The 144,179-nt window shown below is 42.0% G+C and overlaps 2 protein-coding genes across 2 annotated transcripts; both read left to right on the top strand.

The window, feature by feature from the left end:
• The first annotated feature begins 40,651 nt into the window (after positions 1 to 40,651).
• Positions 40,652 to 73,034, top strand: TOPAZ1 (testis and ovary specific TOPAZ 1). The gene is made up of 17 exons (XM_086614995.1): positions 40,652 to 41,825; positions 43,322 to 45,788; positions 46,727 to 46,800; positions 49,045 to 49,169; positions 51,449 to 51,510; positions 53,836 to 53,948; positions 56,211 to 56,296; positions 57,013 to 57,150; positions 62,040 to 62,103; positions 63,201 to 63,352; positions 63,561 to 63,653; positions 63,937 to 64,052; positions 65,484 to 65,550; positions 66,564 to 66,738; positions 68,265 to 68,365; positions 71,832 to 71,997; positions 72,862 to 73,034. The coding sequence occupies exons 1-17, from the start codon at positions 40,652 to 40,654 to the stop codon at positions 73,032 to 73,034; spliced, it is 5,346 nt and encodes a 1,781-aa protein (XP_086471121.1).
• Positions 73,035 to 85,877: 12,843 nt separating this feature from the next.
• Positions 85,878 to 107,487, top strand: TCAIM (T cell activation inhibitor, mitochondrial). The gene is made up of 10 exons (XM_009992614.2): positions 85,878 to 85,906; positions 89,206 to 89,341; positions 89,877 to 90,030; positions 91,216 to 91,462; positions 93,089 to 93,211; positions 95,897 to 95,994; positions 97,630 to 97,721; positions 100,464 to 100,696; positions 103,693 to 103,824; positions 107,262 to 107,487. The coding sequence occupies exons 1-10, from the start codon at positions 85,878 to 85,880 to the stop codon at positions 107,485 to 107,487; spliced, it is 1,470 nt and encodes a 489-aa protein (XP_009990916.1).
• Positions 107,488 to 144,179: the final 36,692 nt, after the last annotated feature.

Genomic DNA, 144,179 nt, shown 5'->3' with positions numbered 1-144,179 from the left:
GATGAAAGCCAGCTCATTATCATGTAGATGTGAGTATTTTCTGATAGTTTCTAAAATGGAGGTGTTGGCGTCCAATTCTTTATGAAAATGGTATAGATATCTAAGTGAAGGCTACGCTATTTAAGTACACTGAAAGAAAGTGGTGTGCTTAAGTATTTTGTGCATACTTCGGATCTTTTTCCTTTGAGGAAAAGCTTTAATTTTTCCAGTGCTAAAAATTGTCTAAATGAAAAAGGAACAGTACAAAATAAAAACAATCAGCCTCTGCCCCTGAAGAGGCCGTACAGCAGCAGAGAGTTTAGCAAGGACCACATTGTTACTGGCTCCAGCAGAGGGACACTGCCAGGTCTTCACAAGCGCTACTTGGTGCGGCTGTAGTGTTGGCACTGAGGTAGATAATACCATGCCTGCATTTTATTTTCAAGTGCTGTTTTACTTGTGCTGTTCTCTATTGCTGTAAATCAGTTTCCTAAAATCTATGGGTTTTTTTTTCCTCCTCTCAGACATGTACAGTTCAATACTTCTGAATATTTAAACATACAAGCATTAGACCCTAATCTCCAAGCCTGTAGAACAGGTTGTGTGAAGTACCACAGGGTGAGCACTGTCCCAAATTGTAGCAGCCCTGCTCTGCTGCTACTCTGATAATGGGGGAAAGGCTCTGACTTGTCTCACTATTGCATTCAGCAAGCAAATCTTTGAATTATTCCTTTAAATCAAAATGGGCAATGACACCCTAGACTAGTACGGTGCCTATCAGAAGCGTACATTTCATTTAAATGTCTTGAAGACTATTTTCTCATTATAAAGAATATGCTGGCCCAAATATAAATGTCAGTGAGCTCACTGCATTTTGCACAATGAAATGGATACATCTAAAACAGTAGCAGAAGTCAGGCCTGGGTTCTAGGAACTGCTGAAGGGCGCTTGCTTTCCCTTTTTTTTTTTTAATGTTTGGTGTTTGAGTCCTTCTGCCTACTACTCTCCATCGACCTCAGAAGAGCAGTAACTTTGCACACACTTCTTTTCCCTGAGAGGGAAAGAAATGATTCTTCACAAAGTAGATGCTGTAGCCAGTTGCGGTGTGGAGTTTTTGGTTTGTTTTTTTCACAAATATTTCCTTAGTCTGGATTTTAAACATTTCCATACATAGTAAGGAAAATGTGAACGAGATGTCCTTTTTGAACAGATGTGTGGTGGGAAGGAGTCTCCTCTGTGGCCCCAGGGCAGTGTAGAAACCATGTGGGGTTCAGTTTTGTTGTCCGCAATCGATAACACTTAGCAAGAGACAGTAAAACATCTGGAAGATGATTTTGCAGTACACATGTATTGTTTTGGTGAAAACATGAGAAAAAAGCCCCAAAAATCCTTTTGAGCTTCCCTGTGATGAAACAAAGTCCCTCTACCAGTACATCTAAAAGCAACCCTGAAGTCCCCAGTGCTAATGATCAACATTGATTACAAGGTGATTTTTCCAACAGACAATCAGCTCACTAAAAAAGCGTCTTGCTGTGCATATATGGCATGTACCAGCCTTTATTAAGGGATCAGCTGATTATTAGTCCGCTACTGGCTTTTATTTTCTTCTTCTACTCCCTCTCTTGCAGGAAGACTGCATACAAATACAGCAATCGATTGAGAGATGTTCTTCCTTTACGAGATTAATTACAAACATAGGGATGCTGTGTCTAGCCCGCGTGTATGATTGATCTTGTAGGAGGAAATGCAATAGGAAACTAATGCTTCCTTTTATCCAGTAAGCAAAGTTCAGAGATGTTTACATTCTGCTAGGTAAGCACAGCTGTCCAAAGACGTGAAGACGGATAGACTGTCCTGTCAGCACAAATTCATGCCGAGGTAACAGGCTACACCGTCTCTGCAGACCTCTCTCCGGCCAGGAGGCTGTAGGGCCAGAATCGCTAATTTAGCAAACAGCTTAATTGTTTCACATTTTAATGAGCGGGGAGATCCAGACAGAGCCAATGCGCTACAAGGGGCAGCAAGGGGGAAGGTGATGGGAGACCATGCTGGCGAGCAGGAAGGCTCCTGGTGATGCCAAGCATGGGGTGGCCATCGTGGGGCAGCTTTGCAGAAATTACGAGGGTTTTTTCTTTAAAACCTGGCTGGCATAAGGAGCGGTCTGCGTATTCACTCTCAGCGGCTCACAGGGTGTAGTTGTGGAAGCATCTGCAAAAAGTGCAGCACTTAGCTGCCCTTGTTTCTATTTCTATATAAATATAATCTTGCAAACCGTGGGTTTGTCCTTCTGAAAAGGTTCATGTTGTTCTTGGGCACAGGCTGGCACTTGTATTTAGGCTGAGAAACAGTGTCAGGGGTGACGGATCCAGCTTAGTGACTCAGCCTTCTTCCTCACGGGGTTTTAAATAATGGATGTGCTACTGCTGAGATTTAACTCTTGCCAGAGCTGCTGAAATATATGGTGTGTTTAAAATACTGATAGAACATTGAATCTCTGCTCAGGCAGAGGAGGAGATCTCCGCCTGGGACTGGTTTTCTCAAAAGGAGAAAGAAATCAGAGGGAGGAGGAGCGGGGAGCCAAAGCCATAATATGTTGTAAGACTGTAAAAATGCCCTTTACCTGAGGCAGTAAAGCAGTCAACTCTAGCAGCATATTGATGGAGGATCCCGAAATCGGTGCTGCAGTCTGCATTATGTTTATACAAGCCTATGCACCGTGCTGGTGATGGGGGAGAGAAAGGGCTGTTCCCCGCGTTAAAATAATTAGTGTAATAAATAGAGCCTGGTGAGCGGCAGAGGAAGCAGGGACTCTTTTGTTCGCATCTTCCCACTTAGAGCTGGGTAAGCAAGTCTTGCAGAGTGAGGCTCCCAATTTACTCTACCCTTTTATTCTCCGTCTAGAGGTCTCGAGCAGAATGCTCTGCTGATGCCAGAACTAACAAACAAGTGACGCTGGATCTCTGCTGCCTTAGAGTAACGTCGAGGATTTCCAGGGTCTTTTTTTCTCCTTTCTGCCTGCGCAAATCCTGCCTGATAAACGTGGATCCGTTGACTGTTTAGCAGTCAGTTTGCTAGGCTCGACAAAGGTTATTGCAATAATTGATGTTCCTCTTCTAATAATTAATGTTAATGAGTCCACTAAACAGTAAACAAGACAACAAAGAACTGCTAATGAGACAGTCTTTACTCATTTGTTTAATCTTTTAGTAAGATAATGGGCAATAAATATATCGCTATTCAGCCATCTTCCAGTCCTTAATGTGTGGAGAGTGTTTAAAAGAGATTTGAGCTGATTTTTTACACTTGCGTTTAGTAAATTCAGCTGACTGGGTAGGTGGGGCGCTGGAAAGAGTTGGGAGACCTATATAATTAAGTGCCTTGACATTCTGTGTCTGAAGGACATTGGCGGATATCCAAATGCTATGTTCTGCTCTCAAACCATTTAATTGAAACCATACAAAACAGGGGGGAAGGAAGGGCAAAAGAGAAGGAGATCTTGGCAAAAACCTTATGTGCAGTTTTTCACTATTGGATTGACCAGACAGGGCAACAAAGCTGATAAAACAGGATTAGCAAAATTGCATTGTTGGATATTATATGCTGTGTGACATGTACTACAGCAAAGGAATTTGGCAGGATTAACCTGCAGAGGATAAAGATGTATCAGACAAGAGGGCTGAATTAATAGACTGCTGTGACCAAAGCAAGGAAATCTATTTGCATGGGATATTAAGGGCGGTAATAACCTTGCGGGCGGGATTGCAGTGGATGTCCCGAGTCCCGCGCTGACCCCACGCTGGAGTCCTGCTCGCTGCCCGGAAACTCAGTGTACAGAAACCAGCTTGTTGGCACATTATGCTTTCTTGTTTCTAAATATATAAAAAGTGCTAATTCCTAGGCAGGATTATATGTGTTACTGTTTTTTTTTGTTGTTGTTGTGTTGTGTTTCCCCCCTCTGCCCCCCAAACTGAGAAGTTTATTTTCCTATTTATAGGAGATGAGATTCTTCTCATAATGCACTAGTGTCATCCTAAAGTAAATATTTGGTTCTGATGGTTTTCCTCAGGGCTTCTAGACCCAGCTGGCTGGCATGGGGGAATACCGTTCCCTAGCTGCTGGTTACTCAGCTGTTTAGAGGATTTTACACTTACATATGCATAACCTAGCTGAAATCGTAAGAAAGCTTCCAAACCACGTAGCGTTAAAGAACATGAAACCTATTGCCAGTAAACGACTGAATAAAATAATACTAAGTAAAAGTGGGAGAATATGAAAATTTCAGCTCAGATGTGCTCTAAGACTACATCCAACTATTTGACCGAGGGGTTAAAGAAGTAGAAAACCAACCTCTATCTCTGGTACATTAAGGAGAGAGAAAGTCTTAGATTAAGCATTCATGTCTCACTTGTACAACATATATTACTGGTTTTTTACTTGAAAAGGCTTTTAAATTGGCTTCTTCGGGGAGCAAGCAATGCATATACAGTAGCCTCCTTTTTTTAAGTAGTCTGATATACTTCAGCGCAGATTGCATGAACGGTTTCAGAAGGATTTACACAACCTTGAAACAGGCTCATATAATTTCGTTTTCTTTTCCCACCCACAGTACGAGTGGCAGATTTTAGTGTTCCCAGGGAACAGAGAACGTACAGAAAGTATTTGGCGTTACTCTGTGACACAATGTGCTTCGTCAAGTGTGCTCAGTGCTACCACACGCGGTGAAAGATCTGCTTAGGGGAGACGATTTCACCTTCATCCGGCATTATTGTGTCACCATCGATCAGCACCAGCCACAACACAAGTTCAGCTTTCAGGCTCTTCGTTTCAGGATTGAAGGCTGAATAATAGATATGCATAAAATATAAATACAGTGGGGGTTTTTCAACATATTAAAATTCCAGAAACTACTCTTTAAATAAAAGCTCTGTTAGTACAACGTCTGAGACTTTACAAGTGTGCACACATGCACAGGTGTCAAGAAATTTAGCTCTATTTCCCACAGTGACCAAATTGTGTAACCTGTCTCTCTGGGATATCTTCTGTTGGTGCATAGGTTAATCACTCTTCTGCCCGGGGACTAAATGTGACCCTGTCTCCCTTCTCTGTAGGGGAAGGATAACACATGCAGTTTTCTTTGTGTTAAGTTGGGCGGTGGGGATGGATGGTGGGGGGATGCTCCCTTCGTCAGCAAGGTCGAAAGTTTTGCCCGCACATCTAACCCATTTCAGGAGAACTATTAAAAACCTGCAGTTTCTCCCAAGAGGTTTGCTAGGCTTCACATCACTTTCTGTCTGGTTTGCTTAAGGACTCCTGCAACGGGTCCTCATCCCACTGATAGTCCCTAGCTGATTCAAGAAACTCTGCTTTCTTTGGGGTTTTGGTTGCTGAGGAAAGCCTGTAATACATAGGATGAAGTTTATTATTTGCTTATTTTTCACATGTGCCCAGATGAGTTAGCCCAATAAGGAGTTATTGGTAATCCCTTCAGAACGACCCGACCACATCAAGCGAGTCATTGTGCCACCGGTGCAGCGTTTTGAGGGGAATCGGGGAGAAGCACCTATCTGTTTCCCCCTTCTATTGTCTGCTCAAGATGCTGCAGGACCACCTGGACCCATGCTGTCCCCAAGGCCATTCCTGTAGTGCTGCAGCATCGCAACACTGAACTCTCCTGCTGCCCGAGATATAAGCAGCGTGCAGGCTTCAATGGCCAGCATGCTCACCAGTGTCAGCCCTATGCAGACGAGGGAGATTTCTTTTTCCCTTGAGCAATACAGAAGTTCCACAATCCATAAGTCTCTGCATGGTTTTAAAAGAAGATTGGCTTTCCCAGCCAGCAGCGGGTCGTGTCCCTTGGCTTCTGCAAGCTCCCAAGGGACGGGCACCTCAGAGAGTAATGAAAGGCTGCAGGCTGGAATATTCATACGTCCCAGCAGGACTTCTGTGGGGTGGGTGCACCTTCCTGAACACCAACACACCGGGCAGCTTCTGGGAACGGACTGCATGTGGCAGTGTAGTGCTCGGGAAGCCACGCGGTCCCTAGGGCACTGCTCTCCTCCTGACAACAGGACCTGTGAAAAAGCAGCCTGTTCCTCCCGTGTCTCTGAGGGCTCGGCTGAGTTTCTAGGTTGCTTCCCCCGCCTGTGAGCCTCCAGCCCTCCTGAGACGAGCGCAGGAAATGACTAGCAGGAGCGCAGCTGTGCCTGTTACCGGCATCGTGCTGCAGCGTCCACCTCTGCCAAGCAGTAGATCTTGAGCGCAGCACCAATTTGCCGCTTTTATTCCTTCCTTTTTTCCTTTTTTTTTTTCCTTGGAGACATGCACCCTTCAAACTTTCGTATTTTAAACAGGTAGGGGTATGTAACTGGTGGGATTGATGGACCTAACCCTGTCCCTTTGCTTTCCAGCACATGGCGGTGTGGAAGATGGACCCCAGAGGAGGGCAGAGCATGAAGAAGGCCAGCTCACGGCGAGGGCTCCCTTGGGTGCCGTGCAGCAGCTGGTGTTGTGAATCAGGCCGTCACCAGTCGGAGAACGGCTACTTCACAACACCAGGGTCGCACCGCACCACGGTTCGACCAGCAGCTGGAGAGGAGCGGAGCAGAGCGGAGGTTCCTGTGGGCAGGCAGGGGACATGGAGCATCTCCTAGCTGCCCCTGCCCGAGCCCAGACCTGCAAAGGTAATCAGGTGCTCAACTCCTATTTAGGTACCAGCCTCCCACTGAAGTCTGAAATAGAAGTTAGGCCCCTAAATATCTCTGTGGGTCTGGCCCCGAGACCCTGCCTTGCTGTGCAGCACAGAGCGATGCTGCGGCAGGCACGGGGCGGTGCTATCAGCCACACGGTCACTGCCTGTTTGCACGCCATGTGAATGTTAAGGAACGGGAAACTTTTACTAAGCTGTGGCAAATAGTGGGGGGAAAGAAAAAAAAAAAAAAAGCCTCTGCATGCTTCATGTGTAGTTCTCCCTGACAGTCGTGTCTGTGGTCCTTGCCTGTGACTAGTCCTTATCCCTTCCCTGCCTAGACACCGGATCACATGTTCTCTGTAAGAGATGCTGTATATACCAGGAAAGAAACGAGGTTCCTTGGAAATGACATTAAAACAACCTTAGGTGTGTTGTAATGAATGAAAAAGCACTAAAAATAAACAGTGAGATTTTCCAGAAGTGGTATTAACTGCTGCTGTACTTAAAATAGAGAAAATGGTTCATTTTGCATTGGTTAAGCAGCCCTTCATAAATTATTAGGTATAGAGGGACAGCAAAGCACACTCAAACCTAGCCTGTCCAGAGTGACTGGGTAACATGTGCCATGCGTTTCAGGTCTAAAATGCAGGATCTCCCCTGCCTCCTCCCTTGTACTGCAACTCCAGCATGATACTAGTTTGAGAGAAATGAGTTACAGCGGAGCACTTTCCACCCCAAACTGGGTTGCGTTCATGGAGGTTGGCACCAAGCTGATGGCCATATACAATCCCTTAAGTCAAACTGAAATGCTGCTCAGTTTTGATCTCTGAAAGCAGCCATCTGCTCTTGGCCTTAGGATGGGGTTTTCTCTGGTGGCTTTTCCCTTCCTCCCACCCCCAAAGATAGACTGGCTGTATGCTCTTATATGACAAAATGCTGCGTATGTCTAAAGCAAAGTATGGAGAAATACAAAGAGCAAACAATTAGGGTAACGTAGAATTGATTAAGGATTTTTTTAAAGTTTTCTTTATTATCCTAACTCACTTGATTGAAACTAGCAGTAAAAATGACTTCAATCCCATCCTGGATGTATGATTGATGGCAGGCAGATGGATGTAGGAGAGAGTCAGGTTATACACAAGATCAGAAATAGCATGGGACAGCTCGAATTGCACATTAAGAGACAAAGGTGGTTACATTAGACCCATCCTAATCCTTCTGTTCAGGTGGGCTTCCTACAGAAGTAACCTTGAATTCCTTTCATAGCGAAAAGTCCACGGCCAACACCATGAACAACGTAAGAGATGTATGGGAGGCTCACTCGTACATTAGGAGAGGGCAACCTGTTGATGCAGGCTGGCATTGGCTTTTTTCCATTGATTAGAGGAAAAGCAAGACCGTACTTCTAATTCAGGTACTGTGGCAAGGACAAGTATGAATTTGTCAACCTGACATGCAAGAAGTCTGTTTTAGTAAACTTGTTCTCTGCTAACACAAACCATGTTCTCTGTGCAGTAATCTAATTGTTCATTATAACCTTGTTTTAAGGCTTGATATCTTTCACTCCAGAGTTTGTTTCATGGGGTAAAATACACAATTCTTTAGAAACAGGAGGCAACAATGAAATAGCCCACATAACCCCTGCACACACACCAATTTACAAGAGCAGCTATTCATATATAGAACTAAACACCATTTCGTCTTCTGTTGTGAGCAAGAAACCTGTTTGACCTGTTCGGTTTCTGTCGGTAAATACGCATAACATTTGAAATAGGTTAATGCCTAATATCCGCTGGTGGGTGACCTGATAGACTATCTCCTTACTTCTCTAGGTATGATATGTGGAGACAGGTCATTTTCAGTTCTCTTCGCTAAAGAATTTCTCAGGAACGTCACTCTTCAGAGGTACCTTTGGAGTATTTATTGTACTCCCTGTTTCTAACTCAAATCCATCACGCTTTATGCTCTTCTAAAGTGATTTCCTAGCAAATTAACACATGCCATAATGTATCACTGCTGCTGAAAATCAAACGCTCCTACCTGTCATTAAGGAGCCTGATTGTGTCATCTCGTGAGGCGGATCACGGGCTCAATAGCTGACCGTCGGCTTCAGGTGAGGGAAGCAATTTCTATTTGCTCCCTTCAGCAGGTAGAAGTACTTGATGTTAGCGTGTGCTGCAGTGAAAGGCGAGTGCGCGAAATAAATAGTTGGATATGGGTTTTAAATTTGTGTGTTATTCTTAAAGAAGCACCTACAGTTTGTGTTCACGTCAACCCCAGTTCTGGCTGCTGGAGTGGAAAAACAGGGGCTTGCTAGGTTTCTGGGTAGCCCCCAAAAGAGGAGGCCCTTTTCCATCCTTGGGTATGCCTGGAGAGCTTTCTAGTGCTTTCCAGCTTTCCAACACCAGTTCCTCTCTCTTACTTGTGTACTGTTATCAAAAACGGCAGTTTACCCCTGAAAATACTCCATTAGAATTGTTGAAAAGCCTAATTTTATAGTCTTAATAAAACACTGTGCTCAGCGGTGAGGAAAAAAAGAGCAGTCTATCAAAACTGAAATGCTGGGCTGTAACCTCTTGTGAGACTTTTTTATTTTTAAGGGGTGGTTATTCTGAAAGTGCTTTTTATATTTAAGCAAATAATAATTTCATTTCACTCCTGAACCCTTTAAAATCTCAATCTGATGACTTTATTTTCTCAGCACATCCGCTTAGTACTACGGCTCTTCTTCAATTACTCTGAACGGCTTTTTTTCCTTCCTGGGCTCACCAGCGGTGCTTGTAGCACTTCAGAGAGCAGCATCCTTGTAAATTTTGTTCCTTTCCCCTGCATGCAAAAGCCAAGCTGACGGGCACAGTAGGGCTCAGCATCTCTCACTTTACTGTGTTCGCACGCACACTGCTTTGTTATCGTGGGGTTCCTCATGAAAAGTGCCATTAATGGATTTCCTCTTCGTCTCTTTAATTTGGCTTCCTCTTTTGCAAACAACTAATATGAAATTAATTTCAGGCAGCATTGCGAAGCAAACAGTAGGTGGGACTGAATTTTGGTACCCACAAGCGTCAGTCAGGTTTTATTTCAAGTTTTATAAAAGCATCTCAATAGGAGGGAGAAAATACAGAAACAACCTTCAGGCATCTTAACACAGCGAGCAAGAGGCGACACTCAGGAGGAAGAAAAGGGTCTTGTTCACAGCTACCATTTTAAAAAGCAAAGTAGGATTTTGATAGGAAGGCTGATCAGATTAAATAACTTACGAAACTCTCATCTGTTTATTCTGTGCTTGGTACTTGGAAATCGTTTCTGTGGGACTTGTGCTTTATCCAGCACATGGCAAAAAGATGGCCGGTGGCAAAGAAAGCAGGAAAACAGAAAAAAAGGCAAAACAAACAAGCGAAAAGGAGTTGGAAGGGGAGGGCTGGAGAGCAAGCACTGTTCAGCTGACGTCAGCAAGTGGACGATGACCTCACTGTGGTTGAGGCAGGTGTGAAGTGCAGGTGTTGGGCAGCAGAGACGTTGTGCCACTTCAGTGCCTGCTTTATGTAGTGTATGCACTGCTGTAAGGTGATGGCACTGCAGTGCAGCGTGCCAGGTGATTCCCAGCTTTATTGCCCTGTAGTAAATGATTGACAGCAACTTTTACAGTTCACGAATATGAGTATATATATCAGATATGTGTTTTTTTAAAAATTAGAGTCCTCCCAGTATATAGTCAGGCCTCAAGCATGTGCATAAAAGGGGCTGAAACATCCCCACTGTGTGATGAAGCAGCACCACAAAGAGCATAAAAATCACGAAGTAAGGCTAAATAGCCATTTCTCTCTAAGGTTGATGTAAACAACAGAAGAGAGTAAGTGGTCTCTGAAGACCACATAAACTACTCGGAGGAGTTTTATAACCCATCCTCTAAGGAGATTCCCCCTGCTTAAAAGCCAAAGCAATGGAGACTTTGCTGTGTCATACTCCTTGTTTTTATGTATTTGGGCAATTCCAAAAATTATGATGCTCCCTTGACAAACTGTTGCCACTGTTCTTTAACAAGACAAACTACATGTGCCTTGATAAATGAGTTTTTACGTTGCGTTCCATTAGACCTAGTCCAACCGTGCATTAGCAAGAAGGAGCTGCCTACGCATGCAGGCTTAGTGCACGTGGCTCTCACTGACCATTTTGAAAAAGATGTGCAAAACTGCGGCTCTTCGATTCCTGCTTCATGCCAGGAAAACTCCTCTGCTCCCAGGGGGCACAGGCATTGTGCTGGGTGCCAGGAGGGAGGCTGGGACCAGGCGCCCACCCCCGCGCCACCACAGCTGTGTCCCCCGCTACTACATCTGCAGAGCCCAGGGCAGGGACTCGGGACGAGCTCAGGACTATGTTTGCTTCTGGGCTAAGACAGCAGAAAAAAGCAGAACTAGAAAGAGGGCTGAGGCCTGTTTTATTATGTTGAGTAAGTGACATCTCAACGATTCAGTGAAAAACTTGGGAAGGAAAGCCCAATTCTGGAGAACTCTTCAGCATATGTCAAAAACTCAACATCCAAATACATTATCCCCTGTATGCCTTTAGTGAAGTGGCTATTAAGAGGACTAAACCTGTATTTTAATTCCTTCCTTGGCATGATGTCTCTCTCATGCCCTGAACTCTTCCCATCCTAGTCTTTTGCCTGCCTGCCATTTGGGACGTGTAGCTGTGGAAGGACACCGTGTCCCCAGGCTCTCCGGAAGAGCCGGCAGCTCCTCCATGTGAATAGCAGCCGTGGACTGAAGCGGCTGATAACACTGCAAATTACATTTCATTTCCAAAGCTCCGGCTGAATTTCATCGCCAGAGAGATGCCAGAAGTGGTGAAGGTCTGAGGAGGCAGCACTTCGTGCTGGTTTTACCTGGCCCTGCTGAGGCACATGTCCGCAGGAGGGGGGCAGTGATGCGCACCCACCCAGCCGCTCCCCTCTCCAAAGCCTCCCCCGAGGGCTGAAACAGGAGTAGGTGCCCGTCAGCCTCAACTGATAAACAGCAGGACAGTCTCTGGAAAAGGCACTGCTCTCCCCATATGCCTGACAGCCCTATTCCTTGCTGAACAGCAAAAGGCTTTAGTGCTGACAATCTACAGGGGTTTTACATTGCTATTTTTTAGGATATAAAGATACTGGTTTCCATAGTAACAGCCACGTGGGCCGGCACTCACCCCAACTCTGGAGATAACGCTGCAGAAGACTCTCGGAGAATAAAAATTGCCACATGTCCCGGGAACTGCTGCACATCAGCAAGGTGTTTCCAGGGGAAGCACTCCTGCTGTCCATAGCCTCTCCCTTTGCTAAATTTCAATATATCTAGTTTATTATTTTATTGTTCTGAATAAACTTTTGTTGTTGTTCTACTTTAGGGTCCTCCAGAGAGACCCATCGTACAATGGCAGCGTCTCTCATGTCCACTGTGGCATGTGACAACTCTCTGGTGAGAAACAGCAGTGCTTTTCCTCCAGGAACGGTTTTTGATCTCTTCCCACTTTCAGCTAGCCTAAACCCAGAAGTATTGAATTGCATTCTGGTGGCTGCGTTGCCGAAAAAGCTCCTCTAGTTTTATTACTGGAATTAAAAGCATACTGTCTTCAAGACTTGCATTCAGAATGGCAATGTCTTTGCTGCTTAATGACAAGGGAAGGGAAGCAGAGCTGGTGACTACTCCCGACGGCACTTTCCCCTATGCAAGCTGTGCCCAGGGAACAGAATTGCTCATCCTGTCATCAGGGAGAAGTGTCTGCTGTCAGGGAAAAGTAACCAAAAAGTCTGCCCCTCCACCACGATGGAGCGATGAGCCTGCAGGCAGCTGCCTGCAGCGGGAGGTGGTGCATGTCCTGGTGCCCAGGCGAGAATAACCCCAGGGCTGGGGCAGCCAAAATGAGCTTTCCGTGCTCTGGACTGCAACAGGCATCTCCGTCGTGGGCAGCTTTGGGTGTAGTCGAGTTGTTTTAACCCATGTGAAACACCGCCCACCTAGTCGGGGCTGGGTTTTTTTGCCTTTGTAAACAAAGTAGCTATATTTGTGCTGGGGAAAGGGGAGATGTTCACCAAAAAGCCTCCCTGTCCCAGCAGGGATGAGCGAGCAGCTTTCCAGCAGCCAAACACCCTCAGCACAGATGCCTGCAGCACGCTCAGCCCCTGCCCTTGGCTGCCCCTGTCCCGGGCATGTCGCAAATTTGGGCACCTTCACCGGGGCTGCAGCTTCGTTCACAGGGGCTGAAGCCTTACTCCCTCAAAGCTAAGACCCAGAAAAACGCCAGATTGCAAAATACAGACGTTTCGCGGTGACTGAAACTCTCAGTGACCAAGAAAACCCTCACGCGAGCTTTCTAATAAAGCAAACTGCACTGCCTCGTCATGTGAATTAATATCCCCGCAGCACAGCTTTGTGTATTTATTCCTTGATGATGTTGCTTTTGATCGCTACTAGATGAAAATGAAATCTCAGATGCTTCAGGGCTGCTGTTAGGACAGATTGAGTGAGATGAAAACGCATTTCAGGAAATACCACTGAAGCCAGTTTTTGTTTTAATTTCCGGGGACACGCAGGGCTCTGATGCCCCGGAGACAGGAGGGATTGCAGCCGATGAAAGGCACACTGAAACACACATCAAAAGTCTGCCCTTCCATCCTGCAGAAGCAGATGTCATTCAGAGGCATTGCCTTTATCCCCCTCAGTTGCAAGGCTCTTCCTTCTGAGGGCAATATTTGGGGAATGCAAGTCCCTCTCTTCACAGGCTTTTTGAAGATGAAGTGGTCCCTGAGCACAGATCCAGCCAGTCTCCCCTTGTGACAACCCTGCCAAGGCTACAGCCAGGGCTGTAGCACCACATGATCTCTATATACTGGTCCCACAGCCTCTGTCCATCCGTTCATCAGTCTGCCTCATCAGTCCAGTCTCCAGGTTCCTCAAAACCTCACCTCAGTGACTGACATTCTGCCTGGCACGTGGCCTTGCAGGCAGGTCCTCAGCTGAAGGCATCACCCCTTGCTTGGGAGCAGGAGGAGCTTACCCCCCACCCGCTAAGGTCCTCTTCTCACTCTAATATGGAATAACATCCCTTCTCTTCTTGAGTTTATATCCCCATGTCACCGCCTGGGAGGTGCACCTGGCTGAGGAGGTGGTATGAACATCAGATAATGCCCTGTTACTTGTAATTACACCACCACAATGGGCCTAAGGCAAATAATGCCAGGATAGATGATTTATACTGTGTAAATCACTGCTTTGCACAATCTGCTTGGTTCAAACCCAAAATGAATCAGTTTAACCTACATCTGCAGAATCAGGTCTCTTCTAATTTAAGCACATGACTGGAGTCCACTGAGTCTTAGATCTGTTCAGGAGGAAAAAAAAAGACTTTTCCCCATACATTCATAGAAGGAAAAATCCATATTTGGAAACAGATTAATTGAAAAAAGTCATAGACACTCTGTTATTGAACATAACCCAAATTAACAGTGACAAACTGGCATTTTCTCAGAGGGGAAAAAAATCCAAACCACTTCAAAATGAAAATTTTCCTATAAAAATCTGCATTAAGTGGGGGAGAGCAAAACTTCTGCCCACACCAGCCTCTCCCTGCAGCACCATGGCAAAGGGTCTGGGTGCCCTGAGTGTCTCCTGCAAAGGCGCAGAGTGGGCAGGCACGGCTCTCCTGCTGCCACCCCTGCTGAGGAGGCTTAACAGGCCAAGAAATTTGGTCCCTTTCAGATTTTCTTTCAGCATTTCCCCAGCTTTCTAAATCACACAGAACACAGTGGGGCTATGACACACAGCAAGGTTTTATCAACACTCATAAAATATACTAATAAAAAGCCCCAACCATCCCCATCTAGGCGTCTCAAAGAAATGGATGTAAAGACCTCATGGTCTTACAGACAGGTACGAAGCTTACAAAGAGGCTGACAAAGTCCCACCACCCCATTGCAAGGCAGGGAGGAGGCCACTGATGCTCTACAGCCCAAAACTGGCTCTCAGCCACCCGCGTTGCCTTTTTGGCCCAGTTTCAATGGTGATGTCTGCCCCTCCCAAAGAATTCCAGATTAGAGAAGGGAACACATTAAGTCTGCTGCCACATCAGCCCAAAAAACCTCATAGCAAGGAAACAGACCTTGGACCTGATGTTCTTAGCAAGACGGAATGAAACCCTCCGCCATGTGTGAGGCTCGCTAGGGCCGTGTTTCTATGCACAGACCAGCATCGGTCATCTGCAGGATGGATACAGTGATGCAAATATACTGGTGAATTGATTCAGGAATGAAGGAATAACAAAACTTCTACCTTCCTCCTGTTCAAAGATGTAGGCTGGCAGAGGAGGAGATAGCTGAGAAGAGTTCCAATGCCTTTGCGAAGCAAAAAACTTTGTATCACGTTCATTTTAGTTACCCTGTGAGGGGGCACAGCAGCCTGGGTGAGTCTCCCGCTATCTCACGGCAGGGTGTTGTTTCAGCACACAAAAATACAGCAGAACAAATGAACCAACCCAGATGGCAGTTTCTGAAACTCTCCATCAAGTCTTTCCTCTTTCCCCAGATAACCCAAGCTCTCTCATATGGCCACGACACAGTAATTTCACCTTTGTTTAGAGAAGAAGATACTGAAATGGAAACTTGGGGCCGGGGGGGGGGGGGGCGGGGAACCCTTCCAGATTTAAATCAAAACAAATCATTCTTCTGCATAGTAATAAGGCTCCTGATTGAAAGTGTTCTAGCTGTTCACGGAGGAATATCAGCAGTAGATGCTGCTAATTTAAGCCTGGCTAATTAAAAGCAAAAGGCAAAAAAAAATTGCTCCCCTAGAAACAGCAGCACGCAAGACGCGCTCACCCAGCACATTTCATCAAGCGCCGCTCGTTATATCTGGGTTAGGGAAACAACCCCATGGCCCTTTTTTTCTCTCTTACTGGGTGGGGTGTTCCCACTGCATGTTGCCTCCAGCGCCCTGTCCCTCTGCAGAGCCAGCAGCAGCAACCAGCAGGACCCCCAGCGACGTCCCTGGCTGCCAATGGTTTGGGGCTTCAGCAAGGTGTCACCAACGGCGTGGGGCACTGGAGGTGGTGGAGCTGGGACCGTCCCTGCAGCAGAGGCAGTGAAGATGGACAGCTGCCAGAGCACTGTGAGAGGGACACAGCACTTTGCTAAAAGTACCGGCAGGGAAGGGTGAAATTAAAACGGCTGCCTCGAGCCAGGGCTAACCTAGAAGGCGGAGGAACACTGAGATCCTCTTCTGCTCCCTCAACCCAAACAAGTGCTATCGTGAACTTGTCCCAGGTGTGCTCTGTCCCCTTGCCCAGCTCACCAGTAAAAACACTGAACTGTGCCAGCCCCAGAACTGACCCCCTAACAACCAAACCACATCTCCCCAGTTTGGCTACAATGATACTACGGGATATTGTGGCAAAAATTAGAGAAAAGTGGCATCCACCGCCATTCCCTGGCCACCAAGGCTGTCATCTCACCTCGCCACAGCAAGCGATCTGGACAAAACCAATTTTGCTTCCCCCCGGGAGCAGATCACCCAGTTCATTTGACAACAGCACACAAATGATGCGAAAGCTCAGGGAAAAAAAAATGAATGCAGGCAAAGCGTAGGCAGAAGGAGGGCCGCATCCTTGGCTGCAGGGCACCGGCAGTGCCAGGCAGGAGCCGGGAGAGTGGGCGGCAGCGAGACGCTGCTTTCCCCACGCAGCAGTTTTGAAGCAGGGCTATCGTAGGAAAAGCTGCCGACAGGCTCTTGAAAAGCCGCTGAGAGCTTTGTGTTAACAGCTCAGAGGCGTACGGCTGGGGCAGCCCGACTCCTTACGTTCAGCGGCTCAAAAGGGATCAGGGGAAAGGAGCTGGATCTGTAACCATCGGTTGTGGGCAGACTGAGGGTACCTGCGGTCAGGTAGTGCCCGTCTGTGGCTTCCTGGCAAGGTGGCAGCCAGCCAGACCCATTTTCTCCCTACCCCTTCAGTAAGTATCCCTCTTCTCCCTGCGCTGGGTCTAGGCTCTGCAGCCCAGGTGGGGAGGAGAAACATCTCCACAGGTCTGCTGTTAATCAGCACATTCACACTGAAATGGGAAGAGGGGTTTTGTTCTCCTCCTCCTTTTTTTTTTTTTTTTTTTTTATTTTACAGTTATTTATTGTGTCTCTTTGAATTTGCATCCCAAGGGCTTCTGTATGACAGAACATGATAGTATTAGTTACCACTTTAGACATTAGGGAACATAATATCTAGCACTCATAACAATTTCCAGCTCCAAAGTGCCACACAAATATTAAAAAATATACTGTATTTTTCCCTGGTTTTTTTTAGGGATAGCTTGTTCTTGCCTGAAGCTGTACAAATTCTCTTTGTATTATTCCTCATGAGAAATGAGGCTGTTCTGTCGCCACCTCTGTCACGCCAGAGAATGCCAGTTTTCAGGTCTCTCAGAGCAGCTCTGAACAAAAGGGACTTCCCTGGCTACCCCTTCTACCCATCCATCCACAGTTCCCCTGCACCTACCATATTCCTGGCTACTCGAGTCCAAGCTCAGCATTAGGCAGCATCAGCAGTGGTCAATCAATCCCTCCTTCGGCAGCTTGTCCCATTGCTTGTAGGACAAAAAATACATGTTGAATTTCTTTCTTCTTTTCCACTGACGCTTTGCTCATGCTGCCAATGCACCCATTCTCCGTGTAGGACCAGAGAGGTGTGTTGTAACCCACCTGCTGGCCCCATCTTCTGAGTCGTGACAATGACCCAGGTGATTTGCAACAGGCGCCTTTGAACAGCGGAGGTCTGCAGAGGTGGTGGGGATAATGGTGAGGCTGCTCCGCATCATTCTGGGCATCAAAAGGACCTTATCTAGTAAATCTGTAGCCTGAGAGGAAAGCTGAATGTGTCTAGCAGAGAAATAATATCCATCACGTTTATGTGGGAATATCCAACTTGTGATAGATAACTTTCACTTGTATGTTTGTTAGACCAGAAGAAATACAATTTTCGTAATTGGTGACATAACATTTTACATGCTATGACATATTATGTCTTCTTGGTGCCATATGGCAGCATGTGAAAAGTGGTTAAGAGTTCAAAATCTGTGCTCTTAACACCAGTGATTTTTCCACCTGTGAGAGTCTGAAGCTTTTGCAGGATCTATGAAGTTCCTCCAAGTGTCCTGCAAAAGAGGACTAAGATAAAAGAGCTTGTCTCTTATTCCATACATGTCTGCATGTATTACATTTCCAAAGGGCTCTGTACCTCTACTGGAAAACATCTGGGATCCCTAAATCAAAAAACACTTCTTAATGTTATGTATCAAGAATCATTATTTGATCCTGTGCATAACAGGTCTTAATCTTGCCTTCAATTTTACTGCCTTTAGACAACTGAGAAAGGAGGATTAAAAATATTGTCTCAGTTGGAGACATCACACAGGATTTGTATTCATTCCCCAACTGTGATTTGTAGTGTGATGAATTCTCCAGAAAAATCTTAGTTTGGCAAGTGTATTCCTGGAAAAGAATGATTCGGGCTGGATGGGATGTCTCTGGGGGTCATCTAGCCCGTCGCCCCATAGTCATGGCTATGATATGACATCGGTTGCTTTGAAACGTCTTCAGTGAAAGAAAATTGAAAAGTCTGTCATGGGTATGTATGTCACACGCTAGATTTGACAAACAGAAAATCCCAAATCTAAGAACAATGGAGCGTATAAATATGCCAATTCAGGAGTCATAACAATCCACAGTTTCCACAAATTGCATTTTTCTTCCACCAGCCCCAGCCTTACACGCCTCCTGCATTTTAATGCACACTTGCAATGCAAATGAGTTTCGAATAACTCCTCATCGTCAGCCGAACAAAACCCAAAAGTCTCAACCACAAAAACGTTTCTCCAGATGCAACAGATGATCAGCTGTGCTTCCAGCCTCAGCCTCTGCATATGAGTCCGTGCCTGAGCTTCGGGGAAGAGGGGGCTGGGACGCTGGTCCTCCAGCATGCTGCTCTGGGAGGGGGAAAAAACTCACAACTGGGAGTTTGTTCTCTCAAATTAAATTCCCTGCCTACATGCAATTGGCAGGTAAGAGTGAATTCTGCAGCCTATTTTCAGAGAGGAATAAAACATGCTGACTAGCAAACCATCATGTACTTTCCACAGTGCTCAACTGCAGAAGGACACGTCATTTCTACAGTGCTCAACTGGAAGCCTGCTGACATCTTGGCTATGCCGGAACTGGGGACCCATATAAGTCCATGTTCCTGCCCTCGACCTGCGGCCCTGGCCCCTTGCCCCGTTCCTTCCTGCAGGCAGCCAGCGGCCAGGGCCTTCCCACAGTATTTCAACTGGTGTCTTCTGCTGCTCCCTTAATTTTATTTCATGAAGGGTGGGGGAAAAAGTCAGCATTTATATTTCACTGAGTGCTTCGTACCATCACTCTGTTGCAACAGACGTAAGCACGGATGGATTCTGTTCAACTTCTTAGCCACACATGAAAAGCTCCCCAGCCTGATCATAGAAGCACCAAGTTTCGTACGTCCATGTGCACATCCCTCCTCTTTTCCTGGTTCTCTGTGGGCGCAGAGCCCTATGGCATGTCCTCATAACCCCCCAGCAGTCTCCAGGGCTCAGCCACCGGCCAGAAGGTCCCTGTAACTCATTTCAATAAGGCTGGTACCTGCTCTCAAACTCTCTTTTCTCCTGTCAGATTTAAGATATGAACAGTCCTCATCTTCAGTAACCTCTACCAAGCCCATGTGGTACAGACTTGGCAAGGTCAGAGTTTTGAGCAGTCTTACCAGCTGGACTTGCACAGTCCTCCCCCAGACCAGCCATGGAGTCCCTAGGATTTTGCTGGGCTAGGTGTAACTTGCCTGATATTTAGCTGGAGATCTTTAACATATTTATTTATTTGCGACAGGTCAGAAGGGAAACAGGGCAGATGATAGATACTAAAACACAAATCTGAGACTTCTCCACTTTGGGGACAGATATTTTCTAAAGACTTCTCTGGATGCCTGCACCCACTCGGTACCCAGCATTCCCCATATTAACATTTGCAAATGATGCTTTGAAACATTCCAGTTCTTTTAGGGCAGAGACATTTCTCTGAAAGGAAAACCAAGTCAGCAATGATACATTGCTCTGCCTCTTCCCCCGGCAGCTCTGCAGAATCTGGATGTTGCACCAACAGGCAGCTGGTGAACCGCAGGCAGAATTCACAGCCAGTTTTTCAGTAGCATAGGTTGCCGATTCTCGTATGTGAAAAGTGGGTGCATGGAGGCACCTAGGATCTAATACGAGGGTAAATCGGGGTCCTAACCTTGCCCAGGCTCGCAGCAGAAGCAGGTTATTCAAGGGTTACTGTCAAGAGGCTTTGCTCCAGGCACACACTCAGAGCACAGCGGGGAGGGGGTGAATCTTCCCCGGTGCTGGTCCCTCTGCCTAACACAGCACCAGGGTTGTCTAGGTTTACACTGCACCTCTTAAAGACATGGTAGAAACCGCTCAATTTCTGTTTCTCCGCCCAACCCACAAACCTAAAATAGACTGGATAAAGCCATGGCCTCGTGACCCCCTCTTGCGCAGAGTGAATTAAAGCTGCCGCTGAAGGTGCGCTATTGGCAAAGCTAAACGGCTCTGCGTACTGCGTTTGGACAATGCAAAGAACTGATAAAAGGCACTGAACAGCTTTAGAACTATTAGAAGATGCCACCTTCTTCTCCACCTGAAGAAGGAGGCGTTCAACCAGAGCCTGTTCATTCCCTGTGATCCAAAAAAACTGGGCGCAGGGCTGCTAACTGAGCAAACGAAGCAGGAGAAGTAGGAAGCAAAGAGAATCTGGAGTGACTGAAGATCAGAATGGGTAGAGAGGTCATAAAATAAATAACGAGATAAGGAGCCAGACGTGAAGCAGAGATGTCACGCAGAGCATCAAAATGAGCGATTACCAGTGGGCAGCGCATCCATCACAAAGACACAGTGCGTTGGAGGAATCTCATAGGTGACCACGGGAAGCGGAAAAAAGCCCTGCGCTGCTACAGGACTCACTCCAGCAGAAAACAGGAGCATAGGTGAGCACAAGCGGTCCCAGCCTTTTTTCTGGGAGTCAGTTAATTTAATGCTGCTCACAGCATAACTGCAGCAAGAATGCAGAATTTCGAGTGTCAAGTAAGTAAATTTGTATTAAAGTAAATGCAATTATACACAGCCTGCACTCGCTCCCGCGGGAGGCTGTGGCAGGTTTGTGATGGACTTCACTGGAAGCAGAATTAGGATGATAATCGATACAAGCACAGCCATCATTTTGCATTTTCTTGTAGCTGCCAAAGCCTACGATAGTAAAAAGCAAAGGGCTTTTTAGATTACAGAGCAAAGGCCTGCAGAGATTTCAGCTACTCTCTGAATAATGGCATGTGATCAAGTCCTTTTGTGAACAGAAAAAAAAAGAATTTCCCGCTACGTGCATGTAATTCCAATGCTGTGATAAGTTATTTGTCTCACCACTAGTTAGATCGCTGTGCAGTGTTCAGTGGCACAGAAGGTTTTGGTCAATCAATGCATTTTTTGTCTCTCATCTAAATACTGGTTTGTGCCTTAACTGTGTTAGCAGCAAATGGATCTCTGGTCTAACAAAAGCAAAACTAATTTTAGTGCTGTGAACAACCTGCTGTGCTCAAAAATTAACCACTTCCTTCAATTACACACACAACCAGGTAGCTGGAAAAGTCATTCAATATATTACGAGTTGGATTGCTTTTTTTTTTTTAAAAAAAAAAAAGTAATAACAGAAAAAACAGCAGTTTGCCCATCCGAATGGCAGGGGGCCAGAGAGGATTAATGGGAGGCAACCAGTGCTGCAGGTGGGTACCGAAGGTTGCTCCCTTGGTGCATCTGAAGTTGGTTGAGCATCGAAGGCTTGCTGAGCACCACTGCCGTGGGAAAGCTGAGGGCTGCGAGATGGAAGGTATGATCACATTGGCGAGCGGCCTGTGCAAGCTACAATCGGCCCTTCCCAGGTAACTGCAGCTTATTCCACGCTTCTGCTCTGATATAAGAAAAATCCTCATTTGGCTGCTGTGCCCAGCTAGCTTCAGGAAATAACAAGTTATATCAGAAACAGACTCAGACAAAAGAGAGACAAGAGGAAGCCATGGTCCCGTGGGACAGCCAGACCAAAATGATGCAACCACCACACGAGTCACTGCTCAAGGAGCTGGGATCGAGCTTCCCCACACTGGCTCTCAGGGTTTGTGTTGCCAGCCCACCCTGGGTTCATGCAGACTCAGGCAGCACTGGTGTTTTGGGAAGGGAGCAATTCATGGGGCGCGCTTTGACTTTTGGCTGCTCACAGACCTAAAGGAGACTGAAATGGAGAAGAGGCTCTATCCGCTGGCAGGGCACACGAAGGCCCGGCCCCAGCCAGGGTTAAAATCCATTTTGCATAGTGCTGGGATTACAAAAATATGTCCGCACATGCACAAAGCGTCTCTTGTAGAGATTTGCCAAGAGCACGTGGAGACAGGGAGAGGACAGGGGAAAGATGGAAGGACAGTGGAGGAGAAAATCCTCTCTTTAAGCCGCCATGTGGGAACCATTGAAAAGTAAGAGAAGAAAAGGAAGGTAATGACGATGAAATGAGACCTTAGGCTGGGGAATTAGTAGATTTGTTACCTCTGCTGTATGTTGAAGGCTCATGGGAGCTGCCAACCTGCTCCCTGCTGCCCGTTGGGTGCACACAGGTGAAAAATCAGGGAGCGGACCTTCACGATTGCCCAGAGGAGTTGCGGATGCCCCATCCCTGGAAGTGCTCAAGGTCAGGCTGGATGAGGCTTTGAGCAACCTGATCTAGTGGAAGGTGTCCCTGCCCATGGTTGGAACTAGGTAATCTTTAAGGTCCCTTCCAACCCATAACATTCTATGATTCTATGACTCTATGATGGTGGATCATGATGCCAGAGAGTGGGAGACAGAAAAGGGGGATCCAGCTCCCTGGTTTCTTACCGTTCCCAAGGCAATCACCTTGCCCTCTAATGAGCAAAATCCTTTCACCAAAGGCTGGCAGGATTTCTGCAGTTTTTTACAATCTTTGAGTTCCCTATATAGTCTTGGGGAGATCCAGTCTCCTCTTTCCTAAACGAACCCCCTCTCTGCAGCAAAGTCTCCTCCACTGGCTGTAGAGCAAACAGTGCCTCTCTCCTCCATAGTCTGAGGTAGAGGGGGTCACTGCCCCCCCCGGTGCCAGAGGGCAGAAGAGGACACATCCTCTCTCGCTCCTGCACCTTCTTGAATTTCTCCTGGGAAGACAGAGATGAGCAGCAAGAGTTTTTCATGCTCACTTTTTCTCTGACCCTGCGAGAGTGCCACCCTGAGACACAGGGCTGAGACACTTGCAACTTGTCCTGAACTTTCTTCTTCTGCCAAGAAAACACCAGGTGCGCTTTTCTCTCTTCACCGTCTGGTTTCAGCCACATGCAGTCAGGAGGAAGGATATGTCTGAAAAACGGCTGTATGGTCCTCTTAGTCACAAGTCCTGCTACGATTCAGCGTGATCGATGGGACTGAAAGGGTTCCGATTCTCAGCACTCTCCTCTGGGTACGCTCTCTTTGGACAACATGATGTCCTGTTGCAGCTATTTTGCAAATCTTTTAGGTGTCTGGGAGAGAGGTATGACGGACAGATTCGGCTATTGCCTTGAGCCCTCAGACAGGGCACAGGGATAAGGGGAGTCACAGCCGATCTCTGCTTTCCCCTGCTTGCCCTGGGGTCAGCCAGATTTAACGCCTGCAGTTTGTTTGATTCATTCATCACACTATCAGCGTAACCCAAGACAACATGGGTGACATTTGTTGCGAGCTGGCCCCTTTTTCATTAAGAATTGGCCTAAATCCACACACATTTAATGGTAATTGCTAGGCAGGCAGCACAGAGCAAATACCTTTTATTTCAAATCCAAGACAAGTCAGTGCTGGCTGATAGTTTGTTGGCGCTTTCCTACATTAATTAAGTACCTCTCATCTAATATTACATGAGGTCTTTCTGAAAACCTCTAGTGAAAAGTCTTTGTTAAAAGCGCCAGTTGAAGTCAAAACAACGTCCAATATTGCAAATTAGGATTCCAGATTCCAGGATGAGATCTATTAGTCTTTCCCTGTTTAACTAATTAAAAACACAGAGGGACAGAATTCATTTTGTCATTCTTCTATCCGTAGGACTCCTTACAGTAGCTAAGAAAAGAAAACAAAATTCCCTTCATTTATCTTAAGATATCGGCTGGCTTACCCATCTGTGAGCGAAGAATGTTTTTGCTTAGCTTGCTTAACTAAATGAATCTTGGTTCACTTGCTTGCAGCTGAAGACAAATTAGGCTGATTATAGACGAAAGGGCATACAGCACAGCTAGGAATTAAACTGCGACTGGGTATTTAGGATGAATGAAATGAATAGGCAGCAACAGCTTTGCGTTGCTCTGAACAATCAGCGGTCTCCTTCTCTCGCAATCTTTTTAAAGCACTTTCAAAATAATCCTCGGTGTTATTCTTGTGTGTGAGTTGCTGGTTTGCAAGTATGGGTTTTTAAAGAAACAAACAAAACGAAAAAAAAATCCCTGTGCAAACTTTCTCCCCTTTGGTATGGGAAGCACTACCGAGCTCAGCAGCTCGCCGCGATGCTGCCGTTCGTACCTCGGCTGAGGAATTCCTGCCGCACCACGCCACGCCACGCCATGCTGCCAGGCCGCTCCACATACAAATCGCAGAGGCGAGCAGTAACATCGCATCCTCCAGCGCTTCATTTCCTACATCTCTCTTACTCCATAGGACGCCGCAGCACATATACTGAATCCGCTGCAAGTGCTTGACAGGTGATATTTAACATGCACCACTCTTGGTGGTGTGGGGAGTAGGCTGAAATACTGAGTTCTTCACGTGTCGATGGTTTTCAGTAATTAGCATATTTCAGCCCAAATCACAAACATCCTCCCTTGAAAAGAATGATAATTGGTGACAAAATCCGTGGCATGCAGTTTCATCAAATGCAAATTTGGGCTAATAAGAGAGACACTGGGCTGCACTAGGAGAATAAAATGCACCACAATTTTCGTTAAAAAGTAATTTTTGCTAACGTTTTGGGCATAATGATTTTTGAGAGGACATTTGTAATTTTAGCGTTTAGGTGATAAAAGTGGGTATTTGAAATATGCAGATAAAAAAGTCTTCTAGGACCGTTCTTGTAACGTATCGTTGACATGAGCCCATCCCCTGTACAACTGCTTCTCAGTACGACCCTGAAAGATCAATACATCTCAAACAAACTGGAGCTTTAGGTGCCCAGATCCCCTTTGAAACACACGTCCTCATTTGTGCTGTTCCAGGCACTTGCTGAGATGCAATAATTCCAGTTTTGTGCTCTCTCCCCTCAATACAGATCCAAAACAGAGGTGGAAGACTGCCTCTCTTGCTGTTTGAGCCAACACAGGCTTAGGCTGGTGCCAGCTCCTTTGCAGTGATGGTTTTGTGACTTCATAACCCACGCACAGGGTCAGGAGGATGTTTGCTCCTGTGATTGCTGTCAATAGGGGAAAGAAAAGCAATTCCTCTGGCAACACAAAACATACCTTTCTTGAATAGTGGGTGTTGACCATATACTGAAATCAGATGAAAACTGAAAGGCAAATATTTGTGCCACGGCAGGACAAACCTCTCTTTTGAAAGCAACAGATAGCTTCTGGGAAAAGTGGTGGAGGCTTGAACCAGCCAGAATCCTACCAGGGAAACTCCCAGGGAAATACCTCTAAACAAAGAACTACACTAAGGTGTTTGAAGTGTGTAGACCCAAAGTCTTTCTATATCATGATCATCTTAAGGAGAGATGCTTTTGAGGGACACCATGACTTGTATTTGCAACTACAGGTAACTCCTCACCCATCTGGTACTGCCTGCAGACACACTGCTGCCTCTCAGCTGCCCACGGGCGACTGAAAGACAGAAATACCAAAGCTGTTTTACCCACTATGACACAGGGAGCCCAAGCCAAAGTGGATACTGAACCCAGGTCCTCAGGGGCTCAACTCACAATTTCAGCTTTTCTTCCCATCACACATTTCCAAAATCTGACTCTTCTTTCCATCTGTAAGTGCTTTGTTGGAGCCTAGTTGCTCCCTCTCCCTGCCAGCCCTGCCTGCGTTCCTCCCTCCCAAGCAAGCGGGGACTCGGTCGCTACGGGTGCAATTCCTAATGCTTCCAACACCTACTGTGCTCCCTGCACACCATTTTAGCAGCACGGAGAGTCACGGTAGGCTGACTCTTCTGCCTTCTCATTTCAGCTGCTGTAGTACATCTTCAGACTATGGAGAAGCAACAGAGTACTTTCTAGTCCACAGGCACAAGCTTTTTTCTCTTACTAAAAATACCCAAACTACTGCAGCAACTGCAGACCCAGCCACTCTCTGTCGACTGAAACGTGATTCTCATCCCAGTAAGAAATCAGAACACAAGTTTTCTTTCAAAGACTTTCTGACTGTAGAAACATGAGAAGCAAATAAGACAAGTCAAATCCCCAGCCTGAGATAACATAGTTGATACAAGCCAGGATTTTTTGGTCTGAATTGGATGCTGTCCTACTAAATGCTGATAGGTGCTCATGAATATAAGTTAGCAGTTTCCCTTTTATCTATTGTTTTTGTTTTCCTCCGATATGACAGGCTCCTGTTTTAGTATATAAAATTGCTTTTGATGTATTGATGCACCAAGAATTTATCAATCATGGGGAAAACAAGACAAACGATCATATTATTGGGGTTTTTTGTAACGCGATTGTTGAGCTTTCATGATACAAGCATCATAGCAAAAAGATTAACTACATACAGGAGTGCACATCCAGCTTGCTTTTGAAAGATCACATTCCAAACACACACACATATATTTCTATAACAGCTATATAAATAGATACTCAGTCACATCCTAACTTACAAAACATACACTACTGGCAGATAAAACCTTGTCTAACACTGAACAGCTTTGTCTCTTCCCTTGCTACAATTCTCTATCGTGTTGAAAACAATTTTGCATCTACTGCCGAATCCAGGCTCTGAAAGCCGAAGACTGTTATATCATCGTGCTGTATGATCACCGAATGTCAGATTAAAATATACACCAGCACCATATTATTCCATTATCAGGACAGCACAAATACGTCTCCTTTCAGATATTATTTATACGGTTTTAAGAAGCTGCGTTTCTTTCCAGAAAACACTATTTGAGAATTTCCATCTTTATAAGATATTAATGTTACAGATATCTAAGAAAGATAAAAACAAATGCAGCCATTCCTTTTATACATATTTTCTATAGAAAATATTAAATATAGATTAGCTTCTTAAAAACAAGGACAAAGTTACACCCATCAGAGATGTGAACACTTTGTAAAATAACAGCACTTTTCCTGGTGTCACGAAGGATGAAATTTAATTAAAATTTTACATTACTGCTGAAATACATTTAATGTAACAAAAAAAAAATACTCTTAGTAACGTTAATAGCTAGCTTGCTTTAACAGCCATCAATAACCGATCCCCACAATGGTTCACGTGGCACAGAAAGCCACAGTACCCCCAGAAGCCTACATGCGGGGGAATTTTTAAAAGCAGTCACACAGCGAGAGATAAACTGGGATCAGAACAAAAGTAACCCCAGAAGCTCCATTTTTTTCCCAGCCCTGGAGGCGTGCCGGCCCTTCTCTCATCTGCAGCACCAACATTTCCTCGCGGAGCCGCATCAGCGAGAGCTTGGCAGCCCGGGGAGCAGGCGCTGCTGGGGCTCACCGTGTGTCAGGAAATTCCTCCTCTTTCCCGCTGCGGTTACGGCACTGGCGATGTGTCTTGGGAAGCTGAGGAGGGAGATGCGCTGCGGGCGCCCGGGGAGGTGGGCAGCACCTGGGAATCACCCAGGCCGTGCCGGCCGCCTGCCTCATAGGCATTCGCAGGAGTTTCTGCAGGGAAAATCTCAAGCCAGAGAGAGACTGTTTTCTTGTCTGTTTTACAGACAAGCCAGAGAGAGTCTGTTTTCTATAACGTGCGACATCAGGCTACGTGGCATACATGTGAAACCAAACCTGCGTACACGCAATGGAATCGCAGTCTCAGTTCAGCTGCATCATTCTTCATTGCTGCTGGATGAAGAATGGCATTTAAAACACGACATCAGCCCCTTTAGACATAGAGGGCTTCCCCAGACAGATGACTAAAATGCCCAGGTGAGAGGTGTAATGAGTATTTTCAAGACTATCTTTGTCTAGAAAAGACCCCTGTGCCCAGATATAAGCTGTGGCCAGAATTTTTAAGTGACTCACAAAAGGCTACTTGTTAATAATCTAAGATTTCTTACATAAAGTCTTCCCCTCCACTGCAAAAACTGGAGGGATTTATAAATAAAATATTTAAAAGGTTGAAAACTGTGGAACTGGCATCACTGAGAAGCACAGACAAACAGCAGGGAAGGGCAGTGTCAGCAACCAGAAAGACTGGCCGCACCAGCTGCTGTCACCATCCCAACCAGTGTGTAACTGGGAGGCTTCCCTGGGGACCGGCTCATGGAAACACCAGCAGGCTCTTCGTGCCATGCACAGAAGAACAAAGCCAGAAATTGGGTTTATTTAGACTAAAATTTACCCGCATGATATGCATCCAGAGATCACGAGACACCAAACCTCTCCCGAACCCGGCGTCCGTGTGTCCCTAACACCGAGCAGACACAACGCCCACACGAGCCACGGCCGGCAGTTTGTACAAGCCCACTGCAAGGAACTGCAAGCTATCTGGGAACGAGTCAGTACAAAACTTTTCCCAGGATCAACCTGGATCTCCTCCATTTTGGTTTCCTACTTTTTGGTTTTATGTACACTGACATTTCCCAGCTCTGAGCAAAACTGGCCATAAATGCCAGCTCTCTTCCACAGAAGCAGGAAAGCACAGACCGCTTGCAACACTCCTAACCAAATTTGCAGACTCATTCCTTTCCCAAAGCATCTAAAATATTTGGTTGCTAATTCCAGTCTACCCAGCAAGCTCTCTGTCCAGGATTTCCTGGAAATGACTGAGCTATTCAGGATACCCAGCACCCCTCTTTTCTGGGAGGTTCAAAAGCTGGGAAAATAAACGTGTCAAACGAGGATTTGAAACGGATAATTAAGGTAGCAGGAAACATGAGCCAAAAATGGAGCCTGCACCTACTATCCTCTAATATTTTCCCTTTCATATCATCAAAAGATCAAGTTCTTAAGCCTGCTGAACTCCAATGGCTACAAAAACCTGAGCTCAAACAGAAGCTGCTAATGAGAGGCATTTCCTAAAGCTGCTTTAGCAGGTGTTTCCTGCTGAAACGGGGAGGGTCACGAATGTAAATCTCATTTGGAAAGTTTCTAACCCCGGGGATAATATTCAGTGGTGCTGCCACTCTCGCTGCCATCTGCACTAGAAAGCGGTTCTGACTGAACTAGATAGCACTTGATCCCACTGAGTGAGCCCAATTGTTTGCATTCTTGCACAAATGTGTGAATGGCAGCCTTCCGGCGAAGCAAATGCTGGGTCTGCTCCCTTCAAAGGCTTTGCCAGTGATCCTTGCCCTGCTGGCTTCATCCTTAATTGGCCTACACGGTGGGGAGCAATTAAAAATAAATGGTAGCTTGCTGCGCTGCTGTAAGGGGAAGTTTTGCGACTCCAGGCATGAGCACGGCTACCTTACTCCAGTGCTGTATGCCATGCACAGGGAACGGCAAGAGGGAAAGGGGAGAGACCTGGCTATCCTGAGGAAGCTCCAGGGGAAAAAAATCCCATTGTAGGCTGCAATAAATCATCATCGGCCTTACAATTAAAGGTTTGATTGTCTGGGGTAGGAGCACGCTTTCCCTAGTGTTTCTGGGGAGTGTGGGAATGGCATTTCCTATTACACCTGTAGTCCAGAAATGGGATTTCCATACCGTCTTCTCAAGACGGCACACCCCCGCTTCCATACAGTCTCCACGGAGAGAGCAGAATGGCTCTCATTCGCATGGTAAAATGAGGTTTCTTCAAACGAAACATCCAATACCAGAAGTTGTAAAACTAGTCTTTAATGAAAGACAACTAATCTGGAAGAAAAGCAGCATCACGTAACTGTGTCATCAGGCTCCCTGAAACTTTAATCACAGGGGAATTCTGAACCAGCCATTAACTCACCATAATCATCTGTATCAAGCAATGGAGTTTCTCAGATAATTTCCCACTACTTATTAATGAAAGTCCACTATAAAGATGAAACTAAAATCCCAATCAGTTACAGAATCAAAACCCAAATTAAAAATACCGTCTTTCACTACCCATCAACCCATATTTCCATGACATTCAGAAGTGGGTGAAAGCACAAAAAAGGGGGAGCGGAGAGTCACTTGATTTTCCTTCGTTCCCTGAAGACATTTGACACGGAAGGTGGTCAGCTTCACCCAAGAACTAACCAGGCAGCTCATGTCAGCAACAGCCACTATACAAACACTGTGTGTACATCACGAGGAGATGGCAGGGTTGCACATCTCTTTCACATCTCGCTGCTTTACTATAAAGCATCTCCATGCTTCTTGTATCAGAATGTGTGTTTCAGGGGTACATTTCCTGGTGGAATAAAAAAGGATGAAGTCTGCCCTGGAAAATCTCCAAGACGTCCTTTTCTTTTGTCTCTCTTTGTTGATACTAAATTGAGGCTAACAAAAGGCTTTACACAGATTTTATCCTTAATAGTATGTGATGCACTTTTTAAGAGCTTACTATCTCTGGAAAAAGCTACCACTCTTTTTAGGCAGATTCAGTGAACATGGGATAGAGCTAGTGTACAGACACACAGTCCGTGTTGCACTCATTTTTATGCGCAGTGTTTAGAATGAAAATCTAGACATACTTCTTAAAATTATTTCTCCCATAGCTAACATGTGATGTTCCAATGCCTGCAATACATGTTGGGAAGGGACCAGAAAGGCATATTTGTTACATACCAGCCCAGTTCAACCTCTGAGATTATAGAGAGCTCCCCTCTCCTGGGAAATTACCTACAAGAAGCAGTTGACAAAGATTTTTTGCAGTAGATTTCGTCTTTGGAGGGGAAATAGGTTATATAAATCGAATCTCTGCATAGAAATATCTTGTGTCTTGTGCTGCAATATAGCAAACCATCTGAATTGCATTGACAGCATATGATTTACTCAACTGCTGAACTAGGACATTTATGTGCAAGCACATACATTCAATACATTGTTTGCAGGCACCTCCAAAATTCACCTTCTCCAAAACCACAAGACTCCAACAGCAGTAGGATGCTGTGGGGGCTGCAGAGACGCTTTTCATGTTCTCTCCACAGAGGGCTGGAGAAGATAATGTAATCCATAATTCTTCAACAAAGAAATGTCACTCATCTAAGGCACTTTCCTTTTAGTCCATTAATTTGTGATACAGTTTCTAAAAAAGAAAAAGTTCAAAATGATGCAAATATCTCTAAACCAGTTCTGAGCAGAGAAACAGTGAGGGGCCAGTTGCTTAGTGATAATCACAAAGGCAGGGAAGAAAATACTGCAAGCCCTGCTGTATCTGCTTAGTCAACGTGATGAAAAGGCCATGGCCTTGCAAGGGAAACAACACTGAGCTGCTTTGTTGTGTTGCTTGTGAAGATTTCTCACATGCTCATTCTAGTTGATTACACTCAACATAGGAAACCAGGTCTTTTGACTCCAGGGTTAAAAATTTCCTACTAAATAATGTTAAGGGTTCTAATACTCTTACCTTATGACCTTTGTTATTGGGTCTTTAAAAATGAGGTGGTATTTCAAAGTACAGCATAATCCATAGCATTTTGCATATACTTCATGTTCCTCCCACATACTCACAATCCAGCATTTAATCACTATGAAATGTGTTTAGATGAGGCACAAAGTACGTCAATGACAGGAAGTCTGCCCTAAAAAGTTTGTCTGCTCAGAGATGATTAGATAAATTATGTAGGAAGAATTTAATATTAAAAAATCATTACTGCTAGGGCTGGTCTTAATCAGCCATGAGGTCACTTTATGGGATCTCTTCTCCATTTCTCAGGAACCTTGATCCACTCTTAGTCATTCCATGGGCTACAGGCAACCGGCCCTCCATAAGGCAGAAGAAGGATCTTTCTGATTGCAGAAGGAAATACTGTATCCAGTGATACTCCTGACGGTTTTGCAGTTTCGGGATGGGGCTTATTTGGCAAAACCTTAATTCTTGGATCTCCCCTAAAAGCAAAACAAAACCTACAAGAGCTAAGGAACCTTTAAGAAGATGTAGGTAAGAGTGAGTTGAACTAAATTATATTATCTTAAGGTATAAACTTAACATTGAGTAAAAAATCTAGGAAAGACACCCAGGAACCCCTGACTGAGTTGTAGGCATTACTGAGTACACGCTAACCAATTGTGCATGCCGTAAAGTGGTTCAAGATGAGACTCAGAGAGACTCAGAGACCAGGTGCACTGAGTAGAGCCAATTCATCTGGTTTATTAAAGAAACTCTTTTCCATTCTTATGGGTATTCCAGCGGACTGAGTTTTCAGACTTTCAGCGAGAACCAACTTTTTATTCACTGAGAATATCAGCATAGATTAACAACCAAGAAAATGCTACCCATTATGTTTTTCAAATAAATGCTTCCTGTTTACAGTTGTTAACATATCAAAATATTACTAGGTTTTCATCACTATCTGTCTACAGCTCTGCAAATTCACTATGCCACTGTGTCATTTGCCCCATGATGGTGTTTGCAGGCAGAGCAGCCATTCACTCCTGAAAAATCCAATCCACTATCCACAGCCTATATTTCTCCTAGAACATTTTATGATTCTGGAAAACAATTTCTATCATGAGAATTTCATAAAATAGCAGGGAAAACCGAACATATAAATCTATGTAAATACCTAGCAACGTCCGGCACTTTTAATTCAACAGTTTAGCTTCCTCCTCACAAAAATGGTTTAATTTCACAAAAGGTACACTTTAACATAAAGATTACTACAATTTGAATAATCTGGATGACATTTTCAATTAATTCTTTCTCCAACCACTTTCAGTAACATAAAATGAACAGGAGGGAAGGTCACTGTGACCAACAGCGTTCTCCGAATCCAGCTGGAGACTGCTAGAAGTAGCTATTTACAGTTTTAGAAGACAAACTCGCACGCCCCAAATATTTTTCAAGTGCTGAACCAATTAGTCAATATTTAAAGGCTATATATGATTCAATTCTTCATTTGCTTGCCACTGCAAACGTTATTGCTGGTATCTCACGTGTACAGGGCGCAGCGGCAACTTGTGGGCTCCACCAGCTGGTGCCTCACTCTGCGAGTCAGAGACACACAGAACAACGGTCCCTGACCCAAACGCCTGCAGTTTCAAAGGCAAGTCTCCCCAAAAGGATGTCACAAATGAGGGGACATAGGAGAGGGGATAAAAAAAATGTATAGGTTGTGCATTCTAGCAAACATTACTGCAATGCATATAATTCCTTTTCAGAACGATGTCTCTGAACCTCTACCTGACTAATGAGGCATGCTGGTTTACTTTGCTTTTATTTCACATAGGCCATGGACTAATTCATATTATATAGGTTGAAGCTTTCACACATGATGGAGCAGCAAGCAGAGGAGGGAAAAGAAATGCCAGTCTCCTTACAGAGCATGTCAGCATTTCTCTCTCTAAAGTCTCCTTGCTTCTCTTTCTTCTTGAACTCCCAAAACACAGAGATGTGTATGTGTGTGAATTCTGGCCGCGGTGGCAGAGCACAAACTCCAGCTCATGGGGCCAGTACGCGCTGGCCAAGGAGGTTAGCTGTCACTCTGAAAGAGAACAACAGATACAAAACCCGAGGTCAGGGTTCAAGCCTAAATCCTTTTGGCATGGAGGGATTTGTTGTATGAATATTAGTTTTCACTCACACTGGGGTATGCCCTTAGCATCTACTCGCACATAAATGAAGAAGACATAGGTGTCAGGGAAATTGTTGGCCAGCCATTGATGTCAAACAGCTTTCAGGCCATCTTTAAATGCTTACATCACTTTACTGAGATAAAAACATGGTCAGTGAAAGCATCAGCTAAGGCTTCAAAGCCCACGGCCAGCGCTCCGCAGAAGCGGGAGCAGAGCTCCCCAGCAGCCCCCAGGCTAGCGCTGGACAGCTGTGCCTGCCAGAAACAGGTGCCGAGGGTCCTGCCTCATTTTTATGTTTTAGCAACACTTGTGTTGGTTTTTGTCCTGCTAATAATATCCAGTTGAATCCACCTGAAATTACAGTCTCTACCTAGCATCCACTGCTCAGGACTGCTGGGGACAGAACGGCATACTGGTGTGCGAGGGTGCTTTACTAAGACATCAGGCAGCAACTTGCACAGGACCATTAGCTCTGGAGTTAAGCAATACCAAAGAAACCCCATGGCAGAGCTCTGCACGACCCCACGCGTAGCCTCTCAGCAGTGCGGTACATCCAGCTGCACCGACCAATTCCAAAGCGAACGTAAGGACTCAGCGCAGCCCCTGAGGGATTTACACTATCCTCCTTCCCATCTCGCCCCATTTATTTAGGCAAAGAGGAGGATGGGGGTATCAGAAAACAGGTCTCTGAAAAAGCAGCATCAAAAATAAACACCGTACATAGTGCCTGACTTTTTTAATGAGGCAGCAATTTGTCAGTTCATCTTTCTGTTTTAACAAATACAGCCTATGAAGTAGAGAAACACACTGTATTACACCAAAGGAAAGATGTTAGTTAAAAATATCCAGATTCCTAACTAGAAATAATTATTTGTCTTTGGCTACATCTTTTAATTTCCTCAACAGCCAGGAAGAACAAGGTAACACCCACTAGGAAGACCACAACGTAGATTTATGTGACTAACTGAAAACGAAATATAAATGTTATGGGATGGTGGGGAAAAGACAAGGTACCAAGTGTATCCTGCACCACAGGTAAAGGTTTCAGTCCAGCCTTTGCCCAGCCCTGGTCAGCCAAATTTCTGAAGGCACCAATCTGAGCCCACATAAGGCAACTGACTGATTTCACTTGTCTCTTGAGCATGCGAAATGAATACAAATTATTCCCTGGCTCTTTTCAAGGTTCAGAACAGAATACGAAACTCAAACATAGACTGCAAAGAAACAACTATCTGTACATTTACAAGAGCAACTTACATACTTTTAATGTAAATAAAGATATCATTTATTCATATGACAGCCAAGCAGAATAGTGGACACTCTTGCAGCTAACACAGTATGGAAACTGGGGCCATCACAAACACATCAACAATCCTCTTGCTGATCAGAATAATATTTATCTTGGTGAAGAGCTGAAAAAAAAATTATCCATCCCCAAATGATGGTTAAGCGGCAGAGCATACAGGCAAGGAGTATTTTGATTTTAAATGAACCTGTCTTCTCATATGCAGAATACAAATAGCTGAGATATCACTTAGAGGTTATGACCCAGCCACTCAGCTCACCAAAGTATGAAGAAACGCAAGTGATGTCAATATTAACTGAAGAATTTTTGCTGGATGCAACTCCCTGCTGAATGGATGCCTCGCTTTTACTTAGCATCAATGAATTTTACCTCACACTCTCACTACAGCGACCTAGTATGTGTCTGGTTTATCTGAAGATCATTTTCTGTTGTTTTCAAGTAGCGTAATTAATCATATATGAGGAAGTAAGCAGATGAATGCAAAAGTAGGTAAAACCGTGGTCTCTCCCCTTTCCTACACAGAAATTTGTTGCACGCATGAACCAACAATCTCAACTTTCATGCAACTCTTCCCATAGATTACCCTGGATACACCAGTGGGAAAACATTCAGTGGTAAAGCCAGCACATATTTTAAAACGGTTGTATGTTGCTTTGATTAGGGGAAGCTTTATAGTCAGTCCATTGCTCAAGACAGCCAGCATGGCAGTATTATGTTTCATCAGCTGTAAAAAGTACTTTCATTCCTAGAGAGTAATACTGTCTCAAAAAAAAAAAAACCAAAAAAAACCAAACACAAACCAAAAGGTAAGCAGCAGCAATTTCCCAGATCTGCAGCTCTAAAATACTCACATTCAAGTTCTGAAAACATACAGTAACTGCAAATATATTCCTCATGTTCAAAACTGTATATACCAACTATATAATATATTGGGGGACGTGGAGTGATCCGATGCTTACGGATGAGTCACCCAAGGAAGAAAAGACACAGCAAGTTATTCTGAGGCTCCACACTTGTATGTCAGCCACCTTGACACTATTAAGCAGACAGAGATATAAGGCCTTAACAGATGACCATAGCTACACATCCAACATCTTTTTCATCCAACCACTAAAAGAATTTGATTCTAAAGGCAGATTTAGTGGTAGGTATATGGTTATGTACTATCTAGTTAAAGCAAAGATGCTTTTTTTGGAGAATTTCAAAATAAATCGAGACTGAATGTACAGTCTATTTGACTAGTTAATCCTCTACTGCATCTGTATTTTTGAATCTCAAATTCCAGCTAGCTAGTTAGTTTACTACTTAAACTTCTAGCAGTAGAAGTTTTTTAAAAGCCATAAATGAAAGGGAATGAAACAGAATACGAACCCAACACAGGAGTTCCCTTGTGGAACCTTAAAACTGATTACTGCCACTTTCCGTAAGGTTCAGATCAGATGTGATCATCTGGAAAGTCAGTCTTCCAGAATAAATGTCAAGCAGCGTGATTACCTAAAAAAAGGCAAATGGTATAGATGACTTTCAAGCTTTGCAAAGTTCAGTGTGAGAGGTCCTCATCCCTCCTATGATTATCCTTTGACAGAAACTGAAGGAGTACAAAATGTGCCAGAGGGAAACACTGATTCCACACAATCAATAATTTTGATTTTCATGCTGTCACAATTCAGTAGTAAATTAGGAATCAGAGGATCTACCAAGAAATGCCAGATGGTTCATTATGAAATACACCAGCTGTCCTTTTCCTCCAATGTCTCATTTTGAACTGGTGGAAAATGAAGTTACTTTAATTTACCCTGTACAGCTCTACAATAAAAACAGACACCAAAATAAAGGTTGAAATATCCAGCTACTAACTGGATTTATCTAGTCTACCATCATAATGCCATGTAGTGTAACCACTCAGCTACTTCACAAAGCAGATCACATATTTCCACTGAGGCCCCTGTCTAACGGATTTCATAGTGTCAGGGCAGAGAAGCAGACAAACAGCTGTTAGCATAAACTAGATCAACACCTATATACAGTTGAGCTACCAAGGACATGAGTCAAATGCGTACGTTGTACCTCAAGCCTAATGAGGGCACTTAGCACAATTCTCATTAGATGTCATGTCAAAGGTGGCTCCTGCATTAAGTGCCTGAGAATGGAAAGCAAAGGCAGTTTTAGAGGGATATCCATGAGTGGCCTGAGAGAAAACTCCTTAATTCAACAGATTAGCAATATAACTATTTCCAAAACATCCACGTATTTGAACAGAAGAGAGAGGGTGAGGAAGTTACTTTAAAATCCTATCGAAGTTTACTATCTTTGGATACTACCTTTGCAAAACCAATAGCTCGGAACTATTAATAAATAAATCCTTGGGGTTATAAAAGGATACTTTCTTAGACATACCGGACTAAAACTCTTCCCTATTTCTTTTTAGTTGTATTACCTAAGGGATTAGTTTGGTGTGTTTTAAGACTGTAACAGAATATGCATATTCTTCAGTGCTCGGTCTCAGTTATTACAGCACAGCCAAACTCTTTCCACTAAGGTTTGCTAAAGATAACAAATCTATCCCTCAGCCAAGTATAAAGACGCAAGCAGTGCAAAAAAAACTGGTCCACGGGGACATTTTGCACATTGCCTCACAAAAAACCCAATTCATTTTCAAGTTAATTCTTTTCAGTTCCCTAGCTAAAAAAGACGGCTTAATTCCTGTTGCTAGGTGAGTGTATTAGCAAAGTCTAAAATACAACCCAGTAAAAAATTTATATGACTTGGTCACCTATATAGCTGGTTTACGTGTTTATAAATTGCAATCCTTCAAAAACTTTCAGAAGGTTACCCAAAGGTATCATTCTTTTCTCCACACTAGTAATGTAAATGACATTAGTTGAGGGGCTAAGTGCACACACTTATTCCTCTAAGAGACGAAAGAAATAGCAATTTAATGGACTTTACATAAATGTAATTACACAAGTTCCTTTTTCCCTCTTGGAAATTGCCAGGTGTCTCTTCATGTACTGAGTATTCTTAAAAAAAAAAAAAAAAGGGGGTTTAAAAAATATTTCCTTTTTACTTTCAGACACTCGGTACCTCATATTTCTATTACCGTGTTTAAGTGTCTCGGATGAACAAGAAACCAGTGAAACAAAGCAACAGATCAGCAAAAGTTCAAATGGTTCTAAAATTTAGATATGGCATTGAGATACAGGACTTTCAAAACTCAAGAGAAACAAGCATTTATCTTTATTTCCAAATAAGACAGAATTTTAACATAAAGTTTAAACATATTCCTTGGCATTACTAATTCAAATGTTGCAATGTGAAAATAACTCATTTTTCCCTCTTAAGCTGTTTATATGATTTTTAAAAGTTATTTCCACTTTAATAACCCGCAGTTTTAATAAACACTTGACATAGAATTTCTTTAAATACTGCATCTATGTATTAAAATTCTCTCTTCTTTCAAGTGTATTTTAAAAGATGGTTCAATTGATCCACTTTGCAAGACAATATTTATACTACCTCTTTTTAGCAGTATTGTAAACTGAATGCAATCTATTTTTTAACATAACCCACAGCACCTTCAAAATATCCTTCCTGAGGTTCTAGCCCTTTTTACAGAGGACTTTCATGAAGAATGTCTTTAATTAGTATTCATTTCAGGTACATTTTTAATTCATTTCATAAAAATCTGGTCTGAGTAGAGTTCTCATCGTTGTAAATAACTGACCAAATACTCAAATCTTAAAAATGGTACTGGAGAGCAGTAAGATAATTCATGCGCTGATAGGGGGATAGGTATAGGAGTAGGTATAAGACCTACTCATATAAGGCATAAGACCGCACGTCAGCGCCTTTCTTACAGATTTCCTTTGCTACTGCTTTTTGGAATGTCTTTTTCTTTCTTGTCTGGCTATCAAACTTAAAAGACTATGTTACACACTGGAGAAGGTTATGTTTGAACTGGTGAAGGTTAAATTTGGTCAGAGCTGAATGTTTTATGTCATACCAGCCTTGTAGAACACTGATGATAAATGCTGTGCAGTTAACTCCCTTTTATTGTGTCCTTTCTGTCCCAAGGACCTGAGGCACAATACTGAGCCAGGGGACAAACTGCCTAAGAAATCAATATTTTGTGCTTTGATTAGCTTTAGTTAGCCACTCGCTGACTTTTTTGTTGTACTTAAGCACGTACGTGCAACCTAAGAAGATGATAAGCAAAAGAAAGTTAACAGCTTCACAGCCTGTCTGTTCTTTCCTCAGCTATGGAGAGCTTTTGCCAAAAATCCAGTGTTCTCTGTCTTTATTTGGACAGCAATGTATTATCTGTACCTATAGATGGAGAAGCAACGCTAAAGTGAGTAACATGAGCTGAAGTCACATAGTGAGCCAACATCAAATTGGTAAAATAGTCCTTTACTCTTCAACTACTCTTTTACATTCACACTACTGCACTTCTAGAAAGTAGCGACACAAAATCCTGTATTTCTGTGCACGGATCTCAAACTAGGACGCATGAAATGCAAATGCTGCCAAGCACTAAGTCGGGGTGCCAGGAACAAGGCACTTCATCTCTCAGAGACCCCCTGCGAACAGAACGGGACTGCTTCTGGGATACAGCCATTTATCAACTGCGTTCAGTTTTGCCGACTGCACTCTCGGCATTAAAGTATCACCTTATTAAGTTTAATAATTTATTACTTTCATAGCATTCGCCATTTAGATTCAACCTGTTCGAGGTTGTTTTTGTAAGCTAACTTCTACATGTTCATGTTAACATGCAGCAAACGGTCCTGAAGCTTTGTTGTCCTCCCTTCGTGCGGAAACTATTACGTTTGAAGCCCGAACACCACCTTTGGCAGTTTTCTGACAATATAGTCTAACTATTTGAGCTTTTTTTTTTCCTTACTCCAGTGAGAACACCTGTGTTAGTTGAAATACAAAGTTTTACGTAAGCTATGGTTATGGAAACAAGCGTATTGCCCCTCAAGCGCTTGAGCGCGGCGGCTGCGGCGCGGGGCTTCGGGCAACAAGGGAGCGGAGAGCAGCCTCCGCCACGAAGGCAAGACCGCTGACCCGGCAAGCGGAGGATCACGACTAGGCGCCGCGACCTCACCGCCTCCGGCCCGCAAGTGCCGGCGCTCCCGCCCGCGCAGGCTCCGCCCGCCGCCCCGCCGCGAAGCGTCCCTCACGCCGCCGCCCGCGGCCATTTCCAGCCTCGCGGCGCCGGCGGTGGGCGGCCGCATGGTTGCGCGCAGTGTGTGGCGGGCGGGCGACGCTGGCGGGGCTTAGACGAAGCGGAGCGGATCGGCCGACGACAGACGAGGCGAGGGAAGAGGGAGAGGGCGCGGACGGTGGCTCGGGCGGCTGCTGCGGCCGCAGGGGTGGCACGGGAGGCGGCGGCCTGCGAGGCAGAGGGGCCGCGGCGCGGTCCTTGAGGCGGGATAGGTGCGGGGCTGCTTCTTCCTTCCTCCGCTGCCGTGAGGGGCGGCTCCGGGCTCGGGGGAGGCGGTGGAGGCTTGCTGGTGGTCGCGGGCTTTGCCCAGGTGGCCTGGCATTTCTGTCAGGCTGGACTCGCTCCCGCCTGAGACCGTAGCCTGAGGGAGGCTGTGCTCCCTTCCTGGTCGGGCCTGCGCCCACCGTGGGTGCTGGGCTAGCTGGAGTGCTGTTCAGGGTGCAGCCTTGGGTGGGTTTTGTGGATTTTGTGGTTGTTTCTAGGTCCCTACGATGCCACAGTTAAGCTCAGGGAAAGCAATAACTGTCAGTGAGGTGAAAGGGCCTAACAGGGTGGTCACCAGCCCAAGCCCTCTGGGTGCAGGGGTAGGACGTGAGCCAGGGAAGAAGCTGGTAGTCAGGCAGAGTCCTCATCTGGCACCAAAGACAAAACCTGAGCAGCCCTTGTCTTCCTGTCTGCAACCGACCATGCTCTCCAGCGTTTCCTGTGAGCAGTTTGCTTCTCTTGGCTGCGTGCAGAAGGAGCAAGGTGAGAGTAGCCAGAGACTCTCAAGTGAAAAAACCAAAGGGATACAGTGCAGGAGGGCTGCCAGAAGCATGGAGAGTGTAGCTCTGCCAGTCTCAGACACTGCTGTATGCAAAGATTGGCAGCCAGCAACCATGGCTGCAGCAGCGTGCTGGGAAGAGACTGTCGGGAAAGGGATAGGACAAGGTCAACAGCTATTTTTCTCAGGAACTACTTCGCAAAATAAATTCTTAGCAGGGATCAAAAGGAAAGAATATAGCTCTGAGGGACTGAACCTCTCAGGTTTCCTGGAGAGTTCAGGAAGCTCAGGAAAAAAAGGCAGATATTCCTTTATGGAAGTAAAATTACAAATCCCATCCTCAGAGGAGGAACTTGAGAGCACAGAGAGACATGACATTTCCTGTTTGCCGGAACCAGAGGTGCTGCAACCCAAAAAGGGCACATGTGCAGAAATAAAAAGCACTGACTCCATAACAATACGCAAGATGCAAATAGCAGATCTTAAGAAGAATTTGGGAACTCGGAAATCCTTGTCTGAACCAAAACCTCAGGAGGAGGTAGATATGCCAGGGAAGTTAGACGGGTCTTCTTTAATGGAATCAAGAACACCAGGGACACAGGAGAAAGGAAAGAGGTGCTTGAGCAAGAAAGTCGGGACATCTTTGAGGAAACCAAAACTGCAAGGTCCCAGAGAGAGAGGTAGATCTGCCTTGCTAGAACCGCATACACGGTGTGCGGAGTCCAAGAAAGAGGCTGTGAGCCTGAGGAAGAGGGGCAGAAGCACACTGGTGTCACAGCGGCTACGGGGTCTAAGTAGCCAAGAACAAGCAACAGCCAGAGGAAAGGTGCACAAGGGTTTCATGGAAGAAGAGCAGCAGAGCTCAAACTCTCAGAAAGGAGCAGGCAGCCTGAACGAAAGAGGTAAGCACTTATGCCTCATTGTAGAAGTACAGGTGCAGAATTTGGGATCCCAGGACAAAGGGCTGGTGCTATAGTAAGACCCCATTAGAAAGTGAAAAATAAGATGATAGTTTTTCTTTTGCAGATGTGTCTGTGTGGAACAAATTCATAAGGGCAGGAAAGAGTGGCCTGTACCCTATCTCAAAGTGACTCTTAGTGGATGGCTGCTTAATTACCTGAAGAAGTATAGAGATAAGAGTTAGGGTCTGCCTTACAATACTGTGACAACAGTCTTGGAAAAAAACCCCAGATTTTTAGGGGTTTCCTTGAAGGAGAAGAGCAGTTATTTCACACAAAGGAGAGGAGACCATATGCCCTTTTGAGGGGTGGGGGTAAGAAGAGGTATCAGCAGCAACTGCACTGGAATAAGAAGTTATTTTTTTTTCCTCTCCCTCAAAAACGGTGGGTTCATTTATGTGTAGAAGCTCAGACAAAAGCAGGAAAGGAGACAGTAGTTTCAGCAAAGCCAAAATAAAATAGTCAGTTCTTCATCTGTGTATTACTTATTTTTGAGCATGTATCATGCTGTCTTGTTTTAGTGCTTGCCTTTATAGGATGCTGGGTTTTATTTTCAGAACTTTTTGCCTTTTTAGTTGTTATTCTCTGCAAAATCCTAAAAGATGTGGAAGCAAAGGTTGTATTTTGGCATTTTAAGAGAGTGTTTTATCCAACTGGAACAATTTTGAAGAGGATTTTTAAGTCTCAGACAATTGCCTGAAAGACATTCTTTTTACTTTCAAAGTGGGTAAATGACAAATATTTGCTGTGGGTTATTATTAATAAATATTATATCTAGAAACCGTATTCTGAAAAACAGGTATTAAAATTGCATCTTACTTCCTTTGAAAACTGAGATGTAGAAAACCAGCATTCTATTAGTACATTCTTGAATCTGTTCTCCAGACGAAATTTTCAGATGTACAGTTTTTTACGTAATCTGTATTTACTCTTAAATAAAAAGTAGTGCTTTATAAAAATGCAAGTCCTGCAGTATTTCTGGATCTTCTTGAACAGTTGGATGCGTTTGGCTGGGCTATTTGTGTATGAAGTAATCACTGTATTGTTATAAGCAAGCTTTCCTATCAGAGAATCTGCTGTGTAAACAAAAGATTTTAAGGCTACGTGTGCGAACAGCATGTCCATTTTCTTGCCAGACTTGCTCTAATTTGGTTTCCACCTGTTTTAAATATAAAACTTCCAATGTCCTTTTAATACCTTGAAGTTTTGCTCATCTTCGCATTTTCCAAAGACAAAACATCATTTGTTACTATAAGTCTGTTAATAGCGCTCATTTTATATAAAAAAAAAAGCTAAAACTTTACAGAAATGTTGGTCTTACACAGTGTCATGTTCTTTAGTAGCCTTGAATGTTTTTTGTTCCCTTTGTAAAATATTACAATAGGTTAGTCTTTTTTCCTTAGCTTATTCTTTAATGATACTTCTTTGGTTTTAATCAGCAGAGGAAAAATGGAAAGCAATTGAGCAAGACTCTGGTTCACAGGCTGTGAAGAAGCTTAAGACAAATCAAAACAGATCAGAACATTCCAAGGAAGAGGAATCTCACTACTCTAAATCTCCTACAGTTGCTACATCAGGTGGGACTCAAAGCAAGAGCTTTCTATGCCAGCCTGTAACAAAAAAGTCTGGTGTGCAGTGTAATAAAAGGAAACTCAGAATTGATCAGATGAAGTGCTTGCAAAGTTTTAGCGCGAATACAGCTGAAAAAATGAGAAATGTGTCTGGAAAACGTAATGTGGAACATTGCAGAAACACCCTCAACCATTGTAACGGCTTGCTCTGTGCAACAGAAAAGAATCCGTTTGTGAGACTAGAGGCCTGTAGTTACATCAGAATGTTTGTGAAGTCTTCAGCTAGAGGAACTACCAACAGTTACAAATTAAATGGATTCTTCCATATAGCCCATGATAAAAGAAAGTGTGTTTTTCATGATGGTGCTGTAGAACAGAGTGATATGAATTGCAGCACTAGTAGAATACAAAATGAGAGATCACCCATACAAGGTGGTTTATTGTTTAATAAAGAAAAAACTCAAAATGGAGAAAAGTGTTTTTCATGCTGTCGGAGTGAAAAGAATGGGTGTTCAAGGGGAAAAAAGTGGAATGTTGGTAGAAAGCCTAGAAAAAAGAAGGAAATCACTGAGAAATCAGCAGTGCAGAATGTTTCCATGGACATGGGTAATGAATGCAGTGAGTGTGCGTTACAAGCAGAAGCAGCAGTTGCCATGTCAAGCTCCCCTGCAGTCTTAGGGCTAACTCATAAAGAAATTACTCCATCGTCTTCATGTGATCATACATCAAATCTTCATATAGGAAAAAATACTCATGAAGCACAAAATATATCAGTCTGGAGACAGATTAGTACCGAAGTACTTGAATTTGAAGATGGATTTAAGAAGACATCCGAGCTCTCTGTAGTAGCAAAAGGAGAAAATTCAGACAGTGTGGCACATCATTCTGCTGCCTCAGATAGCCTGAGAGTGCTAGCTCAAGTCCATGATGTTTCTCACTGTCACAAAAGCAAGACAGATGAAAAATTGAACAAAGTTACTAAGAAATTGCAGCAGTTTACCTGTCAAAGAACAGTACCTATGACTGGTAGACATGTTTGGCCTTTTGAATCTTGTGCCAGGACTTCTGAATGGGTTCCTAAAAGTCATGGGTCCATCTCAGAAGGAAAAAGACTTTTGAGAACTGCCTTTGAGGAATGCTATGATAAAAACAGTGTTAAAGCTGTAGGAAACGATGCTGTGACTGGAAATTTGAGACAGCTGGATTTGCATACGTCATCAGTGGATGTTGACAAAGAAGCTACACGTAAGGTAATGGATCCAAATACTAAATGTCTGACTTCACTTGAAACACCAGAATCCTCTTCTGTGGACATTTATGAGACTTTGAGAACAAGCAATGGAAATGTGGAATCGCCAGTTAATATGGATAGAAGTGTCATGGCTTTTAGCCGTGATGAAGTGCAAGAAGTTAAAGCAACCTTAAATTGTAGAACAAAACAAAAATACGAAAATAAAGGAGCTGTAACAAAAACAAACCTGTCTGTGACAATCCAGAATGGTACATCCACAGGTAACAAAAAAAGAAACTTCAGCCGTAAAGTATCAGTAGTGAACCAGACGTCTTCTGATTTAAAGATAATGAAAGTATTAAACACTGGAAACCTGACAAAATTCAAAATTCCTTTATGCAGAAACAAACCTGAAGCCGGGAAATTGAAATCTGTCCATTCATTTGAAAGCAAAACCTGTAGTCCACTAAAGCTTCTCGACAGCACTAGTGTTTCAAGAAGGCAGAAAACAGGTGAAGAAACTAGTTTAGTAGATTCTGAGCAGCAGCCTCTTCCTGTCACAAGAGATGCTACATCTGCAGCTTCCATGAAGAAAAAAGCAGATGAGATCAACAGTCAGGACTTTAAGCACGATAGCCCTGAAAACGTTTCAAATGAGATGTCTGCGCTCCCTGAATGTTTTTCTTTATATCCATATCCTTTTCTAGACGGGCAGCTAGAGTCATCTGTGCCTGATTCCTGTGGTACTGAACGTGTACTAAAATCTAATTTTCCTGATCATTCTTGGAATGCAGTGGACCACCCTGTTGCATTAGAAATAAATGACGATAGGAAATCAAGAGGGAATCTTTCACAACACAGAAGTCAAAATTTTCCAGATATCCTTGAAGCTTACAAAGAAGATGTTCTTGTCATTGATGTGATTCAGGATGACCCCGACCTTTTTGGAACCAGTAATGAGCCACAGCTTGTGCTTGCAGACTGTGAAAATTGTCCTGTCAAGGCATCCTATACTAGTATCTGCATTAAAGATGAAAAGCAGAATCTTAAGCTTGAGGATCCTGTCATCTCAGAAAATAGAGATTCAGTAGATAGTAATTTTAGGTATGTATATCATTCTTTTTATTAAAATAATCCTAAATACTTTTTTTTCTCATATCAGTATAGTTTGGTTGTAGCGGTCAGGCTTCCTTGTAGAAGACCACTAATTTCTGGTTTGATTTAAGTGTCAGAATTTGATTGAGGTATGAGAGTATTTGAATGCAAATGAATTAATTTGTTCTTCATAAGAACTGGGATAAATTATAAATCGAAGGAAAATGTAATCCTAAAGAATTTGTTTAAACCACATGAAGTGAAATATGAAAGTATGAACAAAGATAATTATTAAGAGTAATATTCTTAATAAATAACTTAATACTTGCTGTCATTATACTTGGTGTCATTCACCAGGTACGAGTTTCCAAAATCTGTGATGACGACGTTGTTTTGTATATTCTGTGTATCATATTTGAATATATATTTTTACTTTCTGAGCTTTTCTAAGGAGAAATACTTTTTTTTTCCCCAACTTAGCTTTGAAATAGATGAAATAAGTATCTTTCTATGAACAAATGTTTTTGTTACTGCCTTTGACAGTCATTGTTATGCAAATTGTCTTGAATATAAAATTACTGTAAATCACATTTTGTAGAAACTGATGAATTGGCTCATTAGCATAGAATTAGTATTCCCATAATTTGCTGCACAGAGAAGATTGCCTTTCTCAGTATTTCAGGCAAAGGTGAAATGAGATGAGCTTTTACTGACAAATTCTGGGTTTTGCAATGTCTTGATTTTACTTAATGTGTTTAGGTGTGTATGTGTAGGTATGGACATGAGAAAGCCGAGAGAGAGTTAAGAACAGTCTTACAACAGTGTGTTGTAAGGATTCTGTCCATAGCTAAAAGTATTACTGAGAACTTTAATTTTACGTAACTGGTTAGATTAATTCCGCTTTTGTGCAAGATGAAAGTCTTAAATACACTTTTTGTTCAAAACAGACATATTAACATACAAGAATCCGGAATGTCGAAAGATACTGAAAATTCCTGTGATTGGATGCTAAAAGGTAAGAGTCTTTGGAGATTTTTGAACACGTAATCGAGAGAAGAAAGTAACCACAAAGATGTTCAGTGTCAAAACCTAGGATTTCTACTTTCCGCATAAAATGAGAACTTGTCAGTTCAGTAGTATCTTTTTATTGTAAAAGAAATTTGTTTCTTAATGTGTATAAAATGAATGTATTTTGAAGTGGTACAAACCTAAGCCTTATAGGGAACATCCACTTCTCTGTAGTACTTGTTTGTTGGTAGTACTGCGTGGGGTGTTTTTTTTTGTTTTATTTTGTAGGTTTTTTGACATGTCTGTGATAGTTTAGGCAAGGAATTCTTTAGCTGATGAGATGACAGTAAGACACCCAGTACTGTGATACTGCTTTGGAGTCTGACTCATAATCTTACTTGGTTGTCCTCTCATGTTCATCAGCAGACAGAATTTTATCACAGGTTGTTTTCCAGTTTGTACTGTTGTTTTTTGCAGATGCTATGCCCATTTCTCTGACAAACTGTTCTATTTTTTAAGGATGTTTAAATTTTTTTAGAGAAGAATACTTCTGACTTAATTTTTTTTCTTCCTATTGTAAGCAGAACAAACAGTCCAACTAGGCAGCATCTGAATGTGATTTGTTTTGTTTACTATGGCTTGCATACAGACCTACTACGCAAGGTATTTCTGTTGTGGAAGTTTCTCTTAGATTGGAGGAGCAGGATTTTGACTTTGAACAGAAGCCCATTACTCACACACCGGAGAAGGTATAGAGTTCTGAGACTGGTTTTGAAGGTTCTCAGTGTTTCGCTTTGTGGTGTCGGTGTGTCAACTTGCCGTTAATCTGGCACTCTGCCATTGCGTGTTGATTTTGCTGCAGGCTTGAAAAGTGTCTGTGACAGTACCTTGTGCTGTTTCTTTATATTAACGTGTTATGTTCGTGTAGAAGGAGTGAGTGGTTTGGGCAGATGTCGCCTCTTGGAGAAGAAGGAGTGAATAGTGACTATCTGAGGGAGAGGAAGTTTCAGGCTTCAGTGACTGTAAGGCAAAATAAAAGGTAACGAAGGTGTAGGAGCTCAGACACCCAGAACTAAACACAAGTTTCCCAAGGTAGAGTTGGGAGGAAGTGCACAGTTAGGCCTCTGGTGATGTAAAGAGCCAGTGCCATGGCATCTGAGGTGATTGAAACCAAACCTGGGAGCAAGTCCTGTACTGTCTAGTAACTTCTGCATTTTCTTAGACTATCTGTTGTTTTACTTCATGTTCTAACGAAGTTTGAGGCTGAAAGTCTTTGGGTCTTTTTGTGATGCTTAAAATAAAGTTTTAAGTAGGTCCTTCTTCCCAGATCTGAAAAACTTAGGATCACATCACATTCTTGGATTAATATGCACCTGGTAACTTATGTTTGATGTTTGACTTTTTAAAAGGACCTGTACAGAACAGAAGAAAGGTGCCTGGTTTTGGTAATTACTGACTATTTATTTAGAAATGTGTGTTACTGCCTTGGTGTCTTGTGTTATGTAGTGAGGTCATGGCTGCTTGTCTCAGTGGCTTCACAGTCCAAGAAGGGCAACAAGTACTACAGTTAAGGTATTCTGGATGACATCAATCCTCTTCATCTTTCAAGTGGAAATCTTGCGTACCTTGTCTTCATGCAGATGTGTCTTGTACTGAGGATCATACAGAGACCAGTGACTATAAGATAAAAGTCTTTCCAATAATAATCTGGTGCTCTGTTGATTTCCTGTGGCATCTGCAAAAGGTGCTGAAATTTCCCGACACTGAATTCTCATGGAGTTTACTGTATTACAGGAATTCGGAGTTTCTCAGAGCTGTCTATATTTAGTCCAGGTTTGCATCATGTCATTATGATTAGCTTATGCCCTTCTCTAGCAAAGACTAAGTCTTTATTTGCTTAGCAGATCACCACACATAGCTTCAGCTGTGTTTTAATATGAAAGCTTAACCAAATTTATTTCTAAAATACTGAATTCAATATTATATAAATAAACCTGTTGTACTGTTCTACAGAGACTATTACAGAATGTAAAGCTTGGATAGAATTTTAATTGCAGATTCAGTTTAATATTTATTTGAAATGGTTCGTGCTTTAAAGGTGAAATAATTTTACATATAAATTTCACATTTAGGAAGTCCTAGGAGTTCTTAAATGTCATTACTGTTAAAGCTTTGTAATATTTAGAAAATAAAAGCTTTGTTGTCTTGCAGCATGGGAAGCATGCAAAGTAATGTGTTTATACGTTTTCAGCTACAGATATTAAAACCCGCAACTCCTCCAGAGGAAGCAGTCCTTTGGGAGGTGTTACTGAGGACTTTCTTGAAGATGAGCAGCTCAGAGAACTAGATGAACTTCTAAAGAGTTACAACATGCATGAAAAGGTAGTGAGAAATTATGTTTTCCGTCACTAAATAGTTCAAGAAATTGTAGTCCATTAATTGAGTAATTTTAATTACTAATGCTGTTTTATCAACAAATTTTTTAATTTCCTGCAGTAAAAAGAATGTTGGTGTTTGATAGATTGCTGTGCTATTGGCAATTTAAGTTTTGCTTGACAGAACATGTTTTTTTAACTTGTCACTAATAATTCATCATTAGATTTCATAGATTTCTAGGTTGGAAAAGACCGTAGAGATCATCCAGTCCAACCGTCCCTAATCTCCCATTAAACCATATCCTTAAGTAGTTCATCCACCCTTTTCTTAAACACATCCAGGGATGGGGACTCAACCACCTCCCTGGGCAGCCTATTCCAGTGGCTGACAACCCTTTCAGAGAAGAAATTCTTTCTAACATCCGACCTGAATCTCCCCTGACTAAGCTTATATTCATTTCCTCTTGTCCTATCACCCATCACTAATGTAAATGTAAATGTAAAAATTAAATTTGAAATGAAACAAGATATTGTTATATCAGTTGTTACAGTAATTCTGTATTACCAATTGCATGAAAATTACTGTTCCAGTGAGCACCTAAGAATACTACTGTGCATGTGTGACATTTTTACGTAACGTATCTCATTTTAAAAGTTGATGTTAAATGTTTCTCATTACACACTCTGAGAAGCATGGGGTGGTGTTGGAAAGCTGAGGAGCTGCACAGCCACCAAGCATCTGAGGAGGATCATTCTGTGGCTCATTATTTTGACGTTTTGCATTAACATACTGACTTCCTGGCAGTTCAGAGAGAACAATAAACCATTTTCTTGCTCACTGACTTTATCTGACCTTTCTATTCTCTCTGTCCTCCTTCCTCTATATAATAAGTCTAGGTCTTTTAAGACTTGCTGAAGTTCTATACTATTTACTTCTTGGATAATGGATTGGAATTTACATCTCGCTGCCACTCAGACATAGCTGCTGATAGTATTTACTATTTTCGTCTGCTTCAAGAGTGGATAATGGTTTTAACTGTGACATATTTTTTATGGCTAAACAGTAAAATTCACATGGCAAAAATTTGATGAGTAATTGATAAGGTAATCAAACAGTAGGGAATCAGTTTCTCTGACAAAATCATTATTTAAAAGCAGAATAGAAACGTTTACTTCAGCAAATGGAATTGAGGCTACTAACATCTGATTCATGAAGTGAGCAGCGCTGTTTGGTTGCCTGACCTCTTAGAGAGGATAGAAGAGTCTGTCAAATAGTGAAGGTTACTGGATGTGTAGTACTTGTCTCAGTGTTGCCAAGTCTGTCTCAGTTGGGCTGCTTCGTAGTGTTGTGGCTTTATAAAAACAATGTCCTAATGTTTTTTTTCTGTGCTGTGTTGGACAGCAGTAAATATGTACAACTAATCTCACTCCAACCTCAAACTTAACCAAACTTAAGCCACAGAATACATGCTGCAGCCCTTAACCTATTCCTGTATGTGGATGCAGACCTGAGCAGGGAGTGGAGTGGTAGAACACTTGTCACAAGTATTCCGCTGTTTGGGGTGATTTTGGGTTTTTTTTATGAATTTTCCAACTAATAATGCTCTGAGAAGGACAATAACTATGGAGAAAACTCAAGATATTTGAGCAACTGATAAAATGAAGTTTGGAGACCCAATGAGACCATATCCATCTCTAATTCTTTGACTGTCATAAATATGTGATAAAATGTGAAGTTCAAGTTACTTCATGAATAATGGATAAAGCAAAGCCAAGATTCCATGACTTTGTTCTATATCAGTCCTTTCAGATTCTCACCCCTCGATATGTTAAGTGTTGTCTTTTTTCTTTCATATCTTTGGGGATTTTTTTACCTATACACCATGGTACACAGCTGAGAAAAAGCCTTAGATTTCTCCTCAGTACAGCTTTGAATTTTCATTAAACTTGATGGAATGACTTTTGTAGGTTTCTGCACATCTGCCAGGTGCAGTTAAAATCGGGCAGTGGGGTTATCAGTGAGAGCAGAGAAAAGTGAAGACAATCATGTCGCCTTTTTTCCAATTAAAAATCACTATTTTAAAGATCACAGAGTATAATGGCAGTGTGTCCATTTAAAAAGATGGTGCAAGAGTAACCGTACAGTCCCAATTACAGTTCTTACAGTCAAGACTGTGTTATCACACCTTCCAGCGATCACTAATGGTTTTAAGTCTGTAGTGTAAAGTGTAACAGGCTTAGTAGTGCTTTGCTGTATCTGAGAGTACGTTTTAAATATCTTCATAGTTCAAGTTTGCAGATGGAGTTCCTGATGTTAAACAAGAAATAAAGAGTGAAGCTGAAAAAAGGTATATATACTGTATCCTTCATGTAACCTGTGATGTTCCTCAGTTACTGTACAAATGATATGTGATGTTTTTACCAAAACACCATCAGTATTTTAATTTTTCTATGTTATTGTGACTGTGATAAAATAAATATGTGAAATACTGTATTTCATTGTGCAAAGTACAAGACAAGTATAGTCATAGCTTGACAGGACAATAGAGGTAATTTTGTCCTCTGGCTGGTGATGAAATAGATCCACTTTATACCAGTGTCTCACATTGGCATCTCAATGTGAGTATGGCATAAGATACTCTTCCAGCCACAATAGTGCTTACCAGAACTTTAAAAAAAAAGAAAATCGGTAAAACTTTCAGATTTCTTTTCTGTCTCTTGAGACTTTTTAAACTGATGAAACAATTGAAAGATCTCATTCAGATTCAGGCTGACAAATATTTCAACAACAGTAGAAAAAGGCGCTTAAAAACATGACGTGCAGTTAAGCATGTGCTTTACTGTTCTGCTAGCTTCAAGCTGTGCTTACAGTGTTTATTGTACATGTGACTTAAAAGTGTCAAACTAAGGAACTTTCATTCAACATCAGCCCAAAATTGAAGCAGAATAAGACTTCGTAGAAAAAGTATACATTACTGATAGAATACTTAAGTAATTAAAAGAGAAATAACAAATATTTCAGAGTTATTTTCACAATAATCAAGAAACCTTAAGTGGCATAGAAGAGGGTATTGCATTTTTCCAGCACGTCACGTTTCTGTGACAGACTTGAAGCGTACCAAAAGTCTGTTAAATGGAGAGTATTGCATCTTTTCATTAATCCACTAGAGAGCTCCAGGTTCCTCCTTCTGATAAAATACCCATTTAAATTTGCCTTAGTAGCATAAATAGTTCTTGATGCTATAGAGTGAGTAGATTATGCTGGATAAAAGATGTTTGTGCAAGTGATACTGCGTTAATTCACTTCCTTAGTTGAAATGCAGCACACACTGTGGTTAGACAAGAGGCATTTATTCCTTCGTTTGGAGTCTCACTGTTTTCTCTAGTTTTACTCAAAAACATTAATATTGCAAAGTTTCACCTAGAAGAAAACATAGTTACTGTTCTTATTTAGCAAACTCTGCTTTTAGTGATGCTGTTACTGAAGAAAATAAATTGATTGTAGAGCTGTATAGTTCACAGTTCCGAGCAAAATTGTGTGTAGTTTCATGTCTGGGTTAAAAAGAGAGCTGAAATTGTTGTCCCGAAGGTAAGATGCTATGAAAATCCTGTTGTGTCAGATCTGAAGCTGGCATCGCAAGGAAGCATAAAAAAAAAATTTACATGGTAACTTGAAAATTCCGAATAACTAGATCAGCAGAGTTTTTTCCTCTGGAGAACAATACAATATATTGACTAGAATAAAAACAAAGATTTGTATTGAAGAATTTAGTTTTATTAAATAGACTTTATTCTTCTCTGCCATAGCATTTTTATTTCAGAGTGTATTAAAAGCAGCCTGCAATTTAGGAAAGATTTTCATTATCCTGGCTATGAGAAGTATTAAATAGCTAGAATGTGCCCCTCATAGGGCATAGCAAGTTTGTTTGTGTCTCCAAACAGCAAGCAGACTGAAATGTCCTTTGTACCGAACCTAGGTTCTTAATTGAAGGGGGAAGAGGAGGGAGATCTGATAAAAGGGGATTATTTTTTTCTTATTTGCAAATAAGAAAGAGATCACTTAAGTATTTTGCCAGCAATATTTGTAGCTTATTTTGGAAAACATCACATTTTAGTAGTTTAATTATCTGGAATATACATATTTGGGAATAGTTAAAGGCAGAACAATTTTTAATTGGAGATCCTTTTGAAATCACTTTAATTTTCTGCTGAGTGGAGTCACTTATTAGGAAACAAAATAGTTGGCTCTTCAAATGTAATTTCAAAAGCTTGGTGGATTACTTCTGTGGCAGATATTACATAACAGACTACTGAAAAGTAGATGCTTCTTCAGAGGTGACAGAAATAATCTCATTCTTCTTGTCAGCATAGTGAAAAAAAAAAGTGGTTCACGAGTGCATTTCTACTTATTTATTGAATATCATATAGTTACACTTTAGGACAGAACAGCTAAGATGATAACCAGATTGGACCAGGCAATGAGAGTAATGAAAGTAAAGTCATTGGGACTGCTAGGTACTTAAATTTACAGCAAGTTTTTAAGTATATTGTTTAAATTGTTGAAGAAATTCTCATCTTTTATACACTTAATCTCCCTTTTTAGGCATTTAGTATATCAAAGAAGTACCTGTTTAATTTGGTTAAACAAATTTTTGGGTTTTAATACTCAACAGTGACTGTAACTACGGAGATCTTGTGAACTGTGAATTTCTATCAGGATTACCGTTGGATGCCCCGAAAGTAAACGTCTTCAGTGAAGTTACAGTGATGAAACCCCAGACAAATGGTATCGTATGCTGTATTCGTGAACCCTCCAGAATTTGTTTTGACATGTGTTTTATTTACCTATAAGATCTTAAGGAATTTCTTCAATTCCTGAAGGCATTGGCTGGAATTTATTTTAGTTAGCATGCATACAAGCAGAAATGTAAGCTCTTGTGATAGGTTAGTGCAGTTTTTTGGGTCGAGTTTTATAGCAGAATCCTGTTTGGTAGGGTCAAATAGCAATCATTCTATGTTGGTGTTTATGATTCTCAGATACTTTAATGGTACAGCAATGCCTGCATTCTTAGTGTTGTGACACATTGTGTTTGAGCCCTGTTATAGGTAAGTAACTTGTTTTTCTTTATTTGTGGTCAGAGAACATGAGTGCAGGTTTTCTTGGTTGGTTGTTGCCTTTTGGCAAAACTCGGCTAAGGGATTTGCTCGGGGATTTGCTCACATTGCCAAATGTAGAACTTTGTTGTTTATGCCAATTCAAATGTTTGTGAGGCCTTGACTAGACTGGATCAAGGAAATGATCTAGATGTAGTAATCAGCACTTCGTTTTGACCTGGTGTATTTCACAACTGGGACAGGTAGCTATTAAGTGTCTCATGACATAATGGTACTGTAGTCAAAGTTTCCTTCTCTTTTTCTCTGCACATGACAACTCTTGACATTTAGCCTTATATAAATGCATAGTTTTATTTGGCGTTCAAGATAAACAGGAATTGATTACTGATGGATAGATATTGCATTGTTTCTTTGCAACAGCTGTTTTGGGAATTAATATTTTTAGAATTATTGTTGAATATCGATGTTTATAAACATGGATTTCCTGAATTGAGATCAGTGGCAGAGGTTCTTGGTTTCGATTCAAATTAACTGCCAGTCTGAGCTTGTAGAACGATTTTACCATCATGTCATTCAACAGTATTTTCCGAAAGTGCAAGAAACATAGATGCTGTAAAAAACAACAGTAAAATATGTCTCGAGACTACAGTTGTTTGAAATTGCATGTGGTTTTGGCCTTAAAAGTGTATACACCTTCTGAAGAGTTCTTCCATATCTTCCTTCTTCAAATCATCTGCCAAAGAAAGAGTTTCTCTGCTAGGAGAAGGCAAAACAGCCTTTTTTTCCCCAGAACTGTGCAGACAGGATTGGCTATTTCACTTTACTGCCTGCTCCCCTATAAATTTGACATACAGTCGGCACGGAGAGCAAAAACTGTTGAAAGGACCTGGTCAGAAACTCCATGCTGTGGGGATGGCAAGAATCTGGAGGAAAGACTTCTAAGCACAAGTTCTCAGTGGCGTATTTCTGCCGCTAGTGGATTTTTCCACTTTATCAGTCTTTTTCCTGTCACTAAATTTATCCAATCCTGAATTTACCAAATTGCCCACCATCACTGCATAAAATACGCAGCTGTGACAGTACGTAACATTTAGATATTTAATTGTTCTGTGTTATATTTGTCCTTCCTATCCTGTGATAGTCCAGTCTATTTCGCAAGACATGCAGATTAAGAACCACTAGTGCAAGTCTCTAGTAGAAGATGTATCGTTATTGGATGCTCTTTAGTAACTATAGTTTGTAAGAAAGGGCTGAGCATCCTTTCTTTTCAATACTCAGTTCTTTCAAGGGGCTAGATGGGAACTCTAGAAGTGAAGACATTCAGAAGCTCTTATTTCTCTTCAGATATGGAGTTGAAAATTTGAACTTTTATCTTCCATTAACATTATTCATTTTTTCAGAGAAAGAAATCTGTTATCAATAACAATTAAAGTTCTAAAACCAAGTTTCACGGTTAAGAAACCAGTAACTTACATTGGGCTTAAGCTTGGTATTGCACTGCTTAAAACATACAGTATGAAAGGTTTTATTTCAGTTCTGGAAAAAGTTTAAATTTGTGGGTAGTGATGTGGGAATGCAAAGATTACTGATAAAGTGGTGTGGTGCTTTTTTCCTTTTGAAATTAAAACTTCTGGATATTTTTATTCCATTTCTTTTCTTATCTCTGTTAGTTAGAAACCTTGGATAAAGTAGTGAAGTTTTTAATTTAAATGTGCTTACTCTTGAAGTTTGTGTAATGTCTCAGTTTTAGGATAATTAAGAATACTAACTTAAATTACTGGCTTTAGATTATATTAATCAAATTTTCATTAATCATTGCTATGACTTGAAGGAACTCTTAAGTACAAAGGAAAATAAGATAAATGAGAGTAGTTTTGGTATGATTCATTTTATTATTACCTGATCCATTTATTGCCTTTATCCTAATTTTTAGATTACAGATTTTCAGGAAAAAGTCCTGTACTGCCATTGCAAAATTGTGGAGATTTTGCGCCATGGAAGACGGAAAAAAATGCAACTGTGAGTTGTTAAATCATTAATGATTTCAAATCCTGTGGCGCTGATTTTGGTATGGATATTCAGACAATTCTCCTATATCGAGTCAGAAATTATGAATCTATGTATGCTTATGTTTCGACTCCTCTAAAGATGTTATCGTCGAGTAAATACAATTTCTGAGAGCAAAATCAATGATGAGGGGACAGCTATTCACAGTGGAGCTTTGTTGATTTCTTTTTCCAGCTTAAGCAAAATGAAATAATGCTTTTTGCTTTATTGTTTTTGTAGAACTGAAAAGCGGACAAGGTTTCACATGCTTAAGACAGATTGCATTATCCATTATGCTGGGCACTGAAAAAGGGTAAAGAAAATCAATGCCCCAGAATTCTCAGGTTGTTATCTGGAGCCATGCAGGAGTTTGTCACCTGTCTTCCTCCTCTCTACTCACTGTCCATCTCATTTAGCCGTTCTTGCATTCTGTCTGTCTGTGATCTTCGAGACAGACTTTTGTTGTGTTAGTGTGTAACACGACATGACAAGGGATTGATCTTGGTCTGCTTTGAAATGCTGCAAATAGAGATGAGGATTGTTTCAAAGGCTTAATTGTAGATCACATTTTTTTGCTTTTGTTTGTAATTTGTCGCTACTTTGAAATTCTCAAAAAAATGAATGTTTGCTTTCAAAAAATATTGTCTGTTGGATTTTTTTCTGCGTGTTTTTATTTTATTTTATTTTAGGCTTCTCATTCAGTCCAGCCCATCCTCGAGATGATGGAATTGCCCCGCAAATATTGCAAATTTTATTTCATGACTTTACGTGGCTGTGAAAGAGCAAAATGTTGGTTTTTGCATGTTCCTGAACAAGGGGATGAAAAGGTAAAGAGATTTATTGAAGAAAAGAACAAATTGTAAGTGTGTACACTTTTTAAATGCAATATGACATCTCCTTTGTTCATTTATATACTGAAAGGGAGTAAATTTCAGGGATCGATGGATCAAAAAAACATTCAGAAATTCCTTCCTCTCAAGGTCTTTTGAAGTTCTTTTAAAAAAAAAAGTGGTAGAATTTTGAACTAGTAGACTTTTTAAGAGAACAGACATCAGCAAAAGAGCAAGAATTAGTCTGTACGAACGTAGAGCATTAGAACAGGGAAATTCTGAGACGTTTTTATCCCAAGCATCGGAGACCTGTAAGCAAATGCAGATTTTGTATGTATTCTTAAAGTCAAAAGCCATCTATGATATATTACTTTCTGCAAGTTTTATGCAACAGGGGCATGTCTGTTTAAAGATGATGTAATCTTAAATGGAGCAACGATACTCATAATATTTGCAACCAAAAATACTTCTCCAGTGGTGGGCAAAGTAGAATCCTAGAATGGTTCAGGTTGGAAGGGACCTCAAAGATCATCTAGTTCCAAACGCCCTGCCATGGGCAGGGAAACCCTCCACTACACCAGGTTGCCCAAAGCCTCATCCAACCTGGGCCTTGAAGGTGTGTTTTCAAACCATTTAACAAAGAAATTATGAGTCTGTAATACTTCCAAGAACTGTGCAAAGCAAGCCAATCATGCTGTCGTGTAATAAGATTTGGAATTGGCTGTATGAAACCGAGACTTACGTGGTTCTTTAAATCACTTGGAAGCAAACAAAAACACTGAAACAAGTAAGCAAAGACAAATGCCTGAACCTGTCCTCCTCAGGTCTTACAAGATTTATTACTTATCGACCATCTTACTGGTACGAGTAAGATTTTATCATTGGTGTCAGTAAGTAAGAAATTACAGAATCAAAATGTAAAAAATAACTTGTGGTGAACCTCTTAGACATAATTACTAAAAAAAAAGGTAGCATCTAAAGGAGCTTATCTGTCTCCTCAATATCTTAAATATACAGTCAAAATTTTTAAAATACATCAGTGTAATTTGGTTTTATTTTTCTTAATGTTTTTTCTTTTCCTTTTTATGTCTCAAAAAAGAGCTGGGTTTTATTTTCCTAATTCTTTGTGACTCCTTTGAAAATGTACATAACAGCTTAAAAATACTGAGATCATTAGGGAGTCAGCTTAAAAATACTAAGATCATTAGAGAGCAGTTTTGTATGGGACGTTTTCTGTTTTCCTCAATTGTGAAATATCTTTGGCGGACTAGTGAATATCAGTAATTTTCCGCTAGTTTGTATGAATTATCATGGTTTGTAGTGCTTCATTTTATACAGGCACATTAAAGAACTACATTGTTGGCCTCCAACAAGTAAAACTCTATTCCAGTTGATTTTACCTGGGGTGCAGCATTCCAGTACACTTACTGTTGCTCTCACTAAACCTAGCCTAACTTTCGTGGTAGCCGGGAAATATACTTTGGGTTTTGTTCGTTTGTGTATTTATTTATTCTTTTTAGAACTCTCCATTTTAAAATGGTAATAGGCCAAGCACCTCATGGTGGCACCAAAGTACATAAATGGAAGACAGGTAAAGCAGCAACAAAGTCGTCTAGTCAAATACAGGGGAAATAAATCTCTTTAGAAGCTGTTACGCAGACTGGTAGTCTGCTTGCTTAGTGGTATATTTTCAATGATGATTGTTAGGAGATTTTTTGAAGGGAAATACCCTTCCTCATAATGGAAGTTCCATCCTTTTTATTAATTAACTCTTTGATGCTTTATGGCTTAACCTGCTAGGATTTAGTACTCTTCACTGTTGTGGTTAATCACACAACACAGCAGTGATTTAATTCATAAAAACGTTATGTGTTTTGAATGTCAGCATACTCTTGAGCTCAGCAAGTTCTACAAGTTACCAGATTTGTGTCTTTTTAAAAAGTTACCTTTAATTTCACAGAGTGAAATCTCTCTTGTTTTAGGCAAAGCAAACAAAACTATTAAAACTGTTGTAAATACTCCCCAGAGTAAAGGTTGTATCTTAATGATGTGTATAAGTATTTGATAGTGGGTTAAAGAAGATGGATCCAGGCCCTTCTCAGTGGTGCCTAGTGAAAGGGCGAGACAGCAAGCATAAAGTGAAATTACAGAAAATTCAGTTGATGTGTAAGAAGCAGCGTTTTTTTACTGTGAGGGTGGTCGAGTGTTAGAACAGACTGGCCAGAGAGGTTGTGGAATCTCCATCCTTGAAGATATTCAGAAGCTGACTGGGCTTGGTCCTGAGCAACCTAGGCTATTCGACCCTGCTTTTAGCAGAGGGGTTGGACTAGAGGGTTTACAGAGATGCCTTCCAACCTCAGCTATTCTGTGATTCTGCTTAGGTTTTTACCAAAATATGTGTAATGTGTAGTATTGGCTTGAATGACAGTTCAGACTGTAGGATAGATAATAATTGCACAGTTACAACAAGTAAGTGGTTTGAAAACATGTCTTTATGCAAACTATTTCTTTATCTGATTTTATCTTAGTTTTGTGCACCTTGCTTATTAACTTTTTTGGACTCATGCTGTAGCCACTAAAGAAATGTTTACTTTTTGTGACTTCTTATTGTCTTTTCCCTTGATTGTGTGAACCTCTAACTGAAAACAAACAGGATGTAAAATAGCAAGATTTTTTTCTTTGTTAACATTGTCTTTCAACTTCAGGGCCTCGGGTGTATGCTTCTGTTGTGTTGGTTTTTGGTTTTTTAATCTGGCTTCCTAAAGAAATGAGACTTAAAAGTTGCCCTGCCCTTTTATCACTGTCGCTAACCACCTTTAAATTATTTTTTTAATATCTTGGTCAGTTTCAGCCACATTTAGTATGGAGTTTGTGACTCAAAGATGTTACAGGGTTCATAACCAGGATCTCTGGTAAAAAAGGTCCTGGTTTTAATCTCGCTGAGTGAAGGGCTGCAGCATAGGGTTTTCCCACTTAATAAATATCAGAGTGCACACTGACTGGGAGATGCTGAAGGATTTAATAAATTCTGATGCTTGTTCTTCTGACTGAAGCACCTCTGTGTTACTGTAGTAGAACGGTTGTAAGCACCTCTGTGTTATGGTAGTAGAACTGTCTTTTACTGGGCAGTCTGTTGCTTGTGTAAGATACACAGTCCTTTGTTATGGCTTTTATTAAATTATCACGTTAAATAAGTTGTGGAATCAACTGACAGTGTGATCCGTACTACCTTTTGAAAATGTGAGTTCTCTCTTTCATCTACCTTCAATTGAAATCCATTATGGTTAACTCAAAATTTAGAGATTCTCACGTTTTTATATGATCTGTAGGTTCAGTTACACCTTTTACAATTGAAACAACTAAATCAACTGAAGCCCCCTAGAAACTGTAAATGAATAACACATTTAGTTTCTTTTATGAATGTGATGTAATGTCTCCCATAGTTAAATGCTACTACAACTGGATTTTCCAAGCAATTTCACTAATACTTGGAACAGTCAGAGCTCCAGATGCAATCTTGGCTTTTTTTGGGAGTCAGTCCAAAGAAGGAGGAAAACAGATTCCAAAAGAAAGCAAACTAATTTACATACTGTAAGCATATGCTGAAGTTTGTTTTGGAAATGCCCTCAGCCACCTGGGATTATAGATTTGGGTTAAATGAGTTAACCCATTGCCAAGTGACACTGCGTATATATTAATGATCAAAGATTCTACATGATTTTCTGAAAGGTAAATCTTAGACTATGGTTCAACAACATTATGACACAGTTTCAAAATAAAAATAATAATCTTTATTTATATTCAACATACATGTTCAATTTTTGTGTTCTTTGACTTGATGATCTGAACAGGTTAATGGTTTTAAAAAAAGAAAGATGTCTTGGCCACAAGCCAGTATATTCTGCTTTGGTGATAACTTATTTGCTGTGTAACAAACTCCATGGGTGAATCTTGTCTAATTTTGAAGTTGCATGTAAAAATAAACCTCACTCGATTCCGTAGTATCATGACTACTAATTTAGGGCATTTTCTGTCTCTTCATTTTTCATTATTTCAAAAAATAGTATTAAATATGACCCATTTGCATTGTTGTGCAGAAAGACTGTAAATGTTCCAGAGGTGACAAAGGGTATCTGAAAGGGTGGGTGGGTTTTTTTTCTTAACTTTGAATTCTAAGATTTAATCTCAGTAGTCTTTATTTCCTCATCTGCAGAGATGGAGCAAGATGTAAGTATCACAAAGCTGACAGCTTAAGATGTTAAGACAAAAGTGTTCCAGTACGAAATAATATATTCAAATATCTATGTATGGATTTTTTTTTTTTTTTTTAATCAAGTGAGTCTGAGGTGAAATGGGTCATTAAATCAAGTTAGTTCTGAGTTTTTTTCTGCTCTGGCCTCCTGGGTGATTCTGTGTGATGACCAGTGTTACTAACTTCATTTCTAGATGATTTTTTGACTTCTTAATTGATACGTTCATGTAATTTTTGTTTCTCATGTTTTCACTTTCACCTTTTTGCTTTCCTTTCTCAGTTTGTTTACCATCTGCCACATTTATACTAATTCCTAAGTAACCGTATTTTCAAATTCTTTTTTTTGTTTGCTGTGAGTATATACACATACACATGCAGTTGTAGTCCCAGCAGCTGCTTTTCCAAATATTTCATCTGCATTATTTTTCTATTTCATTTGCTGTCCTTTTGACAGTGCCATTGCCACAGACTCAATTACCTTCCTATACCATTTGTCTGTATGTATGTTTTAAATAGAAGCAAGGTAAAGCTGTTTCCTTAAGAAACTCATGTTTGTGGGTAGTTCTTTTTTCTTTTTTTTTTGTCATAAACTGTGGTACCATTTAACTAAGATTTTTTTTTTCTCTTTTTCTAGATTTGCATGGCAATACTTAGGACATATATTAGTGTCAAAGAATCAGGCCTTCTAAAACGTGCAGGTATGATATAGTATTAGCATTTGATGTATCTTTGATACTTAGCTTATTATAAAGCAAATTAAATAGGCTGTCAGGAGAGAAATGGGTGCCACTTCAACGGTGAATAAGTTCTGATTTCAAAGGAATACATCCAATTCATGTGTTTTCATGTTCCTAGGTATTGAGATACGCAGTTATCTCAGGAGGTTGTTGTAAGACTTACTTCCATGGAAAATGAACCCTAATGGAACTAGAATTGAGAGTAGAAATGGGTAACTAGGGCAGGGGGAAGGTTTAGCAGAGCCAAAATTTTCTTAAGGCACTTTAAAACACCCTGGCCAAACATCACAAATCCAAAAACTTCAGAATTAAGCTCTTAAAATGAAGTGCTATTACAGCACCCTAAGAGCTTTAGTTTAGTCCTTTAGCATTACCGAATATGCAAACAAGTACAATTAACACATTTTAGGGACAGTAGTTGGTTCAGATCCATCTGAGCTTTTGAGTTCAGTCAGAAAGGGCTTAAATTTTACTCTGGACAGTCGTTCCTTTTGTACCTGTCCTGAGCAGTGTTAAGTGTTTTCAAAATTAGAGTGTAGCATAATGTGAATGTGGGATCCAGTTGCATCCTGTGTAGTAATGTTCCCATGCTGAAACACTGAGCATTGTAATGCAGATAACACTGGGTACCAGCAGGCTCCAGTACGTGTCTTACCAAGGTTAGCACTGGTACAGGTTGTAAGACCATCCACCATGATAACACTGCACTGCATTTCCTAGAGCTTCCGGTCTGGAAAGGCTGTACTACCTTGATGTGCTTACCAAATCTAACCTGGTTTTGTGCATTTTTCTTGTGCTGCACCACATCAGCTAAGCTTGCTTGAAACCTGCGGGGCTTATTGTGTTCAGCTCAATGACATGAGATATTTCAGAATAGTCTGGGTCTAGTAATCTGTATTCAAACTGGATCCTTTCACCCATTTTTCTCCATATCCCTGTCCTATAATATCCTAGATAATTAAGTGTTGTTACACTGCATTTAAAATTTAAAGAAATAACAAGTTTAAATACTTAGCATCAGTTACCCCAAAGTCACATTCATTTAATTGCTTTTTCAGTCCAAATATTTGTGAAATATTACAGAGAAGTTACTCCTGGTGTGGATTTTTCTTCCCAAGTGCTGAATGATCTTCTCATTTCTTTGCTCAAGAACTGTTTGTTGTGGGAAGTATTTCAGATATTGAATGTAACTGTACGAATCAATACACTGGTAGGTGACCTTGTAATATTTTTAAAATCTTTGATCCGTAGTTTCTTAGTTTTTTGAGTACTATGTCATTTGTAGTAGTAAGTTTATTTTACTCTGATAGTCAGATCTTGGGGGAAAAAGAGCCGTTCAGAAGTTACTATTATAAAAACTCTAAACTTTCTAATTGAACAGCATTTCAAAACTGATTGTGCTTTTTTGTCTAAATTAGCCCGCTGTAGATGTTCTTCTGAAAGTTTTTGAGCATGTGGCTTCTTTGAATATAAGAGACGCTGTGCCTACATTAATCAGTACCTTTTATAAGGTAGGAGTTTGATTGTACTACTGCTACTTCTTGGAATTTCTGAAATGCCTTGCTGTTTTAAAACTCATATATGTCACTTTAATATTATTTCAGTACTGGTTTTAAAAGTTATATTGTGACTAGCTCTAATTTGTGGTACAGGTTTCCATTTATCCCTTATTTTTTTACTGAGATTCACTATGACATGTTTTTCCCGCTGTTGTTTGCAACTTGCCTCTGGAAATACATAAGTGATCAAAATTTTTTGTATGCTTACTTTTCTTCCCCGTGTTTGATATTACAGCTCATTGATGCTGGTATGTTCCTTGAGCTTGAACATTTTGACTGTATTATTAATTTCCTTCACAAATTACAAGTTTCCAGTCAGGAAATAAATACTGTTTTGAGCATAAAATCCAGGTATGTCTTTAAGGACCTGTTTTATAACGATATCTATCTAGTTCCTTCTTCAGGTTCTAGTTTTATAAATTTATGTAAAACTGTAAAAGACAATTAGAAAATGCAAACTCAGTGTTTTGGATGAAAATATTATCATGTTATGCCTAGTTGTATTTTAAAGTGCTGTCAATCTACTGTGCTTCAAAGACCAAGGATTGCTAAGTCAAAACTTAGATTCTGACCACAGTTATGATTAGTTTTTCCATATTGATCTTCATTGTATAATCTGTTCCCAGCTGTGCTACAAGTTTATATAACCATAGTCAAATTAGAAACGTCATGGCTTAATATTTAGGCCTGCATAAGCAACCAGTACATCTGCAATGAACAACTCTTCTAGACAGTAAGAGGATTAGTTATAATCTTAAGTTTTCTAGTTTCATTTACTGTGCGACTGCATAAACACTTGTGCCAACACAGCTAGGGAGCAGGGTCATTTTTTTAAGTACTGCTGGATTGTGCTGGTCAAAATGTAAAATCACAGCCCAGATCTGTTTCAAAACTGTTTCTGTCTCCTCATCACTTGCACAAGATGTGATCCTTTTTTTTCGTCATGTGCATCACACACACACACACACACAAGTTCAGAAACGAGTTTGTACTTCATAAAGCAACTTTTGATTCTTGGAGGAAACCAAATATGCCACATCTACTGTGTGAAAACAAGCCATTGCTGTTTCAAGTGAAAGCACCGTAGAAATTATTTGCTGCTTTTCATACTTTTCCCATAAAAGTACCTTTCAGCCATGGATCTTAGTGTTCTACCAGTGCAACTTACCACACATGTTGGAGGTAATTTTTATTAGTAATCTAATTCACAAAGGAGTGACCCCTTCCAGGTTGCCTCAGTATGTATGTGTTTTCAGCACAAACGGAGGAACAGTCTGTTTCTGTGAAGACTGAGCAACTGTGCTACTTCAACTCCCTGTGTCAGCTCATTCATGCCTAGGTAGCATGTATCCGTTGCTTCAGTGGTGGCATCAGAAAACAGTATTATGCTCCTAGGTATTTGAAGCCAAACAGCACTTTCTTTCATGTAATTAATTTTTTTTTTTTTGCCTTTATGTCAGAAATACATGCGATACAGTTCTGCATTTACTTAATGAATTGCAAGTCTTATTCATACCTTTTCAGTTAAATTTCTACTGAGACAAGGAATATTTTCTGCGAAAATAACTCTGCTCAATTATTTCCTTAATACATCTACTGACTTCCCTTGGCATGATTGTATGTTGTCAGTGTCCAGTTTGCATGGTGTGTGGTAAATAGGATTAAAAATCACATCAATTTTTAGTTTATATGGGATAATTTGTTGATCACCTTCTGCTAGTGCATAGTTTAGTTCAACAGGATGTGTTAAAATTAAGTATTAATATTTTGTTCTTATGGAAGATTTCAGGAAACATATTTTGAAAAGAACTGGCTTTTTGACTTCAACTTGGCAGTGGCTGAAATTCAGGTACACTGTGCATTCTTCAAGCCCGTTGGAATATTTAAACCATGACGTCTTTTAAACCTACAAGAAATAGCAATTTCTACATCATTTAAAATTAGTGGGCTTTATTATTAAGTATGTTGAGATTATGATAAAATAGTTTCATGCAAAGCCATGTTTGGGAAAGATTAGCACGCAGGAGAAAACCGTCTTTGGCTTTTCTCATTTATGTGCTTGTACTTTTTATCTTGGTTTTGCATCTAATTCAAAGATTTTATAATTTTAAGCAATTATTTCCTATGCCTGACATTATTGTGCTTGTAATTGGTAGTGGTACATCATTCTTCCTAAAAAAAATATTTAATATATTATTTAGCAGATAGAATTCATACCTAGTTTAAAAGGGCATAATTGTAAAAGGCTATAATTGGCAACACTAAGCAGGTATTTTAAAGAATAGGAAAAGATTATAACAAGTTCTTTAATAGGACAGTTGCATCTTTCACATTCAAGGGCAGATTACCTATTATGCACAATTATAATACATTTCACATATTATCACACTTACTGCACAGGTCCTGAGACCAAAATCTAAGAGGGGAACAGCAGGACTGTTATTTTACTCTTTTAAAACCGAAGTAATCAAATGATGTGGCAAGCAAAAGACTTAATTCGTATAGAAAGTAACTATCAATTTGTCATGCATTGTGAACAACAACAACAAAGTTAGTAAAATAGTGGATGAATACCAGTTCTTAAATGGGACGAATAACTTACGAGTTTCCACAACTAAGATCAAGATAAATGGAAAAAGGATTTTAATTTCTTGAGGGACAAAAGTGATTAACAGTCCATGCAAGTTAGGCAGTATGTTAACTGTGCCGTGTTGAACATAGAGTTTCTTGGCAGTAGCGTTTCATTTGCATCTTTTTTCTGCTTTATGTCTATCCCAGGTGTATCTCTCGAATTTCAATATATTTTCTGTTTGATGTTCTGGAAGCAGGTTCGCTTACATTTCTCTCTTGCCTTCTTCACAGCATTGCAAGGAAAAAAGCGATTGGACCAAGCTGGGAGCTTTGTATATTAGTGCAAGAACTGGATGTGAATGTTTTGATGATCTTGAGAAATTGTCTTTATGTATTGCCAAAATACTAACCAGAGATTCTGAGACAGACAGACCAGGAGTTCCTTTTTGTGATTTTGCTGATGCAGGTAAAGTTAAGATGCAAGAAATGCTTTTTGTTCATTCCTATTCTTGTAGAGTTTTAATTTAAAAGAGGTAAAAAAACAAATTCTTACACTGTTTTCTGAATATTAGTTGATGTTATATGTTACAATATTCAGAATTTCTTGAGGTGCAAATACATTAAGCTAACATGCTCAATACAAGCCATTTTCCAGTAGAAGTAAAATCCACAGTGCTTACACTTAAAGTTCAGAAAGAAGAACATTTGAGCTTTGTGAAATCAAGAAGAGAAACCAAAATTGATGGTCTTTTAATAAGAATGTCCGTTTCTCAAGACAAGGGCAAACTTATTTAAGTATTGTCATGTGAAGTGTCACACTTTAATAGCCTAAATAAACTTCAGAGCTGTAAATACAGCTATACATATATTTGTATGTTTCAGAACACATTGAACAGGGTTACATCATGTATATAGTTTGTATTTTTTTTAAATAATTTGGATTTTGAGAATTATTTCATTCTCTAAAGAACAAAGAATTTCTGCAAGGACTGGGTCCACAGAACACCTTCTAGTTTTTTATTAGTTCTGGCAGGTTTTCTTAGCCCTTTCCTCCTTATGCCTCTTCTTTTACATATTTGTGTCATTCTTCCTAATGAGTTTGCAGGAAACAGAGGCTCAGTGAAGGGTCAGTGAGATATTAAAATGTTTTATAAAGAATGACTTGGATCTTTTTCAACCTGTATTAACTACTAAAACATGATGAATATTTGTTCCAGATATGTCACATGGCCTTTCTGACCACAGACTTTCATATTATAAAACAGCTATCACAGCTTCCAGTTGTGACACAGACAGAAGATTTTAGTAGGGCTTGGAACTTAGTCTATACTTCCCCAGAGCAGTGGTCTCCAAACTGACAGGAACCTCTATCAGTAAAAAACTTACCCTCAGTTTGTTTATTTATTTATAAATTGCATACATGTACTACTGCACTAATATATTAAGTACATTATAAAATATACACAAAAATAGAAATTAAAAATATGATATGAAGATGAAATAAAACTCTACTTTTAAAAATATTTTATTTTTAATGGTACAAAAAATATTTTCATTCCACACCTGAATGGATTGTCATGCTCACACCCCACTTTGGAAACCACTGCTTTAGAATACTAACAGTGCTTCCAAGGCGATTGTATAATATGATTGGAAAAACTTGTAATTACTCAGTTCTGTAATTGCCAACGTTTCCTCATGGTGCCAGAAAACGCAAAACTTTACAAATAATAATGTTACTGAATTATGCCATTGCATGTCCAAGCATCTTATTGGATGAATCAGACTAGTATGAAATAGTGTCTGAATAAACTATAGTTATTTACACTACTTCTGGTATTAAGACTTAGGAAGTTACTGCTTTTAATGTCAAATATTTTCAAAAGTGTATTTAATATTTTCACAATGACCGTGTTTTTCAAATGTGTAATTTCTTCAAAACTGCATTTACAAGTAAATTTTTTAAAATGTGGGGTTTTTTTTTCTTTCCAGTAATAAAAAATTCACAACCTAATGAAGCAGACAGAATTTTCATTGGAAGGACTGGGATAAGTGTAATGTATTCTTATCACAAAGTGCTGCAGTGGACAAAGGTATATGGGACTATAGGAACCTGACTGGAAGAAAAAGAATGAGTAATTTCTTTTCTGGATGTCAGACTGTGTTTCTCTAGTTGAATGGCTGGATGTGCCACCTGCCTCCCTACCATTTTAGTAGTACTTAATTGTCCTGCTGGATAAAAGCATTTTATTGTGCCTTTCTGAGCAGCAGTCTTCTATGGAGCCTGTCATAACTTTGTCTTGCAACCTAGAAACTGTTTGTTCAGGTTCAGCTTTCGACTTAATCTGAGCTAAAGATGAATCTGAATTAGGAGACAGATCTTCCTGAGATTCTGGGGTGAGGTGCTGATGGGATTGTTTCCCAGAAATGTGTCTTTCTTCGTCTGGCAATACTGCTGTATTCTGAGAGCTCCCAACTCAAGCAATATTTACAGAAGTTTGAGTGGGCCCTTTCCTGCACTGATGCTTCTGAACCTGGCCTAAAATGGAATGGGTAAGGCCAGGAAGACAGAAGAGAAGCATAGCAAGGCTGCTACTGCACTTGGCGAACTGCTCATTCCCCAGAACGTCACTCGAAGTGCTTTTTCTCCATCGAAGTGCTTTTCCTCCATCAAATCTAGGGTTCCAAGTTCTGTGAGTCTTGCAAAGACTCGGACCTCACAAAGAGATAGCCTTTACAATCCTTTCTTTGCTGTCAGATATTACAAGGGGCCAGGGTTAAGAGACTAGACCTTTTCACTGGATGTTTGTGCCTCGTGCACTATTGATAATAAGTTCACTGCAGCAAGATCCACTTCGATGTTAAATTCGTCTTTTTCTTGCTGGAAAGGAAGCAATGTATATTCCAAACTGAATCTCTTATACAATGCAACATGACCAGTGGCAACATAAGAAATAATATAAACCACCAATGATTTTAGAGTGTGTTTTGGTCAGTGATCACATTCTGAACATATCTTTGTGTCAATGGACCTGATCCTTACAACTAACAATTACGCTGTACTGGGATGTTTCTCATCCCATACAGGATGATTTCCAGCACATATTTTTATGAACAAAAGCAAAACACTCTCCTTGTCCCCTTTCATGTTTTGGGTTTTTTTTGTGAATTATCTAGTTTGCATCAAAGGATTAAAATATCTTTTGTACTGTTGTCTCTAGGGGATGACCTTCAGGAATTCTGTTATGTAAAACCTGTGCACTGCTCAGTCTGTTTCCAGTGTCAACTCAAGTCTCAGGAGAGATATGATAGAGGTGCTTAGTCTAGAGGCAATACACCCATTTTAATGAGTCATAAATTTTGCAGCATCACCTTGCTGAGTTGAATGGTCTTTAGCAGGTCCCTACCAAGCTGCAGCACAGTATGGTACTGTTTAGGAGTAAAGGGAAAGAGAGGGTCTTTGCATTACCACTTTTGTAGTACTGCAGTAGAAGGTTTTTAAGCATTTTTGTTCCACAACACTTAGCAGTTACAACAGTTAAGATATTCCTGGCCGTTAAGATATTCCTGGCCATAGAACAGGTAGTCTAATTTTTTAGCATTGAGGAGTGGTCAGTGCTCACATGCCCATCAAAGAGCTTAGTTTGGCTTGGGTTTTGGCTGTCTTGGATTTTGGCTGTCGTCTTCAGCAGAGACACCATATATTCAGTGTTTGTAGGGAAATGCCTTCATACGTTTTAGCTGTTTTCCAGATCCATCTTAAGGGACTGCCTGATATTTGGGTTGCAGGACCTCTGAAATTCCAAGGAGGTTCATTTTCATGTCATAATTTCAGAGGTGCAATGTATCAGAAGCATGTGTAGTGTTTCTCTTGCATAACAGGATCTACTAAAAGTACTTTGAAAAAAACACGCGGATTTGAAATGTGAATAGGTCTTCCATGAAGACAGCTCTTCAGGCAACACTAGACTACTTTCTGGACATTTACTTGGGGAGAATCCTGCAACATTAATGCTCCTTTGGCAACTATTTAATCCACTTCCTACTTCAGCTGTGTCCTATCTTGAAGGACTTTGCTATAGTTTATTTTTACCCAACTTTTTATTACTTCAGAGGATTGGTCAGAGACTCTTGTCCAATTATATGTCTCATTCCACAACTTCAATTTAATTGAGTGCCCTTCCTTTATAGATCATTTATGCTTATAGCTGCATACTTTCCATCTTTCTATAAATACCCACTTCTTAGTGGCCCTTCCTTTGATAGAGGATGAAATAGATGCAGGTCCTTCTTAATTTTATATTTTGTCTGTGGTTTACACTTAGATTTAAAGTTTCTGTTTTGCTGTCAAAGTTTTATCTGAGTTTTCCTGATATGTTTTTTTTTCCCTTCAGCCACATACATCTACAATGGAATAGGTTCTTTACACCTGAAATGTTAACTGCAATGATGTAGTTAGTATTCTTTTATGGGTTACACTGAGATAAACTATTGCAGACACCTATAGGCCTTCAAAAGTCTCCAATTTTGAGCATATGACAGTTAATATATGCATATGCATAAAGCATTTTCTAAAAATGAGATTCTTAATAAGTTTCATTTTCTGTTAACGTCTTTCTCTTAAGCTTCCCTTTCACTCTGCCTCCACAACCCTTGTTCTGCCACCACAATGCATGCACACACGACCACAATTTTTAATAAGCCATCTCCTCTTTGACGCACCCACTAAGCAAGAGCTGAAGCATGTCTAGTTTAGAGGCTCGTTCGTGTTGTTTGACCAGCAAGTTGCTGCCAGACAGGACGAGTGCTGAATCCTGCCTGTCCTTGTCTTACTGGGGACATTAATTTGATATCCCACCTTGACTCAATCATCATCTTTTTAAGATTGGTCAGATCTTAATTATCTTTGAGACTGCTACCTTTCTTCCATCTTTGACTGAAAAAGCCAACCAGAAAGTTAGGAAGCTTCTGTAGAAAACCAGTATAAATACCAACCTGGAATATGATGATAAAGTTGTTGGTTGTTATACTGTTGGCCAGATAGGCCCAGCTTTTTCCAGCTTATTATCCTGCTGCGTACAGCTATCAGTGTTTTCTTTGGCTTATGCTGGAGTAATTGTTTCAGTTTAACAATTATGCTTCTGTATGATCTTTTTCACATTTTATAGGTTGTGTAGTCCTGAATGGAATCAAAAGAGTAAAATAATATACTAAAGTAAGGAAATACAAATTAATTACCAAGTATATTTAAAATAATGTATAGGAGCATTATATAGTTAAACAATGTTATGGGGAATAGTGTGCTGGGAACTGTTCAACAATAGATTGGGGGGGGGGGGGGGAGAGTCCCCACACAGTCAAAAAAAACCTTTACTATTCATTAGAAATTTTACTATACTTTTTTTTTTCTGTCCTAACTCAGCTTGGATGACTAAACTGATACCTATAAATCTGTATCACTGAATTAAATCTGCTGTATTTTGGGTAAATACACTCTGTGTTCACTGATATCATTGCTTTCTCTGACCTTCCCCCTTTCCCTTCTCCCTCTTATGCCAGGGAAGGAAGGTTTTGGATAAATTGCATGAGCTACAGATACATTTTACAGTCTTGAAAGGACTTACAGGTGCAGAGAGGTTAGCATCAAGATGTCAAATTGTTAATAAAGCTGCAGAAATTTTTCTTAAAACTGGAAGTTTGGATGGAGCAACATGGGTATTGAGAGGTAAGCTTGTCTCATAAAAAACTACATTTTGGCTTAAATTTGAACAGTCCCTTTCTATGATAGATTTCAGATAAAATTTACAAGCTGGTCTATGTTATTAAATAAAGTTAATAATACTAGGACAACAAAAATAAAATGTGCTCTATCTTACTAGTTAGCATTATTCTTGATATGTATAAGAAATATTACAACTAATACCAAATTTTGTTTTTAGAAGAATTTTCACAGTAGTCTGTCATCAACACCATTTCTACTCAAAAGCCTACCGTAATAAGGGAGGGGTGCAGCTTGGAGAGTGACCCTGCCCCATGTAGATTTCCTTTGAGCCAGGTGACATTCAGTGTCAAAAGTTTTCAGGCTTGCACCAATGCAGTGCTGCTTTACCGCTCGCAGTATCCACATTTAGGAAAATAGCTTTAGAATAGTACCATATTTCTGCAATTACATAATGCATAATTACTGGCTTTTTGGAATTTTGCTGAAAGGAGAAGAAACTCAAGTATAAATAAGAATAGAAGGTGTTCTATAAAGTCATCTTGAGGATCTAAAATCAGCCATTCAATTTTATATGTATGCATAGATATATACATATTTATTTACACACATACACATGCCACTGGTAGTTTATTTTACTACCGTGATACTTCAGAAAAGGGGTTATTTACAGTATAAAGGTTCTGAGACTCTCATCTGAGAAGTACTGGTGATAAGGAACAAATTATTAATAACTAGAACTGCGTTTTCTGTGAAATTCTGAAATTTGTTTTCTGTCACAGTTTACAGTAAATTCTTAATGGCCAAAAGTCTCAGTGTCCAGCAGTTTCAGTTCATAGAATTTAACACTGCACTGTTGGTTTGCCGCAGAGTCAGAGTGGACCACAAATGCACCACTGTGGCCCTGCAATAAAGTGGACATCCTCAGTCGACATAACCTGTTATGTACACTAGCACGCAAATACTTGAGCAGGAGTTTGTACAGGCAGGCATTTGAAGTTCTGCAGAACTTACCAGGTTTTCAAAATCATTCTGGTAAGTAAAGAAAAAGGTACTGTGTTAAGAGCTAAAAATTCAACAGATGATTGTGCACTTTCTTTACGTTTGTTTTCCAGCTAAAGTTTATTGAAGGAGTATGATGCTTTTAGACAAGCCCGTTTCTTTTTTCAAATAGTGTCAGTTAAAATATGTATCGTACTCTATAGCTCTTGCTGCACACACGCATGATGCGTACACACACACACAGAGTTTATACATCTGTCCTCTTTTTCAAGTTGGCTCTGCTACACAGGGCAACAAGAAAGACCCACTAAATTTTTAAGGATCATACACAGTCTATATAGTAAGATAAAAGAGGATATTGTTGGGGCAATTCATTTTTGTCTTAGTTTCAGATGAATGCATTGTTTTTTTTCCATAACTGAGCTAGCTCACCTAGGCTTCTTTTACATACTATGTTAAGAAGCAAGTGCTCTTTTGGGCTCAATTTACCTGACAAATTTTAGATATGTACTTCAAGATGAGATGCATAGTTACTTAGGCTCCACTGAGGAAACAGCTGATTCCTGCATGTAGGTCTCGGTCTTATTGCCAAGTGTGTGCTTTTAGTTATGTTAGGAGAGCTTAGTTGGAAGACACCACCTCAGAGAATCCTAAAGGATCTGGTCCTTTGAGGCATGAGGTGGATAAAAGGCTGCTGAGTCCTGCCGAGAAGGGGACAGTTGAGAGGAGGTGGACAGGTCAGAGTGAGAGTAGAAGTAGAACTTGACGCATCAAGGTGGTTTTTATTGGTCCAAATTTTAAGTCAGAGAGATCAGGTGAAGATTGTATTTATAGGCTTAGGCAAGTGAATATATTTTTATCTGATCCTGTTGGTTTTGGCAGCAAATTGTTACTTGGACCATAACACTTCTCTTTCACAACGTGCATGAACTAACTGCATGAAAAGACTTGTGATGAATAAAGCATTATCCTAAGTTATCTCAACCTTGTTCCGTTTTGCTGATAGAAGCAAGAGTTCCTGTTTAGGTACTGATTGAGAAGCAGTTCTTCAATTAGATTTGCATTTGATTTAATTCAGTAGTTAATATTCTTCATTTCATTTCAGATACCGTAGATGTTTCTCAGTACAGCTGCCTTTTTAACAAGCTAATAAATGCCTGTTTTGAGAGAAAGAACCTTGGGGTCTCATCTTCTGCAGTAGACTTCATGCTTTCAAAAAACATAGCTATTGATTTTTTTTTACTTAGAGGATTAATCACAGCTTTGGGAAGAAGTTCTTTGTGGTCCAAAGCTAGGACCTATTACAAAAGTAAGTTGTTTCTTAAACAATATCCTTCTCTTACATTCTTTGGATAACATATGCTCATCTCAGTATGTTGGGGAGAAATGGGTAAGAGTATACTTCATAAGAAGCAAAGAGTACTTTCTGTGTCACTATCAGGAATTTACTTGTAACCAAAATGTTTATTGGGAAATAGCGGCAGTTGAAAGTATGAATCAGTGCATACTACCTAGCAGGAGATAAATGTGATTCTGATAAAATTAGTTTTTCACGTTCAATTTCAGAATTTCAAAAACGTGAACCCTGAAATGGTTAGTAAGTGCATCGTCCTCACTTCTTCATCTAAGCAAATTAGATTTTTTTTTTATACTTTTGTTTAGAGCAGTGATGGTAAAATTATTAATATTCAAGATTTGAGAGGTCTGGCCAAGAAGTTTATCCTAACTAAAAGAAGAATCCTTTCAACTAAAAACTAACAGTCTCTGTTTGTTTTCAACTCCCCACTTCGGAGCTGCGATAATACTGGGTGTGCCACTCTGATAGCGTCCACCAAAAGCCATCTCTCCATATTGTCACGTTATTTACTGTTTGATTCCGTCTTAGAATTGTGGTGGTTAGTGACCTACTTAAGGAGTCCATCCCTCCTGGGATGGATACTTGGCCTTGTTATAATTGAAATGAGTGGTTTTCCTTGCCCTTTTTTTTTTTTCCTGGAATGCTATCTAGATTGGGTCTCTGGGATCACTTGGCAGAGGACAAGAGAGCAGAGGGGGAGATGGCTGTTCAAATGTCCTCTCACTGTGGTCATAGTTAATAAAGCTGCTGTCTGACCTGTCCTAAATTGTACTTGTGTTGTTATGCACTTGGTGTCCCTGGATTTCTGACAGAGCTTTTTAATCACCGCTGATAATGTTCGTTGATAAAAATAACATTTTACAACAGTGAATGTTATGAGTGAATACTACTGTTCTCAAATCAGGCCATTTCACAGGTTAAATAGTAACATCCATTAAAAGTTTGGGTTATTTCTTTTGACATTCTTAGCCACATACCGAAGAAAACAGATCTATGTTCAGTATTGGTAATCCTAATTCTTTACGTTTCTGCATTTACTTTCAGGCGCTTTATCGTTGGGTTGCTACCCACTACTGCAGGGAAATTTATGTCACAAACTTTTGATGATTCCGTCTTACCTGTCTGAGGTTGAGATGCTGTTGGCCATTGAAATATTTCTTGTTTCAAATGCCAGTGATATTCAAAGTCTAATGACTACTAGTCAGACTCTTCAAATAATACTGAAAAGGTTTGTTGTCACATATGTACCACTTTGATTGTATTTATCTGTGTAATCATGTAATTCATGAGAGATTTTATTTTCCATTGGCTGGGAAAGAGAATGCTTGGTTTTAATCGTTGTTTCTAAACTGGTTATAGAGCAGTAAATGTTTGGGGATTTTTACTGTTGTTATTTTTACATGCATGTGGCAGAAAAGTAATTGTTCCAGAGCGATATGGGCCTGTGTTCCCTAACTGAATGTGTCTACTGCACTACTAGTGTACTGTATTTTCAAAACCAGGATATTGTGTGTTGTGGTTAAGCAGTGGGGTAGAAGGGCACAGACAAAGTGTTACTCTCTTTGAAAAGCAACTCTTAACATTTCTTCCCTGTTTTTTGGGAACTGCATTAAGCCATTTAACTTGATTGCAGAGGATATCTCAATATTAAATTTGTTTTTCTCCTTCCTGTGAGACTTAATACCTTTAGATAAAAATGTGGTTTATTGCTTTTTCCTTTTGTCCATAAACCACCAACCACTGTCACTCGATTATACCTATAATTTATTTTTCAAGACCCCATTTTCTCTGAGATTGATTGGCTCAGCATCAAAATGTGAAACCGCATAGAAAAGCTACATTTGTTAAGAAGGATGAACAGGGGCATCTCAAACTCGAGTACTCAGTTTTCCTTCCCCTCTATGCTTCCAAGGAATACATCTCTTAATTTTGTTCTTTTGATAAATGAGAAGTTTTCTCTCTCTTGTTTTCATGTGTATGCTGTTGTACCTCTGCTTGTTTGCTTAAAGAGAAAGTTCTGCTCTTGCAAAAACGTAGGCATGTCACTTAGGCACATCCTTATTCTAAAAGTGATTACATGCCAAATATGAGTAATCCTTTTGGATTCAAGCATGTACATGAATTCTTGATGTATCCAGTTCATAAAATGCTTTACGTTCTTTTACTGAATTTTCCAGCCCAGAGTCAAGCATTTCTTCATTAAACGTGCTCTGAATGTTGCAAACCTACTTTGCACTGGCATTAAGTCTTACTACTTTTTATTAATGTAAAATATGTTAAAAAGTTATCTTTTTCGAACTTTTTAATTCTTCAGAATAATGAGCTAAAATTTGTCTAGAAATTAACATAATCTATTTTAAGCGAAGTGAACACAAGCAGTGCTTTCATGTTTTTGTAATCTCATTGCCAGTATAAAGCATCAGACAAGTGACACAGGGACCGTATGGTACCTAATTTTGTATTTGTGAAAATTCACTTACAGATGTGAAGATCAGACAGTTCAGAATAACAGTGACTATCAAGCGGCAGTGAAGAGATTGATCCTGGCTGCTCGTGTATCTGATCCAAAGCTTTTTCTTAAGCATATGACCATGAATGTCAATATGGAAGAAGTTTACAGCTTGGAGCTTACATCCGCTCTAAAATGGCTTCAGGAGAATATGAAGTGGGCTGGGAAGGTCTGGCTGTTTCAGTAGTCATTAATTAGTAAAGAGTCTTTTGGGTTTTAATGGTTAAAGCAATCATTGTTGAAAATAATACAAATTAATAAAGGCAGTTCCCGCTGTGTTCACACTGTGCCGTACCGATTTACGGCAAGGCTTCAAACTCAAGTTGGTTTTTTAAACACTTAATGTTGATGATAATGCAGATAGTAGCACAGAAGGGGTAGTTTTTTCCTAACTATATAGTCACACTGCCTTGCATAGCTGTTTTGTAAGGGCATCGTTATATAATGAGGAAGCTGCAGCCTCAAAACTTATGTTCTCCTTTTTTACAGAAAATCTACCACTGTTACTCTTCTCCCAGCAGGTGATAGTTTGTAAGTGCATTGATTGAGTGTATCTACTGTTCCTGAGTGACACGGTTTCCACATTGCTTCATTGCCTGTAGAAATAATACATTTCTTTTTGTCTTCTTCACGGTGTCTTCTGAAGATACTGTCCAATCTGTGTGCCCTTTAGATCTTAATTTCCTTACTCCAAAAACCCAGTAAAAAGCACTGAGAATAAAATAACTTCAAAATCACTTGAGACATGCCTAACTTAGGATACCTTCCTTTACAGAACTGAGAGAGTTGACACAAAGTCGCTCACAGCTGAAGGTTTAGTTGTGTCTTGATAATAACTTGTATATGGCTTGACATTTGTGTATATGTATGCTTTCACTGAAAAGGAAAACTTGCTTTCTCCCTTCATTATGCTCTTAGAGGGAAGTGGTTTTGCCCATTTTTTAGTTTCTGCCAGCTGCACGATGAGATGGAGGCTTCTAGCAAGCTGGTTCTAGCATTCCTGGTTCTTCAGAAATTCTTTTTTCCAGCTGCAAGTCCTGAATCAGATCCAGAACATGAATTGCTCAAGTCACACTTCATCTACTGATCTGCACCTTGAGTAAGAACGACCAAGCATTTCATTATCAGAACTCTCATGGCAAGTCAGTGGGACCTCTGTCAAAGCTGATACTTGCCTGAGCTCCCCGCTTCTGTAGTGTTAGTTTAGATCTCCAGTACCAACCTTCAGAAACATGCCAGTAATGACAGCTCTTCTGGTCCTGCTGTCCATCCACTTTAGAGCTTTTTGTGCTGAAAATTTCTGCTCTCTTGGGTGTAGAAGTGCATGGGGTTTTTTAAGGCTGTTCCATCATAAGTGAGATCAGGACGGTGGCGTAAACCCTCAATGTTTGAAAAATCTTTCCCTTCTTTGGAGTGGCATGAGTCTCTTCCTGGTTCCAGCAGCATTATTGCAGGTGTCCTTTATGCCTCTGAATTATGAAAGCCATCATGATCTTAGCGCTGGATGGTTGTGGAGGGGTTTGGAGGGGTGCAGGTGTTTTTTTGTTTAGGGGCAGGGGGGGTTGCCACTCTAGTCTTGAAGTTCATGCCATTAATCCGATGTCATTAATCTGATCAACAGTCGCTAGATTCCTGATCCTCTGTAGGGTCAGGTCCTGACCTTTTCGATAGCACTCCTCATCCAGTCTGTCTGGGAGTTGCTACTGGAAGAGAGAGGAGTGAATCTAATGACTGCCAACATCACTGCCTTCCTCCTGTGCCACCTGTACCAAAAAATGCAGGGCTAGAGCCTCTTCTGTCTTCACAGGGTATCATTCTTCTGTAGGTATCTCATCGCCTTTCCTTCTAAAAAATGGTAGATTCAGTACTAACAATCAGAAGGCGTTTCTTTAAAAGCCCCTTACCTCAGAATTTCTCTTGAAGAACAGTTGGCACTCCTTCAAACAGGCTTTGGGTTCCACCACTTAGTATCCACAAAGATGGCTCTGCCATTTCTAAGGCTATCCACCTGGTCGAATCCAGTAGCTGAAAAACTGGGTAAGATGTGATCAGGTTTCAGATGAGGGATCTAAACTGATGTTTCTCCAGCCACTCCAGCATTAGTGGCAAGAGCAATTTTGGAAGGTTTCAACAAACTAAAACTGGCAGTGAGAAACTAAGTCATTTTTGCTAATTACGTTTTGTGAGTTCCTTTGTAGTTTAATCTTCCTCGGAATTAGACAGAGGCTATCTGGACCTTAGCTAAATTCCACGTTTCTGTAAGCAGTACCAGATGTGGCTAATACTGTGTTTGAGAGACGCAGAATGACAAAATGCTCTTAGTAATCTGTATGGCTTCAAACCTTGGCATGTTCTAGAGACAGCATTATTTTTTCCATTATAAGCAACCTTGAATTTTCACTTAGATCATCCCTAGAAAAGAAATGGAAATGTTGCTTTATTTTTCAGACAGAGGTTAATCATTGACCTTCTAGCTTAACTTGGAACTATGTAAAATTTGTGCAATGTTTTGGCTCCATCTCCTGAGTATCATCTTCAGCTGATAGGGTGCAATCTCGGTTATGTTTTACATTAACAAGCAAAGCAAGCTCCCCACATCATTGCTCAGAAGTTTTGTTATTACTGGTGTATCAGGATCCAGTTGTTTCTGTCAATATAGTGTTTCTTCCTCTCACTGTGATAAGCCAGTAGGCAATTTAAACATCTTTACTCTCAAGTCCTGTATTTCACTTTTTGCTACTGTCTGGGTCCCCTTGAAATACCATATAAATCTGGTCACTGTGATCTGTACCAAAGCATCAGAAAGGATTCTTTGAGCAACATTCACATTACCATTTTGGTGACAGAAATTCCATGTGCTAAACAGGACAAAACTCCAATGTGGAGTGGAAATGAGTCTGGAAAGTTGAAAAAATGTTCTGAAGAATAACATTAAGTACAACAGAGACAATGCAGTTTTGCAGAGCCAGCCACTCAGTACACAATATCCATATTTTTGCTTTTCCTTAGATACAAGTTATTATTTCTTAGTAGTTGAAAGAACTTTTATGTTTGAGATTAAGCAACTCGTTTGATATATTTAATTTTTCATACAGGAAATAAAACGTATGCAGAGAGAGACAGAAAAACATGAAAAAACCCCTTTCCTGTGCTGCTCTCAGTAACTAGGTCTAGACAATGCTGTGCTTCTTCAATATGTTGTTAGATGCATGAGAAATTCCCTTTGTGAAAAATCTCTCTTCAATTTTTACTCATTACAGGGTATGCTCTTGGAAACATTACTTTTGTTCGGGATGAACAGTTTCTTGTAACTAAAACAGAATAATGTTGTTTGGAAGACTTATAGCAATTTTATTTCAAAGCTTTGATAGTTTTGAGCGTTTAACTCACATCAGGAACAGAGGTGAAAAGCTGGAAATAGAAGCTTGATAGTTTTATGATGTTTTATAAAGTATGTCAAGCAATTGGAGGGATCATTTTGGAGTTGTTAAGATGTTAATAAACATTTTTTATTCTTTATATGAATTATCCAAAATATCTGTGAGTCAGTATTGTCATTATTCAGTTCCGTCCAGATCCCTGTAATTAATATTCTTAGGTGTGCAGGAGGATAGGCAAGTGGCAAAGCAGAGGTGGGGAGTTTAATATCTCGTAACCACTACAAGAACGTAGAATATGATATATGCTGCGTGAGGAGGTTAAGAATGTGTGAAATCAGTCAGATCATGCAGTTTTTCACCACACCATAGCACATAATGTAGCAAATGCTCATGAATAAATTGGGCTGAAATTCCCAGCTGTGGACATGGCCAGCTTCCAGTTGTATCTGCAGGCCCAAGTGGCGGCTACAGCGAGGCCCATAGGCTGTGCTCGATTCACTGAAGAATTCTAATGGATGCTAGTGAGAGTTTCACATGAGGAGAAATAGTAAAATCAAATGTCCCCAGTGTAGTAATCAAACTTTTAATTACTAAAATCTTAATGTCATACTCCTCAGCTTAGTAAAATATGGCCACGCTAAGAGCCATTACTAGTTCACATTTTTGTGCTTTAATGTTCTCCAGATACATCTTGCATCTTTGCAGGTTTTTGGGGTTTTTTTTTTTTTTGCAAATCCCAGGTCTACATTTTTCAGTCTTAACCTCTTCTGCATAACTCTTTTCTAAAATGACTAGTATAAAATATTAATGCTGACGTCATTGGCCTCAGAGCTTCCATGCCAATGCATGTGATGAGACTGGAGAAACTGATGCCACTTTTTGACCATCTGCAGTTTGAGGACCAGAACAGAAACAAAGGAGCAAGGAGAAAATGTCTCAGTTGCCACCAGTAGCAACTTTATCGTGATGCTTAAAATTACCCTTCTGTTAGGGGACAAGAGGCAGTCAAAATACAGACTTTTTCAGATGTTAATTTTATCTGGTATAAAACAAGCTTTCCATTTGGAAATGTCTGTACTACTCTTGTTGAGACAGTGGGATGTATCCTGGGAACTGACGGGGAATAACGAGACCAGATAAAGCCACACTACTGCTCCCATGGAATATTGTGGTGATACTTCTAAGTAGTAAGCATTGAGACCTTTAGCTAAAAAGTAGGAATCCGTTCCTGTGCTCGGGGGGCGTGGTGCTCTGGCTCTGTGAAAATGGGTACCCTGTGCAATGGAGCTGGTATCTGGCAGTGTCATCTGCTGATTACCTCTCCCAGTTTAGTTTATTCCTCACTGAATTGAAAGAAATCCCTTGTGAAACAGAACAGCACACTTTTCTGTTGAATAAATTAAATTTCATTTCCCATCTGCATAATTATGCAACCAATTTGCTTACATAACTGATGGCTCCTATCAGGAGGCAAAAAACATGCTGCACGTTATGGAAATTATGCAAATCCCCCCAAGGGCCATGAGAGCAGTTAACTTGATTTAAAGCTTCACTGAACTACGGATAGTTCCTAAACCTCGTCAGTCCTCCTTTTAACCTTTTCTGCCTGGAAATGAAGTAGATTATGCAAGTTAACTCCAATCCCTAACAGTTAATCTCTCTTTGTTCTGAAAGTCGTCAGCAATAGACATTTTTGCTCTGAGGTTGCACATCTCTGCATCAGCTGCTTCTTGACACCAACTACCTTGTAAGAAAAACAGATGTATAACTGAACATATACATCAAAACATTAGTAATTGCAGAAAAATAGCTTTTGCTTTTCCCCTTGGGACTGTGGACCTCATGGTTGGTTGTTCGCCCATTTGGCATTTTCTTTCTGCAGAAGAAAGGCAATGCGAAGTGGCGCCCAAGTACCTGGATAACCCCTTCCCTCCTCTTTGCAAAAGATCAGCGACTTCTTGTGTCAGGGATTTCCCTTCTATGTCCCCAAGTAACACCTGCGGACACACTGCTGTTAGAAGCAGCAGTCCCTGCAATGAAGAGGGATCGCTTCCCTGCCCCTCATGTTAACAGCCCTGCGAGAAGCTCAACATGAGCCGGCAATGTGCACTGGCAGCCCAGAAAGCCAACCGTATCCTGGGCTGCATCCAAAGAAGCATGGCCAGCAGGCCAAGGGAGGTGATTCTGCCCCTCTACTCTGCTCTTGTGAGACCCCATCTGGAATACTGCGTTCAGCTCTGGGGTCCCCAATACAAGAAGGACATGGAGCTGCTGGAGCGAGTCCAGAGGAGGGCCACGAAGATGATCTGAGGGCTGGAGCACCTCTGCTATGAAGACAGGCTGAGAGAGTTGGGGCTGTTCCGCCTGGAGAAGAGAAGGCTCCGGGGTGATCTTATAGCAGCCTTCCAGTACTTAAAGGGGGCCTACAGGAAAGCTGGAGAGGGACTTCTTACAAGGGCGTGTCGTGATAGGACAAGGGGCAATGGATTTAAACTGAAAGAGGGGAGATTTAGATTGGATATAAGGAAGAAATTTTTCTCTGAGGGTGCTGAGGCAGTCAAACAGGTTGCCCAGAGAAGTTGTGGATGCCCCATCCCTGGAAGTGTTCAAGGCCAGGTTGGATGAGGCTTTGAGCCACCTATCTAGGGGAAGGCGTCCCTGCCCATGGCAGGAGGTTTGGAACTAGATGATCTTTGAGGTCCCTTCCAACCCGAACCATTCTGTGATTCTGTGATTTGAGAAACCGCTGTGGTTCCATCGTTGGGATTTACAGGACGGGGTGTGTAAGGGTGTGTAGCCAAGGGCGGCAGCAGCACCTAAAGCTGAAACCAGCGCCTTTGCTCCACCTAATCCTCCCGTCCCCGATGGGCAACGTTTTGCGAAACTGCGGGCCCCGCCGAGGCCCCGGGCGCCGTTCCGCCCCCGACCCACACCGCCCCGGCACCCGCGCCACGGTCGGCGCGCTGCTGACGGCGGACGACCGCGCCTGCGCGGGGACGGGCGCGGCCGCTACGTCAGCGTCGGGGGCGGGGCGGGGCGAGACGGTGCCGGAGCGGCAGCTCGTGCAGAAGCTGGCGTGGTTGGGAGCGCACGCGCTGTCCCCGCCGCCGGCGGCCCCGCCCGGAATCCCCTCGCCCGCCGCGGTGCTGCCCCGCCCCGCCCCCTCCCGCCGCCTGCGGGGCCGTCGGCGGGGGCGGCTGCGCCGGGCGATGGGGGCCGAGCCCTGGTGCGTTGAGTCCCGGTGCGCTGTCCGGCCGTGGCGGTAAGGGAGGCTGGGCCGGGGACCTCGGGCTGCGCCGCGAGGGGGGACGCCGCGGAGAGGGCCGGCGAACGGAGGAGGAGGGGGCGGCGGCGCGGCCCCACGGAGGGCCGGCTCGGCCGACGCCAGCGTCGGCGGCTGGAGGACGGCGCGAGGCCGAGCCCGGGCCGGGAGCTGCCTGCGCTGGAACTGAGCCGGGCTCTGTCGCTGCCCCCCGCCGGCGGGGCGGGGACCGGGTAAGGGGCAGCTCCCCGTGTCCGCCCCGGCGGAGCCTGCCCGCGGCGGAGCGCGCGCTGCGGCCGCGGGTCCGCGCGCTGGTAGCGGTACGTGCGCGCGGGTACGCGCGCGGTAGCCGCCGGCGGCGGCAGTGCGGGCCCGGCAGGTGGGCAGCGGCGACCGGGCGGCGGGGCCGCCTCGCTCGGCTCCGTCGGTGGCGGAGCCTCCGTAGGCCGCCTTGGGAAGGCGGCGTGGCGGACGCCGGCTCGTGCGGCCGCGCGTCCCCGCCGCCTGGGTGCCGCCGTTCCCCGGTAGCCGAGTCCCGAGGCACCTGCCTGGGCGCGGCGTACGGCCCGGCGTGGTCAGCATCGGCAGCCCCGGGAGCTGCTGCCGGCCGGCTGCTCGTTCGGCGCCTTTGGCATCGGGGGCGGGAAGGCCGGTACCGCGTATCCCGAGCAGGTGCCGTAGGCAGGACCGGCGTCCGTACCTTTCGTGAGTCCGAAACGGAGGTTCCACCAGGGCTCTGTTTTGAATGGTTAAAACTTAGCGGTTGCCTCACTGTGGCTTGCTTTCTCTCGAGCTTGCTTTCTTGTTTGTTGTCACGCTGTTTTCTTCGTGCTGCCTTACGGGTCAAGCGCAGGTAAACAGCCGAAATCGGTGATCCCGGCCGGGAAGGCGAGCTGCCCGCGCCAGTGCAATGCCGGGTTTCCAGAGGCGTTTGCAAAACGACTGCAACGCCATCGGTGTTGTGGTTTGCGTTAGCAGGCGTGTCTGTGGGGAGGGGTGCCGGTGAAACGCACTCAAAACCAGGAGTTTTATTTTTTAAATAAGCAGTGTAACAACTTCTAAGGAGTTAAATCGAGCATTTAAAACAAGGAACAATGATGCTTTTGTTTGGTTATATAAAGTGGCACCACAGATTAGTGAGATTCTTGGGGGTTTTTTCCATCCTCTGTCCAAATCCCTGAAGCTAAAATTACAGAGAGAGAAAACTGTTTTGTTACCAGAGAGCTTCTTAATTTATTTTAGTTTATTATTAGAACTGTTATTAGGGACACTAAAAAGGAAATTATTATTGTCTTGCCCACCTAGTTGAGAGTCAGAAGACAAAAATAACATATTTTGAGGCTATATCAGATCAGTATGTTTTTTTCTCACCGTTTGCCTCTAGTAAAATATTTGGTAAGTGATTTATATTCTTAGTTAAGTATATTTGCATTAGTAAGATGCACTTTTAAAACAGGTGCTTTGCAGAATGTCATAGGAACTATCCTACTGTATTGGAACGGGAATGGTATTTCTCTGATACAACTGCTCATCCCAGATGCTTTAAAATTGCATACATAGTGGAATGTGTTTTTTCAAAAGTGCAAAGAAAAGTATTTTAAAAAAAGTGCATGAAAACATACGAGAAAATATTGCTGATAGGGAGCTTCCCTCATAAGCCTCAATAATTAGGTATATGTTTGCACTCTGATGTGCTAAGTGGTTTCTCTTCTGTCAGAAAACTCAGTCACAGTTGCATAGTGCAGAAGTTACTGGTGAAAGTTGCTGATTAATTTTTATGAATGCCAGCAAACTTTTAATAAAGATTTCCAGGCATTGTTGTGTGGCATTGTCTTTGCCTTTGGTTTTATATTGTGCCCTGTAAAATAGCTGGCATATAAATGTTAAAGTATTATCATTTGTTTGAAAGTTTTTGACTTAGCAGAGTAAAAATTAAATGGAATTCCATGAAGTGGTATGTGTTAGTGCTTAAAGAAAGGTTCTGTTTTCTTGTTTCTAAACTTAAGACAAAAACTAAACATTGGGAAGTGCGGGAAATGTTTTCAACAAATAATTTTTTAAGTTTTTTTTCCCAACTGGAACATCTTTAAATATTCATCTTCAAATCAAAATATGGCAACAACTCTTAGTATTTGTAAGTCTCACTGTTGGTAGAGGAAACTGAAAACATTCTTATAAAAAACTTCAGGTTTCATGTGTGATTTCTCAATTTTGTGTTACTACTGTGACTTTAAAAGTTATCACCTAGGATTTAGAGAATGCACTGATAAGGGGAAAATACTCATGTCCATTACTAAACAGGACTTTTTTCCTTTTTTTTTTTTTTAAGTGAGTTAGTGGATGGCTGAAAGTTGGCTCGACCATTGAGTTGCTGAAATGTTTTGCTGCTTGAGAGCCGTGAGAAGGTATGGCATGTTGTTGATCTAATTTACCTTTAACATGTGTTTAAATGTTTGCTTTAGACTTGCATGTATGTAAAATTGGTTTGATGTTTTTGTTTAATGCTTATTTCTTTGGCTTTCTCATCTTTACAGCCTGAAGCTTTCAACAGAGCATTCACAGTTGAAAATCTCCAAAAGCCATATGCTTCTCCTCAAGTGAGATATTAAAAAGGCTCTCAACAAAACAAGGGCTTTAAAATAGCTTAATTATGAAAAAGTGGTAGTCTAAATCTGAATATGATATCCAATATATTACTGCATTTTTGAGTTATTAAAGCTCAATGATTCAAAATGAGTGAATGTGTCTGTAATAATGAGCTTAATTTAACAAAGCTTTTCAGTGCCAAAGCTATAAGCCAAAAAGTTAAACTTCAGAGAGATGTGAAGAAAAAGTAAAAAGAAAGCTGAAGAGAATTATTTAATCACTAAATTAAATCAGCCCTAGGGTAGGATTGCATAATGTGTTCTAGTGGAGATTGTGTTTCATATCTTTCATGAAGTGGAGACGGCTGTCCTCAAAGTGATTCTGACCTTGATTTCAACACGAAGCCTTTCTTTGCTCTTTAAATCTGAATGAAGTTCTTGGAACAATCCTTGCTCCTTGTGAGCAAAGCCATAAGCATCTTTCTTGCGTTTTTCTCTCTCTGACTTCATTTTGATTCATTTATTTTGCCACTTCACTTGAAGGATGCCTCAGAGTTCTGTCTTTCACCTTCAGTGAATGAATTCTTCCTTCTGTCACGCAGACTAATTTTGGCCTTTGAGCGTTTCTCTTTTAAGCAAGTTCAAAATAGACTTTTGGCTGGAATCCTGAGCCTTCCTACTAGCATGACAGTGTTGTTTAGATACAAAACAAGGGAACTGAAGTTATCCATACTTGGCCGTTTTTCTGGTAGAAACCAGATGGAAGTTTATGATTAATAAACTTAGAAGTATGATTAATAGTTTCCAGATATGTTGGAACTTTTTTCCTAACTACTGGAAATGGCATGCAGTGTAACTCAAGAGTGGATGTGGGAAATGGTGTATGAATAAGGTGGAGAGAGAGCTGAGCTCCTTACTTTCTCCTAGCAGCTTTGTCTAGGAGGATGTGGGTTTCTGGCGTGGCTGTTAATCAAAACTGCTATCAGATAGGTAGCTGGTTAATTTACTGGTTTTTTTTCCTTTGCTGGAAAGAATTTTTTTCCTTTTTACCACTCTGTGTCCACTTGCTACAAAAAAAAAAAAAGAAGAAAATTTCTGCAATTGTTTTCCTCAACAAGATGACTATTTTGGTGTTTCTGGATGCAAAATGGTAAAGCATATGACCAAGTGGACTTTTATCCAGTGTACTTCGCTTCCTTTCTTGCCAGGACAGGTAGAGGGTTTTTTTCCTGCGTCACTGAGCAACTCTGGTATATTCTTGTCATTATGAGCTTTTGCTCTCTGTAAAAAGGTGATATTGCTGTGGTGCTTCACCATCTCCTGCTATTTTGAGTATCATCATGGGCTATAATGAGAATTAGTCTTAGAGTCCTTCTCAGATGCAGCTAGCAAGGAGGTGTTGGCCAGTAATACATTTAGTCTTGCTTTTTAGTCTTCTGTTTAATCCACACACATGAAAATTGTTTTTAGTTGTAACAGTTTGAGACTTCATCAGTCATCTTACGTTACAGATTTTCTATTCTGCTTTTCTACAAAAGTATCTCCTGTTTTCAGCAAGCTGACTTAATTTTAAGACTTACTAATTAAATATTTGCCCACCTCTTAAGCAGAACACATTAGCTTTAACTGCTTTCATGCTTCTAGTTGAAGAGCTGGAAAGGTTTACAGAAGAAAGGTAAAGTAAGGGTCATTGCATCTACTTGAGGACTCGACTGTTGTCACTTACTCTACCATTTGCCAAAATCAAAAATACTGCTTGTTGTGTGAGCACAAATTCAGGGATTTTTTTGAATTTTTTTAATTAATGAAAGCAGTCAGGAAGTAGTCTCACATGTTCGTGTGTCCAGGACAATTATTTGGTCTAGGATGCTGAACAAATAGCTCTTTGTCAAACAGTCTTGCTTACTATTGTTAATAAAGTTATTTGTTTTATGTGAGTTGGAAGCAGCTTTGCCTCCAGTCTCTGATGTATTTCACTATTTGGAGCTTGCAGTTTGGATAAATGATACTGTGAGGAGTGAAACAGCATTGCATTGCTTAACAGAGCATAATCCCTACCCTTCTGAGTTGCAAACTACAATGAATGTTAATCACAGAGAAAATAGTTGGCCTGTTGACATTGTTAGCTTGTGAAATCAGCTAAAGGAGAAATCTGTTACTAAATATTTACCAATTCACATTTTCTTGTTGCTTTTATATAGACTGTCCTTTGGTAATTAGTTTGCTAACCTGAGTATCAGCTTTGAGTTATGCAAGAAATTTTGGTAATCTTTAATTCAGACCTTGTTTTTCCTCTCGTTTCAGTCTTCTGTTACACAAGTGCGCTCTTTGTGGAACTATTGTTTACTTTATGCATAATTGGAGATACTCAATCTTTTGTACTTTCTGAACTTCCTAGAACTTCTTCAACTTAACTTGTCATTCTGATCTTAGGCGAAACAATCTTCTTTTCCTACTACTGAAATTTCTTAGTCCTTGTTTTCTTTTCAGTGAAGATCAAAGGGGAAAAAAGTACTGTCTTTTTATATCTTCTATAAAAGAGTACTTTTAGGAAAGTAGATTTTTTGGGTTTTTTTAATTAAAGGCCACAAGTATGTGGACCTCAGAAACTAATGCAGAACTTCTTTTGATTAAATTGCGGTTATTACTCCTGGGTAAAATTTAATATTCTTTTGGCACTGCTTGAAAAATACTGGGTTTGGCTTTTTAACTTGGAGGTTCAAAAGTATGTAAGGATTGGCTTTTAGGAGCAGCTTCAGCAATAGCTGCAAAAAATACTACTAAAGCCAGTCTTTATCATTTGAACTACTTGACTGGGGAATTTTTCATTTGAGCCTGCTTTGAGAAACTAGAGGGAAAAGTTATTGTACTTATTTACTTATCTTTAATCAGCCATTAGCATCTACCATCTTTTGAACCTGTTGGATTTGCTCTGTATAAATGCAGCTTTGTGAGTCCCAAGGGGGAAGATCTCAGCACTCAGACTTCTAATACCAGTTTTAAATTATTATATTTGCAACCGTGAATGTTTACTCCATTCTGTCACATTCTGATGTAATTTATATGTGTTTGTCACTTAATTGATTGTATCATACATAAACATTTTATTACTTTATTAGGTTATGTCTGGAGAAGGTATTGCTACAGTGCGTTCTTCAGTCAAGAACTTTGTCAGGAGCTGATGCCATCAATGCTCTCAGACCTTTCTATTTTGCTGTGCATCCAGATTTCTTTGGCCAGCATCCCAAAGAGAGGGTAAAAAAATCTTTCAGTGTGCTTCCTTTGTAAATGTGTCATATATCAAGGATGGAAATTTTCTGATTTTCCTGCTGTTGGAGAAACAAATGTAGTGTTAGAATTGAATATGGTTGTTACCAGAAAACAAAAAGATGCACTTTCTTTATTTTTAACAAGGGTAGGTCCCTTAAACGTCCATTATTTATTAGTCGTATTATCTGTTTAATTGTTATAAAGAAAATACTAAATCGTTCCAGTCTTTATAATACATATTACTTGCTTTATCACTTTGAAATGCTGTGCATTATATTTGAATCAATGTTTCTTTAACCTTGAAAGCCTTAAAAGTGGTGTTTTGGAATGTACAAGTATGTACATCGTACAATTTATTCATGCAAGATAATTATTCATTTATACTGAGATTATGAACTATATCACTGTATTAAGAGTAGCTGACAGTTTGTAAAAACGAATTCTGCATGTAAGATTAAAAATGGCCAAATTTATCATCTATAATGTGGTGGGTGGGTTTTTTTGTATTTTTTTTAAACAGGAAGTAAATGAAAACTCTCTGAAGAGGTTAAATGGCTACTTGGAGAATCTACAGAAACCAGGATTTCGCTCCTTTAAGCCAACTCAGCTTACTTTTTATGTAAGAGAAAGAGAACCAAACTCTTCTAATGTTCAAGAATCCTTCAGTGCTTCAGGTGCTTTTATATCATGCAGATCGTATCTTCCTGTATCTAAATTCTTTCAGACTGTTACTTAGCCATGTGCAGTCATAATGACTTTTCAACTGACTAAAGTCCTGTCAAACCATGAAAATATGTGTTAGATCAGGCAGCTAAGACTATCCTAAGTAATGAAACATCTTCAGCTTTAAAAAGAATTGAAGGAATGAGAAATTACAAAGTTGAGGTCAAGTTACAGTATGAGGAAGTAAAAAACATAGGTTGATGTAAATGGTAATTTTTCTGCTTTTAATGCCTTTGTCAAGTTTAACTGGAACGAGAGCTGAGTCCTTGGTTTCATTGCAGATAATGTGTAGCACACAATGTTAGGTTGCTTGTAGGATCAGTAGGAACTTATTCTGTAAGCACAAGTTGTATAATATCTGAAGCTTCAATTTACCACATTGTCTCTTAGCTTTGAGATGACAGAGAATATTGATGAGTTTGGAATGTGGGTTTTGGTTAATTTTATTCTACGTTATTTGTCTCTGATGTACCAATGTGCCTTATCTAACAGATGAGTTTTATGTTCTGTATCCTGCTAGTCAAAACACTGGAGCAAATTGTGAGGGACCCTAGTGCTAGAAAACAAAACCATACTGTTTTTTAAGAAAATAGTGGTGTTATATCCAGTCTATTTAAAAATAACAGTTGAACTGGCAGCTGTGTTCTGCTCTGGAGTCTAGTGCCTGCTTTGTAATGGGGTGGTTAGGCCCAGTAGAGCCAGTGTGCAAGTGCAATGTTTTGTTCTGAAGCTTCTGTTCATAGCCTGTGAAAAGCTGTTGTAATACTGCGTTTCTACAGTAAATTATATCCAAAGTGATGATCAGTAATAATGTGAATTGTGTAGAGCTGTTGGACGAAACTGCCACTGCTAAAGCGGAAGCATCCTCTTTTGGGTTATGCTGCATCTGTAGCTAGGTTTCCAATTTGTCCAATGATTCAGATAGTTAAAACAGTTCTATTTATATTTTTGGACACTTAACAGCTTTAAAGGTTAAACTGCACCTGAATTTTGCAGTGAGTATTGAAATAACAATATCCTCATAATCTCCAACTATGTACTCGCTGTTTGGGTTCTTCTAAGATGAGAGAAATGTGAATGCATTTTAAGTAATTTTAATTAAATAATACTAATTTTGTGGGACTTGTATTTTATAGGATTTCGAGCAGTCAGTTTTACATTACATAGTAGGGATCTCCTGAGCACAGTATTAGATATTCTCAACTCCTGCAGTTTGTCTACGGAGCATATTCAAGGTTTGAATGTGAACTCTCAGCCCCACAAGGAGGCAAAAAACACAGTGAACCGACCTATCAAATGGGATAAGACTTATTATTCGTTTACTGGATTCAAGGATCCTGAGGAGGAACTTGAACAAGCCCAGAGAGTGGAAACAACTTTAATGTATGTAAGGCTTTTATTTAACTGATATTTTGTAACCTAAATTGATCTTATTTTAATGCTGAGCTTTTTTAAAGGCAATCAATAAACATTCTGAAAAATATAAAACTTTATTGTCCAACATGTAATTCTGTCATGCTTTTTATAATTAAAGAGACTTCAAATGAGCTCCTGGGATAACTGTAGTGCCAGCTAAGCTGAGGCATTCTTGTCTCTTTGCCCAGCATTCATGTTTGGTCAATCTAGTTTTGATTGATTTAGTTTTCCAGTTTTGTAGAATATCAGTGGCAATTCAGAAGGAGGCAGAGGTTCCACTTGCTCCAAATAGCTCCTTACCTCTTACAGGACTCCTGCAACACAAAACTATATGGCTATTAAGTTAATTGCTAGCATTTTGTTATCACGTTCTGTTAGGGATGAGGTGGGAGATTATCTATGGAAATAAAGGTTAGCTTGTTTTAATTTGCTAGATATCTTAATATTGCGCTTCTGATTTGTTGTTCAGCATACCAACCTTAATTTTTAAACTGAGGCAATTATAAATACTGAACTTGTGTTAAATGCAGAGTGTTGTGTCTTAGAAGTTGGTCGTTTACAAAATCTGTATGTGCTCATTTTGAGGAAGGGTGAAAAACGCTGCCCTAAAAAACTTCTTGTGACAATAAGATTTAGGTGCCATTTGACATAAACACATAACTGTGGTGGCAGTATCTTCAGAGCAAAGAATACCCATCATTCTACATAGCACCTCGCAAATAAAACTACTATAGTATATGATACTGTAAGACACTTAACTGAGACTTAACATACTAGAGAATATTTTTACTTATTTTTACACATTTACAAGAAATGCCACGAATAGTTACTTATTAACAGTCTGGTTTTAATACCTAGCCATTTGGCATTGGGCCTCTCTTTTTGCTTCTGAGTTTGAATTCTTTTTTACTTAGAATACAGTATGAGAATTGAAGTATTTGTTTGGAAAAATAGGAGTATTAAAATAAGTTTGTGCTATGAACAAAGGCTAAATCCCTTAAAGAGTAGCTTTTTCCTAGAAAGGCTTATTGAAAGTTTTAGATGTACTCCATGAGTCGTGTTTTCCTGGTTGTGATTATTGACAAAAGAGCTGTAAAACTTTGACCTGCTTAATCTATGTTCATGCCAGCTCTGTAACAGTTACCTAATTTAGCCCTTCGGTACCACCTCCCTTGTTTGATAGCCTACTATGATCACTTTGGGTTTTTTGTTGTTTTTTTTTTTTAAAGGCAGATGTGTGGGAACTTCTTTCATTAAAGCACTAAGTTCTGAAGCTGTCCCCCTAAATGACACTAATGTGCTACTTTACACCTTTCACACCTCTAAGTGTTATGGTTATAACACACTCAGCATCTTTTGGTTCAATTGGATTCCCTATTCCCCCCCCAAGGACATTGAGCACCTGGTTTTCCTTTGTAGGTATTTTAAGGTGAAGCATTTAGCAATTTCAGTTTGTCTTCTACTTTTAGGAAATCTCTTTACGTGGTAACTTGAAATAAAACATTAATGGTAACAGTAAGAACTTAATTAGTTTTAATGAAAGATGATACAGCATGCCTCTACTGTTGGGTTTTTTTCCTCCTCTTCTTTCAGATCCTGGCTAGATGATAATGAAGCAAGTGCAGTAAAAAAGCTGAAAAAGAGTTTGCCACTTAGAAGAGAGCTCGAACGTTTAAAATTTGAACTCTCTCATCAACTCCAGCTCTCAGATATCAGGTAATAAATTAGATTAGTTAGACTTCTATTAAGACAGTCAAAGCATGGAAGTGTTGTGTAGTAGCACCCCATGAGTTTTAAAGGCTTATTCCAGCAAAACAGCTATATTTCATATATGTGAAAGTGTTACTGCACTGAATAATATTTTTCTAGAAGAATTCTCTTGGGACAAAATTTTGCTGTTACAATCTGCTCGAAAAGACCTAGTATTTATAACTGATGATGTAGGCACCAGTTGAGACAAACACATAAGCACTTGAAGTAGAAACCATGTGTATGTATTAGTTTGGGTGTTTCGCTGCATAAAATTACTGTTCCTGAATTCAAGTGAATATCTACAAGGGTAACTAGATTGACAGTGAAATGCAACTTTGCACATGGTACATACTGACATCCTGTGAAGGCTTAATAAAAATGATGTTTTCTAGTGTCTGGTTTCCCACACTCCAGAGGAGGAGGATATTTGTTTGCTTCAAAGGGCTGAGTACAGCTGGTGATCTTGAGTCTTCAGAATATTTTCCAGAAAATAATTTTTGATCCTTTTTTAAATTTTGTGCCTTCAAATCAATATGTTCTGAAGTGGGTTATTCAGGATGGGAATATGGCAGTGAGAGTGTTCAACAATGGAAAAATAAACTTTGAGGGATTCTTTCAAAGGCTTATCTGTTAAGTTGTTCTTTTAACCAGTGAAGAGAGAGTTGGAGCTTCTGAAATCATGCTTTTGTTCCTTTCACCCTGTAAAAGACTGTGACTTCCTTTAAGCTGAAGCCAGTTTTTTTTTGAACACAATTTCTAATCCTCTGCAACTATGCTGTGGTGGCAGTTTTTAAGTTTCTGAAACAGTTTTTGATATTAAATGCGTAGGTTTGGTTTTATTCATGTCTTATATTTAATATTCTTACAGTTTGTGCTTTGAAAGTAGACTAAAACTATTGTGTTCCATGAAGAGTTATTCACCTTCCAAGAGTTGTGTTGTCATAATTCAGAAAAGAATGTGTCAGAAATCTGATGAGCAAGTATTGCAATAGGAAACTACTACTTGTGATCCTGCAGCCTAATGCTAGTGTTCACAGAGGTTTGAAAAAGTAGTGGGGTCATTGGCTTTATTCCATGTATAAGTTTAGGAGTGCTGAAGAGAAGGTAGGATCTATAAGCCACCTTATAGATCCTTTACATTCCTTTCTGGTGCTAATGAAAGCAAAGTGATACATTGCTAGGTAATGGTAAATAGGTAGCTATCAGAATGACTTACATTATAATAGATTGAATTGCCTCATAAGTGCTGTGACATAGCACCATTCTCCCAAAGAGTGGTTTTCCTGCCAGTTAGGTTTTCTTAAATGAGATTATATGAGTTGACCCCTGCCAGCAGCTAAGCACCCACACAGCTACTCACTCATACATCCCCAGTGGGTTGAGAGGAATTAAATAGGAAGAGCAAAAGCAAGAAAACTCATGGACCAAGTTTAATAGGGGAAGTGAAGCAAAGCTGTGTATTCAAACAAAGCAAAAGGAGGAATTCGTTTACTACTTCCCATTGACAGGCAGGTGTTTGGCCCCTTCTGGAAAGCAGGACCTCTGCATGTGTAGTGCTTGCTCAGGAGGACAAATGCCATAACCACAAAGGTCCTCTCTTCCTCCTCCTTTCCATGAGCATTTATGGCTGAGCACGACATCATATGGTCTGGAATATCCCTGTGGTCAATTGGAGTCACCTGTCCTGTCTGTGTCCACTCCCAGCTTCTTGCCCACCCCAACCTACTTGCTGGTGAAGAGGGGCAGAGTGGGAAGAAAAGTGGAAAACCTGGACACTGTGCCAGCACTGCACAATAGCCAAAACAGTGGTGTGTTATCAGCACTCTTCTAGTAAAAAATACAAAACACAAGGGTGCTATGAAGAAAACTAACTTCCCAGATAGACCCAGTACAATAGGAAATAGTAATTTGCCATTTTGAGACATTGTATCAGCTAGAAGTTTGTTAAAAGGATGTAATTTTTCAATACACTGGGACAACTTTGCAATTCAAATGCTTTTTGAAATTTAGTTAGGCGTTTGTCTGATCTGTCCGTGATGGAAGAGATGTTGAAACTATGTGTATTAAAGTCAGCAATGTAGCAGCTGGCTCCTGTATGGTTTAACAAAAATGACTCTACTGTAAAATATCTATGTCTATATCTAGCAACTTACCACTGGAATCATAGTAATGTTTTGGGCTAGGAACTCAAAAGAAAAAAAAAAAGAGACAATGTGTTTGTACACTGTTTGCTCCTCTAGACAAACTATTACACATTCTGTACAAGCAGAAACCACCACGTGCCTCAAGGCTGAACCAAGCACTGGGTTGTCAGTTGCTACTTACTTACTAACTCCCTTACTTGGGGAGAGACTTGCAAGTTCTGTTCTGTCTACAAGGTTTTATATTTATTTTTCTTGTATCTGGTTTTATTCCTTCTTTTTCGGCACTCACTTCAAAAAGGATTGTGAAATTTTTTAGGCTTTTTATCTGTTCAAATAGCATGTGACAGACAGACTTTCAGTAGGCCTTTGCTTTTGTTACCGTTGGAGAGCTATTTTGAATTGTTTGTGTTATAAGGCTTTCAGCTGCATCTCAACCTATGTGGTGGTTTGGTTTTTTGTTTAATAATGTTGAGAATTACATGCTTTCAATTATATTTTTATTTAGGTGGCAGAGAAGCTGGGGTATTGCTCACCGCTGTAGCCAACTACATAGTCTAGGTCGCTTAGTCCAACAGAGACCTGAAGTATTAAAGAACGTTAAAGGTATTTCTGTTGCTTGTTTCATATATCCTAATATAGTATTGATTCAAAGATGAGCATCAGTCTTCTGTGACAAGGGAGCTCTAGTTCTTTGAACAAATGCTTTTGATAACTGCAAAACCAAACCAGCCAGTCTTACTGAAAAGCTGGTGAGAACTTACATTTTAAGCTACTGACTGTTTTTTGAAGTGGGTTTTCTTTATAGTATATTCGGTACACTCAGCAAACTGAGTGAGTTGAAGGCACTAAACTTAGTACTAACAATGAAAGTAGAAAATCCAGACTGACCTTCTGAAAGGGTGGAGGTAGCAATATATTGTTACCCATGGTAGATTGAAGACAAAAATGCAAGTAGCTCTCTAAAGAGTCAATATAAGGGGGACTTACTAGAATACCTTTAAAACCATATTGTCTTCTCTAATCATGCATGTTCTGTAAGATACCTATGTTAAACTTTGTATTTTCTTAGGAAAAACTCAAATATTCTGTAAACCTGACCTACCATTCTTCTCATACAGCTGTTCGACCTGTGTCAGTGGCTGCTTCCTCTAATTGTAATTTCACGTTTTTACCTGTCTGCAGATACTCAGCTTTGAGTGGCTTTCATTTGAGGGTTCATCTAATCCTTTGTCAAGAGACAGAGTGGGTAGGACAATAAGTAGTAGTTTTAAATTGTATCAGATTTCAAATTAGTTTCCTTACCTAAGCATACTAAGGATTTAAACTGCTAGAGAAATCTGTCTTGTGAACCTGTTATAGTCTCCATCTTTGAAGATCTTTAATAATATTCTGGACAAATACCTGTCAGTAATTATACAGGTACAGTTGATCTTGCCTTGGGGTACAAGGATGGACTAGATGCCTTAAAATCAGCATTACTCACTCTTAAAGATTTTGGAAAACTGATTTCTGAGGTCAAGAGCTTCTATTTAAGCCTTGTCTTGTAGATTAATAGATCATACTGAAGACTTTTGTGGAAGCTTATTTTGATAAACAGTTGCCTGTGCTTTTACCCTAAAGAATTCTTGAGGATCTTTGTACTTCACTTAAAAACCCATACTCAGACTCAAAACTGATATGTCCCCCCCCTAAAAGTAAACCTAGTGTCATCCTTTTATGTTGTCTCTATTCTTTCTTTAAAAAAGAACAAAAACCTAATGTGAAAGCATTTCTTACAGCTTGCCTGTTGAAGAGAGTTCTCTGGAAGTAGTGTTGAATGGCTGTGCTAACAGTTCTTTGGCCAACCTTTACCTTATTTATATATACTTTAAGCATATAGCAAATATTTCCTACTGTATACATGATTTAAACAGCTTCTTTGAATATGCTGTCTGTTGTGATTTTCTCTTATTTTAAAAGTAGTATCTGTAATAAGAAAGTACAGTTAACTAAAAATCTGTCAAGTTTAAACAGGGAGAAGACAAATGCTAGGTAATGTTTGTATGAAAAAAAATCTCGAACTGAAGTTTTCAAGAATCACTCTTTCAGATTTTGAGAATTATCAAAGCACGTACTTATGCATGTGTGTGCTGCAGAAATGTGTTGTTTGTGACATGTTAGTAGCATAGTTAAGCCTTAAATAGTTGTGGGAATAATTGCAATAACCCGAATTAGTAAAGAGCTTTGTTCAATCTTTAGGACGCACGGTGGTATTCACAGACCGTTCAGGTATGAGTGCAGCAGGCCACATAATGCTGGGGACCATGGATGTTCACCATCACTGGACCAAAGTAAGATTTCAAAGTAAATGATCATGCCTCTTGTTATTATGTCCTTTTCCCTAGATAGATATCTCCATTTCCCTATCAACCCTCATCTATATACTGAGCATGACATTGCATGATATGGAATACTCCATTGACCAGTTTGGCCTGCAATCCTAAGTCAAGTTTGAATCGTAAAGGGAGTTGTGTGGGCCCTTTGTCCCAGCCATGCTCCCTCCCAGCCTGTTGTGCTCCTGCACACTGACAAAAACGTGGGAAACTGAAAGGTCCTGAATGTCTCAGTACCAATGATAAACATCAGTGCACTATCAACATTCTTGTCATAAGAAATCCCAGACCAAAACCAAAAACCAAAACACAGAGCTCCTCTAGCTGCTAAAAAGAAAAGCTAATTCTATCCCAGTCAAAACCAGGACAACCACAAGTAAAATATGTCGTGATATCAGCATTCACTTAAGGAAATTCTCTTGGATCTTTGTTGCTGAAATATTATTTGTAGTTCTCTCCAAAAGTATTTATTTGTAAAGGAGATAATTGGTGGAATTTCACCCAGCCAGAACATCAGGATGTTCTATTTCTGTGTTCCGATCAATGAGTACTATGAAAATTTAGCATTCAATCCAAAGCTTTCTCTGTGGTTGTTTGAATTTTTGCCTATACATGTTTCACTGAGGGAGAAAACAAACCATGGTTTGTTAATGTGAATAATTTACATATAATTTAAACTGAGAAACAAGAATTTAATGCAAAACTTTCTACTCTGACATTTGGGAGTGTTGATAGTCATTGGAATAAAAGTGTTGTTCTGATTAATGCTAAAATAAGCTCTGTCTTCCTTGAGAAGTGCTTCCTCTTTCTGACATTTGCCGAGTGGTTTTCTGAGGAGGATGCAAATTCGCACAAAGTATTGTACAGATGGGACAATGTGTCTAGTTAGTTGTGGTGGTGATATTTGCTTTGGATGACGAAGGATAGGGATGTATTTGAACCTGAAATCAAAGGCTTTTTATTTTAAAATGTGCTGAAGATCATGTTAAATGATACACAGAAAAAGTCAGTGAAAATCTTTGTGAGATTGGTTAGCTGCTTAGTTTTTAGAGAGCAGAATTTTTTGTTCAATTCTAACAGACCATTTTAGAAAGCAATCCTAAGTGCTATTACTTTTGTTACTGATTATTAGAAAAAGGAAGTAGTAGAATAGTGTCCAAGTCAGTCTGTAGAATGCTTGGTCAGTGGTACAATATTTAGAGGATTTTTGCAGTTTCTCTCTATATAAAAAATTCTAATGCTGAACCAATGGATTTTATTGTGCTAAAAGCTGTTCTGATTCTTCTACTCTGATTCTACTTCTTGGCCATTGGCCAAGAAGGCCGATGGCATCCTGGGGTGTATTGGAAGGGGTGTGGTTAGTAGGTTGAGAGAGGTTCTCCTCCCCCTCTACTCTGCGCTGGTGAGGCCGCATCTGGAATATTGTGTCCAGTTCTGGGCCCCTCAGTTCAAGAAGGACAAGGAACTTCTTGAGAGAGTCCAGTGCAGGGCCACAAAGATGATTAAGGGAGTGGAGCATCTCCCTTATGAGGAAAGGCTGAGGGAGCTGGGTCTCTTTAGCTTGGAGGAGAGAAGACTGAGGGTGGACCTCATTAATGTTTATAAATATGTAAATGGTGACTGTCATAAGGATGGAGCCAGGCTCTTCTCACTGGCATCCAATGATAGAACAAGAGGGAATGGATATAAGCTGGAACATAGGAGGTTCTGCTTAAACATGAGGAAGAACTTCTTCCCAGTAAGGGTAACAGAACACTGGAACAGGCTTCCCAGAGAGGTCGTGGAGTCTCCTTCTCTGGAGATGTTGAAAACCCGCCTGGATGCATTCTTGTGTGATCTGATCTGGGTGGTCCTGCTGAGCCAGGGGGATTGGACTAGATGATCCTTTGAGGTCCCTTCCAGTCCCTAACATTCTGTGATACTCTCCTGGGTTTCTAAAGAGATCATTCTGAAATCACTTGACTTGTTCCAGCAGCACTTTTTTGTATGGAAAACTGTGTTATAGTAATAACTGAGTAGGTGGTAAGTAGCAACTACTGCTACAGACTTTCCCTTTTCACTTGTTGCCCTGTTGCAGCCTTCTCCCTTTCACACCTTCTATGTCTTGATTCACAAGTCTGATCACTTCTTAACCTTTTCTGGTATAGATTTTGTACATCAGAGGTCCAGTACCTTCTTCCTTTCTCCTCTTCCTTCAAACTTATGATAGGCTAGGTTATCATCCAGACCCTTGGAAAGAGCTAGTGCCAGCAACGGAGATTTTTCTTTTTTGAGAATTGATATAAATGAGACTGGCAAAAATACTTCTGACTCTACATGGAATAGCTCTATCTCTATAACTGTCATGATAAACATTTTATGTAGGCCTCAGATTAGAACATTTTTTTATCTGGGACTATGAATTTCTGTATATATAGAGAAAGATGACATCCATCGATCTTCTTGTGGCCTTTTGGTGCCTTTAGAGTATAAATACTGAAAACACTTAAGAGCTTATTCCATTATCTCTTGCCCAAAAATGTATATACTTGGTATTTCTGCTTTTTGGTATTCTTTGATATTTGGGGGTTTTTTTCCTCCTTGGGTTCCATGTTTGCATTGTTAAGTGTCTCTTCTTTTATAGTTTCTTGTTATTTATTTCATTTCTTAAAAATAAGTTTTATGCTTTTTAACATAGGAAATGTTTGTGTGTGTGCACAGATTTTTGAGAGACTGCCAAATTATTATAAACTTCAAAAAAGGCTGCTGTTCTTGGAAGATCGGATAAGCCAACTTCTGGGAGGCATACAAGTAATATATATTGAAGAACTGCAACCTCTGTTGACTCTAGAAGAGTACTACGAGACTCTGGACTCCTTCTACAATAAATTACATGACAGTAGACTACCTTTTCATCCTCGCAGTCTGCGAGGCTTGCAGATGATTCTGGAAAGGTATGTATTTGCAGGAATGAGAGAATGAAATATCATGAAATGAAAGAATGAAATGACATGACATCATGACATGACACGAACGACATGACATGAAATGGAACAAATGGAAGAACGAAATGAAACATGAGATTACATGAGTGACGTGAGTGTGACATGACGTGAGAGTGTGACTGAAATGAAATTATGAGATCCTGAAATGGAATGATGAAATCATGGAATGATGAAATGACAACATGACAGAATAATGAAATTATGAAATCATGAAACTGAAATCCAGCCAGTGAGTCAGCTTCATTGGAGGCCCAACTTAAATGCCTCTATGCAAACGTGATTGGCATGGGGAATAAATAAGAGGAGTTAGAGATGTGTGGTGCCTGTAGGGCTATGACGTTACTGGCATCACAGAGACATGGTGGGATGAATCCTATGACTGGAGTATTGGAATGGAAGGAAGCAGGCTCTTTACGAAGGACAGACAGGGGAAATGAGGAGGAGGTGTTGCCCTCTATGTGAAAGACCAGCTGGAGTGCGTGGAGCTGCACCTGGGGATGGATGAGGAGCTGACTGAGAGTTTATGGGTCAGGACTAAAGGTAGGGCAGGGATAGGTGACATTATAGCGGGGGACTGCTACAGGCTGCCTGACCAGGAAGACGGAGCAGATGAGACAGTCTGTAGACTGTCTATAGACAGATAGAAGCAGACTCACGTTCACAAGCCCTGGTCCTCATGGAGGACTTCAACCACCCCGATATCTGTTGGAGAGACAGCAGGGCATAAGCAATCCAGGAGGTTCCTGGAATGCATTGATGATAACTTCCTTCTTCCAAATGATGGAGCAACCAATGAGGAGAGATGCTGTGCTGGAGCTCCAGCCGCACTGCCCAAGTCACAGAAGGCAAAGGCAAGGACTGGGAGAGCAAAGAACCGCCCACTGTAGGAGAAGGTCTGGTTCAAGACCATCTAAAGAACTGAAGGTGGACAAGTCCATGGGACCTGATGAGGTGCATCCATGGGTCCTGAGGGACTGCAGATGAAGTTGCTAAGCCACTATCCATCATATTTGAGAAGTCGCGGTAGTCTGGTGAAGTTCCCACAGACTGGAAAAAAAGAAACAACCCTCACTTTTTAAAAGGGAAAAATGGAAGACCCAAGGAACTACAGGCCAGTCAGTCTCACCTCTGTGCCTGGCAGCATCATGGAGCAGATCCTCCTGGCAACTATGCTAAGGCACATGGGAAAAAAGGAGGTGATCCATGACAGCCAGCATGGATTCACCAAGGGCAAATTGTGCTTGACAAGTTTGGTGGCTGTTTACAATGGGATTACAGCACTGGTGGATAAGGAATTGACTGGATGGTCATACTCAAAAAATTTAGTCAACAACTTGATGTCCCAGTGGAGACAAGTGATAAGTTGCATTCCTTGGGGATCGGTATTGGGATTGATGCTATTTAACGTCTTTGTTAGCAACATCGACAGTGGGATTGAGTGCACCCTCAGCACATTTGCTGACATCACCAAGCTGTGTGGTGTGGTTGACAAGCTGGAGGGAAGAGATGCCATCCAGAGGGACCTTGACAGGCTGGAGAGGTGGGCCTGTGCAAACCTCATGAAATTCAACAAGGCCAAGTGCCAGGGTCCTGCACATGGGTCGGGGCAATCCAAAGCACAAATACAGGCTGGGTGGAGAGTGGATTGAGAGCAGCTCTGAGGAGAAGAACTTGAGGGTGTTGATTGATGAGAAGCTCAACATGAGCCGGCAATGTGTGCTGGCAGCCCAGAAAGCCAACCGTATCCTGGGCTGCATCCAAAGAAGCGTGGCCAGCAGGTCAAGGGGGGTGATTCTGCCCCTCTACTCTGCTCTCGTGAGACCCCACCTGGAATACTGCGTTCAGCTCTGGAGTCCCCAACATAAGAAGGACATGGAGCTACTGGAGCGGGTCCAGAGGAGGGCCACGAAGATGATCCGAGGGCTGGAGCACCTCTCCTATGAAGACAGGCTGAGAGAGTTGGAGTTGTTCAGCCTGTAGAAGAGAAAGCTTCAGTGAGACTTTCTGTCAGCCTTCCAGTGCTTAAAGGGGGCCTACAAGAAAGCTGGAGAGGGACTTTTTACAAGGGCATGTAGTGATGGGACAAAGGGCAGTGGCTTTAAACTCGAAGGTAGATTTTTATTAGATCTACAGAAGAAATTCTTCCCTCTGAGGGTGGTGAGGCACTGGAGCAGGTTGCCCAGAGAAGTTGTGGATGCCCCATCCATGGAAGGTTCAAGGCCAGGTTGGATGAGGCTTTGAGCCACCTGGTCTAGTGGAAGGTGTCCCTGCCTATGGCAGGGGAGGTTGGAACTAGATGATCTTTGAGGTCCCTTCCAACCCAGACTTTTCTATGATTCTATGATCATGGAATCATGAAGTGAAATCATGAAATTGTGAGATGAGATCATGAAATGATAAAATCGTAAACTGAAATCATGAAATGAGATTGTGAAATCATGACATGAAATCATGATTACTGATAAATAATGTAATTATTGCTATCACTAAGAAGAAAACTAATATAATCTCAGATTTTCATTACGGCAAAGTCTTTTGGTTTCTGAAGGTTTTAACAGCCTTTTTATGGGTTAAGGAATCAGACTGAAGAAAATCCTGCTTGATTTCATTCAAGTTAGAGTCAAAGTTCTGTCCTTATCTTACAGCATTGTGCTGCGTTAAACCAAAGGGTCGGTGCTGTCAAGTCAACACTCAGCTGTGTACGATGGTGCTGCTGTTTGTTTTTTGAGTGCTGTTGACAGTTGCCTTTGAAATGTAATTTTTGAAAAGCTTTATGTATGATGCTTCTATACTCTCATGAACCAAACTTGATAAATTTTCTACCAATTACTCTCTGATTAATTGATATGCTTTTACCTTCAGGATTCATTCTGAAAGTAATGCATGTAAATACTTGCATTAGAAAAAATGATACCTTATTTTTTACTTCCATAATGTTTCATTAGTGACAGATACGCTCCAAGCTTACATGAATTTGGACACTTTATGATCCCAACGGTCTGTGATCCAGCAACCCTTCAATGGTTTATTTTTGCCAAAGCACAGGAAGCAAGAGAGAATCTGAAAAGAAAGGAGAAGTAAGTGTCATGTGACTTGAGACATTTAGCTCATTAAAATCTTTGCATGTCATAGGTTTTATTTGGAGGAGAACTTTGAAGAATGTATTCATGCTCTTTTTGTGAAAAAAATCTGTTGTTTATAGAAATAGAGCTTTACCTGTCAGCTTTACCAAGTTAAAAATTTCAGTGTTCAGGGAACAAAAACAGTTGTTAGAAAATACCCATCCTTCACCTTGTAGAAACAGTTGTACTTTATTCAGAAATAAAATATATTTACTTACAAGGCAAAATTATGTATTTTTTTTTGCAATTACTTCCCCAAAGGAGAGGTGGGTTTTTTTAAGGAAGAGACCTTTTCATTGAGTAAGAAAAGCAACAAACTTCTATTAATGTTACTCACATTGTGACAAGAAAGCAGTAAAATCTAAACAAAAAAAACCTGAGACCAGCTAGGGAATTATTATTTCTAGTTGTTTGTCAGTTAGTTGAGGAAAAGATTAGTTAGCGTCGAACAAGGGGAAGAAAAAAAATTGGGATAGGATGATGAGAGAAATACCTCCTTAGTACTCTTTCACAGATGCGAGTGAGATGAGAGAGATTACGATGGTGAGTCATAGAACCTTACTTAGTATTAAGTTCGTCACTTCTAATATCTGACAGAACTGTAAATTTTGTTCTTCACCTTGTGTGTTGTATGTCTTTGAGGATTAAGAGCATAAAGTAGAGATACTGGTTTTATTTGGAGTAAAATACTGTGATAGGTAACTGAGTCTTACTGTCCTTTTAGAGCTTATTACTGCAAGTTTATTGTTCTGCTTTGGATAGCTTTTAATTAATTGTTGAAATACCACACCGTCATGAGTGTATACATATAGATGAAGATTTTTTTGTGTGTGTGAAGGTTATTTTAGGCATGAATCCTACTGAAAGCTTTATGGTTTTAGCTCTGTTAAGACCTGATTGCTTGGGAGGATGTATTTTGGAGATTACTTTGTTAAAACATGGAGGTTGTTTGGAATTTTTGCATAACTCTAGTCCAACTTTGAAGTTAGGTTATTTTTGCCTTGTAAGTTATAACTGCTGAATAGCTCTCTGTGTAGCTGTCCATATGTGACAGCTGGGAAGGTATTGTCTGTAAAGCTTGGGAGAGATGTTGTTGCAAACCTAGACATTTGCATCTGGGTAACTCACTCTCTAAAAAACCTCACATTACCCCACATTATAAAGACACTAAACCAGGAAAAACATGGGGCTCCCCTCAGTATAAGCAACTGTGTTCTAAGAACGTAAGAGCCAAGCTATATATCTCAGCTCTTCTGTTGTGTCTTGGATGATTGCTGGTTTATATGAAAAAGTAAAGAAAAACTGTAATGGGTCATATCAAAGGTCTGTCCCCATCATCCATTAGCTTACGGAAAGGCTGTTTGAATGGGGCAAAAAATGCAGTGGGTTTTTTTACTCTGTATTTCTTCCCAGGTTCTGACTGACTGCACTTGAGAAAATACTTGAAGCTGGAAACAGTATCTCATGTTACAAGTGTTCAATAGATCTTTTTTTCCTCTCCTAATTGTCTAATTATTTTTTGAGCTGATTTACAGTTTGTGTAAATCCAAAATATCCTGCGGTAGCAAATTATACAGTTGAATTACATATAACATGTGTATATGAAGGAGGGAAGGAGGTGTTCTTTGTTCTGTAGACCCACGGTCTGATGATTTCATTTGTCATTCTCATGTTCTTGTGCTGTAGGAAATACAAAAGAGTCATTCTGTATTTATTGTCTCTATTTTTTTTTTGGTGGATATGTCGTATTTCCACTTAGTTGTCTCTTTATTGAAGCTGAAAACTCCTTTTCCACTTATTGCTTCCTTGAACAGAACCCATTCTGTATTTCTGATTTTCCTTAGCCTCCTGTGGTTGTTAAAGGGGCCCTGAGATAAAGGAAGATATTTTGAGATGTAGTGGATTTACTTTGCAGATATAGATGAATATTTTACGTGCAGTAAATAGCGTAGCATAGCTGGGATTGTGTATGGAGAGTTTATGGGATTGTGTATGCACTGGGGAGTTCAAATGCTGCTGCTCTAGAAGATTGTCTTATCTGTGTGCATAATGTCAGTCTCCTAGTAATTCAGGATTTGGTATGAATCTCCTTCTCTTTCCCTTGCTTTTGTAAAGTATCAGTCTTATATTTTGATAGAGGTGTGAGCCTCCTTGTGGAGCTAACTGAAAATAAACCTGGAATTCTAACGATGTGCAGCTAACTTTGTCTGTCAGGGGAGCCTGAGGTTTTCACACAACAGGAAAGCTTGGTGCTGAATGTGCTCAGGAGGGTGGTGTGGATATAGTCAGTAGAGAGGGCAGGCTTGCTCCAGGTTAACTCACTGGCTGAGTTCAGCCCTGACTGCCAGAGCTGGGCTGGGCTCTTGTAGCGTGCCTGAGTGCCTCAGCAGAGCCTAGTGCCATGCAAGTACATGGGGAGAGTGGTGGTGAGCACCTGCAATAGCATTTCCATGCGAGTCAAATAGTCTGAGTAGCTGTGTCCATGCTTAGCTTGTGCTGATTCACATCCCAGTGGCTCTGCAAATGTGCTGATGCTTTGTAGCTCCTCCCCTGTTCAGCACAGGGTTTGTGTTGTAGGACAGCAATGGTGCTGTTTCTACAACCAAGCTGACTCTCGAAGTGTGGCTGTGTTAATGTGGCACAATGCCTAAGCTAGTAAGGCCTGCTGAACCTCAACTGTCTCTGCATTAGATGATCAGTCACAGTTCTAGTGACTCTATGTTAATTCTGCTCATTACCTTTATTTCTGACTAGCTTGAGTTTGCCATGTGGTGTCTTATGATGCTTTGTCAGGAGTGAATGGAAAAAAAACATCTGCAGGCTATGAATTTGATATTCATAGAAAATCATAGAATCATTTAGGTTGAAAAAGACCTTTAAGATCATCAGGTCCAACCAAATCCATATACTTCTGCAATTAGTAAGTTATTAGCACATTTAATATGCATCAGGTGACTGTACCTGTTATCTGTTGGTTTTGATGCCGTGCAGATTACTGATCTTGGTTAAGATCTTGGTTAAGAATAGTTACTAGCGTGATGTTATTCTTAAAGCTTACATTTTCAAGGTTATTTAAGTAGTTTCATCCCTCATGTTAAAAATGGTGTTTAGGTATTTTTCCCTGTTACCTGGTGAGAAAAAACATGTCATGGTGCAGGCTTTCAAATGTGACTCCGTAGCCCTGCTGTTGCCCATAGTTGTGGAAGCATGTTCAGTCTAGCCTCTGAGGTGGACGTGGGTATCAACCTGCACAAAAATCTCAGCTGTACCATAGCTGTACATGAAATGACACCTTTGTTTACATGCATATAACCTACAAACATACTTATTTCAAGGCAGTTTTTTAAGATACTATGTTCTAATTTTTTCACTCTGTTGTCTTCATTTACCAGGATGATGATGACAGAAAAAGAGCTAATCGATACTTCCACTGAAAAATTTTCTTTGGATCGGCTGTATAAGGAGCCCAGTGTTTCCAGTGCACAGATGATAGATTGTTGTAAGCGACTGCTAGAAGAATCGTTGCCGTACCTACAAGGCATGCACCTTTGCATTTCACATTTCTACTCTGTGCTGCAGGATGGAGACCTGTGTATACCTTGGAACTGGAAAAACTGAGGACATATCTGATAATCAGATGAATTGTTTATTTTCTGTAAGAGGCTATAAATATGAATGTTTTTAAGAGTAAATTATTTAAATCTGTATTTTGATATCAGTATTCAACTGACAGATTTTCTTCTAACTGCTGATCAAAAAGGATTGGAGTCCTAGACAGTTCACACAATGCGCAGTATTGCCAGTTCTGGGAAAGACATCTGTACATCCTCCATACTACTGTAGGAGTGCCAGTGTATGGTAGCAGTTGTGAAACCATGTTTTTGTAGTGAATTATGAAAATACATTAAATTCCAAGTCTGCAAACGTGTATGTGTATTTTTAATATACATTAATATTGCCAGATAGATCATCTTGAAGAGCATACTACTCAAACCAGACATTACATGTTATCTTAAGGGATTCGTTGAATGCAGAAGTTGAGTACATAAGTTGTCTGGAGGCAATATTGGCATTTCATATTGCTACCTATTACTTAAAAAAAAAAAAAAAACACAAGGGAAAGAAAGCAGTACATTAACTTGGTCTCTACAGCAGTGTTTCATATGCTGGTCCAATATTATTGCCTTAGAATTTCAAAATATGCCGGTTGTACTGTCTGCAGTTACTTTAAAGGAGACGTCATTCTCTTTTTGTTTTCCGGCATTTACTCCATAAATACAGAAAAATCCTCTTTACGTACGCTATAACAGATTGCAAATCCCATTCACAACACTTAAAACCTGAGTAGTTTAATGTGACATCTAAGGAAAAGAAGCATTGATTTGTGTGGGATTGTCTGCAAGAGTAAGTACTTCTCAGTGAAAGCAAGGAGTTTGCAGTAAGGCAAACGCATGGATCTTTACTGGTACTTGATTCCTCGAAAAAAATGAAATAGTGTGAATGTATGTCAACACTTTTTCATTGTAACGCATGCCAAGATGAATTTTGTATTTGGGTTACTACTTGGCAAAATATCTCTTAAGAACCACCAACTGCTTAACGTTTCTGGACTTGAATTTACCTATAACAACTGGAAAAACAAAACAAAAAAAAAAAACATCAAATGCTTACTTGCCTTGTATTTATATTTGTATTGAGCAGGGAAATTGTTGTGATTCTCTGTTTTCTCCTGTTAAAAGACTCAATGTCAAGTTCTTTATTATGCTGCCAAACTTAAAACAAAAACCTCCACTGTGATCTTAAACGTGTCTGTTTCAGAACATCAAGACAGAAGCTGTGACTTTCTTAGGCCTTTAATTCAGCCAAATTACTAGCAATTCCTGTATAGGTTCTGAAGATCAGTCGATAGTTTTTTTTTCTAAGTAGTTAACATCCATTGCACGTGATTTCCCTCGCTCCATCTAACATTGATGATACTGTTCATGTCAAAGTTGTGCTAAGCAAGTGAGCCAGCCCCATCAGTCGTAGCCTGGTGATGTTCCCTGTAGCAGCTCTTTGAAAGTAGGGTGTCTTCAGGAATACAGGCTGAGTGTAATCATTTTTGTTTTCTTGCTTGAGTTGAATAACCCCTTACAGGTCTTCAGACAAGAAGCAGCTGTCTGATTTGACTGTAGAGGAGAGGAAAAAGAAAAAAAAGTCTGAGAGAAGGTGAGTAGGCTTGATCAAGAGCCTGGTGTGATTCTGTGAGGACTGATGCTAATGTCACAGAAAGCAGCAACTAGACCTAGGGACCTTCTCTTTGCGGTGTAGAGAAGAGGACTAGAACTGGCTGGAGAAGGAGATGTAAGCTGGAAAGAGCCTTTATGAAATAGAGCATGGGATGTTTCCACAATAAAATGGGGTAGTGGAGACCCTGACCTGGAGTGGGGATTGGAGCAGGCAAGAGGGAACGCGACTGAGTTTAAACGTGGAAGCAGTGAAAATAGCTGCTGTTAAACATTTCCAGTCTAGGATAGATCTGAATATTATCACTGATCTTTCTAAGGGAAGTAGCCAAAATCCTCTGGCAAAATGTGTCAGCCCTGGAAGGGTGACATGGCAGCCTGCTTTTCTCATGCTTACCTCCAGGCTGGGGTCTTGGATCTGTGCAATAAGCTAAAGAGTTCCAGTCCTCCTGCTAGCCCAACAGAAAGGTTGTCAGCTCAGGTGCTGTGGGTGGTCCTTTCCTTTTCTGTTAGGTTTTGGGGTTTGTTTTTCTGAGTTCTGAAGGACATGCATGTGAAAAATCTCTTAAAAGTGCTCAGAAGTTGAGCCATATAAAAATTAAGCTTATGTATAGGTCAGTAATTCAGCATGGTAAGGTCTGGGTCTTAACAGTTATTTTGTGGTGCACTTTCTGTAAATCGATTCTACTGCAGAATGCTTGAGTTGACTTTGCAAACATAAGGGCCTCCCAGTGTTTTTTAACGTATTTTAAAAAGCACTGGAGAAAACAAAAGGATAAAATTAATGTGCATGTTGTAGGTATTTATTTTGACAAGTCTGACTTACTTTTGGGACAGTCTTCAAAAGTAACAGAAAATTGTCCATTTAGGTAGACGGGTATGGGTTAAATCTGTCAGAATTATGTTTTGCTTTCCAACGTTTTAACGAGGTGGGGAAAAAAGATTCAGAACTCTGAAAGCCTTTTGTCACAATGGCAGAGCAGAAACGGACAATGATTTGAAGCTTTTGTCTGTTTTCAGAACTACGCAGAACACTTTACATTCTGTTCAGCAGACGGTGCTATCAGCTCATTGTGGAAATAGATCTGAATGAATATTAACATCTACTGTAGTTTTTATTCAGTACAGAATTCCTGCTTGCTCCGTGGCCAACAACCGGAAACATGCTTAGTATGAAGTTTCAAAAAGTGTTGTCTCTTAAAAACAAATCCTGATATTAAATTAGGTGGGGTTGATGTCTTGCTGTTTTAATCTTTATTGTTTGGCTTAGATTTGAGTTTTTCTCCTCCTCTTTAGAAATTTGCCACAAACATTTGAAAGATGAGTAAGAATCTCTACGAGTGATAAAAGACTTGAAACATGTGCTGGTCATCCGTCATGAGTCAATAAACTGTGATGCCCAGATTGTGTCATTCAGCCTCTGAGCAGGGTTTAGTATTTTAGTGCAGCTGCCAGAAGGAAATTCAATGCTAAATTCAATGCTAGAATAAAAGAGATGAAGACTTAAGACAAAATTTATCACCTTAATGAGTTATTTTGGTGCTGTTTAATACTGTGACTGCGACCTTGAGCTGCATGCATTGGCAGACAGCAGTGCCCATTTTGTCAGGTGGTGGCATAACATTTTACAATGTCAGTTCTGTATGTATTCCAGTGTTGCGGGCCCCTGCCTGTGTTGTAACAGTTTAATACATCATTTTTATTCTTAGAATTGTATATGAAACTTGTATGAAACTGTGTGAAATAATGCCTGTTTTGTCATTGTTCTTTTGGCTGTTAACTGCTGTGATACAGTCTCAGGGACTAAAAGGCTTGTATTCATGTTTGGTAAGACATTGAAAATGTTGATAATCTTGAGAAAGACTTAAAAAAGGAAAATCTTCCCAAAGATTAGAGCTGATGTATCAAAGCATATCCAGAATCCATCAGAACTTTTCATGGAGAACATAAATTTTGCCTAATTTGTGTACCTTACAGCTAAAAAAAAAATTTTTTAGGAAACTCTGAAATTTTAAAGCTTATTAATTTAAAGTTGTCTTTCTGAGAATATATAGTATTTGTCTGAGCGGGGTTATCTCTGTGATTCCTTGGACATATGCATGTACTATATGTGTGTAGTACATGTATCCGAAGATGAGACTTTCCTGACATTTCTTTATAAGCTTAACAGCATACAGGTTTGTAACAGAGCAGAACAGGTTGGGATTTTTTCCACCAAAAAAAAAGCAGCTTAGCTGAGAAAGAGAAAATGTAGCTGTGAATACAGTAAAATGTTAATTTAAAAAGTTCAGAGAGAGATCATGCTTTTCTGTTGCATATAAATACTAGAATAATTTGGCTTAAAAATACGAGATTTAAAGCTGGGATCTCAATTGTGTGCATGGAAAAAATGTTTAGGTATCTCCCTGGAAGGCCCTGTTAAAACTACAACATATGCTGAAGTAACAGGAAAATAATCTTGTTTTGTAGTTTGTCCTTTACAGCTATGTATTTCTTAGATGATTGCGTAAATGCTGAATAATTTAGTACTTCATTTTTGCTAAATCCTCCAATGGGGCGCTGTGTGTCTTAAGTAGCCAGACTGATTGATTATGATCTCAGTGATGCCTTTAAAACACACAGAAAAAGGCTTTTGAAGATATTTTATTTAGTAGAGCCGAAATTTAATATTTTCTTGCCAGCTTTTACATTCTGAAAGTGTCTCTTTTGTTGTCTTCTATTTCCATAGCTTTGGGCTATTGCGTGGCTCTATATTTTTAAAAGTTTAAATATTTTTTTAACCCTTTTGTTTTTCCTATTTACCAAAAGATCATAGGTTTATATTGGCCCCATCTATACTGTGGACTGTGCTAACTACAGACCCCCCAAACATGCCTTAAATCAAGCTGCTACCCCCCTTGTGAACTGCTTTTGGGTTTTAACAGGGAATAAGATTTCAGAAAAGTGAATGGCCAAAGTTTGTGCCGAAGGTAACGGCTCCAATGAAATGATGTTTAACATCGAGGTTCGATAAAAAGAGCAGCGTTAGGATTTTCTTCTGAATTTAATTCCAACATCCCTACCTAGCTGCTGAGGAGGGCAAAAGGCAATTTGATGTAACTTAAGATAACAGCTTTTATTTCTTTTTGGTTATTTCTCTTTAGTCATCTACTTTGTCATTTGATTTTTTGATATGTTGCAGGGGCATAGTTGAGCAGTCAGCCTATTGCCTGTGGTAGCTGTGTGCACCCTTTCTCGGTAATGGGATATTCTGGGACCATTTACTAAAAGCAGCAATCCGATGAGAACCCGATGTCCTCCCTCAAGACCACTCGGTCATCTGGCAGCCACAGTTCAAGATCAAGGCGCTTCCTTGATAGCGCTTTGCCCAACCTGCACATTATTTTACCCAGCGGTTTGTGGTGCTCCTGGGAACCTCTAGCTCAGGGCTGTTTTTTTTTAATGGGATGCTTCAAGTTCATTGAGTCAGTGGGTCGTAGTTGTAGTCTGAGTTTTTGAATCCTGCTTGTGTTATGGTCCAAGGGCATGGGTAACTCCTGTTTTCAGCTTGCATTCGTTTCAGACAGTCCATTGAGCTACAGCTGTGACTTCTACGCAGTCACACAATGGTAAAAAAAAAAAAAAAGAAATGCACATACCTCAATTTCACAATTAAAATTACTAGAAAATACTTAGCAAGGAGCACTACAGGTAAGTTTAATTTTATTTCTCTCGCCTATCTGCAGCCAGGGCAGCATTGTACAGAGTGGTTTGGGGCATCACCTGCAAAGGTGATGTTGGCTCAGAGAAGCGGAGCTGCCAAGGGTGAGTTAATGCTGTCTTCATCAGATCTGTCTACGCAGCCCCAGCATGGGGCCATCTCTCTAGTGCAGTGGTATGAAGAGCCCTCCTCATTTTAAAAAAAAGAAAAAACACAAAAAAAGCCCCAAACTCAACCAACCAACCAATAAAGAAAAAAACACAAAAACAGAAGTGAGGAATGGCCTTTTTGAAATTGCTGCCTGGTTTTGTAGCAGTGTTGAGAGCGTAACAGCTGGTGGTGTTATGAGCTAATTCTGAGGTGCAGTTTTGCACATTTCAAATAAGGGAAGGTTTCTGGAGGATGCTGCTGCTGTCTTCGACATGGACAATCCCTCTAGCCAGGTGATATTTAAACACAGGGCCATTAGTGTATTGCATGATGAGATGCACATTCCTCTCTGTTTATTCTTGGAGCTTGCGAGACCTTTCTCCAAAGGTCACAAAGCATTAATCTAAATGTGACTAACCAGTTCACAGAAGTTTTAGCAATGGGGAATCTTGTCTCGGTCAGTATTTGTATGGTGCTTGGAATAGCTGAGTCTCTTGTGCTCTGTATTACCACCAAAAAAATCAAATTAATGAACCAAAATTTAAAAGTCTGTATGGTTGCAAGTGGCTTTTCACTGCTCAGATCTTTGCTGTCCTGGTATGACAGACTTTGGAGGAAAAACAAGCTGTGCTGTGAATTGGGCAATGTACATGCGTTCCAGTTTTAGCTAGAAATCTGTGTTGAAGCCCAAGATTCCCTATGTCGATTTTGAGATGGTGAAAAGTGGGTGGGACAAAAGACCCTGCAGGTCCGAACCCCTCCTGGCCAAGATCAGGACTTATATATATATGTGAGTGTGTATATATATGTATTGCTACTCTATGTTTCATTCTATCTTCGCTGGTTGTCTTCTGTCAAGAACCATGTTTCATCTACAATTTATGCTCTGGTCTAAAAATAAGGAAAAGGAAAAAAAAGGTTTAGGGTTACTGCAGCTTGACGTTTACAGCTTTTGCCCACTTCCTTCCTCACACGATTTGTCATGACCAATACTGAATGGCAGATCTTAAGAGCAGGTTCCAGCTGAGATTTCTGGGTATAATTTAGTAGCATATCACTACCTGGGTGGCAGCCCTTTGAAAGGTATGGAGACCTCACTGCCTTTGCAGGTATCTTCAGATGTCTTCAACAAGTCCTAACAGACCTTCTCACCTCACAGGTCTCTCTTAGAAGCCTTGAAACTTATGTCGTAATTTCAAAAATTGCCTGTGAAAAGATAACTCTCCCATCCAAGTAAAGCTGTGTAAGGCTGTATAGTGAGCGTACTGTGTCTGCACAGCTGGTTGGCACTGGAAGTTTCAGATAAAAGGACTGATGTTCTGGCTGAGTACGTGTCCTGAATTTCTCCTTCATCAAGTTATTCTTGGTAGGTACAAATGATAGACCAGTTTATTCTAAAAGTCTGTGTTCAAAAGGGGTTAAGAAGAGAGCGTGAAGGGATTGGGTGTTGAGCACGTCTGTCTTCCTCCTTTTCTTCTCTCCGTTTGTCATCTCAAGCACTAGCGCTGCTGGGCAAAGGCTTCTCCATCTTGAGTGACCATGGACCATTGGCTGTGATGGTGACAAAGAGTTTGTCGAGAAACCACAAACCAGAGTTTCCAAAACTGCTTTGTGCTTCTGATGAAATAAAATCTTCACTGGATGCAGGCTGTCACTCTGTGTCTTAAACTCTTGTGCTCCATCATAGCAGTACAAAATGTACTCGACTCTACCCGTGTGCAAACACGTGCTAGCATGCTCCTCATCTCAGGGGTAGTCTGTAGAGATCCTATAGAAATACGGAGTTATTCATGGCACGGGATATTTGGTAACTGCTTTGTTCTTTTTTGATTTAAGGTTTTTGCTGTTTTGTTATTCTTCATTGTTACCTTGTTTTATTTGTGTTCGTTTATTCCAAAGATAATATTTTCGTTTCTGTATGTTCATTTATTCCAAAGATAAACCAGCCTTTCTTGGGGACAGTTAATACTAGGTGAGACGCTATTATGCAGCGATTAATGGAAGCCTAGGTGCAGTTAAGCAATGACAGAAAATGGGCTAGATTTCCTAATTATTGCTTTCTTCTGTACAAATTTATTTTGCAGACAACTTATTATACTGAATTCTTCTTGGATAATGAATTCGTGAAACATTTTCTGCACCACCCTGAGGCACTAGCAGATTTCTGCCTCCTCACTGACCACATGTGCCAAATAACTAAAACAGATAGGATGTTGCACATAACCTGCAAGCTTGAAAGGCCTGCACAATTCCTGGCTTTTTTTGGGGAGAAAAAAAAAGTGACCATGTAAGCGAGGAGAACCACACTGGAGAATTTGAGCGTTACCATCATGGTGCACTGTTAAAAGTTATGGAATATGTCTTTAGGTAAGAGGCACAAACAAATGGTATGTGAAAACCAAATTGCAGTAGCTGTAAGCTCTCCTAATGTTTCCCTTTCTGTTTTATTAGTCATTGTAAACCTCATGCTACCCGGGTTATAATCTTGGGATTATTCTTTATACGATGAGAATAAAGTGAAATTTTGTGTCCCATAACTTTAACCATAGCATAAGTTATTAAAAATTAATTTAATGGTCCTCTAGGATCCAACTCTGGAGGTAGCAAACAAGTGTCTCGGTTATATATTGTCTTCAATTATTCATTAAGAGCTATGGGGATTTTGTAGAACATATCTCTAGCGAAGCTCAAAGCTGTTCTCCTAATGCCAGCAACAAAGCTCTGCTACTTAATTTAACAGAAATGGACATGATTTCCCTGTTGGGTTTCTCTGTTTGAACTGTGTAATATTTTATCGCATTTAATAAAGTTTATTACAAACACGACTGGGTATAAGAAAAATCCTAGTGGTGAGGCTAAAGTATAATTTAATTTTGAATGGACATTCTGCCAACAAGAATTTCAATATGTCACCGTGTGTGAGCATAATAAATAGTTTAACCCACAAATTACACAGCATCTTTATGGATAATTTTCTTGTCCACTAGAGCCATCTTTTCAGCTCTTTGTGCTCCCTATTTACATTTCTTCTGTCTTCAATGTCATTCTGATTTGGACTTTGTAGTTGTTCCTCGTTCTTTTTTTTTTTTTTAAAGCAGACTTGTTTTCCTCAAAGAAGCTGTTTAATTATGGAGCTGCCAGTGCTACATCTTTACTCTGGGAAAAGGTCTCGTTCCACCTGGTACATAAGATGTACAGTTGCACAAATGCATAGGGATCTGTGGGAAGGGTGTATCTGGGAAAATGTCACCGGTTTGAGAGGCAGAGTTGTGTTCAGGATAGTTAATACTGTGTAACTTCTTGTGTGGATACTTGTTCCAGTATTTCGTTTTCTTTTTGGTTGTTGTATTTCCTTAAACATAGACTCTTAGCCATAAGTAAACTTGTACAAATATATTAACTGTTCCAGAAGTGAATTCCCAGTGGAGAATTACACCACAGTTACCGTAAGTTAAATGTATGCTTGTAATGCTGTCACTTTTGTGATGACAAGACTTTGCGTGGCCTCAGTGAAGCTGTTTCTGATTTACACCACAGCTGATGTGGTTTAAAATATTTCCCCGTTCCAAAAGGACTGTGTCCGAGTTCAGTGTCTTTGCAGTCCCAGTTGGATGCTTTGCATCCAGCAGTTGCTGTTCAAACAACAGTGCACCAAGTGTCCTGGATTTTCTTTTGTAGATTTTTAATTCCTGCTACGAGCAGGTCAAACACAGATTTTGTGAAAAATGCTGGGTTTCCTCCTTTTTTTTTTTCCCTTCTTTTTTCCTTTTTAACCTCTTATTTTGAAGGGCAGAGCTTGCTTTCTCCTGTGGTGTTACTGCCCTGACAGGAGGGAAGAGCATAGGGATAGATATGTCAGGAGAAGACAGACTGGTACCATTTCCAACACAATTATAACTGAACTTTCAACACAAGCGATGTGATTTTTCCCTCCCACTGTAAGAAGGTTCAGAAGAGAATACTGTACCACAAACTTCACACTGGCTAACTCCCTCTGCGAAGGGCTAGCACTGCTGTTGGAAACCTTGGCAGTCGCTTGACTCGGTGTTTTTGTCGTGCGGAGATGTGGCTTTCCTGCGGGATTCCTCTTGGAGGAAGGTCCTGGGCACTCGCATTCCCATGGACGTGCTGCTTCCATGGCAGAAGAGCTCGCGACAGCCGAACACTGACCTGAGCCGCTTCCCTTTGTGCCTGCTCTGGATATTTCCGTGCGGATACCTCCAAAGCCAGCTTAGCTGCAGCCCTCACTGGTATGTGCCAGCACCCGCTCCTTTCCCTGTGGCGCATGTGAGACCCGGAGGGTGAGCAACTGGTGATGCTGTATTTTGCAGGCTTGAGGGAAGCTGATCAACTGCTGTCTTCGTCGATGGAAAGGCAAGAGGGCCAGGTGGATGGCAGGGAGCAGCCTCCTCCAGGAGCTAAGGGGACACTCACCTGCTAGAGGCAATGCTGATGTGGTTCATGGTTAACTTGCTGTGGTGGGTTTGCTGGGAGAAGCTCTGGATTTCTGGACCCGTATTTCCTCTGATAACTCAGATTTGTATTTGACGTTGGTATCATACAAGACAACCCCCACCACCACCTCCCTTCTGCATCTTTCTAAATTGGGAATAGTTTTTAGTCTTCCTGGGCAGACTCTGTCCCTTCTAGCTCTGGAAATGCTCCTGTCCTTAGGATAGGGGCACCTATTACCTCCCAGGATGGTAAACGTCCTGCTAAGGATAGTTCCTCTACTTGTCTTCCTTGTGACAAATTCATTAACGCATTTTGAGACCAATCATTTTTAGACCAACTGGAGCACCCAAAGTACTGCTTTTCCACACGCGTTTACCAGATGTGAATATTTGTGTATTTATTTGCTCATTGCACCTTACAAAGCCACCCAACTGGGGCAACGCATGTGCACAGCTCGCTGCCCTGCCATCGCTCCGAGTGAGGAAAGCTGCTGAGTTAAGTGAACACCTAGGCTGGTGTCTGCATATACTCTGCCTGGGGTTCATTTCCAGACCTTCTGATGTTTTAATAGCTGGATCCTCTGCTAAACGCCTAGCAAGCTGAAGACGAGCTATGGTATGACGTGATACGGAACAGTTCAGCAGACTCCAACCTGGAGCCAGAGGGAAGGGCTGTGACTGTGAGCACACAGGCTGCGCTGGGACCATGGGCACCCCCAGTCCTCCTCTGGCACCGCCTCCATTCTCACTGCAAGGGGAAGGTTTTGATGATCCTTCAGTCTGGTCCTTGTGGGAGGAGATTCGTGCATACTGTTAGATTTCCCAGTCTCCATCATCTCTGCCAGCTCCAGGAACAGCACGAACGAGCATCTGAAGGACCTGTTTGTTGATCTGCACAGAAAGATCAAGAAAGCGAAGGCATCGCCAGCGGCTTCCGACTATCATTCAGGTTATGAGCTCTGGGGTGAAACAACGCTTGGTCCTGCGATATACATACCATGGAGAGCAGGTAAGGATCAGAGTCTTTCTGCAGGACTTGTGGAGCCCTCAGTGAGGGGAGAGCGTTTCAGTCATCCCTGCAGCAGTTTGTCTGCGTGTGCCTGTTCAACAGACTGGCTGAGAAGGATGGTGCTGCTTGCTGGTCATGTTGATCACCTGTGATGAGGACACTACATCTGATGTTACATCTGCTGCTGCTGAGGGTCAGGGGCCTGGGGAGCCCAGGGAGCCGCAGTGAGGGGTATGTCCCGGTGGGGCGAGGGGCTGGGTGGTGTGGAACCTCTTACCCAGAGCCTCGGCACATGGGGCAAAACACTGGTCCCCTGCTAGGGTGATCCAGGACGTGCGGGATGGTGGGCTCCTCCCGCTCACCTCTTGTAAAAAGCCATTTGTCAGTCACCTGTAAACACTTCTGATGGAAATGCTTAAGTTTGGTAGGGGATAACTATGAGAGTTGTAGTCATCCCAGTACGGAGGGGTCACACCTGAAAAGACCACACAGTCCCTGCCAACCTGAGGCAGCCCCGATCTCTGGGGATGGGGCTGCTTGTGGGACAGAGAGGGATGAGTGAGCTCCCCCAGTTTGCTCACACTTTACCTCCATAGGTTTGCCTTATCTCCAGGCCTTACAGATTGCTTTTCCTCCCTGAGTAATGACAGTGGTAGGATGCAGCATCCCTAAGGAGATACCAGTGGAGGACGAAAGGGTTTCAGAGGCAGCGTGCTATAGCAGCAGAGCTGACCACAGACACCCCCCCATTTCTCCACTGCCCACCAGGCACCTCTCCAGAGGGGTGGAATACTCCATCTCTCCATCACTGCTGCCGTGGGCTGCCCTCCTCCAATGCAAGGCAGCAGCCCCCCAGAACACAGCACCGTGCTCCCAACGCCTTCATGTGCTGCCAGCACCACGTCCCCCCAGGAGCACAACCAGGACCCTTGGGTCCAGCCCCTCTAGTGGCAGTGCAGGACACACTGTTTAGAGCTCCATTAGCCTGTAAAATGAATTATATTCTGCCTTTTTCTATAACACATTCAAAGATAGAAAAATCCAGGTTATTTGTATTGAGGGTTGCATTCAGTCTGTCTGTCCAGGTGAAGTCTTTGGCTCTTCTTTTTAATACAAAATAGAAAATGTCTATTTTTAACTTATCTATTTTCAAGATAAGCATACTGCAAGGTGTGGTCTAATGGTCTAACACAGAATGAATCTCTAAAATGTTTTAACAAAGGGGAGGAGGGCATGTGAGACCTGGAGTTCTGTCCTGCCAGAGAAGCAGCCCCGCCATTGCGATGAAAGATACTCCACCGGGGGATTTCTGACACATGCTGCCCCTACGTTTCTGGTATCTATTATACAGGGAAAGGAAGACAAAAGCTCAAGGGAAAACAAAAATCTAGGTCTGCCTCAGGTTATTATAAACTGAGAATTGATAGGCAGTCTCAATTGCCCGTTGCTAAGCAGCCAAGAGAATTGGTTGACCATACCCTGGGCCTTTTAAAAAAAACAAACCAAAACAAAACAAAAAACAAAGCAGAAAGCTCTGTGTATGTTAGGGGTATATGACATAATGTGTAAATATAATATTAGCATACAGAGCCTTAATATTTTTTTTGTTGAATGTATTCATGAGACACTCCTATATGGGTGGTGTGAAAGAAGTCAGGCCTTGGGTGGACAGAATAACCTTTCCCTTAAAATAAAAAGAGAGGGAGAAAGAGGGCGATTCTGCCACGTCTGCAAGGCAGCACTTTCTTGGGTTTTTAGGGGGTTTTAAAGGGTCCCTTTAGAGTGTGATCTTGTGTCCCCCTGAGAAGCTGCAGGCTGATGGTCACGGGGACTGATTCCCAGGGATCCAAGTCCCTTCTCTCCCAGCCACTGTCACCAAAGTGGCCTTCAGCATATTTTTCATGATACGGACAGAAAGTGCTGGAGAGCCCCCATGCCTAATTCCCTCCAGTGCTGGTCCCAGCTTGCTTTTGGCCAGAGCTATGGGAAAGACAGGATGCAAAACTCATATAAGGTGAAGTAACACGTGCCCAGGTCCCAGCAGAGGGAAGGGAGAGCCCAGCCCCGTCTGAGGACACTAGCTCAGCTCCCACCACTCAGATAGTCCGAGTGGGAGAAAACCAGTGTCTGCCTGGGAAAACAGTCAACAAGGAGGTTATGTGGTTTGTGGGTTGAGTTTGTTGTTTTTATTTTCTTATGGCTTAGCTAAACTAAAATGGTAAAATAAAATAGAATTATGCTTAGTGAAGGGGGTGTTGTCTTGGAAGCCAGCTTTGGCATTGCCACCTATGATCATTTCACCCCCTTTTTCTTCTTCCTGCAAGCATGATTTTGCCTGTCTTACATGGAAAAAACTCAGATGCTACATTGGTTTGCAATTACCTGTCTCTAAATTGACGATTTCTGTGTTCTGCCTCTGATATCCTCAAGTCCCTCCTCCACTCTGGTACCTCCCCAGCAGCCTCTTGCTTGCCAGCAGCGCACACAAGGGTTATCTCGATACAGAACAAACATCTGGAAGCGGCCGCGCTCCTTGCACCAGACTTTCTCTTTCTCCCCACCACCCAGAGCCAATCCCCCTGGCTGTTCCTCGTGGCATAGCACTGCTCTCTGCCCCAACCAGCTGTAGCACATGCTGCTCCTCCTCGTCTTCTTCCTCCTCCTCCTCTCACGAAGCAGACAGGGCAGACATTGGTCTGCAGGGGATTTGGTGGTGAAAGTGCCCCACTACCAAATTCGGCTTGTTCAGCGACTTGGAGTGTGCACAGGCACGTTGGGGCCATTGCTGTGGCGTGCAAATGGGGGAGGAAGAACTGTGGAGCCGGGCTATCGGCGGGGTCAGGCCACCCCTGCCCCTCCTTCTTCCCCAAGCATGGGCCTAAAAATAGATGTAATCAGGTTTCAAAGAGGAAAAGAAATTAAAAGGTCAAGTGTCATGACCTTAGACGTGCTCCGAGGCTGCTTTTCTCCTGGCGTGGCTCGCCTTTGCGGGGCCTCCCGCCGGCGTTTCCGGACCAGAAGCAGCTGGGGCGCATGCCCTGGGTACGGCCATCAGCTATGGCCTCTGATCAGGGGGTGGTTCTTTCTTATCCCTCCCTGTCCGCCTTCCTGCCGCCTGCGACTGGCTCCTTCCTCGCCTGAGGAAAGGCACAGGCAGGCGCCCAGGGCTCCATCCCCAGCTCCTTGCTGCGGTTGCCCCATGGGGCCGACCCACACTGCTGGGGCTCCTGCCAGAGCTGCATTGATTTTTGGGGCGCTTGAGCCCCACTCCATGCCAGGTGGGCACAGGGAGGCACCCAGCACTTTGCAACCCATGAGTGTTGGGTTTCCATGGCCGGCCTGTGTGGCTGCACTGCTCCATGTGATTTTTTGCTCAAATCATACTATGATAAAGTAGCACGTTTCATCCTGGGAACTCAAGACCCGGAGCAGGAAGGCAGAGGATATGGTGTCTTTGCAATCACAGTTTCGCTTTTCCCAGGTGATGAGAAATCCCTCCACCCACCTTTGCTTTTCCCCTGCTCAAAGAATGTCTGAAAATTTTGGATAATTATTTTTAATACATATTTTCTCTGTGCAGGCATGCGCCAGGACTCCTGCTTTGCCTTGTCTTTGCTTTTGAAGCAGTGCAGTGAGGAGCACGCAATCCATCGTCCGGGTCCAAACAAAGAGCCACATAGACCATCCTCTGCCTGCGCTAGCAGCAAGACTACCCAGCAACCTGCCTTTATGAAAGTGGCTGCAGAAGACACCACATTTTGTGGTTTATCCTCATGTACTGAGCTGGCACGGTAACAAAAACCCACTCTGTGTTCTCCATTTGCAGATCTTTGTGTTTCCTATTGGGAGCGTTTTACTCAGTGGCTTGATTTCCTTGCAGCAGGATAATGTCATAGTGCAGCAAACCCGACCCTCGGGTGCTTTCAGACCAGCACATCCTGGGGGCAGACAAAATCTGCACCACGTTCTGGCCGGTGCCTGCGGATGCAGGAGCCAGTGAAGCGTGATTGCTGCAGGCAAAGCTCCAATAACAGGTTTCTTCTGCAGAGGAGGAGGGGTGGCCGTGTTTCTGAGGATTCCACACAACACCAGCATGGGAGGAGAGTCCCTCGCTCTCTGCCAGGCGTGCAACGCACTGCTGCTCCCTCCTCTCCAGGGCTGGGGGCAAGAGGGCAAAAAAATGACTCACTGAATAAACCTCAACACGTCTGAGGCGTGAACGGTTATTCTAACCTCTTGAAATGTTCAGCATGGTAGCACTCTGTCTTCAGCGCTTTGCTGTCCCCTCGCTTTGTCCTTGTCCCCTGCTTTTATCCTAAAAAGCTCCAGCTGCCACGTTCCCAACACTTCCCGCTCACTTGCCTGCCCCTCAGCCCTCCTCCCACACTCTGCACACCTGGCATCCTCCCTTATAAAACACACTGGAGGATTTCAAAGCCGGTCATCTCCATACTAGTCCACCTGACCTTGCCCAAAATAACCATGGCACACAGGGAGGTGGTGGCTGTTGTACAGAAAATTACTGTTTTCCAGGAGCAGCAAGTAGCCGTTTGCACACTTTGTACAAGCCATCCTGCCGGCAGCAAGTGTCTCAGAGATGCACGAGATCTCGCTGAATTTCCCCTTTGTCTTGCTCCTGCCAGGGCTCAGCTTCTTGCAGAGACCCCTTTCCCTGTGCCGAGGCCTCAGCTCTGCTTTTGCATCCACAGGCGACCTCATCCCACACAGCTGCCCCCATCCTCCCCCACCATTGTGCTACAGCTCAATGAAGTTCTGCATAAGATTATCACAAAAATATGTAAATAAAGCAATTATCTCATATAAGAAGAGGCAGTGGAAAACAAGAATTAAAAACAGTGAAGAAGCTAGTAAGTTAGAACTGAATTTGTGGCTGATGAGCACAGGATTGATTTGTTTTGCTTTTCAACTAAATATTTTCATTATATTGATACAATAGATCAATACAGAAATACACCAATATTCAGCTCGTCTATTATATATCAACAATACAGTTGATACTTGTTTAAAATCCAAAATGTTAATACTAGAAAATTATTCCAAAAGAGTATATTCAGAATAATACTGCTTTTTCTTTACAAAAGAAGAAATATCTACTAAACAAGCATGATCTCTGCTTTAAAATGTTCATTACTTCTGCATTTTTTCTGCTTCTGTACATTTTAAATCTATTCTGAGCACGTGTCTTCCTCTGTAATGATGTGTGGAAAATCTGGTGCATGTCGTTTTACTGGTTATTTGCTTCATCTGCAATACCAGGATCCTCCTTAGGATCCTTAAAAAACTTTACCTTGGCAAATAAATCCAAGAGCTGCTTTAAAAAAAATTAAAACCACGCCCTTACAGTAGGAAGTTCCACTGTCCCAGATGGGATCTGCCATGCAAACTGATGGAAAAGTTTCTGTAGCAGACGGTCCCAGCCTGGCTGGTGGTTACCAGCGGTACCTGGAGACATCAGGTGTTGCACAAGCTCTTAGTTCTCCTGGTTGAGCACAAGAAAGTTCTTGGTCATGGATATCTTCAAACCTGTAAGGTGTCTCCAGGCAGCAGGTACCCCTGCTTGTGGTCCAAAAGGATGCATGTGGGCCATCATCTCTGAAACATCCTATGTGACCTGGTGGAGGAAAGGCGAGGCCATGGTCTGACATTGCAGGTTTAATGCACTACCCCTCTTGACCTGAGGTTTGTAAAATGGGATCCATCGATTTTTTTTTTTATTATTCTTCATATCAATCAATTATTGCTAGAATGACAGATGCCAATGCTCTTTTCCCTTGCTCCTGTAGATCCATCTCTGGGACATTCAGAAATAAAACTCCTCAATGCCAGACCATGTGCAGCCCCAGGGAAGGACATGGGGGCTCGGAGGATCCTTTCCGTGGAGCTCACACAGACCGTGCCTCAGCTGACAAGGACCCCTGCGGGCTCCAGAGCCCCCCAGGGACAGCGGCACCTTGAAGACTATGATGACTGGTTTTATGGTCTTGAGCACTGTGCGTGCTGGCTTAGCACACCTGGGCACAGCTGGCCTGCACTGCTGGTGAGCGGGGATGCTGTTTTGGAGATCAAAATCTTGCTCTTACCGAGCTGGTGGAGGTTGTCACAAGCTCACTTTTCCCATGGAAGTTGGCAGGAGGTCGCCTGCCATACGGCGTCTGGTCGACCACATGACTGTCAAAGCGTGTGGGGCTGTGTCAGCACTGGGAGTCACGGGATTACCTCGTGTCCAGTCCAAAAAAAACCTATGGATTTGTATGAGCGTAGATTGCAACTTCTCCTGAGAGTTGATGAAAACTTTTCCCAAAAGTTGGCTTGCTCATTCAAGGAAAGCTTCCCTCTACATCTGTCTTAGCTGAGCACCTCGAGCAGCTTGAGCATGGGCACTGAGCCCACCTGAGGAGGCTGGACCTGAATCTCCTGACATGCAGCATGACCTGTCCAGGCAGACAAAGAGCTGTGCTGGCGAGCCAAGCTCCGAATGTTTTTCTCAAGGTTTTTTCCACAATGTTGGCTGACCTTTGGCAGACTCTCAGACGTTTACCCACAAGCAGCGGCAGCAGCATGGCAGAGCACGTCGGGGGAACAAGAATGTGGCAGCATGCGGTGCAGTGGGTTCTGGTACACGAAGCACGTGCCCATGATGTGCACCAGCATAAATCCTGTGTCAGGGATTCTGACACATTCAACAGAAGCCCAGCACATTTGTGCCCCATCTGCTTCAAATTTCTGCTCCAAGTGGCACAACTACACGCAGGCAGGGTCTGTGGCCTGAGCTCTGAAGTGACTCTGCCTATCCTGTAGCTCAGCCCAGGCCCTGTACCATGAGATTGTCCTGCCTCCTCTTACTTGTCCCATGAAGAAAAATGTGTGCTGGAGATGAAAACTTCCTGAGAGGAGCCTGGTTTAGATAAGACTGAAAATACTGAGGGATAAATCACACTGGCTAAAGGAGAATTGGACTCACTTGGAATGACTCACACACTGATTCCTCTCAGCATTTTGGCATGAGCTCCTTAAGCTCCACCAGCTTCCCAAAGTTTGAGTTTTGCATCAGCTATCTTTGAGAAACTTCATACCCTAGCGGCCGAGCAGTGCTGCACAGAGTACAGCCATTGCTGTGGCAGGTGGAGTTCAATCAGTTGACGTGTTGTAACCATGATTTTTGGGCTCCTGCTGCCCCACACCACGAGCAGGAGGAGGGTCAAGAGCCATCAGTCTGAGTGCAATTTCCCTATTGAACTGTTTGCACTCGAAGAGAAGCGAATTAAAAGCAAACCTCCGGGGCAGGAGGTTTGTCTTCCGAGGTTGTGCCTCCACAAAGAGCAGCCACCAGTTGAATTCCTCCTGGCTTGTCAATCACGCTGCTAATCCCTCTGGGCCTGGCTTTACCCATAGCAGATATAAGGTATCACAGAATGGTTGGTGTTGGAAGGGACATTAAAGATCATTTAGGACTTTTTACAAAGGCGTGTAGTGTAGGACAAGGGGCAATGGCTTTAAACTGAAAGAGGGGAGATTTTGGTTAGATATAAGGAAGAAATTTTTTACAATGAGGGTGGTGAAACACTGGAATAGGTTGTCCAGAAAAGTTGTGGATTCCCCATCCCTGGAAGCGTTCAGGGCCAGGTTGGATGAGGCTTTGAGCAACCTCGTCTAGTGGAAGGTGTCCTTGTCCATGGCAGGGGAGTTGGAACTAGATAATCTTTAAGGTCCCTTCCAACCCAAACCTTTCTGTGATTCTAATAGCGACAGTAGGTCAGAGACAGTGTCTCCTCACCCCAAACCTCCCTCTAGCAACAAGACGTAGCAGATGTTCAAGAAAAGATGAGAAACAGCGTAAATGCAAAGTGATCTCCTTATACATCCTCCCAGCTTTCGGTACACAGTGGTTTCAACAAATCTGTAAGTTCCAGGGAAAAACATAACTGAGATCTTTTTAAATTCTTATTTCTGTGATGCATGACTATGGGATTTTTCTCCTGAATCCACATGAGCTCATTCAGCGGCTGAACAGGCTTTTCAGAAAGACGGCTTTATCGCAATAGTCAGATCTTCTCCGCAGCTTTCCACATGACCGCTGTGGAAGGGCAGCCTGCCAGGCTATCTAAATCCAGCCAGGAAGCCTGCCATATAACGCTCGACAAGTCACGTCAACTTCAGTTTCCTAGTGGTTACATGAATGGTTGCATTTCTGACCACAGGAGGAATGGTGGGTTCTCCTACGCAGCATGAAAGCAAGGCCACAATGTTGGGTTCCTGAGTCTTCCAGGGCTAAAGGGCTGTTAAGGTCTGCGAGGATGGCTGCAGGTTTCTCTGCAGCTTGGTTGACCATCCCAAAGGTTTTGTGGAGAAGGGAAATGGCTAAAAACACAAGGTAGAGCATTTTGTCTGTGGGGGGGACTCTGCTCATCGTCAGGTGGACGAATTTTGAATAAGATAGGCTCCTGGGAGCCAGTTAATGTCCACACCGCATGAGGACGAGGTGGATTGTGAGTTATAACCCCAAGGAGCTCCTGTCCCCGTGCACTCAGGGCATCCCAGGCCATGCACCCAGACGTCACTCACCTCGAGCCACTTGGAGAGACAGCGTGCCTGTGGGTCAGGGAGAGGACATGGCCACTCTGAGGGGCAGTTCCAGGCTGTGACCCACACCAGAGACGGCCCACTTCCACGGCTGAACTGGTGGTAGGAGAAAAAGGGAAAACTCGGGGCAGCCTAATCCAGCATAAAGGTCCTTGTTAATTCTCTCCTTGAGGACACCTGAGCCGCGGGGCTGGCGCATGGGGGCTGGCGGCTGCTGTCCCAGTTGGCTCGAGCAGCTGCAGCCATCTGCAGTACTCGTCTCTGGCAAGGTACAGTTTCTGTGGGTTGAACGCCCCAGGGTTGGATTTCTGCTCCTCAGGAGCCACCCCAGGCCCTGGGAGGGAGGGATGCAGCTTTCTGGACAAAAGGAGGGGGTATGTTGCAGAAGCATCTCTGGTGCCAAGTGGGAGATGCTAAGCCTCTGTGCATTGCTCAGCAGGAGGGAGATGTGGGTGCATGGAGCAGAGCTCTCCCCTTACCTCAGTGGTCTGACCTGCAGGGAGCCCGGAGAAACACAGATGCTGTATTGAAAGCTCTGCATAGGGCAGGTAGAGAGAAGGCAGTGAAGTCCTATCCCATGGTGGCAATAGGGCAGGTCACATTGTAAGCAGTTCATCTGGAGATTTTATCCTCAGTTGCTGCCAGCTGCGAGGGAAATTGTTGAGTCTGCAAAAAGGTGAGATGAAAAAACTCGAAGTGGATCTTAAACATCTTAAACATATTTTATAAGCATCTTATATGCTTATATGCATATCTTATATCTTATCTTATATCTTATATGCTTATCTTATATGCTTATAAAATAGCAATGATCTGTGAATCGCGGCTTTCCAGCTTTGGATCTTCATAGTGTGGCGATGCAACGCACACACTCTGAGCTAAACTAACAGTCGTGGAAACTGACCTGAAAAAAATTCAGTCAAACTGATGCAAAACCTAAAAAGGAGAAAAGGTATAAGACCAACATGCTTTGCGTTTCCCTGTCCTCTTGGGTTGTTAGACCCGCTGGGGTTGAAGCAACTTTCAAAATGCATGAACAAATCAAAGAACTAAAAATAACACAAAATTATTAGTTCATCCAGCCATATATTCACAAGTGACGCTTACTTTTAAATCAAAAGGGTCAAGATTGGATTTTTTAAATCCTTGCTGCGTTATTTAACTACACCATAGACTGTGGTGAGTATACATATCTATGTCCTTCATTGACTTTGCTTGCTACCTTTCACACTGGGGTTTTTTTTCTCCTTATCTTTATTTTCTTCTGCTCAGAGAATGAAATCAGCCCAGCCAAAGAAGCTTTCTGATTCTTCTGCCCATGTGCAAAGCAGCCAGGCCAGTCTTCTACAGGGCATGGACATACATCTGGAGGGTCTGACCAGCCCAAGGGGTCGGGGGTGAGGTCCAGCCTGGAGGACGCTTGCATAGGGCAAGGAAGGTGAGCAGGGCACGGGAGTGACTCTCATGAGTTTCAGTACTGGCTCAGCTGCAGGATTGCTGAGTACCCTCAGGGAGGTCCCAGGCAGAGTCCTGGGCCACAGTCCCACATCTTTAAAATGGAGGTAGTGTTTTCAAAGCTTACATGGCTTTCAAGAGAATCGTGACTATTAACGGTCATGAGAAGCTCCACCATGGCAGAGATGTGGACCTTATAAGGGCTGCTGTCTCTTTTGAGAGAAAAGTATTAAATCAAATCAGCCGTCTCAACTGGTATTAAAGTTATGATCACCGTTCGTCTTTTGGCTGCCTTGGTGCAATCTTTCTCCTTTTAGAACTGAAACCGCATTTTAAAGTTTTAAACTGCAATTTGACCTCCACAGCTTGGCCAGATTCCTTGAAAATAGGGGTTGGAGCTTGCTTTTGATTTTCTTCTCACACTCCTGGCCACAACTGGGCTTGAAAACATAAATACCAGCCATCAGCATTCACATAAAAGTGACTCTGGAGTCTGAGGAAAAATGGTACCGTTATTTGGAAGCTGTACTACAAACTGCTGGCTCCTTCAGAGCAATAAAATAGTTTTAGTGAAGAAGTAAAATTAGTTTCTGAGTTTTCTACCCCTGACTGCTACTCCAGACTGCAGTTTAATTCAGCTGTTTATGTGAAGATGCCCTGGTGGGATAAGGCAGTGAATCTAGCCAATGTTGCGGAGATGAATGCCTTTATTCTTCTTGAAATAAAAATGGTGTCATGGGATCTTTCATGCCTCCCCACAGACAGAAGCTTGATTTAAAATGTCATCTGAGGGATCACATCACTAGAAGCACATATTACTTCCCAGCCTGGTGCTAGGGTGTTGACAGAAAGCAATAAAGTGTCCTCAGCCATGACGTGCAGTTAGACGTTGTGCTCCAAACTGCAGCTCAGCACCAGGGCACCTGCGCCGCGACAAGGAACAACCGGGCTCTTTAGTCCCTAGACTATGATGGCAGGATGGCACCTCTTCACTCAAGATTTTTTCTATTTGATTTGGTGTAAGTATGGCTTTGTAAAGAGCTAATGAACTTGAAACATCCCTGCTGCAGCGTTTACTCAGCTCGGCTTTTGAGGCTATAATTTACTTTTCCCCATCCACACCACTACTTCCAGACAAAGTTAGTACTAGTATTTCAACTGTAAAGATCATTGCTAAGAAGAAACTTCCTCATAATTTATCTATTACTTAAACCGTCTCTTGAAATGTGCACACTTAACGGTGTCAGCAACCTCCAGCTGATGTTACTGGACATCATGGACCCCCATCACACCCTTGAGGAGGGCTGGAGCCTGGAGCACTGAGAAGCAAAGATGGCTGATCTTGCCATCAATCAGGAAAGATGGAGCAGCAGGCACCACCACACCTTCATCCACCCTCCGCTGCAGGACCATCTCAGTCCAAGCCTCCTGACCCAGCAAAGAGCTATAAAATCTCCAGGGTCATTTGGCTTTGCCATGGTACCTACAGAGTTTCTTGATGGGGAGAAGGGAAGCGTTTTGTGGGTAAGAAGATGGTAAAAGGAGGAGCGTGCGGAGTAGCGAGGCTTCCCTGGCTGGAGTGGGATTGCCCTGACAAGAGCAGGTCTGTGATGGGCATCCAGACCGTGCCGGGAGGTGGAGGGCAACCCAAACGTGGCCTGCTTGGAGAACTTTGAGATGAAAAGTGCTGCTGTTGGCAGTTTATGACTTCTCAATCTTTGGAAAACAGCCAGTTTGGGGGAATGGAGTGCCTTGAATGGCTAGGTACGCTTGCAGGAGTTAAATTTTTGCTGAAGTCACAAAAAAACTATTTTGACGTTCTGCCTCTCCCGTTGCCCAGCGTGTTTAGGAGAGGGAGGCAACAGGCAGCCAGGGCATTGCTTAACAAACACTTGGCCATGAGTTTAAAAGCTACTTTAGCCACAATGGAAATCTCAGTTGCACTGAGGTTACTATTAGAAGTAGCACTGTCTCACCACCACCAAGCAGTATTCTCGGCTTTCTGCCCCAGGAGAGCATACCCAATCTCTGCTCCTGCATCCATTCCTGATCTTTTCTTGGGCATTTGATGTGTTGAACACCAGATCAGGGCAACTTTTTTGGCTTGAGGCCTCAGAGTCAGCTCTGCTCTGTGACACCTTCCTCAGGTGGCCTTCAGAAGTTTTCAGGACAATAAGTGAGCTGAATAGGTAAATTGTCCTGAAAAAAAAAAACCAAAATGTGTTCTTTGATGGTTTACTGTCTTTACAATGAAGGCAAGAAGTACATAAAATAAGCAAATGGGCACATTTGTGAGGCCATTAATCTGGGAGGGAACAGATGGGAGCAAGAGGACTCCGAAAGCATTTATTATGTGGAAGGGTTTAATGGCATGGCGCTAGTGGCTCAGCACACAAAATCTGGTTCTGTCCTTGTGCTGCTCAAATCTCTGTGTTGGTAGCCACTGGCCTGTGTCACTGTGGAACAGTTCTGTGAGCAGGGAAAACTGCGGGGCAGCAAACTGGCGTGTTTGTCTGCAGCCAGGCTAAAGGACACCTTTGGTGCCTGCGCGCAGCATCGCTTGGTCCGCAGGAGCAAAAGGGCAGCTTTTCCTCCGGGTCCAGTCCCGGGAACAGCTTCTGAGTCCAGTCCCAGAAACAACCTCTTGCGAACTGTGCAGGCAGGGGCCGAGGCAGCAGGCTCCCTTCTCACACTCCTGCAACTGCTGCTGCTGAAACACAACCCTCATTTTAAATCAGCTGCAGTGAAACGAAAGGCTTTGAGAAAACAAACTCCCTCCAAACATATCCTTAACTTCATTTCCTCTGGTGGCCCTCCTTCTTTCTGGGCTAGCTTTCATGGGTCACTTTGTAATTTTTTTTTTCTTCTTCTTCTTCTAGTTTTAATTCTTGTCCCACCAGGGGTTGTTCTTTCATAGGATCTCAACCACAAATTCTCAGATGACAATGAGAGCTGAGACGGAGAGTTGCCTCTGTTCTCTCTGCTTTTTTCTTTTCTCTTTTTTTTTTCTAGGTTTTAAGCTGGGCTCTAACGTATCCCATATTTTATTCATTTAGGAGGATTCTTTTACACTGCAAGAAAAGTAGATTGTCTGCCTGGTCTGTAATCATGCTAAAAAGATTAAAAACAATAATAAATACAGTTTTTTCCTTAAAATATTTTTCCACCAAATTTCACTTCTATTGAAATGCAGTCATTTGAGCACCATTTATTTATCACATTTCCAAAACCGCAGTTAGATCATCCTTATCAACAGTCTCTTCTTACAAAGACAGCAATGTTCAGCGCCCTAAACAAGGGTAGGATTAAGATCCACTCACCCTAGGAGGTCAGCTGGAGTAAAGCCAGCAGAGCCTGGCACCATTTCCATTGGAGCTGTCGTCTGGATCAGACCTGGAGGACGAAGATGAGTGACAGGCTGGCTCCTGTTCTCTCCTGGCAGGGGTTGGTGGCCCGTGGGCTTCCAAGGCTGCATTGCAGCAGACACCACCTGTGCTTGCTGTGGGCTTCGGGGCTGGTTCACACAAGCATGCAGAACATTATCCACTAGGAATGATTAATGTGGTCTTTGTTACACTAAGGCAGTGGGTTTTTAAATTATTTTTGCCAAAAATCTTAAGTGCAGCAGCCTCAACCCAAGTCCTCTGGCGGGCTTAGCAACTCCACCAAAATGACTGGGTTTGGGGTTAAGTCTGACAGATTTTGATCTTCTCTTCCATTTCTCTTGTTGGCAGAGAAAGTTGCAGCTGGCCTTTTGCAATCCAGCCTCGGAGCAGGGCTGTCCCCATCCTGGGAGGACTGACTGCCTCAGGACAAAACTGGCGGGGGCAGAAACCTGCTCTCTGCTATCCGAAACAGCAAAAGAAAGGTCCCAAAGCCTGTAGCTCCCTTTCTCCCACCCCAGCACAGCAGCCCGGGACGGGGTGAAGGGAACACGGCTGTGATGGCGTCAGCAGCCGCTGGGTGACACCCTCGTCCTGCCGAACCCCGCCGGAGCCGCTGCCGAGGCGGGAGCCGCTGCCTGGGCAGCGCTGCCCCCGCCCGCCTCCCCCTCCGCCGGCACACCGGCCCAAACGGGCACCGAGAGCAGCCCCCCCTCCTCGGGAGGGTGCACGGACGAGCTCTTGCCGTGCCGTTCCCGCTCGGCGGCGGGCACCGGCACAGCCGCCCCGAGAGCATCGCCGGGGTCACACCTGGGGTTTTCTGTTCCTGAGGCTGGCTTTTGCCTCCTAAACAAGCCCGAGCGCTCTGTAATCGCTGACCTGCACCGCGGTGGAGCCCAGCACTTCCCAGCCCCGCCGCCTGGGAAAGGCGCAGGTGGCTCTGCCCAAAGACAGGCGGCCGTGGTCCCCATTTTCGCATCATTTTCCCATCAAAAACGCAGGCTATGGCGTCAGGCAATGCTGACCAGGCCAAGGAGTCACACCATATGCTGAAGCCCTGTCAGGGTTATGCACAACGAAAAGCTGGAGACCCTTAGACCACGCTTTTTTGATAGTATTTAGGTGCTTTACTCCCATTGGATTCAATGAGAGTTGAACACTCAAATATCGTGGTGGATGTGAGTGTTAGACCTTGTTAAAGAAGGCAAAAGTGCAAGAAAAGTAGACTAACAGATTTCAAAGCTCTTAATTTGCAGCATCATTTTCTGGCATATTTTCGTGAAGAGTTTGTTTTGTCCCTCTGATAACACTAGCTACTGCGTTTTTTCATAATTTTTATCAAATGGAATGAACTTCTAGATGAAAACACTAAATTGTGTAGCATCAGGACAATACTCTGAATTATCATCTTTTCATATTACTTGTGGATGTTTATTTTCAAGCTGGCAAAGAGCAGATGGGCATCTATCAACAAACACAGGATAGTGGCAAAAGCAGCTGGACAATGCATTAGCTCATCTCTAATAAAAGTACATAATTGGGACTTCAATATCAGAACTCACTTAAAAATGGGAAGCAATTTCTTACTGCAAACAGCAAACAAATTTTCCTGTGTTCATCACTGGTAAAGTTCAGGAACTGGCTGTACTCATGGACGTTTCGGTCTATTTAGAATATTTACACTGACAGTTTCCAAAGAAAAGAAGAAACAGGACATCGGAACTACTCAGTAAGTACAAATTTCAGATGTAACATCTACTGAAAAATTCATTAAGTACCTGCCTATCTGTTTGACCCCAGGCCCGTTAATCCCAGAGTGAAATCTCTGACAGCTACCCTTTTGGTGTGGGTTTTTGGGGAGGTCCTTCTTCTTGGTCCACATGGTTCCCCCACAAAGGAAGCTCCCACCCCACAGGTGCACAGCAGCAATGTCCCCATGTGACTTACATCTACTGGAGATTGTCAGACCTAGATCTCCACTGACTTCTGGCCATTAAGCTCTGAGACACCTTTCTGTGTGGCTGCCAGCTGTGCTTAGTCAGAGGAATTCCTCCTGGAAAAGTGGATATTGAGGGAGTGTGAATGGTACGGGATTTTATACACTGTAGGATTAACCTTTACTCAGCCTGTATACTGAGGAGAAAGATTTAAGTGATGTGCTGGAAAACGTCCTCTGAAGATACTAATCTTATTCCCTTCATTCTTATTTCACTTTTAGCCTTTTTCAGGAAATTGCTTGTGGTTTAAAGGTGAGATCTCTCACCTACCAGCAAATACATCTCCCAAGGGCCTGAATTTGCTTTTCACACACAAAACCCACTTTAGCTAGCTTAGGTGTCTGTCAAAGGACCAGCGTGTAAACCAAGGTAAAGAAGAGATGCAGAGAACAGAGAAACATGCTCCTAGAGCCATGGCAGAAGAAAGAACTCGTCTCCAGGGCTCAGCAGGGAGCTCTGAAAACCAGGATATGGCACTAAGGAAACAGTTTGAAAGGCCAAAGAAGCAATGATTTACCTGAGTGAAAAGTTGTTGAATGTTAGGTAAGCTTTTCTTGAGCAAAACTGTATGTTATTTTTTGGGTGGTTTGGATTTCTGAAGGCTGGATTTCCCACGTAGTCCAAATACAGCCTGAGTGGGAATTCAGCCATTTATCACCCTGGGAATATAAATCAGACCATGGACTACATGCAAACTGCTCGTTCTTGTAGGGTAATCATGAACATGAAACAGGTTTACATGCTTCAAAACTGAGCGGTCAGTACTTAGCACAGCAGGCCAAAGAGCATTTATTATCCCAAATCCTGCAATGAGCTGTAAAGATTTCAGTTGTATCCAAAACATATCATTAGGCCTTCTCATGATTTTTGGTAATTAGAATCTTCCCAAATATCTCTGAGCGTTTTCATTACTTCATAAATTTTGTCCAAATAGTTTAGACGAATTATTTTCAGCAGATGGCTTGTTATGAATAGCTTGTGAATTTTTCACTTTGACATCTGTACTGTGTTTACTGGATAGTTTAATCAGTTCCTGGGCTGAACGACTGAAATGTTTGCAAGGGAAGAAAAATGAACACAGGATACTAAATAAGAAACAGTGTGTTTCAAGGACAAACATGTTCAGCTGACTGTATTCACGAACACTTTCAGAGATATCCAGTGATCGCTGACTACCCTGTGGATGCTGGATGCCATGATGTATGTCTGCCTGCAAATCAAACTCATCTCACTCAGTTGACAGCGTAATTGTGAACCTCTTCTCATTTTTTAGCTGCCATGTTATGTAATCAGAGCTCACGAGCAGAATTTTTGCTCCAACGAGTTATATTTTAACCACATGCCCAATCCTGACTGTCTCGATGACACTGATGTGGAGGTATTGTTAAGCAGAGCTGCGTGTCCAAACGGGCTACTTTTATCTCCTTGCTTTGTCTTTCTCAAAATAACATGGGAAGATAAGGTACACTCTTTCTTTCATCACTAATCTCCGACTCTTGAATGGTGACCACAAAGGATAAGTATGCATTGAACAGAAGCCCTAATGATCAGCACATGATTACAGTTTCAAGGAAAGGGAAAATTAAAACAGAAAGCAAAAAACCTCAAGCATGGGAGAGGCTAGAAAGGAGTGAAAAAGGGCCAGTATAAAAAAAAAACTTCAAATATCTTCAACAGAGCAAAACCATTAAAAAAATATGCATTTGCTGACAAGAATCAGCATATTCTTGCTTTAGTGGTGTCCTCTCCTACCTAAAGATAGTTTAATTAATAAGAAAATCATAGTAATAGGGAGCAAACCATCGGGACAAGGATTGTCTCCGTGGTATATTCATATGATGCATGGTACAAAGGGGTCCTAGCACTGCCATCACGCAAATATTAAATAAAAACAGAGCTGGGAGGAGCAGCAGAAGGTTGTGAGACTGCAGCACCGGTGCAAAGCCATCTGCAGCAGCGCAGGCTGCAGCACGCTCCCAGCTCCAGCCGTGCCTGTTCTCACACCAGATGCTGTTGCGCCCACCACCTCAGCTCACCCCCGGGTCCCCAGCGTGTCTGGCACACTACGGCTGGCCTCAGGCTTCTTGAAAGGCTTATGATTTTCTGTGCTGAGTTGCCATCCAAATGGTAAGTAATAAACACTTTAATAATTCATAAACAGTCAGTAATATCTTCAATAATTTAAAAAACAATTTGTCGTCTTTCCTTGTGATAGAAGATGCTGGCTGAAGAGCGGCTGACAAAGGTCTAAGGCAGGCTGGCAAGTCAAATGGCCCTTTGCTCCCATGTGGTTTAAGCAGCAAGCCCCAACAAGATGGACGTTATCTTCCAAAGGCATGGAGAAGACCTTGGAGCAACACTCAGTTCAGAGAAACACCTCAGAAGATAAAACCCCAAGCGAAACAAGAGACCAAACATGCTTGAGTCAAAAACAGTGGGTTTATCTGGTTAGGTTGTAGCATGTGTCTGCAGCATAACCCCGGCATCACAATAAACACAAGCAGCATCCAGAGCAGCCAGCCAAGCTCTCCAGGTGCTTAAGATCATACAAGTGCCTAAGACTGTAATTGAGCAAAGCATGTAAGGAATACAAGTGCTGTCAGCTTAGGCATAAAGAACATGCAATAAGTCATAGAGAAGCGCTCTTTTTATTATGTTTTAAAAGAAGTCTGTGTTTTTATTTGTGAGTAGTTCCAATCCTGCTGATGGATACAATCACCTGCACACAGGCTTTTTTAGGTTTTGTGTTTCCTCCAGTGAAGTTATGCTGGCAGAAAATGTGGTTCCCTGCAACTGAGCTGCTCGCCAAAAGCCCTTTCGCTAAGGCATTTGCTACGTCTAAATACGTATTTTCATTTAAGAGGTGTATTTTCATTTAATAGCATCCACCCCACTATTAAAAGTGTTTAAGACAACCCCAACCTTGTTGCGAGCACTGGGCTATAGCCAACAGGTGGACAGTTTGCTGGAGAGCTGGCGAGCACTGAGAAGGATGGCAAAGGGGGCCAGGACAGAGCATCAAACAGCTGCACTGCCCAAAAAACCACACCAGAAGGAAGCATAGCCTGTTCCTGCCACCATGACATCCACACCGTGGTTTGAGGGCAAGAGCTCAGGAGTTTTGCAGGGCTTGCTCCTAGGAAATGGTGTGGCCCAGAAAAGCAGGGGAAACTCAAGTAGCATCATTCTTACCCCACAATCACATCTGCAGCAAACTGGAATGGCACAGCATTTTCAAAAACACCAAGGCAGGGCTCAGGAGCTTTACCCATCTCCAAACAGGTGTAAACTTCTAAGCATTAAATCACTTTGAAAATTCCCTCTAAGCTTAAATAACACTGTGGTGACCCATGTCAGGAAGCTGCTGTTTCTGGGCCTTTTTAACAGCAACCCTGGGAGAAGGGAAGGCAGAGGGAGACAAGCCTTTCCTTCCATGAGAGGGTACCGGTCCGCAACCTGCAGGGAGTCCCCTCACATGGAGCCACTTTTGCCCAGAGCCAACTGGTCCCAGGGACCTCTGGGCTCCTGGAGACGGGCCCAGCCCAGCAGGAAATGGCTGGAGATGGCAGGCAGCTATGTTGAAGCGGCCCTGGAGATTCCTTTGAACCAAGGGACTTGGACTTTATCCTGTAATGCCTTTTCAATAATGAGTGACATCTAAATTATCTCCTATAGCAGCTAGTACATGTGTCAGTGCTGGCTCGGTGGTGCTGTCTGCCAGCAAAGAGAGCTTCTTTTGGAGTTTCTAAATGATCTTATAAATATATGCCCTGCACACAGGTCTGCTCGCCCACAAACACCAACACAATGCCAATTAACTCCTTGGAAGTGCTCTCCTAGCCTTCTGTTCCTGCTATCTGTCTCCAGCCCCGCTGCTGTTTCTTCTCTGGTAGATTTTATTGTGCTCAGGAGAATCCCAACACTGCAGGCACTGTGTGGCAGCAGGGCTATCCCAAGAGTCACTCTCATTTGATGGTTGCAATAGTTCTCGACTTCTTGAAGTGGTCCTTCCTCCACCTTACATGTCTTTCCCCTCAATAAATCCAGAACCTTTTTTGAAAAGATACAAGCTGACTCAGTTGGTTGATGTCAGGAAAACTGTCAGTTACTGTATGGGCAGAAATCAGCCTTCTGGGAGATGCAATACATTATTCATCATCTTCCAAAGATCATCTAAAGGTCAGGCTATTTTGGCCTCAAGGTGGATAAGATATATGTTCAGCTTTATGGGCTGGCTACAGTTCCTATACCTGGAAGCCTGAGGTATTACGCAAGGTGCTTGCATCAGAAACCTGAAAAGCAGAGACAGCTTCATAGCTTCGCAGATCACCGTTGCCTGGATCAGATAGCTATTTACAGGTTTTTGGAGACACCCTAGGTCTACCATGTTGGGAGAAAATCAGCATTTCAGGCTTTGCGAAAAGGTCATGTTTTTCTGTTTCGCTGCTGAGGAACTACAGTTTTTACGAGTTTTTCTCCTAACTTTTGGATCTGCGTGGTCAGAGAACAAAGGTCTAACAAAACTTCATCATAAAAGATGAATATATGAATTCAGTTCAGAGCGGCTACCTGCCAGGGCCAATGTGGCAAGGTGCCCAAGGGCAGTCACGGCAGGGCAGATGCAGCTCCTGCCGTTGGGGTTGGGTGTTTTAATTTTGCTGAGGTGCCCAGTTTCCTAGGGGTGCTCAGTGCTCTGGGAGTTTTGTTTTGACAGTCATGCAGTCAATCATCCTCGGGCCACGCTTTTGGCCAATATTCAAAGTATCTTTGGGAGGTGTTTAACATTACAGGGAGTTTAAAACATTTCTGTCTTAAAAATAAAACATAAATTTCCAGTTAGGTGAAAGCTTTTAGGGTGCTGTATCAAGCTATATCAAGAAAAGATAAAAAATCAATTAAAAAAATATGTTTTCCATATCTGGGATTTTAAAAGACAATGACTGAAAGACAATATCGGTTCCAGCATAACTATTACCAACTACAAATACTGTTTGCATTCAGGAAATACAGAGCATTCCCTCGTACCTCCAGAAATACCATGGGATTTTTCATCTGCTGTGATGCTGCCTTTGTTTTTACTGGTGAAGATAGCCACATCAGAAGGCCTTAAACTGGACCAGATTCTCATATCGAAACTTGTGCCTCTCATTCACTCTGCAATACACATGCAATTGAAAGGACTAACAAGTACAAGCAGAAACGTAAACACACCAGGCTACTAACTATAGCAATGGTGTAGGATAATGTGTCTTCTTCTTCCACTTAAGGAACCTCTATAAACCCAACACAGTGGTTTTTTCAATCGTTTGAAAAATAGACTGTAACACCATGGATTGGTCATTGGCCAAACTGCAAAAGTTCTGCAATTCTAATTGCAGTCATCAACTGTCACTGTCCTGTGTTGTTCCCCATGAGCAGTATTTAGGGCTTTGCTGGGCTGTAGTTTTCCAGGCAGTTCAATGCTCACTGTGATGCCATGAGGGGTGGCTTCTACAGTAGTAGTGATCACGCTGCATGGGGATCTTCCCTTGCTCCTTTTATTTTATTTGAAGGCTGCTTTGTACATCCATCAGCTTCAACCAGGTCTGTGTTTGATCTGCTGATCGATGCCTGACTTGAGGTCTTCCGTTACCATCAGCTCATGTACTGTCCTGGTTGGATTTGGTTGGTGAGACACAAAACATGATATTGTTTCTGCTCTCTGCTTGGGTAAGTGCAAAGCACACCTGGCCATGATGGAAAACACAACATATGTGCACATGCACCACAGCTGGTGAAGGCATTAATCTGTCCCAAGTCCAGACTTAGAAACGTGCTGTATAGCTTGGGGTTATGCTGGGGGCCACTCTGCTGTTCCCCCTCACCATCAGGTGTACCCAGCAAGACAGGGCTGGGTGCCAGGGTAAGACCTGGTGCCATGCTGACTTGCAGTCCATATAGACAGGGATGTTTTCATTCCATAACAGCAGCTTTAGCTGCTGTCTGAGAGAAAGGCAGAGTTCATCTGGTCAGGCAAGAACTGTAATGAGCTGCTCTGTACTTAAATGACATCTAATTTCCTGGCTTGCATACGGGGCGGTCATCAACCCCACCAAGCTGTGATGTGCCCCAGCACACAGCTTCCTACCTAGCTGACACCTGACAATGGATTTGGAGAAGCCTCACTCAGTATCTTCTTTCTCTTTTATTGTCTTCTTCTTTGTCTTCTTTCTTCTTTTATTGGCAAGGTGTCATCCCAATTCCATAGAATAAGGGAGAGACACTCCCCACTCTACAGGAGGGTCAAGCTAGGAACCACAGAAGAAAGCTGCATACACACAAGTCCATTGGACCAGAGGGGATGCACCTGAGGGTGCTGAGGATGATGGCCAATGTCGCTGCGAGGCCATGCTGTCTCATCTCTGGAAGGTCATAGCAACCAGGAGTGGTCCCTGATGACTGAAGAAAAATTCCTGCCTTCAAAAAAGAAGGCAGAAAGGAGAATCTGGGGAAGGACCAATGGGTCAGACTCAACCCAGTGACTGGGAAAATTAAGAAGCAAGTTCTGAGGAACTCTGTGTCCACATCACGAAGGAGAGGGACTAAGAATAGCCAGCATGGGTTCTCCAAGAGCAAAGTGTGCCTGACCAGCCTGCCTGCCCTCCTGATGGAATAAGCGACCTGCTCTGTAAGGGTGAGGAGGGCAGTGGATGTCACTTTCCTTGGCTTTAACAAGGTTTTCACCATGGTGTCTCATAACATCCTTGTAGGCAAACTGAGGCAGTATGGGCTGCACAGATGGAATAGAAAGTGAGTGAAAAACTGCCTGGATGCTCAGGCTCCAGAGGGAGTGGTCATGGATTCAGAGTCCATCAGCCAGCCAATTATGAGGAGTGAGTTTTGAGATCAATACTAAGACCAGAAGTCGTTTACACCAATATCACCCACGACCTGCACAATGGGAGATTACACTTCCGCAGCAAGTTTACAGACAAGTCAAAGCAGGAGGAGCTCATTACTCTGGAGGGCAGGGCTGCTGTTCAGAGCGACCTGGACAAGCTAGATAAATGGGGCAACAGAGACCTCATGAAGTTCAGCACGGACAGATGCAAAGTCCTGCATCTCATCCGGAATAACTCCCTGCAACAGTGGGGACCTACCGCCTGGGCAACAGCTCTGCAGAAAAGGATCTGAGGGTCTCAGTGAGCAACAACAGGTTGAACACGAGCCAGCAGTGTGATCCCACAGAGATGAAGGTTAACTCCAGACTGGGGTGGACTGCAAGTGCGTAAGCAACAGGTCAAGAGAAATGATCCTTCCCCTTTTTCAGCAGTAACAAGACTGCACCTGGGGCATTGTGTCCAGTTTGGAGTTCCCAGTGCAAGAAAGAAATGAATATACTAAAGCAAGTGCAGTAGAGGGTCATTAACATAGTCAGAGGACTGGAGCGTGATGTGTGAAGAAAAGCTGAGGGATCTGGGTTTATTTAGCCTGAGAAGACTAGAAGGACAAGAGGCAGCAGTCCTGCAGTGGAAGGAAGGGAAATCCTACCTGGATGTAAGGAAAAACCTTCTTTGTTCTGAGAAGCGGGTCAGACACGAGAGCAGGGGCACCAAGAGGCTGGGGAACGTCCATCCCTGAAGGTTTTCAAAACCACCCTGGTAGCATTTTCTCTGCCTGCTACCAAAGCAATGGCCACTCATTTGGGGGCTACAAGAAATAGACATTTTTACCTGGCTTATTCTTAAATTCCTAGTGGGAGCCAAAGCAACAAAAAGTACCATTTACAGAGTGAAGACCTGAACACCTCTTAGGAAGAGAGACTGTGACCAGCCCAAGGGCAGCGTAAGGGCAGGAAGGTGAGTGCCTGGGGCTACCACAACACTCGGTCTCATCACCTTGGTATGGGACTTCATGAAATGATTGAGAAAGCTGCTAGTGGCCACAGTTTAGTTGGAATTTGGCCTGGAGTGAAGTTAACAAGAAAGAAAAAAGCCTCTAACATCAAAGCTTTCCTTTCAGGGTCAATTTACACCCTCAAATTGCCTGTTGTCTGAGTCAATCTAACAGCTTGCTGCTGAACAGGGAGGGTTTGCTTACCTCCAAGGACCTCAACTCTCTCCTGCTTGTCCACCTCCCTGGTCCCACCACATCCCCTGCTCAAGCACTCATCGGTCTCTGCTTTCAGCTGCCCAGGGTGTCCAGAGATGAGCAGCAAAGAGCAGGAGCTGGAGGGAAGGAGCAGGACTTACTCCTTTCTGAAGTGTTGAGCTGTTAGATTAGCTCAGCCACGTCCTGTCACCTCCTGCCGAAGGGCTGGGTGGGAGGGAGGGAGAGAGAGAGAAGGGGCTAACGGAGCTGTCTTACTGCAAAAGACAATCCTGCCATTGGGAATGCATAAGAACCATCTTTCCCTAACCTAATGCTGGCAAGATCACTTGAACAGGCTTAGCATGGAAGAGACTCCCTGTTAAGCAGTGGCTGCAGATGTAGCAGTGGTCCTCCCCAAACGCTCTCCCTCTCAAGCCACCAGCAGTGGCAAGACAGGCACTGGCTGCCCTGCCTGGTCTCTGTGCAGCAGATTGCGGGGTGCATTTACTGCCCGCAGATGGGAGGTCACCAACTCAGTCCCATCAAGTGCCCAGAAAGGCAAAACCACAATTCCCAGATGGATGCTTTTTATCCGCCTATCTAAAGCCAAGAAAGCAGGATCTGCAGCTCTTTTATGTTGCCCAGCATAGGGACCAGTGAGGGAAGATTACTGACTAACCATGTATTTTTACATCACATAAATTAGCAACGTGCACGAGTCAAATTGTCTTTCTGCTTCATGCATCACAACCTCGAAGGCTGCTTTCCTATCACTGCTGCAAATCAATCCTTCAAAAGTTTCCTGGCTTGGTCTCCAAATCACTTATCTTCGATTATTTCTAGTTCCACTGTATAGTCCATCGTGTCTCAAGGCCATGGGACAAAAGCCAGGAGTCCTACAGTGCAACCACTCACTTAATTCCTTGGGTGTCTTCCCTGCTGAGACACAGCAGAGATTGGCAACTAATTTATATATAGTACAGCACCGCAGCCGAGACACAATGGCTGCATTCAGCGTGCACACATGATGATGTCAGCAATGGCTGTTTAATTGCATCATGGGAAGTGAGGGGAGAAAAGAATTGGAAGGAGAAAAAAAAAAAAAAAGAAAGGGGGCCCCTGGCCCCTCCACTTTACATAATTTCCTTCATCGCCAGATGGGAACGCATGGGAATGCCGGCCCCGCATCTTGGGAGCTGCCTCCCCGAAGCCTGGCACGGCCACATCTGTTTCCCTGATTTCCTACACTTCTGATCTTCTTCACCTGCCCTGCACCCCACCACCTTGGGCGAGCTTCCTGAGATGCTGCTACCGCCATTTGATTTGGCTTCCTGAGGCTCGCTCCCTCCTTCCTTATTTTTACTTCTCTGGCTTGCAGTAGCATCCAAAGGCCAGTAGCTGTGAAGCCCCGAGGAAGGGTAGGGTCTGCACTGCGGAGGCCACACAAGCCCCTTGGCTGCTTTTATTTAAACAAATGAGCATCTGTACTGCCAGGCAGTGGTTCACAAAAGGGGCTGTCAGGCTCGACGCGACTCCACCGCTCTGTGGCTAGTAAACAGAAGATATACAAACTTCTCTTCCCAGCAGCCATCCATCATCATAAATGTACATGGTTTTATTTGAAAGGAGAGACAACACCCTGCTTTAGTAAAGCGAAAAAGGGAAAAGATCCTCGGAGTGACAGCGTTCCCCTCTCCAAGACCTACAGCATCAGCGAAATCAACAGCTTTAAAATTTCCCTGAATCCCTGCCTTTCCTTTAAAGTTCCCACTCCTGCAGGCAGTACTCGTGGTATCCTCCATTTTAAGAAAGCTTCCTTTTGTCTTATCCCCCAGCCTATTTATAGCTCCCGAGGCGAAGGTATACCGGGAAGGATTTACACCAGCAGGCGCAGGGCCCTTCTGCACACAGGGAGCAGGCACAGCCCAAAGGGACATTTAATAGCCTTCAAGAAACACCCCGCTCCTTGGGGCTCATTTTCTGGGAGGAGGCTCTCCCCCAAAGGGTTTCAGCTGCCTTGTTTGCCCAGTGGCACGTGAGAGAGGCTTTGGGCTGTGCCATGAGTGACAGGCTGCTTTTTTAAGTCCACTTTTAGGAAGGACCGTAGGGATGCCATCGGGGTCCTGCGTAGGAGAGGAGACAGCCGCCTGCTCCCACTGCCAGGGACTGCTGCCCAGGCAAGAGCTTCTCCTTTCTTGGCTCCCTGGCAGAGCAGCGGGGAAGGGAAAGGCCTCTTCACGGGTCTCTTCATGTTCCCAAAGGCTCT

This window comes from Tauraco erythrolophus, chromosome 7 (assembly GCF_009769465.1).
Source record: "Tauraco erythrolophus isolate bTauEry1 chromosome 7, bTauEry1.pri, whole genome shotgun sequence".
Lineage (NCBI taxonomy): Eukaryota > Metazoa > Chordata > Aves > Musophagiformes > Musophagidae > Tauraco > Tauraco erythrolophus.
This window is presented reverse-complemented; position numbering and strand designations above follow the sequence as displayed.

Excerpts from the sequence above, each read along its gene's own strand:
- TOPAZ1 (XM_086614995.1), top strand. The coding sequence starts at position 40,652 with ATGCCACAGTTAAGCTCAGGGAAAGCAATAACTGTCAGTGAGGTGAAA. Across the intron at positions 63,654-63,936 it reads TAATCAGTACCTTTTATAAG|CTCATTGATGCTGGTATGTT; the intron begins GTAGGAGTTTGA and ends TTGATATTACAG. Across the intron at positions 64,053-65,483 it reads GTTTTGAGCATAAAATCCAG|ATTTCAGGAAACATATTTTG; the intron begins GTATGTCTTTAA and ends TTCTTATGGAAG.
- TCAIM (XM_009992614.2), top strand. The coding sequence starts at position 85,878 with ATGTTTTGCTGCTTGAGAGCCGTGAGAAG. Across the intron at positions 93,212-95,896 it reads CTCCAGCTCTCAGATATCAG|GTGGCAGAGAAGCTGGGGTA; the intron begins GTAATAAATTAG and ends ATTTTTATTTAG. Across the intron at positions 103,825-107,261 it reads AATCTGAAAAGAAAGGAGAA|GATGATGATGACAGAAAAAG; the intron begins GTAAGTGTCATG and ends TTCATTTACCAG.